At 47.2% G+C, this 128,221-nt stretch overlaps 2 protein-coding genes across 8 annotated transcripts; one reads left to right on the top strand and one right to left on the bottom strand.

Annotated features, from left to right (window-relative positions):
• Positions 1 to 18,562: 18,562 nt before the first annotated feature.
• STOM (stomatin) lies at positions 18,563 to 45,694 on the top strand. Of its 3 annotated transcripts, none has more exons than XM_021691803.1 (7): positions 18,563 to 18,689; positions 29,814 to 29,917; positions 31,012 to 31,084; positions 32,109 to 32,191; positions 35,862 to 36,065; positions 37,004 to 37,138; positions 43,869 to 45,694. In XM_021691803.1, the coding sequence occupies exons 1-7, from the start codon at positions 18,629 to 18,631 to the stop codon at positions 44,061 to 44,063; spliced, it is 855 nt and encodes a 284-aa protein (XP_021547478.1). In that variant the 5' UTR covers positions 18,563 to 18,628; the 3' UTR covers positions 44,064 to 45,694. The 3 variants fall into 3 exon arrangements, with proteins under 3 accessions (XP_021547478.1, XP_044776745.1, XP_021547479.1); XM_021691804.2 differs by lacking the exon at positions 18,563 to 18,689 and adding an exon at positions 23,146 to 23,260; XM_044920810.1 differs by lacking the exons at positions 31,012 to 31,084; positions 32,109 to 32,191; positions 35,862 to 36,065; positions 37,004 to 37,138.
• A 2,806-nt stretch (positions 45,695 to 48,500) lies between these two features.
• On the bottom strand, positions 48,501 to 102,500 carry GSN (gelsolin). 5 transcript variants are annotated; one of them, XM_021691688.1, is made up of 18 exons: positions 102,426 to 102,500; positions 91,481 to 91,572; positions 72,898 to 73,102; positions 72,015 to 72,169; positions 65,880 to 66,041; positions 64,232 to 64,381; positions 62,992 to 63,081; positions 60,663 to 60,795; positions 59,311 to 59,399; positions 58,899 to 59,114; positions 57,090 to 57,223; positions 54,644 to 54,734; positions 53,262 to 53,432; positions 52,448 to 52,622; positions 51,266 to 51,390; positions 50,972 to 51,049; positions 49,308 to 49,368; positions 48,501 to 48,880 (listed from the first exon to the last, which is right to left on the bottom strand). In XM_021691688.1, exons 3-18 carry the CDS (start codon positions 73,091 to 73,093, stop codon positions 48,711 to 48,713), a joined length of 2,196 nt encoding a protein of 731 aa, XP_021547363.1. In that variant the 5' UTR covers positions 73,094 to 73,102; positions 91,481 to 91,572; positions 102,426 to 102,500; the 3' UTR covers positions 48,501 to 48,710. The 5 variants fall into 5 exon arrangements, with proteins under 5 accessions (XP_021547363.1, XP_044776632.1, XP_044776633.1 ...); XM_044920697.1 differs by lacking the exons at positions 91,481 to 91,572; positions 102,426 to 102,500 and adding an exon at positions 75,268 to 75,495 and having other exon boundaries at positions 72,898 to 73,097; XM_044920698.1 differs by lacking the exons at positions 91,481 to 91,572; positions 102,426 to 102,500 and adding an exon at positions 75,276 to 75,495.
• Between the last annotated feature and the right edge of the window lie 25,721 nt (positions 102,501 to 128,221).

Below are 128,221 nucleotides of genomic sequence, written 5' to 3'. Positions count from 1 at the left end.
ACCCAGAGATTAGTAACAGTGGAAAAGCCACTGCATGTAACCTGGAGAGACAAAAGTAAGAAAGCTGTGTCGCTGAGTCCCAGAGCTGGGGCTCACCTGTTGCATCCTTGGACCTCTAAGGACCTGTCTAGTGAGCACTGGGGCCCCTACGGAGTTACAGTCACTGCCAGAGAAGTTCCTGAGATAGAAGGGAGAGGGAGAGAACTATCCTGGCTTCGTCCTTCCTACCCCCATCCTCCAGTCTTTGAGAAACCAGCTGATAGTGAGCCTGGGCACCACAGGCTCACATACCATTCTGGTGAATGAAAGAGGCTATGCCTGTGTTGGGGCAGGGAATATGGGGGAACTCTCTGTACCTTCCTTTCCCTTGTACTGTAAACCTTAACACTACTCTAGAAACATAAAGATGAGAGACAAGGGAGAGGAAAAGAAAGGCATCAGATATTCAGAGGCCTCCACTCCTCATTTATGCAACTGGTCAAGAAGCCAATGTGGAAATCTTAACTCCCCTTCTCTACCCATTCAAGTTTTGGCTGTGTTTGGCTAGCATAGTCAATTCTTTGCCTGGTTGACTAACACAAACTTAGATTCCTGAGGTATCCAAGTCTGCCTTGTTTTCTGTTAGACTTAATAACCGGGCATGTAAAAAGAAGCATTCCATACCCAGCATAAGCCTGGCTTTATAGCAGTAACTCTAATTTACCTTTGATAATGAGGGCCAATCACACCAACCGACATTAGAAGCCTTACTTCTCTGGCTGTGAACTGAGTTTTTTGACTGATCACAATGTCTTATGAAATACAACAATGATACCCAAAAAAGCATTCAGTGATTCCATGGATTATATTAATGGTAGAATTATAACAAACAGAAATGGCAAATCCAAACAGATTAAATGTCAATTTTGATGATTAAAAAATGTTTCCCCCAAGGCTTCCAGATAAAGATGGCAGATTGAACATAATAATTCAATTTCACTTCCTCTGAAATCCCACTAAAACTACCAAAAAAAGGGATCTTCTAAAGCCCATAAAACTATAAATACAAAGAAAAGGGAGATAATAGAAACAAAATTTTGCTAGCTGGAATGCAGAAAAGTACTTGAGATATAGTGGGGAAAGCCAAGAACTGAATTGATATATATCACAGAATCTTCCAAGGGCTCAGGAACTGAGTGGACTTTTAGAAGTGGGGGATAAAAAGAAATATTAAATAAGGATTGATAGAATGCAATTTTAAAATACATTCCCCACCCCTCGAGTATGGGCTGGATTTAGTGACTCTCTTCTAAAGAATAGTGTACGGAAAGAGAAACAGTAAGTAGAGAAACCTGAGACACCACCCTAGCCAAGTGCTCAAGGTTAACATCACCAGTCCTAAGTCATGTTGATACCGTGCAGCCCTGATACGATGCAGCTCATCCCTGTGGCATTCTTCCCCAAAATCCATATTCCCAATGTAATCACTGCAAACCCAAACATCAGGCAAACCCAGTGGAAGGACAGCCTACAAAACACTTGACCAGTACCCTTTGAAACTGTCAAGGTCATGAGAGACAAGGAAAGACCAAACAACCGTCACAGATTGGAGGCTAAGGGAACATGATGACTGAATGCAATCTGATATCCTGCAACAGAAAAAGGACATCCATGGAAAAACTGGTGAAATCCAAATAAAGTCTGTGGTTTAGTTAACAGTAGCAGCCTCATGTTAATTTCTTAGTTTTGGCACGTGCAGCTTGATCATAAGAGATGTTACCATGAGGAGAAGCTTGGGGGAGAATATACAGCAACTCCATACTATCTTTGCAACATTTTTTTTGGTAAATCTAAAATTATTTCAAAATAAAAGGATTTTTAAAATACAAAAATGAGAAAAGGAGATAGAGTTCCCATTCCCTTCCCGCATGGCATTGACTGGTGAATGGGGAATGACAGAGCAACTGTGGGAACAAGAACCCTACTGGAAAATAGGAGCATGACCTAAGTTTGGGCATACCGAATGCTAACACCCAATACCAGCCTTAGAACTGGGCACTGGGGCCCCACACGGTAGAAGCCCTACAGATCGAAGAGAGAGGGAGAACACATTGATGAAAGAACCCATGGGTACCATTATCGCCCAAGACCCAGCACTCGGTGCTGGCACAGTGTGATCTAGAACATTAGATGTTTTATTCTCTGACGCTAACTTCATTTAGGCTCCAGGAAGATGCTTCTCCACTTCTCCTGCTCTTGTCCTCCTTTCTCCTCAAAGTAAAAGGTGACTGTCCCTGAATGCTCTGTAAGTGTGTGGGTTTGTGCTTCCGCTGTCAGAGACAGATTTTGCTACAGAAAGAATGTGCCCAGTAGAAGCACTTTGGCAAAAGAAAATACAAAATAACTAGTGTGACAAATCCTTCCTCTCTGAGAGCATGGATGAAATAGATACTTGCATTTTAAAGTCTCAGAGTATTGAAAATCCATTTTTTTACCTCATTTCGGATTCCACGTGGAGAATTCAGTGATAGTCACTAATTAGCATACTGTTCAACACTGTTACACATGGCAGCTGAGAAACATTTTGTAGTATTAAATAATTCATATTATTCTCAAATCTGTGTGTATGTCTAGAAGTAATATGTGTGAAGCAAGCTATTCATATTTTACACTGACAGATGGATACTAATTCTAGAATTGTAATTAGTTTCACTTTTACAAAACGTTTGATATGATTTAATTAAATTTTCAAAATATAGTTAAAAATTCCAGCTTTAAATATTTTAAATTTTTGTATTTGTTGGCTATCATCAGTATCTTACCTTTTAGTTTTAATAGATTATCTTGAAATTTTTTTTTTAAAGATTTTATTTATTTGACAGAGAGAGAGAGATAGCGAGAGCAGGAACACAAGCAGGGAGAGTGGGAGATGGAGAAGCAAGCTTCCCGCGGAGCAGGGAGCCCGATGCGGGGCTCGATCCCAGGACCCCGGGATCATGACCTGAGCTGAAGGCAGCCGTTTAATGACTGAGCTACCCAGGAGCCCCTATCTTGAATGTTTTAAAAGAAAAATACATAAAGTGTACAATGACTCAAGGAAGGTCTAATGCGACATTACTGTCAGTAAATCAAATTTTATGTGAAATTTCAGGGTAATATATTGCTGAAATTAAGAAAAACAAAATTCATAGCAAAGAACATAATCATTTATTAGCCTGGCAAGCCTTTACTATTCATCCAAACATCACTAACTCAGACATATGCAATAAAAATTAAAATTCAGTTGTCTAATAATTCACAGGCTTTCAGTCATACAAAAACCACACTCGAGATCATTTTCAGTTTTGTTGTGAAGGTATATATGTCAAGTCAAGAGAAGAAAAGAGAGTTTATTTAGTAGTTTGATTTATAACTTTTAAATATTTAGACGTGAGGTGTGTGGGTCTCCATTAGCATTTATCCTGGGACACATAAAATTATACTGAAAAGCAATTTAAATCAGTAACTGGTACAAAGAAAAATAAGAAAAAGGTTTTAAATAAGCAATTTTTAACCTCAGGAAAAGCAAAAAATAAGAAAAGAAACATGCTCATAATACATTACGATATTTGACTATGCATAGTATTGCCATAGGTAGAGCGTAAATACTGAACATTCACGCAACCCAAAATTACGTTGAGAGGATAGAGAAAGGAAGCAGAGAGGATGGCAGGATGAGAGATAAATCCTCGGCTAGCGTAAGGAACATCATTATATAAGCTCTAAAATTGCTATTCCCCACTCCCCACGATGGACGAGCTCCACTGTAACCTATCTATCTGACAACAGAGAGCTAGTGAGGTGCCTACAGGTGTAACGCTGAGTCCAGAACCCAGGACTGGCAGCTGCTGCTAGCGAACTGAGCCCTCGGCAATGGCATGGACCAGGGCAGCCTGGAAGACGAGAAGTCCGTGCTGCTGAAGCCCATGCATAGCCTCTACCACTAACAGCATGGCCACTCCATTCAGCAAGCATCAGGCTGGCTGGAGACCAAAGAGAACTGGCATTTACAGAGTGAGCCATCCTGAACATCCGAGTGTCAAGAAGCTCTTCCGCAGTGGAGAATTTCTGCTGGGCATTTCATAAAAGCAAGAAGGATTAGAGGAAAGAAGTCTAGGGAGTATTTACTTTTTATCTATTTTTTTTTTAAGATTTTATTTATTTGTCAGAGAGAGACACAGAGAGAGAGAGAGAGAGCACAAGCAGGGGGAGTGGCAGGCAGAAGGAGAAGCAAGCTCCCCGCTGAGCAAGGAGCCCGATGCGGGACTCAACCGCAGGACCCTTAACCACCTGAGCCACCCAGGCATCCTATTTTTTATCTGTTTTTTAAATTCGTATTTTAAAATTCTTTTTATTTATTTATTTTTTAAATTTTTAGCAGTAAGAAATAGTTACATATCACTCCTACAATCAAAAATAAATTTTCATAAATTAACTATGGTAAAACCTCCCTGAGATTTAATCATCATATTCACCCTGTTATGTGATGACCATGCCTACTACTTGTTCATTTCTGTCAGAGGGCTCTCCCATCCCCACTGAGATTAGGTCTCTCATTCCAAATGTGGCCCTATCCGTCAGTATTCTCAGCCTAGAAAGGACAGCCAGTTTAGTGCTTTTTAAAGATTCTCATACTTCCTTCACTAATCCATTCCTTGTAGCAAAACTAAACTGACAGTCTTCTGGAATATACCAGGGGACCTAAGAGGGGCCCATGGGCAGACTGCATGACAGATGTAATCCTCCACTCCTGTACCCTAAAATTTTTTATCCCTTCTTTTAGACCAAATTCTTTCTGGCTTTTCAATGCTATTTGGGATTAGCCAGCTCAGTACATTGTTAGAACAACAGCTGGCTGCAAATGCTATCTTATCAATTAATTTGGCTTAATCTAAAAATTCCATTTCCATTTTCCTGGTCAAGATCCCTCAAATCCACTCCTGCAAATATTCCCCATATTTTCATGACATAAATGAGCAAATTCCTATCATTCTTGTGGATGTTAACACTCAACTATGGATGTGCCACAATTGAGAACTCTGTTTCAGATAAACCTAGGAGTTTGGGGTTCTCTAAGCCTTTGTTTCTGTCACTTATCTCTATTCAATTTGTCAAGACCCCTCTCTTCCCTAATCTAGCTTAACCTATCATTCATATAAAATACTTGCCGAAGTATTTAAATTCAGGTTCTAATATAATTTACCAAGCCACAGAACCAATCTTTGAATTTGGTTTTCAGATACCTGAGCCCTATGACTATAAACCATAAGAGATTTTTTTCAAGACTATCCCATAAAGGCGTGAGTGTCATTCCACTAGGGCAATATTTTCGCAATTTGAGCATGTCATCTGCTTGCTTGAAATCATCCATGCCATTAAAGGCATCCATCATGGTTCAATCAGTCCTCTTCCCCTTTAAATTGGTCTATGGTAGTAGTTATCCGGTTCCCCAGAACTTCCTCTGAAGTGAGCACACAGTCCAATATGACCATCCAAGATAAGCTGATTAGCTCTTTTGCCATCTCATAGTACGGAACGTCACCTAACCATCACGGAATATGAAAGGAAGGCTCCGCCTTTTGCCTGATCTCTACGTAATTACCATTTTCCTGAAGCCGTGCAACCTGCAATCCACTGTAACCACTAGACAGTAAGCTCCAATGGAGGGACCATGTCTATCCTGTTAACCCCAGTATCCTCAGCACTTAGGCTGTACTTGACACATAGTAGGCACCTAGTTAGTATTTACTGAACAAATTAATAAAGCCAAGCGTCAATTCCTCTAAGAAACTTTATTATAGTGCTTATTACATGTTTTTCCTTCTGGGCTGAGTCTCTCAAGACAGAGACCTATCTTGATCTTGGGATTGTAGGTTCGAGCCCCATGTTGGGTGTAGAGATTACTTTAAAAAAAGAAACAGAGATGCCTGGGTGGCTCAGTCGGTTAAGCGTTCGACTCTTGATTTCAGCTCAGGTCATCATCTCAGGCTAGTGGGATCAAGTCCCAATAGGGCTCTGTGCTGAGTGTGGAGCCTGCTTGGGATTCTCCCTCCCCCCACCCCCGCTGCTCTCTCTCTCTCAAATTAATAATCTTAAAAAAAAACAAACAAAACAGAAACCTAGTAACAAAGACACCTAGTAAACTTGTAACCAAGGTACAGGAAAGACCTCAAACAATGCATATAATAAAACCAACGTCCCTACTACCACCATCAACGGAGATATTGTTGAAATAACTGAGAGCTTAAAAACTTACAGGCTCATCTGCATAGGAACGTGGAAAAGCTGGAACAGCTTAGGTTGCTAACACTTGCAGAACTGGTCTCCTAAGAGATAGACAAATTGCTTTCATCCCTACCAAAAAAAAAAAAGCCCTTTTTGGAAACTGCCTGTATTCCTTTTTATATCATTATAATAAAAGAAATTCCTAAATTTAAACTCATTAGGTGTGAATGGGTATTCTTCATAAAAATAACAATTACATCTGAAAATGTTAAGAGGCTGGCTATTAAATAATCCATGTACTTGTTAGGGCAAATCAATTCAATGAAGTTTCTGTTTTTCTAATATCAGAGACTCTCCAGGAGAGGAGTGTAGGTAATTTTGGTGCAAAGAGAGCTTTGATGGGGAAAAAACATGCTTGGATGGATTGGAGCAATGTGATAATTAGGGTAAGTTAGCACCGCACACTAAGTAGTAGAGGAAAAGCAGGTAAGAACAGTGAAAGGATGCTAAGGACAAAACACCCCAATTTACAAACTGCCTCAGGTTGCTTCAAGACTTAGAACAAAATATCTTTTTCTCTTGTTTCTGCACCTCACCCCTTGCTCTCCAGTTAGTGCTGCAGTTTATCTGCTTCTAAATGAAGGATTACAGGAAGGATTCTGAGAGGTTTCTTTTGAACATGAACTCCACTAAATACAACTACTGTGCTGCTCGATTTGCTTGCAGTCGAAAATTGTGCATACCCAATGCTCCGACTGGTACTACTGAGGCAATAATGAACTTTCTGCCACTTTGGAAGGTCTAGGATTCTCAGAAAAGCCTTGTGATGATTTCAACTCCTGAACAAACTACCTGACATAGAGCTAAGAATGATTCAGTGAGCGCATATGGAACATAAAACCGATCAGCCTCGCACAAGGGGAAAAAAAAAAATCACTGACACAACCAAACACTTTTATTAATTATTGTACTGCCACTCTATAAAAATATGGTAGCTTTTACATTGAAAAAAGGAAAGTTCCACTACACTGAATTAGAACCACTTTGTTGAATTCTAAGAATAATTTCATTTTATCATTTTGAGGAAATTTGTATAAAATTACCCCTTTGTTTTATGACATGCAGACTATAACACAGACTGCTTGCCATGATTTAGTGCACATCCTGTCTTTTTATTTTCTTTTCAGTCTATGGACATTTGGTTAATAAACTATTAAATTATTAATTTATTATTTATTAATAAATAATAAAAACAGAACTCAACCCAGAAATCATTCTCAACTTCTTTCCTTCCAGTAGAAAAACAGTTTCCATTTCTCCACCAAGAAACCAATGTTTAGAGGAAATGTGGGGTGGCAAAAAAGTCACTTTGTTCTTATATTTTAAAAAAAAGCTAAAAGTGAAAGAGAAGTGGCAATCACTATTTCCTAAATTCTATATGGTTTGACTAACTTTTAGTAACCCCAACTCCTAGATTCAGCACCGATTAAAGGAAACCTTATATTTAGATCATTTTAACTTTTCAGGGGATGTCAATTCTATCAGGAATAAAATGTGGATTTTATTTTTACTTGAATCTCTGTGTTTACCATAAAAAAAATCACCAGGCACTACACAGAAGAAGACGTGAAGAGATGGAGAGATATACCGTATTTGTGATGAGGAAACTGGGCCTTCAACCACTGTGGTTTTCCAGGTTCTCTCAAAGAGCCAACTAGTATCTTTGAATTTCTCTTTCAGCCTGAGCCACCTGCCATCACCTCTATACATCACTTTCAAACTCTAGATGTCCCTTTCTCCTTTGAGTTTGCTTTGCCTGAAAAACACCCTTCCTTTGACGTTTCCTGTTCTTGGTAAGATACAGCACTTTTCCTCAGATCGCACCAGCCCAAGGGAAGGTCAGATCGCAGTAAGTCTCCCCAAACTATAGGTCTCTGGCACCTGAAGAGCTCTAGTCTTTCTGCTGAATGGCTCTCGGTGTCCCAATGGCTGCTTCGTGGATGCTCCACAGAAAAATCCGGTTGGTGACCCATTGGCTGGCACCATTTCACTCCTCTGCTAATCATTTTCCCTGGTGTTGCTAATGAACCAAACTGGGGCCAGGCTGCCATGCCCTCTGATGGCACTTCAGCTTCGGGGACCCACCATCAGGTACCAGCGCTAATGGAACTGCCAACATCTGCACCATGGGTCCTGTCCTTTGACCACTGATACAGTGATACAGCCACTGTAATTTCGACACCATTCTTCTCTGTAGCTACCATGCTTTATCATTCTGAGTCTGACAGCTGGGCTCTAGAGCTGTATGCATGAGCCTCTGCTATACTCAAGCCATCTGTCTGCGACTAAGCTAGCTGACTGCCCTTAACTCAAATACGGGCTCCTGAAAAATCTTCTTTATTTTTTATTTTTTTAAAATATTTTTTATTTATTTATTTGAGAGAGAGAATGAGATAGAGAGAGCATGAGATGGGGGAGGGTCAGAGGGAGAAGCAGACTCCCTGCTGAGCAGGGAGCCCGATGCGGCACTCGATCCCGGGACTCCAGGATCATGACCTGAGCCGAAGGCAGTCGCCTAACCAACTGAGCCACCCAGGTGCCCAAATCTTCTTTATTTTAAAGAATTACACATTGACTATGCCTTTTTAGGAAAAACTTAATTCCTCTCAGTTGGTGAAGAAAAGCTATTCTTTACTGAAGAGTGCTAGATAATGATAATAAACGTAGTAGGAATAATAAAATCAGAAAATCACTGTTTGGCAACCCCCGCCCCTCAATAAAATAATTGATTCAGGCAACAATTACCAGTGGATGTCAGAAAAAATTAGCAAATAAAACAAACAGAGTAAAATGCTAGCGCTTACTGAATTAAGTAGTGGGTCAATTCTTTCAACATTCCATATGATTGAAATTTTTTCAGTAAAAAGTTGGGGCAGGGGTAAAAGTCTCCCTTGATTTACAGTGAGGTGGGTCTTTTTCATGAGGATTGGTATTGCCTTATGTACAAAACCCTGGAGTCATCTAGGCATGCCCAGAATATACTGACTTCTGCGGAAACACAATTTAAGACTGAGCTGAGAACCCTGCTAGGCTGACTCACAATTTTTGTCCTGATGCCTTCCTCTTTCCCATCCTTTCAGTTCTGTTTCAGAGCTGTTTTCACTTCCCATCTGTTTTAAGAGCAACCCCTGAAAACAAATATGAGTTTACAACTGCACAGTTACAACAGAGGTTAAGCCAGAACCATCTGAGAAGCTTTATCAAAATACACCCATCCAGAGCCTGACCCTTTGATATTTCAATTCACTAGTTCTTGGGTGGGGCCTGGGCAAATGATTTTGAAAAAGTCTCCAGATAACTCTGATATGCCTCTCTGAAACAGAGAGGTGTTTCTCTGAAACTATACTTAAGCTTTTACCTGAAGAATCCATATACAGAAGAAGGGATGGGGGCAGATTTAGAAATGGAAAAGATAAATATCAAGTCAGGAAGCTTGAAAAGTTCAAATTATTGGTATGGTAGTCATTAATGCTGCTCATTGGCATCTAATTCTCTTTCCTATACCCCCAAAACTGCACTTTCCCCTTCTCGTTTAAAGTTGGACCCGGCCATGTTCCCGGCTTTGGCCAGTGAAATGTAAGCAGCAGTGGATGTGTCACTTCCAAGGAGAAGTCATCAAGACACAGGACACAAGTCACCACATCCCTTTTTTCCTGCCTTGGTGATGGTGAAACCATGTGTTGAGATGGTGCCTCCATCTGCTGAGATCCTTGGGGCACTATGATGAAAGAGCCCCTGTCATCCCATGTAGGCCATGACATGGGAGTAAGCAACAAGCATGTTTGTGATAAATCATTAAATTATGAAAGCTGTTCGGGGCACCTGGCTGGCTCAGTTGGTAGAGCGTGAGACTCTTGATCTCAGCGTCGTGAGTTTGAGCCCCAGGTTAGGCACAGAATGTATGTAAAAATGAATGAATGAATGAATGAGTAAATAAAGAAAATGTGGGGATATTTAAAAAAACATAGGAAAGTTGTTCATTAATGCAACATAATCTACTCTATCCTGACTGATAAACTGGCAAATTTTTTTTTCACAGAATCTAAGCAACTTATAGAGAATGAGTTCTATCTCCATCAATGACTAAATATTTACAGAGATGGTGTTAAATAGAGAGAAATGAGGGAGTTTTAGGGTCAGAGAGCCCTAAGTTTAAACCTGTGGTATCGCTTGTTTCTTCTAATAAAGTTAGTATATAATGTCTGTATAACTTTCAATTACCTTGAGTAACTGCTGACATTTTTGAAGTTCTTACTGTATACCAGGCACTGAGCTGAGTATACTACATGGATTATTTCACTTACTTTTCCATTTTGCAGATAAGAAAACCGAAGTTTATTTTATTTCATTTTTTTAAAGATTTTATTTATTTATTTATTTGACAGAGAGAGAGATAGCGAGAGCAGGAACACAAGCAGGGGGAGTGGGAGAGGGAGAAGCAGGCCTCCCGCAGAGCATGGAGCCCGATGTGGGACTCGATCCCAGGACCCTGGGATCATGACCTGAGCCGAAGGCAGATGCTTAACGACTGAGCCACCCAGGCACCCTATTTTATTTTTAATTTATTGATTCGACAGAGACAGCAAGTAAGAGCGCACAAGCAGGGGGAGCAGCAGAGGGAGAGGGAGAAGCAGGCTCCCCACTGAGCAAGAAGCCCACGTGGGGCTTTATCTCAGGACCGTGGGATCATGACCTGAGCCGAAGGCAGACGCTTAACCAATTGAGCCATCCAGGCGCCCCAAGAAAACTGAAGTCTAAAGGAGCAAATAACTTGCTCAAGATCACAGAGCTAGGAAACGGTAGAACAAGATACCTAATACAGGCAATAGGGCCACAAAGACTGTACTCTTAACCACCACTCCTTCTGCTTCCCTATGTGACTTTGACCAAGTTACTTGACTTCTTTGAAGCTCAGTTTCCTCTATAATGGGGTTGAGAGCTACCAGGCAGGGTTTTTCTTACAAGGATTAAAGGAGATAATTGGGTAAAGCAATGAATATGATTCCTGGCATATAGCAGGTATTTAAGACATGGTAGCTATTATGTTTTATTAGCTAATATGTCACTCCTTGGCCTCTCCTATAAAGGGAGACTAATCAATATGGGAAAAGGTAACAAGAATAAACACCTGTCATGACCTATGTGAATTCAGTACCATAAAAAGACAGGTAACACACATACAATAATCAATCCTACATTACTATGCTTACATTACTTAATGGCCAATGCTGACTTCTTTTTTTTTTTTTTAAGATTTTATTTATTTGCGAGGGAGACAATGAGAGACAGAGAGCATGAGAGGGAGGAGGGTCAGAGGGAGAAGCAGACTCCCTGCTGAGCAGGGAGCCTGATGTGGGACTCGATCCCGGGACTCCAGGATCATGACCTGAGCCGAAGGCAGTCGCTTAACCAACTGAGCCGCCCAGGTGCCCCAATGCTGACTTCTTAAAACGGGTTTTCGAAAGTAAGATACGGTGTATCAGCAAATGCCACCTATAAGATTCCCAAGGATGTAATTACTGCAACCAGTAGCTCCAAGGCCATTATGTCTCAAGGTCCAAGAAAAAAAAAAGACTTCAAGGGTAGTGAAAGGTATTTTCTGCTCAACTATTCACAAATGATACACTGGAATTGATAGAGTTCAATAACCTTATGTTCACATATTAGTTGATAAACTACATAAGACAACACCATATTTAATGTGAAACTATTTGCTCTGGGTCTTCTATTTCTTTATTTAACTTTCCTTTTTCTTTTGCTTCCTCACGTAATAACATAAGAGTACAAGTACAGATTTTCTACATAGACAATATTCTGCAAACGAAGAGTTTTATTTTCTCCCTTCCCAATCTGCACACCTTTTACTTCCTTTCTTGTCTTATTCCATTAGCTAGGACTTTCAGTATGATGTTGAAAAGGAGGGATGATCAGAGTCATCCTTGCCTTGTCCCTGATCTTAGTAGGAAAGCTTCATGTTTTTCACCATTAAGCACGCTGTTCATTTTAGGTTTTTGTACATGTTCTTTACCAAGTTGAGGAAGTTCTCCTTAATTCCTAGTTTACTGAGAGTTTTTATGATGAGTGAGTATTGGGTTTTGTCAAATCCTTTTTCTGCATCTATTGATACAATCGTGTGATTTTTCTTCTTAAATCTGTTGATGTAAGAGATTATATTAACTGACTTCCAAATGTTGAACCATTTTACGTATAGTTGTATATAATTTTTTTTTGAGAGAGAGAGCACTAGTGGGGGGTGATGGGCAGACGGAGGGGGAGAGAGAGAATCTTAAGCAGGCTCCATGCTCAGCACAGAGCCCAATGCAGAGCTCAATCCCACAACCCTGAGATCATGACCTGAGCCGAAATCAGGAGTTGGATGCTCAAGCAACTAAGCCACCCATGCACCCCTGTATATAAATCTTTTTATACCCTTTTGGGTTTGATTTTGCTAATATTTTGTTGAAAGCTTTTACACTTTAAAACTTTATGCTCATGAGAGATATTGTTCTTAGTTGTCTGATAACGTCTTTGTCTGATTTTGGCGTTAGTAATGCTGGCCTCATAGAATAAATTAGGAAGTATTCCCTCTGCTTCTATCTTCTGGAAGAGATTGTACAGAATTGGTGTGATTTCTTTCTTAAATGTTTGGTAGAATTCACTAGTGAACCCATCCAGGCCTGGTGCCTTCTGTTTTAGGTCACTAATTATCAATTCAATTTCTTTAATAGACATAGGTCTATTCAGATTGTCTATTACATAACCTTTTGATAGGAAGAATTCATTCCATCCCTTTGTTAAGATCTTTCAGGGGCTTCATATTTACCTTCTAAGTTTGGCATGTACCTTTTAGTCCACTGCCATCTCTTAACGCTCCAACTTCCTGCCTATCTTACTACTTGCATTTTCCCCAAAATATCAAGCTCTGTCATATGCCTATGTATGCATAAGGGCTTTTCTGTGTTCCTAAAGTATCCTTTTCTAACTTGTATTTATCCTACTAAACTCAGCTTTCCACAGAAGCCTTTCCTGATATCTCTAGGCAATTTACCTGCTCTGTTCATCTTATACAATAGAAAAACAAAATTATTCTTACAAATTATAAGAAAAAAGCCAAACTTTTAAACAGTTATTTTAAATTTTCAATGTAATTCAAGATGTACAATGAAACTATAAAATACTAACCTGGTTGTAGATTGTGTCCTTTATAAATTCAGTATCAAAGACAGGCAGACAGACACATTTTGATACAGCATATCACAATGATATAAAAACTGAACAATAAAATATCATTTCAAGATAAAGGTTAAGTATATATCAAGACTGAAGGCAAACTTGAATACTCATTTAGGTATACTTAGATACTTAGATATATCACTTTCTCAGAAGTGTTTGTATATAAAACATTTGAGTCTTTTTGTTTCTTTTTATTATTCTGAATGGTTAAGGGCTTAAACTCTGGAGTCTTACACACTTGGAACAGACACCAGTTATAATCTGTGAGACCTTGGGCAAGTGATTAAAACATCTCAATTTCTTCAATTTCCTCATGGGATAAAAATAAACAGTAACTAGTGGTGATGGTAAATGATGGTAATGATATTACTCGAATTATTAAAAATAATGTCATTATATAGGCCTCTCTTTCCCCTCATGTACAGTGTTGGGAAAAATGTTTTTTTTTACCATGAATCCTAGTACCCTGCAAATAATAACCTGTCGAACCCCTTCTCCAACATCATTCTTCTTTATTCTTTTTTATAACTTTGCTAAAACAGTAGAATAGGGGCTGGATGGAGCAACATTTGAAGTAGAGTAATCCTTCTGAACCAGAAACTTTCCTTTTAGTAGTTATTAAAAATAAATCATGTCTAGAAAAATAATTACTCATAATTATAGGTCTTCTATACACACTTTGCAGGGAAACATAAATGGTTTTGAGTATCTCAGAGATATGGATATGAGAAAACAGGCAAGACAAAGATTTGGATCACCATAGTCATATGTGATATTATGGGCTAAAATGTGTTCCCCTAAAATTCATATGTTGAAGTCCTAACCCCCATGACCTCAGAATATGACTGTATTTGGAGACAGGGTCTTTTTTTTTTTTTTTTTTTTGAGACAGGGCCTTTAAGGGGGTAATTAAGGTAACGTGATGTCATTACAGTGGGCCCTAATCCAATATAACTGGTATCCTTGTAAGAAGAGGAAATGTGGGGGCGCCTGGGTGGCTCAGTCATCAAGCGTCTGCCCTCGGCTCAGGTCATGATCCCAGGGTCCTGGGATCGAGCCCCGCATCGAGCTCCCTGCTCTGCAGGGAGTCTGCTTCTCCCTCTCCCACTCCCCCTGCTTGTGTTCCCTCTCTCGCTGTCTTTCTCTCTCTCTCTGTCAAATAAATAAATAAAATCTTTAAAAAAAAAAAGAAGAAGAAGAAATGTGGACACAGATGCATACAGAGAGAAGACAATGTAAAAACATAGGAAGAAAATGGCACCTACAAGTCAAGGAGAGAGGCCTGGAACAGATTCTTCCCTCAGGCTCCTTAGAAGAAACCACCTCTGCTGACCCTTGATCTTGGACTTCTCACCTCCAGAACTGTAAGAAAAATAAACTTCTGTTATTTAAGCCATCCAGCCTGTGGTACCTTGCTGTGTAAGCCCTAGCAAGCTAATATATGTAAAAAGGAATACTAGAATGTAAGCTCCACAAGGGAGGGAATTTTTGTCTTTTTTTGTTCACTGATGTATCCCAAGTACCTAGAGCAATACCTGGCACATAATAGGTGCTCAGCAAATATTTGCTAAGTGAACTTCTTAATAAATAAAGTAGATTAATAAAATTCTTCCTATAGACGCTCTATTAAATACCATCAATGTTTCAGTAAGAGCTAATAAGATAAAAATGCTGCTGTAATACAATAAATGTGAATTAGTCCACATAAAGAAACAGATCAAACTTGTTAGTTCCAGCCTGGGGAAAACACCACAAGCAGATGTAGTTGCTGGTATTTGCTATTCCCTGAAAAGTATCTGACTAGCTGATTTCACTAAAGGCATTGAGAACAGCCTGGATTCACAATTTAAAGGAAAAAAAAAAAATAAGGATCCTCCTGTTGTTTTTATTAAAGCATGTCTTATGTGGACACAGGAAAAAGACAGATTAAATTTCCTCTGACTTACTCAATTATAGGGCTTCGTGGTGCATGTATGTCTTTAAACCAAATCCATGTCTTAATATCATCACTATCACCATCAGTCAATACTTAATTTAGTTCCCTGAATATGCTAGGGAAATAATAGCAAAATAAAACATAAAAGGGAATCTATATTCTGATTCTAACTTATATGCAAATATCCCTTAATAACAGCTAGAACAAAAAATTCACCAAAATTATAATAGTTCTTGATGTGGGGAACAAAGGCAAAAGAAAAAAAATTAAATTTCCTTACAACTTACAGCTCACTGACAAGTCCTTTGGACTGGCAGAGTGACCTTCCTCTAGAAACTTAACTGCTTTGATGTTAATACTCCGCTAAGGGCAAAAGACAACCTTCGTTTAATATCCCGACCTCCAGGATCCTGTAAGTCTACTTTAACATATAAAAATTCCTTTGGAAATTTCCTTTATCTTTACTCTCCCACGATACATGTTAGCAATCATCCTCCAAGCATATGGCCCACCGATACACATCTGAAGGGTCTCATGACTAAGGTTTTACTAGACAATAATAAATGACCTTTCATAACAATAGCTAGCCCCCTCAAGGTCCTAGAAACCTTGCTTCCAAAATTCCCTAGAGTCTTATGTACGCTAGAGAGACTTAACGCTATTCCTAACCCCCTTCCAACTTGAAAGTATATAATCAGTCACCCATCACAACCCCAGTGTAGCTCTTTCTGCCCATGGGTCCTGTCCCCATGCTTTAATAACACCACCCTTTTGCACCAAAAATGTCTGGAGAATTCTTTCTTGGCCGTGGACTTCAAACTCTAACATGAATATGCATGAGAAAGCCAGAATGCACTAGTTTCATGGGCAGGCAAAATTCAGCATTTTAAAATCAAAACGTGGAAACATCCATCCTGAAGGTAATTTAAAAATCAAGTCAAAACTTGTTCTTAGTTCTAGTCAGTCCTTGGGCCTGGAATTAGCTCCCCAACTGATGCAATTTGAAACCAGAGCCAACAAGTGTTTACCAAAGTCTGTCCCAAAGGGAGAGAAGCCTCTTTTCTAAGTCTCCAGGAGTGATGCTGCTGGGATTGCTTTGAGACTTGAGCAAAGGTAGCAAGTAGGAGTACAAACATCAAAATCATTTTGAAACATTTTCTTTTCCAGCAAAATGAAAGCCAAATAGTTTTCCATGATATGCAATCTGTAATCAAGCCCTCCTCTACTGAAGGATTTAGTTAGCTGCTGGTGCATTTGCTCCTTTTTCCTGGGAACCACAGCATAAACAGGAAGTATATGCCTCTGGGGCTTATTCGTCGCAGAATGTAAAAAATGAAGCTGTGGATTTTCTCAAGGATGATTTAGAGAGGAAGGATCATTAAGTTACTGTACTCCCCTCCTTATCTTCTCCAGGAGGCTTGTAAACCAAACGACTGCACAAGCTGTACTCCACAGGCAGGACACTACAAACAGTTCTTTGCCCATACATGACTGGAAGTCAACTTTACAGCTCTACGTCAGGCCTTTATCACATACTCGAGTCTGCATCCCAAAGCAAAAAATGATCAACCCCTGTCTTAACACCTGTTAGAACTGTGTGTGCTCCAGTTTCCATCCTGACAGCCACAAGGCTCTGGAGCTAAAATCAGAAAGTCTACCCTTTCATATTAACCAAACACCACAGTGTTGGGTATTAAACACCGAACACTGAGCCTCTTAAAAAGAAGAAAAATGTACTCCCCACAAGGGAGATCTTTGTGGTGATGGAATAGCTCTATAGCTTGATTGCAGTTGTGGTTATATCCATCTACGCATGTGATAAAGCAGCACAGAACTACACACACACACCTCGTGCTGCTGTCCATGTCCAGGCTTTGATAACTTAGTAGTTAAGTAAGGGGTAACTATTGGGGGAAAGTGGGTAGAAGGTACACATAACCTCTCTGTACCCTCTTTGCAACTTCTTGTGATATCTGCACTTATTTCAAAATAAAATATTTTTAAAAGTGTACCTTCTCGTCCGTATATCAACATACTTTGAACATTTTGCATTTGGACAAGTTACGGAGCACTGGGTGTCATACGAAAACAATGAATCGTGGATCACTACACCAAAAACTAATGATGTATTGTATGGTGACTAACATAACATAATAAAATAAAATTTTAAAAAAATGTAAAAAAAAAAAAGTTACGGAGAATAAAACATAGCCTGGTTTTCAAGTGTAAGGTTTCGGCCGCCACCCAACAGAGAGCTTGAGGTTGGGAATACCCTTGCAGATGCTTTGCCTGGGACTCCCTTTCTGATCTCCCGCACTGCCTGTCCCCCGACTCAAATTCAGGTCACACCTCAACGCCACCTCCTTACGGAAGCCTTCTCTGCGCCCCCTAACTAAAGTAGGTGCCCTCTGCTCTTCTGAGTACCTGGGTCCCTTCACCGCGTTCTTCGTCCGAGTAAAGATCTGGTTAGTTTGTCGCCTGTCTCGCCCCTCGCCTATAAACTCCATGAGGGCCCGCCCCGTGTCTGCCCCGCGCGCGCCGCTGGGCGGGTGGCAGGTGCACGGGGAGGAATTCGTTGAATAAACGCACCTCACTGGGATTCACCCCCTCAGGCTCCAGGACGTCGCTCGCTTCCTCCCCCTCGCACCCACTGACCCTCTCAGCCCAGGCGGCCCTCGGCCCCACACAGGTGCCCCTCCGCCTCCTCTCGGACCCCACCCGCCCAAGGAGGGCGCCATTTTCTTCTTACTCGTCTGCCCAGAAGCCTGCTCTCCCTTGCGTGCACCTTTTGCTCAGGCCACCCCCACAGACCCCTCCCCAATATCTTCCGCCACCGCCCTGCGCTCCCGGGTGCCCGCCCCTCCCTTCCGGTGCCGCCCCTGGGCCGGGACCCCAGGCTGGGGCCGCCTCGCCCCTCGGGCCACGCCCCTCAGCCCAGCGGGGCCGCTCCGGAGGGGCGGGCGGGTGGGCGGGGCTGGGGAGGCGTGTCCTTCTTCGTCCTGGGCGTCGATTGGCCGGGCCGTGGGGAGGGGGTGGGACTGCAGCCTGGGTCTCGGCCCCGGGTCTCTGCCCCGGGTCTGCGCCGCGCATTCTTCGCGGGAGCGGTTCCGGCATCGTTGGCCAGGACGTGAGAGCGGCGCCTCCGGCTCGGGCATAATGGCTGAGAAGCGGCACACAGGGGACGCCGAAGCCCGGCGGCTCCCGGACTCCTTCAGGGGTGAGCCCCGCTCCGTCGCCCACCGCCCCCAACCCTTCCCTCGGGAACTAGCCGCAGCCTGCGTGTCCCAGGCTCGTCTCCGTCGCTTTTAAGCCAAGCGGCCGCTGCTTTAAGCTTCGGTGACGCTGAGAATAGTGAACCCTGCTCCGCGGGCTGGGGGTCAGATTTAGGGATGTTAGGGTGCAGAGTGCACAGCGGCTTGCCTGGCACACGGGGGACGCACCCACTGCAGGGCACGTTTCCAGTACCAAAGCCGTATCAGGGGCTCGCGTGCTCCAGCGGTTGCCAGACGCCAGGCCCTGTGCCATCGCTTCGCGTTCATTATCTCGTGGTATGCATGCGGGCAAGGAGATGCTTAAGCGACTCTTGGCCAGTGAGCAGTGGAGCCGGGGCGCAAACCTGCACCCCACACCCAGGACCCTGCGTCTTCCTGTCGCGCGACTCCCCTTTCCTTCCCACCCATCCCCTCCAGCCAGCCTTTGCCCACCCCCATCAACGGAACTGGAAAGAACCCCTGCTCCCCCAGCCCCACCCATGGCCAGTTTCATATTATTTAGCAAGACAGACCTGTGAGGTTTTGCCCCCGCCCCTCACATATAGTAGGCTATTATTTGTGGAAGAAAAGAAGAAAGTCTCTTTTCGGCATTCTTCCCCTCTCTTCCCAGCTTCACTTTCTGCCCTATCCTGCCTCCTCTTTACTCCCTTTGTTCTAGGGATCTCGCCTTCGGGGCTTTTGTTTCTCACCAGGAATTCCTTTAAGAACTCCCACCCTACCGGGGCCTTCCCTGCCTTGATGGCAGAAACCTTGAGTGGCTCAATGCTGTTCCTCTGTGAAGGAACTAGTACCCTTGAGAGGGCTATCATCTTGAACCTTTATTGGCTAACCTCTTGGGGTGGGGGTGGGGTTCCAATAGAGATAGGTCCTCCCTGGGGTGCTGGTTCCCTCCCAGGGGCTCTTAGTGATCCAAAGGAATTATTTCTAAGGATGGAATTTCAGACGGGCTGACATAGAGAAGGACATTTTCGGTGGGCTGGGTGGGCTTTTCCAGCACCCCACAAAGAACATGATGTTGGACTTAATGATTCTGATTAGCTGTAAAGCCAGCTTTGTCCACCCATTTCCTTTGCCCAGCGATCCTTCCCAGGGGCATCAAGAGAATTATCCCTCACTTTTCTCTGCTAAGCACATTGGAGATTTACCTTCCCAAATCAGTAGTGTAATAGGAAGGATGTATTTGGAGAAACTGATACTCAAAAGAGGTTGAATTACTTCAGAGTCACCCAGTTTATAAGTAATGGAGCCATATTTTAAATTGGGGTTTGACTGACTCTAAAACTTGCAGTCCCCCTCTTTCATAGTTGGTTGTCTTATCCTAGGTGGGAAGGTGGGTGGGATACTTTCCTCTGTGCCCTGACCTTCTGGTGGGAGACAGAGGGTCTATGAGGACAGTATTAGCAGTTTGGTGAAAGCAGTGGGAAATCTGTAGACATTTCTTTGGGAATGCACATGATCTTTATTGATACTTAATATCCCTTTAGTTGTTTTTTCATGATCACAGACCAGTTTTCACTCCTAAGTTCTTTTTCTTGGTTCTACAATTAACTTTTTTTTAGACAGAATTTGTTTTTCCAAATCCAGTGAAAACTGTGTGCTCCTCAGAAAATTATACATACAAACAAAATTTTGCTTAGTCTAGGTTCCCCTCCCCCCCCCTTTTAAAAATATAAACCTTCGAGATCCAACATGGGTAGGAAAGCCATTACTAGAATTTATTAAATAGAATTTACTGAGTGCTTGCCATGGGTCAAGCACAGCCTAAGTGCTTTACAAACATGATCTAATTGCAGTCTTCTAATAGCTCCACAAGGAAAACATTATCCACCATTTTACAGCAAGGAAATCAGGGCTCAGAGTAGAAAAATCACACATGTGTGTACCTCAGAGCTAGGTTGCAAACCTGGGCTATGTGATTTTCCATTTTCCCTATCCTAGAGCTACCTCCAAAATGTATACCCCAGAGAGGACCTTCTCAGACATCAGTACTTCACTGAAGGTGAGAGACAACAAAGAAAGTGCAAAGGAACCTAGCTTCAATCCAGACCTCTTGAATAAGACATCTCCAGAAGGCTGCTTCTGAGGGAAGCGGTGGAATATAAAAGCCCAAACTCTGTCCTTTTATGACTTTGCTGACAATTAGTCTTAGGAATATATAAACATGACGAAACCTAGGGCAAGACTACTTTTTCTTGAAGCCAGTGCATTCACTTTGTAATGAAATAATGCAGCTGGATTACAAAAAAAAAAATGTATTATTATAATTAAGAGACATGTCAACAGAATATATCCCTTTGGGAGAATGCCTGAAAATAAGCAGAATCAAGGGACTGATTTGTTTATTTCAGTTGTTACAGCTGATCAGATTGGGGAGAAATTTGTAACTTCTTTAATAATTAATCTGAGTTAAACCATCAATGGTCATAAATTAACTCAAACCAATGACCAAGTCTAGTTACTAGTAAAGCTGGCATATATATATTTATATTATTTATTTAAATATATATTCATATATTTATAAATATATTTGATTAAGATGGTTCCTTATTACATGTTCTTATTACAAATAGACTTTGTCTGGGTTTATATTATCTTGATAAAGGAATTACAATTGTCATGATAATATAAAGTGTGGAAGGAAAAAGGTTAGAGATTACAATCAGTGGAGAAAAAGTATGTGTCAATTCTCCTTTCTCCATTCTTTTTGAATCTTTGTCTATACTCTGAGACTGGTAAAGAAACTTAAACCCCAGGCATTTCAGCTGACATTTCAGTAGATTAGCCTCTGAAGATGCAAACAATAAAGTATCTGTCATAAAGTATGAGACAATAATAATTATACCAACTTTGTCCAGCTGTGAACACACTTATGGTAAGATGGTATATAGTGTAGTGAAATGAGAGTGGAATTTAGAATTCAAGGATCTGAATTGGGGTCTCACTACCATCACTTACTACCTGGGTCACCTTGGGTAAGTCTCAGTCTCCCGAGTCAATTCCTCATCTCTGTCCTGGGCATAATCTTACCCGTGGTAACTGTCTCCCAAGGTTTCAAGAATCAAATGAGAAAATTTATGTGAATGTACTTTTGAAACATTAAAATGTCAACTATTGAGATAATTCATTAATGGAGAAAACAAAGAATGAAGTTAACAATGACTATTCAGAAAACCTAGTAATTATGCAGGGAATTGAAATTTATGGGCAAAAAGTTGTACGAAAGATGGTTCAAGATGGTTTAGAACTTTATTGCCCTGCTCAAATGTAGTCTGTTTCTCCTGTAGGGATAGAGTCCCCAGACAGATTGTTAGTCTTGCTATTTTCTCAGCAGTGTTTAGGTCCCGGAAGGCAATTCACTTAGTAAAAAGTTTATAAACTGTATCAATGTGATCTTTAAGTTGTAATAAAAATAACACTGCTATTTATTGAACACTTCCTGAGTGTCAAGTACTTCTCATTGGTTTTTATATGAGATAAGTATTGTTCTTTTCCCTCATTTTACTACTGAGAAAAGTTAGTGATAGAATTGGAATCTGATCCCAGAACCCTGAGCTCTTAGCCACTGCTTAGCTTCTTTTTTTTTTTTTTTTTTTAAGTTTTTTTATTTATTTATTTGAGAGAGAGAGAGAACACCTGAGAGGGGATAGGGTCAGAGGACGAAGCAGACTCCCTGCCGAGCAGGAAGCCTGATGCGGGACTCGATCCAGGGACTCCAGGATCATGACCTGAGCCGAAGGCAGTCGCTTAACCAACTGAGCCACCCAGGCACCCGCCACTGCTTAGCTTCTTGACCTCAGTTGAAGAACTGTGCTTCTGTCTGCACCCCCCCACCTTTTTTTTTTTTAAAGTAAGTTTGATGCCCAATGTGGAGCTTGAATTCATGACCCCGAGATCAGAGTTGCATGTTCCACCGACCGAGCCAGCCAGGCATCCCCAATTTTTAGATAAAGTGATGTTGCCCTCCAAAGACTTTTATGAGAAAATTAATTGTAGATACTTTTAAGATGTCCAAGTAAAGGAGCTGGGTGGAAAAAAAAAAACAAACAGTGGAAGAGGTAGGAGGGTTTTCTTAATATATTTCAGGTCTGGTCTAAATTTAATTAACTTAATAACATTATGAAATTGTTTTTCTCCAATTTTTCTGGATATAACTGTTTCTGTCTTTCCAGCTATGGGCAATATTCAGCCCATACATATTCATTCTGACAACTGCTTTAGGAGAGGATGATTCTGAACTGTATTCAACAATTATTTACTTGGCAGATGGTTTTTGAGTACGTGTTATGCTCTAGATGTCTACCGTATTAGCTCATCTACTCTTCACATTTAACCCTCTCAGGAGGTACTCCTATTAGCCCTATTTTGAAATGAGGAGACTAACACAAAGAGAATTAAGAAACTTTGACAAGATCATACAGATAATAAATGACAGAGCCAGCTTTGGACCATCATGCTATGTTGTTTTAAGAAGATCAAAATCTATGAGGAAGACGGACCTTGAATAGGATAATTGCAAGTATGATAAATGTTTTTTAGAGGGGGTAAAGTGCTTTAGGCGATTTGGAGAGGGGGGCCTATTTAAGACTCGGGGTTCAAATTTAAAATTACCGATGACACCCTCACCTCTTTTTCCTCCTGCTTTATGGCTAAAACAGTCGAATGAAGGAAAGCTACAGAAAATCCCCAAGATACTTGGGAAAGAAAATATTTACACTTATTTAATTTCCTTACTCTTTTCGAGCTAGGCAAAGGACTCCCTTTATTTCAACTTGCATTGGAAATCTTTCTTAAAAGGGTTTGTCCATTTCCTTTTTCTAATATCTCATGGTAAACACATTTTATGATTCAGACCCCATAATGCTTCGCCAGTCAGTATTTGTTCTTTTGATCCAGTATTTGTAGGCAGAGATGGTTTATAATAGAGAGGAAAAAGTACTGCCTCCAGCCATAGTTCTTAACTTGATACCATCCGGCCTTTAGCCACTCCAGCCCAGAGACTAATTTCTTCCCTAGAGGTTTAAGGATAAGGGCATTCGAAGAACTATAAACCATGCCTAATTAAAATATTCGTTTGCAAGATGGGTTATAGTGTGTGCTTGTCTGCTTTGAAAGCCTCTGCCCAAACGACTGCAAGTTGTAATCTCCAACTAAATACCAACATTTTTTTCAACATACATTTATTGAGCCCTACTGTGTGCTAAGCTCCACCCCTCTCACGCCACCTGGTGTTATTTTTCTCTCTGTAGTGTGCTGCCTCATTTTTGTTTCTTCACTTTTTTTCTCCATTTCACTTCTTTTCCTTTTCTTCTTTTGTTTCCTTCCCTTCCTTCCGTCTTTTTTGTTTGTTTTGTTTTGTTTTTAAGATTTTATTTATTTATTTGACAGAGAGAGACACAGCGAGAAAGGGGACACAAGCAGGGGGAGTGGGAGAGGGAGAAGCAGGCTTCCGGCTGAGCAAGGAGCCCGATGCAGGGCTCGATCCCAGGACCCCGGGATTATGACCTGAGCCAAAGGCAGACGCTTAACGACTGAGCCACCCAGGCGCCCCTCCTTCCGTCTTTTTTTTAAATTTCTTTTTCTTTTTTCTTTTTTTTTTTAAAGATTTTATTTATTTATTTGAGTGAGAGAGAGAGCACGAGTGGGGCAGGGAGGGGCAGAGGGAGAGGGAGAATATAATCAGAAATATTACATCCTGAATATTTATACCTTTCAAAGAATTAAAAAATTGCCAAGACCTTTCATTTTGACCTACTGTTGCCCCTTAAAAAGTGCTGTTTAGGACCTTGCTGTTAGCATGTTTTTGAGACCAAATTCCTAGCCCTCTTATCTCTCCCCACCCAAACAGCACTGTTCTCGGCAATGCACGAAGATGTGAAGTGCTTTACTTGCGTTCAGGGAAGGGGGAAGGAAAAGATTGCCCTTAAATGTTGCTGCTCAGGCATTGCAACAATCCTTGGGCTCATCTTTTTTCTTTTTGTGTGTATTAATGCAAACGAGTCTTGAGTTAGATTTTCAGATGCCATGTGAGACCTTTCTGGCCTTTCCCTGAAGAGAAAATCTAGTCTTTTTTTTTTTAAGATTTTTTTTATTTATTTAACAAAGATAGAGAGCACAAGTAGGCAGAGCAGCAGACAGAGGGAGAGGGAGAAGCAGACTCTCCGCCGAGCAGGGAGCCCGATGTGGGGCTCGATCCCAGGACCCTGGGATCATGACCTGAGCCGAAGGCAGCCGCCCAACCGACTGAGCCACCCAACCGACTGAGCCACCCAGGCGCCCGGAAATCTAGTCTTTTAACTTTAGAACAGAATCTCAATGATAAATGGAATTTATTATTGTACATGATTTCCAGCAGTGCCAAGTTCAGTGGACCTTTTAGTAAATCAGCTGATGCTGTATCATTAACAACATGTAGTGCTCTGAAATCATGCCTGTGTTATCCTCTTGAAAAGATTATTTTACTGCTCTTTTGGAAGCTAACCCAACAAAAATTACCATACAAGTTGTTGTTGTTGTTTTCATTTGTTTCATGGTTTTGTTTGTTTTCTTCTGTCTCAGCTCAGAAAGTCATTTGCTTTATTACTCTGGGACTGCAGGAGGAATATTTCATACCTACTTTACAGATTTTTGTGAATATTGGAAAGATGGTATATAAGGAATCCAGTTGTGGCTGCCATGTGATAGACATTCAATAAATGGCTATTATTAGTAATAATTAAAGATACCTCCAGAATGAGAGAAATTTAAGAATTACGCAATTTCATCTTTTCAGCAAAATTAGTTTACACAATAAAAATGCGTGGAAATTTTGCTAAGCATATATGCGATGCAGCAGAGTTTCTGTTTGAGAAAATTGGACATAACCTAAATGTTCATTAGGTTCATGGAATAATGGAATATTATTCAGCCTTTAGTAATAAAGAATATGTAGTGACATGAAAAGATGTTCACAATATAGAGGGGAAGCAGATTCAAAGTTATTATGTATGCCATTATTTCATTTTTTTAAAAAGCAGGATAGGAAAGGTTTAGAGGACATGTAGCAAGGCAGAAAAATCATCGCCATCTAGAGATAATGAAAGTATAGATAATTTTTTCTTTTTTAATTTCTTTAGCTATAATTTCTAATTTTTATAGAGATAATACTTTGCTTTTAAAATAAGAGAAAAAAAGCAATGGTTTTTAAAATTTATGTCAGTTCCCTGGAGATAAGCCCAATTTGAATATTGAGTTAAACAGTGTTGATTGTATAAACTTACATCCATTTTCAAAACCTAGCTTTGGTTAGTTAAAAATTTAATGCAGTTTTCAGAAGAGTTGGTAGTAAAAGAAAAAAATTAACCGTGGCCAAGTAGTATTTACAACCAAGTGTCATGGGATCACTAATCTTTGGGAGTTTTCCTACCCAGCAATATCAACCAGTATATCTCAGGAATGCTGATTGCTCATTATTTGTCTTTTACCTCATACAGCTGGTAGGGAGGATCCAGTCTTCAAGGTAATGAATTAGAAACTTGAAGGGAATGAATTTCATGAAATCATGAAATTCACTAAGAGCCTGGTGAGGTTGAAGCCTCACCTCTCTGAGGAATGTGATTTGTGTACCTTTAGGAGCTGTAACCAGATGGGGAGGAATTTGAAGGCTTGAGAATGGGATAGTTTATGCACTAGAATAATATGAAATGGTGCCATCCCCAGTGTATGTACTGATTATTTCTAGCTGAGCATTTGAGATGTGAAAGACCAAGCCCAGTTTTTAGGATCTCCGCTTCATTTCTTGTTGCTCTTCATTTGTAATCCCATGGATTCATGTGGGGCTTTCAAAAACACAACGTCACAACAGAAACTGAGTGCGTGCACACATATACGCACACGTACACACGAGAAAAGACTGGGCTGGAATAAGAAGAATAGGAAACATCTTTGCCCTCAGAGAGTTTATAGTCTAATACGTTTAGGACCCAGAGCTATGAACTTTGCCTGCAAATAGGCGGCTTGGGGCAGTATTTTAGAAGGCACCAAATGCTGTCAGAGTAGTATTTCTCTGTATTTGAAGTATTTCTCAAGTATTTGTGGCCAGTCTGTTCCTTGTTTGGAATCCAGTTCACTTTGGAAGCCTAGACCTGAGCCTGGCCACCAGCCTTGAGACTGTTTTGCTATAAATAGGCACAGCTGGAATTAAGAGGCCTTCCTCTGTAGGACTATCAGATTTCATTCTTGGAACTCCTACCATGCTTTCCCAGTTTGGATACTGTCTTGAGAAAGTGCTCCAAACACGAAAACTTCTTTCATGAGGATTTTTTAATTCAGAGGCAAAGGACCGAAGGAGTGAATTGACTTAGGACATGGGCTCTGGGGTAGGATGACCTGTGTTTGAATCCCAGGTCCTCCTCCATCATGTGGTCTTTGGAAAGCTTTGTGGCTTCAGTTACTTAATTGTAAAATGGAATTAAAAATACTTGGGGCGCCTGGGTGGCTCAGTCATTAAGCGTCTGCCTTCGGCTCAGGTCATGATCCCGGGGTCCTGGGATCGAGTCCCACATCAGGCTCCCTGCTCAGCAGGGAGTCTGCTTCTCCCTCTCCCTCTGCCTCTCCCCCTGCTTATGTTCTCTCTCCCTTTCTCTCTCTCAAATAAATAAAATCTTTAAAAAAAAAAAAATACTTCACAGGCTTTGTAAAGAATAAATGAGATACACATGTCAAGTAATTGAACACAGTGCCTACAACATACTGTCAACAAGTGGGTGCTGTGATCATGATCATCAGTCGTGATAATGCCTGATGGAGCCTTCTGCGCAGGCAGCACTGGGTCCCTGCTTGGAATATCCTCTCAGTAAATATGTCGACAGCCCCACAAACTGTAACTTACAAACCTCCGGAGATTAACTTAGAGCCCTTTTAGTCAAGTATGCATAGGACGTTCACCTCACACTGTGACACAGTGTGAAAACCACAAAGTTATCTGTAACGTTTCTGGTCTTGCATCCTGTGTTTCAGAGCACTTGACCTGGATACCACCTTGTGTCGCTCTCCCATGCTCTCCGCCTCAACTCTGCTTATTTCTTGGCCTTCTGTGGATTCAAAGGCCTGCCTCACTGCCATCTTTGCCCTTCCGAGCCCTAACCATTGCCTGGCCTGCCTCCCCCCCAACCCTTGCCAATCTCCCTCCCATTACTAAGACCGTTCCTGGAAATACTGCAGAAGCTTTCTGTGGTCCATAAGAAAAGTGATAGTATCCCTTGGCCTTCTTGGTCCCTCCGCCCTCCTCAGAGAGGAAAAACAAACTAAAAGTGAGGAAGTCACTGGTTACTGAAAGTGGAAAACACAAGCCAGGAAGTGAAAGGGGTTTCCCAGGATGGTAGGGAAGGGTGGTCCCCGGACCAGCTGCTCACACCACCTAAGAGAGCAAGTCCAGACACCCCTCCAAGAGACGCTCTCTTAGAAGAGGAAATTGGTAGAACACCTGACCCTTGTGAGAGGAGATTTAGACCACTGAGGAGAGGTTTGAGGTTGAATCAATATGGGAAAAAAGCAAGACATTGGAGGAAAAACAAAAAGTTGTATGGGATGGAAAGATGAATTTGACATCCCTACCTGGCTTAGCTTTGAATCGCATTTACATATTCATGAAGTGGAAAATTTGATAATGACCTAACCAAAATGATGATATAATTAGAAGGATGGGTATATTTATGGGGTGGGGGAGAAGCTAAATCCTCTTCCATAGTGGAAAGTCAGTAAGTAACGCTCAAAAGGGATGAAGCAACAAGGAACAAAACCAGTGTATTATTTAGAAACAGGGAGGGATAGACCAAAATACTCAGCCAACAGAGCAGTTGCCTTTGAAGAAAGGAATACTGGAAGAGGTAAACAGGGGACTGCTCTCTTTATACCGATCTTGGAGAACTTTGGGACTTTTTAAACTTTGTGCAAGTATAACTGATAAAAAATTAAAGCAGAAAAAGCACAGATGCAGGGTGCCTGGGTGGCTGTTGGTTAAGCATCTGTCTTCAGCTCAGGTCATGATCTCAGGGTCCTGGGACTGAGCCCTGCGGCAGGCTCCCCGCTCAGCAGGGAGTCTGCTTCTCCCTCCCTCTGGCCCCGCTTGTGCGCTCTCTCTCAAATAAATACATAATTTTCTTTTAAGCACAGATGCATAGCAACAAAGGCTAAAAAAGAAGGTGAGAATAATAGGGGGAAGAAAAATAGTTAACAGATTTTATTTATAAAAATGTGTGTGGTTTGGAAGAATATTCATCATCTCTGGATTGAATAATTTCCCCCTTTTTATACTCTTCTGAAATTCTTGCAGCGGGGCGTGTATTCCTTCCTAGTAAGAAAAAAAGCGATTTCATGTTGCAGGAAAGGAAGCAATTAGAAAGTGAGAGGAAAACTATGTACAAAGATGTTGATGATACATTGTTAATAATCCTAAGAAATCAGAAACAGCATGTCTGATCATCCAGAAAAGGGTAATAAATTACGGTGCACATGCCCAGTGAAATAGTATGCAGTTCACCTTTAGTTAAGCTGTCCCCTCGGCTTAAATGCTCTGTACCTTCCTTCCCCCCCCCTTTTGGTATCTTCCTTAACCATCCCAGATGCACCTCTGACAGCCACCACCGTCACCTACCCACCCTACCCCACTGTCACCTCTGTGTCAGATGTGTAAGTTACCCCTATTCTGTGTTTCCAAAATGCTCTATGGTCTGAGTCGAGACGCTTGCCACCTAATGTTATAATTATCTGTCTGTCTTGTCCACTGAACCTTCCTGATAGCTAGGATTGCGTCTTACTCACTTTGACCACTTCAGTGCAAAGCACAAGGCGTGATAAATATCAGGTGCCTAATACATGTTTGCAGGATAAAAAATAATGTGGGAAATCCTGGTCATGTTAAGTAGATGAGAAAAAGTAGCACCTGCACTTCAGGGTTGTTCCAAGGATTAGATGGGAAAATCCAGCTAAAACAGTAGAATGCCAAGCATCGGTGTGTTCAGTGAACAGAGGATAAACATAGTGGGAGTGTACGAACAACAATGACAAGAGCTGTATATTTTTTGTTTTCACAGATAGCCCCAGTGCAGGCCTTGGGCCTTGTGGCTGGGTTTTGGTGGCTGTCTCGTTCTTGTTCACGGTTATAACTTTCCCCATATCGATATGGATGTGCATAAAGGTAAAGAATACGTCACTTCCGTCTGCAAAGGGGCTAAGCCCACGTTGTGTGTATGTGTGTGGAAAAGGGAGAGAGAGAGAGACCTACTGGCCTGAATTCTTTTTCCTTCATCTCTCCCTTGGAAAATTCCCTCTAGTCACCTACTGTAATGGAATCTGGGGACTTCCTTTCAGCCATGGTCCAGGCAGTCCTTCTCATAGGTTAGAGTAAGGACCCCCATCTGAAATCTTCTGAGATCAAGGATGTGGGGTGGTCCTGTCCAGAGTCAAGACGCTGAGGTTTGTCTCCTGGCTCCATTGTTCACTGTGTGAACTTTGCCACATCTCCTCCCTGTAAAATGGGAGGAAGTAACAACATGCACTTCACGGGGCTGTTGCGAGGATTAACTGATGTATCGAAACATACTTATCCCAATGCCTGGCATATGGCAAGGGCCCCCAGTGGCTGGTTATTTTTTCCATAAAGTTATTAATACTTCGATAAATAACTATCATTTACACATTCCTAAGAAGGTAAAATAGGCTCCAAGAATTTTCAGATACATTTATTATTATAATTTAAGGAATTGGGAGACAAACTATGGGGAATTCAGTTGTTTGTTGTTGTTGTTTTGATTTTTTCTGTATTAACAATGCATGAGTAACTGAATGATTATGTTAACAGCTGAGGAGTAAAGGATTTGCTCCTATATACTACCCTATACTTCCCAAATTTTATACAGTGAATATCTATTACTTTTATAATCAGATAAAAAAGTAGTGAATACATATTGTGCTTGGTAATTAAACATTGGACGTGTTATTTATAGATACCGTTTGGATTTTATTTTATTTTTTTTAAGTTTTATGTGTTTAAGAAATCCCTACATCCCACATGGGGCTCGAACTCATGACCCCGAGGTCAAGAGTCACATGCCCTTAAGACTGGGCCAGGCAGGTGCCCTGATACTGTTCAGACTTTAGAGAAAAAAAAAAAATGGAGGCATCTAACCTGTTTAGAGCAGAATATATATTTAAGAAGCCATCTATAAACATACATCGTATATAGATATTTGCACTCTTCGTGTTCAATTACCATTTGTGTTTTTGATCTAGATCATTAAAGAATATGAAAGAGCCATCATCTTTAGATTGGGTCGCATTTTACAAGGAGGAGCAAAAGGACCTGGTCAGTACTAGAATTCCGTGTGGGTGGCCTGGAGACTGAAGTTCTTCCTCTTGGTGATGTGACTTCCCTTATGCGGGTCCCTTCTGTGTTGACTTGGAAAAGAGCGCCTGTAACAGAAGCCATATGACGGTAGTGGTGGTGCTGGCCAGTCTTGCTACAGTCACCCTTTCCTTCCCTGGCTCCCCTCCCCTTCCCATCCCCGCTGATAAGACTATTTTAGGCCAAGAATAGCCACAGCTGTGGAAGTTTGAGCATGGGGAATTTCTACTCGCTAAAGGCTTTCTGGATTTTGTTCTCTGTGCCTTATTTTTGGCAAACTTCCCTTAAGCCCCTACTGTATTCCAAGCTCTGGGAATTCAAGGGAGACTAAAATATGGTTCCTGCCCGCAAGGAGCTTGCCGTCTAGTGGACGCCAAAAAGAAAGCAGTTACAATCCCGTGTGCTAAGTACCATGACCAAGTCATTGCAGATAGCTGTGGAAACCCGGAGACAGGTGACGGGCCCCAAGTGGGAGGATGAGACCAGGCTTTGGAGGTGACATCTTGGCCGAGTCTTGAGGCATGGAGAGGTGTTGGCCAGAGGGGCGGTGTTCCCGGCAGACACACAACATGTGCAGAGCCATGTCGAGGGGAGTATGGTGGCCCAGGGGCCTGCAGGTCGCTCAGCCCCAGGGAGAGCATGGAGGTCGAGGAGAGGGGAGCGGCCGAAGAGGGGCGCCAGGGCAGGTCATGCAGGACCTTGTGTGGCCCATAGGGGTCCGTAGGTCAGGAAAGATGGTTGTGCTTGCAGCTGAGAAAGTGGGTCAAAGGAGAGAACCTGGAGGCCTAAAAAGACGTGGGAAGGATTGCGTTGGTCTAAGTGAAAACCAGACAGCCAGCGGCAGTGGAGTTAGGAGATCACATCGCGGGCCTCAGAGGCGTGCACCGAGACGACCTGGCTTCCTTCCGTGGGCTACGTTGAGAATTAGAGCAACCGGACGAGGTGCCGGTGTCTCTCGCTAGTGTTCTGTGTTTCTTCGTTGCAGGTTTGTTTTTTGTTCTGCCCTGCACTGACAGCTTCATCAAGGTGGACATGAGAACCATTTCATTTGACATTCCTCCCCAGGAGGTAAGGTGACGGTCCTTTGCCATCAGTAACAGATGTCACGTGTGAAAGTAGCTGGCAACGAGAGCAGCACAGAATATGGTGGTGCTGAGAGCACGGTGTAGAGCCTGTCTGCTGTCACCATTTTCTAGCTGTGTGACTTTGAGCAAGTTCCTTAACCTCTCTGTGCCTTAGTTTCCTCATCTGTAAAATTAGAGGTTATAATAGTCAGACCTACTGTTTTTTTTTTTTTTTTTGAGATAGACAGAGAGAGAGAGAGAGCACAAGCCAGAGGGGGGGGGAGAGGCCGAGGGAGCAGCAGACTCCCCGCGGAGCAGGGAACCCGGATGTGGGACTCAATCCCAGGACCCTGAGATTATGACCTGAGCCGAAGGCAGATGCTTAACCGACTGAGCCACCCAGGTGCCCCAGTAGGACTTACTTAGAAGGTTCTTGTGAGGACTGAGACGTTATATGTAAAGTGCTTAGAACAGTGGCTGATAAACAGTAAGTGCTACATCCATGCTTATTATTACCAAGCGTAGCATAACGTTAGCATTATCATATTTGTCATCCTTTTGACTGCCACATTTCTCTGCTATGGGTTTCTGATAGAAAATCCAGCTTAGTACAATATTCTTTTTTTTTTTTTTTAATATTTTATTTATTTATTTGACAGAGAGAGAACACAAGCAGGGGGAGTGGGGGAGGGAGAAGCAGGCTTCCCGCTGAGCGGGGAACCCGATGCGGGGCTCGATCCCAGGACCCTGGGATCATGACCTGAGCCGAAGGCAGCCGCTTAAACGACTGAGCCACCCAGGCGCCCTTAGTACAATATTCTTAAGGTTCGTGATTGTATTCGAGATAAAGAATTAGGAGCTGCTCATTTGGCATTTTAGATAAAGCATATAATGTTTTATAACAGTAATTTTTTTTTTTAAAGATTTTATTTATTTATTTGACAGAGAGAGAGACAGCAAGAGAGGGAACACAAGCAGGGGGAGTGGGAGAGGGAGAAGCAGGCTTCCTGTGAGCAGGGAGCCCAATGCGGGGCTTGATCCCAGGACCCTGGGATCATGACCTGAGCCGAAGGCAGACGCTTAACGACTGAGCCACCCAGGCACCCCTATAATAGTAATTTCTCCATGCTCTTTCAAACTACTTTGCAAGGAATGTCACAGTTGAAACTCACCGCAGGATCCGTAACTGCCGAGGGGCAGAGGGATCCCAGCAGACCAGACTGGCAGAGCCGAGAGCGACGGTCCGCTCAGTGGGTTCTTCGCCGAGTGCTTTTCCCACAGCTCCATGCTAAATGCACCCGACGTGCACTCCGTCACGGCCCGGGACAGTGAGGGCCATCCTGGGCCGCATGTCCGGGGAGGCATCATCACCATCACCGGGGCAGATAGAAAGCCTGGAAACAGGATGAAGGGAGGGACAGAAGAATCATGTCAAGTGTTTCCTGGCCAGAGGCCAGGTGCACAGCAGGGTGGTGGAGCCTGGCCGCGCTGGTTGCCTTCTCTTGTCCCCGACTCCAGGAACCGGCGTAGGAACCTCCTTGCTGATGCCAAGCAGTGGGTGATGAGGTCAGACTTTATCATCCACATGCATGTAGGGACACCAGGAATCGCTTTTACCCACGAGAACAGGGCTAAGAGGCATGCTGTATTCTCTGCATGTTTTCCCATCTTTCAGAGAAGATGGAGCCTCGGAAGGAGCCCCTCGCAGGGTAGCTGGGAGTCCTGATGTCCTCGATAAAGGTGGTGGACATCTGGCAGGCTTGCCGTAAGCCGCTCCTTCCGGCTGCTCTCTCCTCTGCTGTGGGCCGCTGACTCGCAGCGGATTGGCACTTGGCGAGCAGTCCTTTCTGCGACCCCCTGTGAACATAATACAAAGGAAGAGAAATACTCCGCCGACGATGAACAGTAGCAGCTGTCGAAACCTCTGGCTGTGGCAGTCACAGGGGCAAGAGACTGTTTAGAAAGGATACACATTTTCCTATCACATCATGGGAAATAATTCATTTTCACACAAAGATGGTGATACGTTATTAGAAATATTTTTAGATTATCAGAAAAAAAGATAACTGCTTTCCTGCCTTGACAGGGACTAAACTGCTATGGAAACCCATCGTCATTACTACCTGCCATTTACATAGCCCTTTACACTTTCAAAAGAGCCTCCTCGTTCTACGGATCTTCAACTTCAAAGCAATTGGCAAACCATTTGCGTAGAATTGGGCAGTATTATTAGCCCCATCTCACAGGTGAAGACTCTGTAGGTCAAGCAGGTTAAGAGCCTCACTAGAGATCACCGAGGGAGGTACAGGGGGTACAGCTCACGTGTCCTGACCCTCCCTCCCACGCTCCGCCTCAATCACACTCTTCCTAGGATCACGTTTCAGTTCATCTCTTGGTTATTCACTACCTGCTATGTATCCAACGCTCCTCCGCTGCTAGAGATAACAAAGCCAAACTGCCCTCAAGAAATGCATGGCCTAGTAGAGAAGCAATGAGGCCAACCAGCAACACAGTCCCTGCAGTTAGGTGCCAGGGGAAAAGTGGTTAACCCTGCCTGGTCAGGGAAGTTTCCCAGAGGAAAAGACACTTGAGTTGTGTCTTGGATAATGAATAATCGCGTGCCAGTCTGCTGGTGTGGGGGAGAGGGGGGGAGAGGACATCCAAGCAGAGGGGACGCCTGCACGAAGGCCTGGGGCACGGAACATGGTGCTCGGGGACCTACACCTTGTCCTGTGCAGTGTGTGTGCAGGAGGGAGCAGGAAGGAGTGAGGCCAAAGGGCCAGCTGTCAGAGGACCTGTCTGCCAAACTAAGGAGCCGCCCTGAAGCGGGGAGGGAGGAAGAAGCATTGACGCATCATGTCCTGGAAAGCATTTTTATGTAGCATGCTATAAAATATATTTTTACCCTGACCTCACTCAATAACAACAGTCCCCATTCCCTTTTTGTTCAACTTCACTGTACCGCCTCAGAGAGTTCACCAAGCCCAGGCTCTGCCCCAGCGCCGTGCCATTTCGTGCATTATGCTCCCTGCTTCGCATACTCTGCCGCCACCCTCGGGAAATTACTTCTTTCAAGACGTAGTTCAAGTATCACCCCTGCCCCCGACAACTGCCCCTCCTTTGTCCCATCAAGGCTCCCTTGATCCCCCACCCTCTTTGAAAGTGCCTGCTATGGAGTGCTGTCTCAGAATTTGTTGAATGATCGAAGGAATTAATGAATAAGTGAATGTATTTTATTAAAATTCTAAAGGCATCGTTAGCTTTCGGATGCTTTGTTGTCTTAGTCCATTCGGGCGGATATAACCAAATCCCATACACTGCGTGGCTCATAAACGACTGGAATATATTGCTCACCGTCCTAGAAGCTAGAATCCAAGGTCAGGGGACCAGCAGACTCAGAGCCTGTATGAGGGGCTGCTTCCTCGTCCATAGACGACCATGAAGGTTCAACCCCTATGACCTAATCACATCCCAAAGGCCCCACCTCCTAATGCCATCACATGGGGGGTTAGGGTTCAGCGTCTGAATTTGGAGGGCACACAACATTCAGTCAATAGGACTTACTAAAGAAAATCAGCCGATGTCTTAAGATGTTCCGTAGAATAACATTGCTTACACTTAGATTAAGGAAGGAGTTGGTTGGCAGGTGTAAAATGGCTTTCTTGCTATTACAGATCCTCACCAAGGATTCGGTGACCGTCAGTGTGGATGGTGTGGTCTATTACCGCGTTCAGAATGCTACCCTGGCCGTGGCGAATATCACCAACGCCGACTCGGCAACCCGTCTTCTGGCACAAACGACTCTGAGGAATGTCCTGGGCACCAAGAACCTTTCCCAGATCCTCTCCGACAGAGAAGAGATTGCACACAACATGCAGGTGAGGCTGTGAGTCCCCAGAAATTCAAAGATGAAGTCAAGGGTTAGTGGTTGGTTGACAACTTTTGATTAATTCCAACTGGGGGGGATCCCTGGCGGGCCTTTTTCTCTTCACAGAAAGGTTTTCTCAAACTCGATGGAAGGGAATATTTTTCACACAAATAGCTCATGGGTTAACAGCTCAGATGCGTGCATTATATTTTTATTCCCTTCAGTGTAAGGTTGTTTTTTTTTTTCCCCCAGAATTAGCATTAACCTTTTTTCTTTAGCGTAATAATTCTGAGGCCATTCTGCAAGACCGTGTGGGTGTCCTTAAAGCTCTATTCTCTGCACGAGTCCCATGACTTCCCTTGTAACTCATATGCATCCCAAGCTTTCTAGAGTAATAGATTATGAATTAAACCTGACTTGTTCAAAGAAGATAAAGGACTAAAATCCGAGATCTTGTTATTTGTATAAACGTCCTTGTGTGTCAAATCTGTGACCTTAGCTGATGCGCACAACCACTGTAGGAAACAGAAAGGAAGGTTTCGTTGCTCCCATTGTAAAGGGACGAAGTGGAAGCGGGAAGAAGCGCTGTGGCTTACACGGAGTCACGTTAGATCAGGAGCCAGCTGGCCACCTGCTTTTATTAGTGACGTGGGACTGGGATACAGCCATCCCTGTGGCTTTTGACCCACATCGGCACGGTTAAATAGTTGCAAGAGAGACTGAAAATAATCACTGTCTGGCCCTTTGAGGAAAAGTTTGCCAACCCCTGCATGAGCTTCTTAGTAATGGAACCAGGATCAGCTCCCCGGGGCCTCGGCCCCCGCAGAAGGTAACTAGCCTCTCTCCCGGCACCCCCGCCAGCGCCCTGTCTGCTCCCAGCCCAGAGGTCTGCCGTCGGCCTCTGGGCTGGGCTGAGCATTCTTCGCTGGCCTTCTGTCTTCCAAACAGTGTACGCTGGATGATGCCACTGATGACTGGGGAATAAAGGTGGAGCGTGTGGAAATTAAGGACGTGAAGCTGCCCGTGCAGCTTCAGAGAGCTATGGCGGCTGAGGCAGAAGCGTCCCGGGAGGCCCGCGCCAAGGTAGCCTTGCTGTCTTGCCTTGTTTTTTTTTCTTTTTTCTTCTCTTCTTTCTTTCTTTCTTCCTTCCTTCCTTCCTTCCTTCCTTCCTTCCCTTTCCTTTCCTTTCTTCCTTTCTTTCTTTCCTTCCCTCCTTCCTTCCTTCCTTTCCTTTCTTCCTTTCTTTCTTTCCTTCCTTCCTTCCTTCCTTCCGTTTTTCCTATTGAGTTCTCTTCTTAATTACAAAACAGTAAAACATTGTCGTTATAAAAATGGAAGTAATCCTAAAGCGTTGAGTCAAGGTGAAAGCCTCCCTGTCACTTCCAGCAACATCCCCCCAGGGGCCACCACTCGTGACAGCTTAGTGTATATACTGGGGCTTTACCTGACGAGGGTGTTAGACTGCTGGCTTGTTTGTTTTACGAAAGTAGGGTCGTACCATACCTATTGTTCTCTGCCTTGCTCGTTTCGCTGAACAACATCCTGTGAGCACAGTGGTGCGTGCAGAGCCACCTCATTCTTCTGTGACTGCGTGTCCCACACTCTATGTTCCTGGTCCCCCACTAAGCACAAATTAACAGTTCTGACTTCAGCGCAGCTGGGCAGTCCCGTCAGTGTGCTTACCATTCATTCCTTCCCTATTTTGTTTCTTTCAAAGATTTTATTTTATTTTCTAAGTCATCTCTACACCCAGTGTGGGGCTCCAACTCACAGCCCCAAGGTCAAGAGTCGCACGCTCTACCGACCGAGCCAGCCAGGCACCCCTCCTTCGCTATTTTTGTCTTCTCTTTCATTCTCTCTTTTCTCAGGATCTTCTTCCTCTCTGTCCTCTTAACTTTTTTTCACTCCTCTTTCTCTGATGTCTGCTTTTTCCCCTCTTTCTGCCTACCTCTGGAGCCCGCATGGATGCATGCCCCCTATGCGGGGTATCGAGGAAATATCTATTAATCTAACCCAGGAAAGAGGATTTCTGGAGCTAATACATAAGGACACAGGGATATCTCGCCAAACCCAAGGTTGGGAAGCAGACTCAAGTCTCCAGAGTTGGAGCCAGGGACCGCAGTGCGGTCAGGACTGAAGGGAGCTGATCATTCCATCTCCTGGGCCCCACCTCACTGCTGACAGCTTGAGGGCAGAGCATCTGACTCTCAAGTTTACACGCCTCCCCAGCTGAACACTAAAGGGGACAGACCAGCCTTGATTCCACATTCACAGCAGAGAGATTTTCTTCGGTCAAAATTTAGTCAAAAGGGCAAAGTCAGGTATTAATAAGGTCCCACAGCCCCTTGCGCATATATGAATGGGTGGAGGAAGAGGGTCAGTTCTCATCAGAGGGGTTGCTGTGGACTCGACAGATCTCCCAAGACTCAAGGGGCAAACCAATCTGTTGTTTTGTTGGAAAATAGTAGCTGGAGATAATTGGCTAAGTGCAGAACCCTAACCTTCGAGTAGGAAGCCCTTTAAGCTGCAAATCAGGCCACTATAATTTCTTAGCCAACACCGAATAGAATAGTAGCTCCTTTGACACACTTTGACACAATAGAATAGTAGCTCCCAGAATTTTCTACTAACCAGAATTGTTAGGTTTTCCTAACGTGATAATTAATGCTTATGAGGACGACCTGGTAATACTGCAGAACCCTCAAGTGCTCTCTCTCTCAAAGTCATCACAGTTAGAAAACTAAGTGGTATTTCTGGTGACATTAAATATGCCCTGCTATAATCTAATGAGTATTTTGAAAATTAGGAATTGCTTTTACCTAGAATATGTCATTAACCAACAGCCCCATTTCCAAGCCATATCGAATGGAACTTATCATACATAGACAACTTAGAATGTCAGAGCCCGAAAAGTCCTTAGGGATTACCTTCAGAAGGTGACACATAACCTGGCCCAGATGCTGCCCCTCCACCCTCCTATTCCCCTGCTGGTAATTAACCACAGCACTGTTTTCCACTGAGTCTAAGCTTTGACCTCAGAATCCTCCTATTGCCCTCCAGGTGACAAGCCCCAACTGCTTGGAATTGGCTCTAAAAATGAAACTTATTTGCCATCCCACTATTCTGATGAAAAAATTGAAGCCCAGAAAATTTATGTGATTTCCTCAAGGCCACAGAGTTGATGAGTGGCCGTAGAAATTAAAAATTAGAATTCCCCTCTGCTCCTCACTGCCTCCTCTGGACTTCCCATGATGGACGGAGCCTCTGTGCAGGTGTTCTCACCAGCTAGGAAAGAGAATCCCTGATAACAATGGGAAGAGATAGAGGAAGCCGGTTAGAATGCTGAATTACTGTGCTCCCACTTGGATGAGACCGTAGGGACCATCTAGAATATTCTCGTGGACCTGGGCACTGACTGTCTTTAAAACCAGGGTGAACACATAGAATCACAAGGAGTCTCTCCCTTCCGTAAAATACAGCAGCCCTGCAGCCACCATAAGGCCAAAAATTCAAAATCATATATTCAGGTTCTCATGGAAAATAGGGAGTCTGTTTCTTCAATATATAAATTGTGAACCAAAAGGGTAGGAGAGCCTCTAGACTAAGAGACTTCAGAGAGAAATTCCTCAAGTTAATTAGCCATCAAGGAAATGCAAATTCAGATCACAAGCAGATGCCACACTAGATATCCACCAGAATGGTTCTAAAAAAAGAAAGAAAGAAAAGGAAAAGAACCGGGTGTGGGTGAGGGAGGACCTGGTGCTCTTATTTTGTTAACGAGACTGTAAATTTGGTGCCTCCACTTTGGAACACCATCTGGTGGCAGCGTGTACCCAACAGAAAGGCCTGTAGTAGAGTGTTCACAACAGCTTGTATTACCCCGAACTGGAAACTGCCCGCATGACCCTTGCCGTTGAATGGATAAAGTATGCTTTATTCACACGAAGGAGCACCATGCAATGAAGAGAATGAACGTCCAAGTGCTCGCAAACATGGTTTGAGAGAAAGGAGCCGGGCACAAAAGAGGACAGATTCTCCCGCAAGCTTGACAGCACGTTAGCCGAACCTCTTTCTCAAGTGTTTAGACCCGCTCTTAATGGCTTGAGATGTAATACCTTTTCCGCTTGCATCCTTCCAGATTTCCATTCTCATAACTCTCAAAAGAAGGCCCGGCACGTGCTTTCAGGCTCATATTCCCGGGCCTAGTTATCTATTAATTGAGAGGGTGGAGTGCAGAAACTGTGCCCTTCTCAGACCAGCCCGCCCGGGCTCTGGAAGGAGACAACAGTACCAACCTCACATACCTGAAAATGCCCGACTCGCAAGTGATGGTCTGTTGAGACGAAGTGTTGCTCGACATGGGGCTGCTGGGCGTTTGGCAGAGGCCCCACGCCCCACAGGTAGTTGGCTCTGCTTTCTGAGATCCCATTCACGGCATCTACGGGGCCTGTGTTTAGATGGATCCAGAGGTACTGCACCCACGTCTTTGCCAGCCTGCCCAGAGCTGCTTTTCCATTAACAACATGGCGTGCCTAGCCTGGTGGGTCCGGCTGCCCAGCCAAGAGACTGTGCATTGACTGGTAATGGGAGATGGGCTAGCCTTGCAGTTGGTCCTTGTCCAGACCAGGAAAAAGAAAAAAGTGCCTTACCGGCCGAGATGACATGCAAAAAGCTAGAGCCTGCCGTTCTCGGGGCAGGGGCTTGTTTTGCATTCTGTACATAAGGTGCCTGCCTTAGGGCACGGGTATGTGAGTCACTTTGAGTGTACCTGGTTCTTGCCCCTTCTCACACACCTACGTAGGACGTCCTGATAAATTAAGGTTTTTATCCTCTAAACTGAGTGCCTTCTCTTGGTAATACCATATCCGATAACCCCCATCTCACCTAATGGGACGACCCAGGCAACCGAAACCTAGAAACCCGGGTCCCCGCCTCTGTTCCTCTCCCTCCCTGTACCCAGTCAGCCTCCATACTGCTGACTTCCCTCCTGAATAGCCCCCCAGCCCATTCCTCCCTCCATCGCCACTACCAGCAAATCGCCCTGGTCACTCTGAGGCTGTCCCACTAGCAGCTGTCCGTGTCTCACCCGTCCTCAGGCATCTGTCAGTGTGTCTTCTTCAGCTAGATCTGATGAGGTTCCTGCTGGAAACTTCAGCTTCCCACTGCTGACAGGCTGCAGACCAAGCATCCCTGCCTCCGCTTGGCCTTACACCATATTCAGCCACTTACATTTTTTGGGAATGCACCAGCTTTTTTTTATACCTCGGTGCCTTTCCATGTGTGCTGCCTGAAGTATTCTTCTTCATCTTTGTCCAAACAGCAAAGCTTTCGTCCTGTTCTGTTCAACTTCTCTATCTCACCACCTCACCTTCTGCAAAAACTGCTTTCCTCTGAGGGCTGGCACTGTGCCTTGTATCCATCTCTGTCCACATCTGTCACGCTGGAACAAAGTGGCCTGTTTCCATGTCTGTGTCCCCTGCTTGACCAGTTGCTGAGGGAGGCGAGGGGGTCCACTCTCACCCCCAGCTCCTGCACAGGGCTTGACCCCTGGGCCCCAACAGTAACGGTGTAAGTAAATATGGCTCCACTGATCCTAGGACCATTGCTTCCGACTTTGACTCTCACGGGAGTATTATGAACCATGAATATTTTGAGATCCATGTGAAAATAACCTAGCGGAACTGCACGATTAAGCTGGAGGATCCTGGTATCTTCACCCCTCTTCTCCGACGATTATGAAGTAAAAGGAACTGCCTTGATTTGGCTTCCGAATCTTGTACGCATTAAGGCATAGGTGGATCCAAAAAATCGGGTCTTGACTTCCCACTTGCTCTTCCTATACAAGAGCCTCCATTTATACTTTCCACACGTACTACAGCTTTCTGTCTTCCTAACAATGGCCCGAGGAGGCAGGTGCTGTCCCATTTTAAGAATAAGAAACTGGAGCTCAGAATGTTAAATAACCCCCTTGAGGACACGCAGCTGGTAAGGGTTTAGGTTCAAGATTTGAGCTCAAGCCTGTCTCACTCCAGAGCCTCCCCACCACCCCCGGGATGTTCAAACGTTTATGCTCATGTAACCTCTCCAAGAATTTAGAAAAACTATGTTCCCATCACACATTTTAAATAGACCTGTAAAAATTTTCATTTGAATTGATATATTTGGTTGAGCATATAATCCCTGGCATGTTTTAAATATTGACATTTTACACTAAACCTGTGAACATCATTCTTTTAAATGTATCCAGTGAAATTCAAATAACATAATGACTCCATCATCTATTTAAAATACGTCAATAAGTTTTTCATAGTCGGGCATGTTTCACTGTGCCTTTCTCTCCTTGAACTTATATTTCCACTCCATCTCCTCCATGGATTTCTTTTCCTAATACAGTATATTTCGTCATGAATTATTTTATTACTCTACTGCAACACATTTAGTATCGAAGTTAAAATTAATTCTTAAAAAATTTCCTGTGACTATAAGCAAGGCATTTAAATGTTTCAGAATTTCTCCTCAATAATTTTTTTTTTACTAGAAATGCTTCTCTTAACAAGGTGAAGAATTCATATCTTCGTAGCTCGCTATTACTTATTGCCAAAAGATTAAACATCAATTCTAGTCTTACCTTTTTCATTTTTATAGATATAAGGAGTCAGAACTTTTGTTTACATAAATAAGTGGGTAGAAATGAAAGTTTTGTTTAAAGTCACGCCATGCAATTCTTTGCATTGCCTCTGATCTGAATTTATGTGCTAAAAAAATCATACAGCGATCTTCATCAGAAAATATATATATTTTTAAAGATTTTATTTATTTGACAGAGAGAGAGCACAAGCAGAGGGAGCGGTAGAGTGAGAGGGAGAAGCAGACTCCCTGCTGGGTGGGGAGCCCGACGTGGGGCTCGATACCGGGACCCCACGATCACGACCTGAGCCGAAGGCAGACGCTCAACTGACTGAGCCACCCAGGCACCGCTCAAAAAATATTTTTAATGACCATCAGCTTTCAGTTCACTCCTGTAAAGTTCTCTTTCCTTTCTTAACAGTCAAAGAACTAGAAATCCATTTGACTTGCAAAAGGATTCGTATCCGTCGTTAGTCACTCTCTCAACCCCTACACGGTATTTTGAATTGTCCCTTTGTCCGGTCCCCTGAAGCGTGTGAGAAAGATCACAGTAAAAGAGGATATCTTGGGCACCTGGGTGGCTCAGTTGGTTAAGCGACTGCCTTCGGCTCAGGTCATGATCCTGGAGTCCCGGGATCGAGTCCCGCATCGGGCTCCCTGCTCGGCGGGGAGCCTGCTTCTCCCTCTGACCCTCCTCCCTCTCGTGCTCTCTGTCTCTCTCTGTCTCAAATAAATAAATAAAATCTTTAAAAAAAAATTAATTAAAAAAAAAAGAGGATATCTTGATCTCAGGCACGTACTCAGGCAAATCAGATAGAGGAAAAAGGACAAATGGAAACTGGGTAACTGGAAACCGATTTCTTTTTTTTTTAATTTTTTTTTAAAAAGATTTTACTTATTTGAGAGAGAGAGAGAATGAGAGACAGAGAGCACGAGGGGGGGGATAAAAGGGAGAAGCAGACCCCCCGCTGAGCAGGGAGCCCGAGGCGGGACTCGATCCCGGGACTCCAGGATCAGGACCTGAGCCGAAGGCAGTTGCTTAACTGACTGAGCCACCCAGGCGTCCCTGGAAATCGATTTCTTAAAACCATTTTGGCTCGGCCCTGGAAGGTTTAATGTACATACCCGGGTTTGAAGACAGCTGCCTTTTTCTACGTTTTGACCACTCCTTGGTCCTGTCCCGTAGGTCATTGCAGCCGAGGGAGAAATGAACGCATCCAGGGCTCTGAAAGAAGCCTCTATGGTCATCACCGAATCTCCGGCAGCCCTTCAGCTGCGGTACCTCCAGACGCTGACGACCATCGCAGCTGAGAAAAACTCCACGATCGTCTTCCCCCTGCCCATAGACATGTTGCAAGGCATCGTGGGGGCAAAACAGTGAGCCGCAGAGGCCAACGCAGAGATGCACCCGTCCCTTCCAGGGTAGAGCGGGGACCAAATCAGCCCTTAACCTGTAAGGAGAGAGGAGGGCGGGACCTCGACTAAATATTCCTTCCTCTCTCTCCTTTTCCATATGTTGACTGCAAGGTTCTTAGAATGTGTAGTGATCCTAGCAACAGATGAAGATTGTTAGCTTGTAAACACTGAGAAAGAGAAGGGGTGCGGGGAGGGGACTAGTGATTTATAGAAGATAATTTCTTACTCGTTAAAATATTTAAAAGTTCATATATTTAGATCATTATGTAATAGGTTAAATCCCCCTTCTTTTGACTTTTCAGTGGGTCGTTCTGCAACCTCTATCTGCAGCCAGGCCAAAGGCGAGAAAATAGGTTATAACCACCACTTGACAGCCTGGCTGAATAAATGCTTTGCAGAAAGCAGAGACCTTAGGCTACGACCAGCTTCTCTGGGCCACACGTGCCTTACTCCCGGGGAATCTTAAGGAAACATTCTTGCCATCTGTTTACTTTCTAATCCCAGGCCATGTTTCAAAATAATCCTCTCTCCAGAGGAGGCAATTTCTTGCCTGTACCTGTCAACACTGGAGGAAATGGTCAAGATCAGTGAGAAAGATGATCTTAACCCTTGAAAGACTTGTAAATCTGCTGCCACAAAAATCCTTTAAGAATAATATGTTTCTTTTCTTTTTTTGCTCAAAACTTCTTTGAGCCTCTCTACGACCAAATGATTCCCCTGTGGTCTTTCAAACCAGCTAAATACTTGTCACAAAAGTGCTTTTTTCTCACTTTTAACTATTTTCATATATCAGGTTCTCAATAGTTTGATTTTTTAAATGACACTTTCTCTAAGTTCTATAAACAACTCTTTATATACCCATTCGAATAGCTTAAGGACTAATACTTTTTAAAAAAATGTCTTCAGAAAGCCATTCTATTTTACTGTCTGCATGCTATTAACTGTTGTACACTGTGAAATATTTTGGTTATCAGTCCCGTTCATTAAATACTATAAGGAATTCACAGTATATTGGGCACATAATAGCCAATGAGCTTGGCGAGACACTGTCAAACTTAGGATATACATACGGATCTAGGTCTTTTTTCTATTTGCAGAATCATCTTTTTCTGTCACTAATGTCGTTGCCTAAAGAGGAAGTGGTCAGCCCCTCTGAACCACAGTTGCTTATTTTGCAGTAATAGGAAACACCTTCAGTTTTGCAAATGTTCTTGAATCTGAGCAACGTGGCATTCTTCCTGGTCCGAAAACCTGGCTGGCAACATTCCTCCTTGAGGAACTCAAGTTACTCATTTTAAATAATGCTCTTATCTCTTTGGTGAGGTGGCAACCCATAAGGACCAGGAAACAACTCCCTATCCTGGCTGAAAAATCTCTTCTCAGGCTTAGAGTAACCGTGCGTTCCGCTCCTGGAGTTTCCCTATTTGCAGATACCAGTCTTCGCCTCCCTGCCTTGTGGATTCATAGCCCAGTAGGGTGGGATTAAATTGCTTGAGAGGGAGGAAGCATAAAAGGGGTCTAGGGTGAGTGTTGGTAGAAGAGGTTTTTCCACATGGCCTCCCTTTCCAATGCTGTACATAATAAAGTGTGCACTTGTACTCATTTTCTTTGGGTGAGAGTCTGTTTCTGCCTGCATTTAGTGTCTGTGGACTTCATTTTTCAGAAGTGGCCCGGGAGATCCTCCCATCCTGGGCTGGCTGCGTTGGCTTCTTCGTGTGCTCTTTATGGACCAAAAAAGGAGGAGAGCTTACAGTCGTCCATCTGTCGTCTTTCTTGTCTAGGCTCCCTCTGGTGCACCTGCCCACAGATTTTCCCTGGGGGGTTTGAGATCCATGGATACCCTGAATGCGTCGCTAGTTTAATTTCCCTTTGCTTTAATACAGACAGGACAGGAACTCCCTTCCGTCACCCAGTGGTCTGTCACATCCCCTGTGCCTTGCACACTGCCTGGCCCCAAGTACACAACTAATACCCAAGGTCGGACACAGGCCCAAGGTCAGACACAGGATCCAAGCCCAGGCCGGCCTCTTCGGCTCCTGTCATGGCCCACCACAATGACGTACACGTTGTAGATGACCGAACACAAGGTCACTTTTTTGAGGGCAAAAATTGTTAGGAAGAGAAACTATGTGGTTGATGTGATAGTGTTCTCAGTTCACCATTTTGCCTTTGAGAGAGATAAAACAGGAAGTCCCAGCGACTCCATAGCCTCAGGCAGCTTCCTTTCTCGGAGCACTGTGGAGCTCTTGTCAAAGGCCACAGCCACCAATAAACTGAAACTGGCCAATAAACCACCTTGAATGGCACTAGAGGAAATGAATTCAGGTCTACTTGCAATTCGTCCTCCCACGAGTTTTCAGGATGTGAGCTGGCTCGTCTAGACAGGCCTCCACCTGCCTCTTATGGAAGGTTCTAGAAGCTCCAGGTGAAAATGCTGCTGTTGTTCCAGAACTCTGCATTTGTCAAGTTGATCACTTTGACTGTGAAAGTAACCCTTTGGGGTGAGGCAGGAGTTAAAAGATCAGGTCCAAACCCCTTCGCATGGTAGTTGAGGTTCCCCTGGGCCCTGCCCACCTCTCGGATGGGAGGCCCAGCCCTCCCCAGCTGCTCTGGCCTTACGGGCTGTCCCTGAGCATACCGTTCTCCCTCATCGCTCCCTCTGTACTTGCTGCACAGTCTGCCTGAAATGCAAGGAGCACCCCACCCCACCCCGCCCCGTGTCTCACCTGGAAAATTCCTTCTCCACTCCCCTTGTCACCTCTGCGATGAATCAGAATCTCTGGAGGTAGGGCCCCTGGGGCACCTGTGGTTTAAAAAAGCTCCCTGGGCGATCTGAGTGAGCAGCAGCTCTGGAAATGGCAGTGTAAACACACACACACCCTTCCTACCGTATAAACCTTCACACTGGCCTCTGTTCCCTGTCCCAGCCCCAGGAATGGGAGACTCCCTCTGGAACAGGTGGGGATCAGGAGGACAGGGGGCACGGGAACAAAATGGCGGAGAACGTGGGGAGAAAAGACCAGAAGGATAGAGGGGAGGGAAAGGGATCTGTTCCACAGCAGTTCCTTGCTCTGGTTTGGAACATCCATGGAGAAAAGCTCTAGAAGAAGCTCATGGAAAAGTCTAAAAGGGATTTTGTGACACTCTGAGCGTGAGCAGAGATTCACGGCCTGTGGGGGGCGGGGGACAAAGTGGGGCACAGAGGAAGTCCCTCTCCCACGGCTTTGGGAGCCTTCAGGGGCACCTTCTGTGACGGTAACTTCAGTAGCCGAGGAGATTTCTCCAAATAGCTTTGGGGCAGCAGAATGACTCACGGAAGGCAGAGGAAGCCAGGAAGGTGTAGGCAGATTAGTTACAGGGCATGATGGCTGGGAGAAGGCACCTTGTCCAGGCTTCTAGGCAGCGAATGCAAATGGCTAAGGGGCCCAGCTGCTGGCTTTGAGCTCTGTCCCCACAGGTGCACCAAAGCCACGCCTCCTGATGACGGTGTGGAGTGGGGAGATAAGACACCACAGCCGCTCCTGGGGGGAGCGCAGCTCCTTCACTGGCTGATGGGACTGTGGCTCAGGAACACTTTGAATCAAACAGATATTTGCACCCCTGTGTCCACAGTGGTCTTGTTCACAATAGCCAGAACGTGGAAATGACCTGAGTGCCCACCGATGGATGAATGGATAAACCAGATGTGGTGTATACACACAATGGAATAGTAGTCAGCCACAAAAAAGGAATGAAAATGTGATATTTGCTGCAAAATATATGAATCTTGGAAACATTATGCTAAGTGAAACAAGCCAGACACAGAGGGCAAATTTTGTATGGGAAAAGGCAAATTCATGGAGACAGAAAACTGAATAAAGGTTACCAGGAGCAGAGAGGAAGGAGGAACGGGAGTTACTGTGTAATGGGCACACCATGTATGTTGGGGATATGAAAAAGGTTTGGGTACAGATCGTGGTGGTGACCTCACAACACCGTAAACGTATTTAATGCTACTGAATGCCACTTACGAATGGTCAAAATGAGTATTATATGTAGTTTTCCACAATAAAAAATAGCAAAAATGGGACTATGCAATTAAAAAAGCTTTTCTTTTGGCGGTTTTGGGTTTTTTTGTTTTTTTCCTTTCGCTCAAGCATTCCCCGACAAGCTCTGCCAGACTTGCCTGGACTACACAGCCATCTGGGGTGGGGCCCCCTCCCGAGTCCCTTCCACACAGGCCGTTCCCCTGGAGCCATCTCTCTGCACGTCCCACCTCATCCTGGCATCAGCTTCTCGAAGGTCCAGGATTCACACCCAGCATGAGTGAAGCTCATCCACCAGTGCAAGGGCAAAGGCAAGGCCCCTCCCTGGGCACTTCCAGAAGAATCACCAGGACAGACGGAGCCGCGGCAGGCTCACACACTTCCAAAAGCTTTTTATTGAATTCAATTTTCCAAAAGCACAGATACTTGAGACAATTTTCGCAAGGACCCTGAATTTTCACGTGGCTGTTTTAGGCTACAGTAAAAACACACTCACACACACCAGAGAGGCCCTGCTCACTGTAAGGTCTCCGACGGATGGACTGTTAGAAAAGGCACTGACCGGGGGCAGGGGTGGGGTTTCTCCTTCAGGCTGCCAGTTCAGCCATGGCCCTGTCCAAGGGGTCCACAGACCAGTAGCTGTCATCCCAGCCGAGGAACCAGCCCACGAAGGAGGGAGGCTCAAAGCCTTGCTTCACGATGGTGATGGGGGTCCGCCTGTCGCGATTAGCTGGGTCCGTCTCGATATATCGCTTAGCTGTAGATACACATGTGCAGGAAAAGGAAACCCCAGAAATCCTTAGTGATTCCTTCCCCAGGGGGAGGTGCTTCGGGGCAGGAGCTGCCTAGGCTTCTGGTTTTACTGTCTCCAATGCCCAGTCTCTGCACTAGACACCACCATCCCTTAAGGGCAATGACCCCACATGGCTCTCTTCCACCATCCTGCCCGTGAACCCCAGAAGGGACAGGGGTCACAGTTCAACTTCCTCCTTCACAAAGTTTTTATCATTTCTCACTCCTGCTCTCCCCTACTGGGAGATAGTAAAGAACCAGCTTTAGGGTTCCAGTTCCCAATCAGATCTGGTCAGCTACTAGGGCTCTAGTCAGGAACTCCCCAGACCCATGTGGGAAGCTGTTCCCACCACACCACAGGACACAGACCCACAGGCACACTCGGTCCTCACCAGAGCTCAACGCTTCTGTCTTCTCCTCTTCTTGAGAATCCTTTCCAACCCAGACAAAGACCTAGAGTGAGATGTGAAATGAGGCGGGTAGGAAGGTCCCAGCCACAGGGAGGGTCCGGGTGCTGGATGTGGGACACAGCCCGCAGCTGACAGAGCCCACACACCAGGACTGGAAGGATCTGGAACCAAGTCTGCAAACTGGTGACCCACCAGCATGCTTTGTCAGCCCACCCACCATCACATGTTGGTCTGCAACGTCTTTTTAGACAAGTTTAATTACCAGCTTACATTAACATCTAGAGTTGCCAGTTCTCTTGAAAACTTGGAGGATCTGGCCTTCACCTTTGTGTGGATGAAGCTGAGCAGCAGCTCCCCTGCCCCCACTTCAGACGAGCAGCTCCAGTTTGCCTCGAGCTCCAGCAGCTCGTGTCCCCCCGATCCCAGCCCCTCACTCACTAACATTGCTGACCACATGCATCAGGCACGGAGGTTGAGATCCCTCTCTAGAAGTGCATGAATGATCCCTCTATAGGGATCAGCAAGTGAGTGGCCAAACACATGCTCACAACAAATATGCCCTGAGCCTGCTACGTGCCATTTCTGTGTGTCTGGGCCGCATAGGTCTAAGGCTTGGAAAAAGTAGAAGTTTTGAGCTTGAATGCAAGTTTTGTAATACAAACATATTTATGCATCTCTAACATATTTTAAAAAGCACCTGTCACTGATACACTGATATTAGACAATAAAACACCAGACTTGATTTCTCTTATCTACAAATGTGTTCCCTGCTGAGCTAGAAGCCCCTTCGTGGCAGGTACTGTGTCTATTTTGCTCATCATAGGACTCCAGCATTGTTCCTGGAAGACGGTGTAGGAAATGCTGAGTGAATGAATAAGCAGATGAACGAACAGATTATGTAGCCAGGGGAGCAACTGGTAACAATAGCTGAAGGGCTCAAACTGTGAACATTCTGGCACCGATCTTCCCACTGGGCATCCCAAGCAGAGGTAGTGGGGAGACTTATGCCTTTGGGGCTGCCATCTGTAACCGATAACTCTGATAGGAAGGGTTATTGACTGCCATCCCCACGAGAACGTAAGCCCCGTAAGGGCAGGGGAGTGTCTGCTCTATCCCTAGCATCCGGATCAGTGTCTGGCACGAAGCAGGTGCTCAGTTAATATTAGTCGACTGAATGGCTCCATCCCCATCCGGTCCTACACAATAGTCTTCCCTAGGAGAAGAAGCAGAGAGCTCAGAGCCTTCTAAAACAGAAGGAGATGCAGTCTGAAACTTCCAGATGTCACTCTGTGGACAGTTTATGCATATGACATGCTAAATTCAAGTTTCTTCATCAATAGATTTAAAGTAAGAGTTCACACTCCGCTAAGGCCTGGGAGAGAATGCTGGTCATCTGATTTGCATTTATATGGTACTTTGCAGTTTGTGATGTGATCTAATCTGCATCTCATCTTAGTGAATGAGGCAAGGTAGGTACCATCACTCCCATTTTGCAGAGGAGGAAATGGAGGCCCAGAAGGGGGAAGGGACTCAACTGCAGCACGGGGACCTTTCCAGTAACACCTGGCAACTGATCTTAGAGCTGGATGTCTAGCTCCTCCCACTCCCTCAGCCCAGACAGCCTACACCTTCTGTCCTTCACCCACCTGGTCCCAGGTGTCCAGGAGCATGACGTCATCTGTGGCCAGGTCTTCCTGCATGAGCTCGCCAGGAACCTCTTCGATCTGGGAAGGAACAGAAGGGGTTAATGAAAGCTTACCAGCCCCCGCTCCCCCGAGGCTCCTTCCCCTGGCTGGGCTCACTGGGTTTGCACCCAGGAAGGAGTTGCTCCAGCCGCCCAGGAAGGAGTTGCTCCAGCCGGCAGGGGATCCTTCCTCCGTACTGTCTGCCTCCCCATGGGGGATGGGGGAGCAGAGGCAGAGACCTCCGCGGGGGCTCACCACAAAACGTCCGATCTTGTTGGAGCAGGCAAAGAGGCGAGGAGGGTGGGCGTCCATCTTCTTGTCCTTCAGCCGCGGGGACGTGCGGTAGACAGCCTTGCCGCCCAGGGCCTCCCAGAAGCTGTCTGTGAGGGGAGACCACAGCAGTTGGTCCCCTGACACCACCTCCCCCAGCACGCTCCTCAGACCTCATGGTAAAAACCCTGCCCTAGAACGACCCAGTGCTCTCAACCCCCCTCCACCCAGGGGACCAGAGAGGGAGAGGGCCTGAGGGAATCTGAAGGTGATGAAACAGAGACCAGAGAGCCGACTTGGCAGCACGCACACAGGCAGGACTACCTCTGGCTTCTGAATGACGACAGCACTGCGGGCTGGGGATAATTATCCCTGCTCAACAGACAGGGTGACGGAGGCTCAGAGAGGGTAATCCACTCACCCAACATCACACAGCTAGTAAGTGGGAAAGCCAGGGTACAAATCCTGTCGGGCTCCAACCCACCCCACCCGCCCGATTCTTTCCACTACACCTGCTCTGTCCACATGTGGCTATTTAAGTTCATTAAAATTAAATACAATTAGACATTCAGTTCCTCATTCTCATTAATTCCCAGGAGCCATATTTCAAGTGCTCAGTAGCCACATGTGACTAGTGGCCACCATATTGGACCTGGGCAGGTATGAACATGTCCAGCCTCTCAGAAAGTCCCACTGGACAGTGCAGCTGAAGACTGAGCTGCTCCTCCCCACTTCTACTGAGCATCAGGCGGGAAGGAATGGGCTCATAGCAAGAGCAGAGAGACTGAGGGCTGGCGTAAAGAAGATGTGCCCACCTATGTTCGGGAAACAGAGCAGGCTTGTGGCAATTCTATCCTTGGAGATTCTGAAGATTAGGAGAGGCTGCTACTCCTGCCTGTCTTTCAAGGCTTCCTAGCAAGTGACCACCTCTTCCAGCAGCCCTCCTTGAATGCCCCAGCCCACACTGAACTCTCCTTTCTCGTAGCTCCTGAAGGCCTCCCTCTCACTGACCATAGCCCTCAACCTGCTTTTCTTGAGCACTCCTTCGGGGACAGGCACTAGAAGGGGTGAGGATCCAGAGCCCCACCCCCCAAGCAGAAAGAAGGGAGGGAACCTAAGAGCTGCAGTCCCCAGAGAGCAGCAGGCCCCTCCGCCCCCAGCTCCTACCTGGCTCACTGCCTTCTGCCACCTGCACAGGTTGGACCCGCAGGACCCTGAGCAGCTCCCGGGCCCCCGTCTTCTCCACCTCGCTGGCTCCGGCACCCACCCACAAGTAGGTGGCCGAGGGAGTTTTCAGGACAAAGGCATCATTGGAGTTCAGCGCACCAGCCTTAGGAATTATCTGGGAAGGCAGCGCTCGATTAATCAGAAACCAGACCAAAAGTCCTCAGCCCCCTCTTTACTGCCCAGGAGACCCTGCAGCAGGACCAGCTCTTAGATGGAGACTTGGAAGAGCACCCCCATCACAGCTGAGAGCACAGACTTTGGACAATGAGGGGCTTAGTTGATTCCCATGATTCACTAACGTGCTGTGGCTCAACACGGTCATTCTAGAATTCTGGGCTGCATTAACAGAAGTTGAGTGCCCAGAACAAAGGAGGTGATAGTCCCATTCTCCTCTAGGCTGCTCTGAGCATCCTGTAGGAGTATGTTCAGGTCTGCATCTTCTGCCATAAAAGGGACAGAGACCACGTGGCATATAATCAGGAAGTGTCCAGATGGCGAAGAATGGACTACCTGTTAGGTAGTGAACTTTCCATTATGGAAAGTATGCAAGGAGCCCCGGGCATCCTTAAGACATGAGGAAGTCTAAGACATACAATTCTGCTTGCCAGGCCAGGGAAGTTACAAAAACCTCCTTCTTAACTCCTGACCCAACCGCCCCCTCCCCCAACCAGTCCTGTGCCCAGACATCTGCCCATCGAGCATGGGAGGTTTCAAGTAGGCCAATCCCTCCTGGGGTTCAGGGCCTGGGCCTTACCTCAACGGCTCTGGTGGCTCCAGAGCTGCTGGCCCGGACCTGGAAGAGGCGGGTACTGGCAGGGGCCGTCTGCCCGCCCTCACGGGACGTGCCACCCTTATAGATGATCATAGGTTTCCCGCCAAACAGGCTCATGAGGTGGGCTGGCTCCTTGCCTTGGACCACACGACTCTGGCAGGGTGACAGGACAGCAAGTCAGGCAAGGAGAGTGCGGGCATTCGTCCTTCTGTGCGGCAGCAAGCTCACCCCCCAGCCCAGCCACTATGGCCTAGGCCCATCCTCCAAACAAGGCCAGCACGCAGGTGTCTGCACGTGGTGGGGCGCATGACCCCACAGCACACGGGAGCTGGGCGGGGAAATGGAGAGTCCCCGGGAAGCTGGAGACAACGCCACTGCCTCATGTCCCCCGGGCACTGCCTCGGCTGCCCTCCCTTCCCATGAGGACCTGCCTTGCTGACCCTGAGTCTAGTCCAAGAACAAAGAGAACCAATGTTTGCAAATATTCCCTTAAATAGAAACACATGGATTGTTCATGGACATTCTTCCAGAATGGTGACGCCAGCTCAGGGCATGAAAGACGGCAGAGGGGTGAGAATACAGCTTCTAGACATGGAGAGACCCCTCTTGCACAGCCAGAGGGACCTCTTAAACCTATAAATCCCTTCACATCACATTTACCAGGGAGCAATATCCCCTTGTTCTCAGGGTTAAGGTCAATCCTCACCATGGCTTCTGGGTGGTCTGGCCCCTCTGCGTACCTCTCGAGACTTCTCTCATGGCACTCGGTCCCTTGGTCTACTGCTCAATGCCCCCTCTGACCTCAGTGCCTTTGCATATACTCTTCCCTCTGCCTGAAATGTGCCTGCCCAATTCCTACTCACCCATTGGGTCCCAGCAGAAAAGTATCTTCCTAAGGAGGTCCTTGTCTAATCCAGTTAGATCCTCCCAGGGATCTATTATGTCCTTACTTAACACACATGTAACTGGGGACTATTATGGGGGCCAGGTATGGCTCTAAATTTTTTACTAAGATTAACTCTTCATCTGCAAGGCAATCCTGGGGCAGAGAGAGGATACTTTGAGACTACAAAGGTACAGAGAGGCTAAGTGACTCATTCCTGGTCGCCCAGAGGTAAGACAGGATTCAAAGGTAAGACAGCAGGCTGCCTCCACATCCGCCCTCTGACTGAGTGGCCACACTGCCTCTCCTGAATGTCTGAACATCTTTCTCCTCCCCACACTACAAACCGTATGAGCGCAGGGGCGCGACCTGTGTGTTCAGGGCTGCAGATGGTGTCGGGCACACGGGAGCCCTGCACAAATGTTTGTGGGGTGGGTGGACAGTCAGCTAGAGGAGTGACCCCATGGACGAGGTGCATCACCTGCACAGGGGACCCCCCGAGCTCCTCATCCAGCTGGGCAGTCAGGATGGCAGACGCAGCGACCTCATCCTGCGTGGACTGGGCACCCTGCCTGAGAGAGGAGATGATACTCAGCACCAAGGTTTGCACAGAACCCAGAGTGTCTCCCTGGTCCCGGGCCTTGAGAAACCCACACGCCACAATCCCAGCTCAGCACCTGGCCTTCTTCTGAGATCTGAGCAAAACCAGTGGTCTCTCTTATCCTAAATGTGCCCTGTGGGGGGCCAGCGGGCTCACCCCAGGCAGAGCAGCCACGAGGGAAGGTGCCGGGAGATGCCAAGACGGAGAAAGGCGGCCAGGACATTTCTCACAGGGGACAGACAGGTCAGAGAACAGCAAGTGGGACATGAGCCCCTTCGCAGGGAAAAGACATCAGTACTCATAGCCTCATGTGAACCTGCTCAGAGAAGTCCGTGCAGATGTCCCCCAAAAGGATCCAAGCTGCTCGCCCTGAGAGGGGAGATTGGGCAGGGGCTTTGCTTTCCACCCCACCTCTTCCTATACTGTCCAAATTTCCCATAACTAATGTGTTATCTATAGAAGCAAACAAAATCTGACAAATCAAGTTGAGGATGCAGCTACCGTTTTTTAAAAAAATGCGTTCTTCTGAATTTTGTACCATGTGTATGTATTACCTAGTCAAAAAAAAAATTCTTTGAAGCTGCTTTTAAAAGTCTGACGTTGTCAAATGGAGAGGCGTTCTACAAAATAACCCACCGGCACTCTTCCAAAGTACCAAGGTCATGAGAGAAAAGACTGAGGAGCTGTCACAGATTAGGACTTGGTGATTAATCACTGAGGAGGCATGATGACTAAGTGCCATATGGGATCCTGGGTTAGATCCCAGGCCAGAAAGAGGACATGAGTGGGGCAACTGGTGAAATCCAAGGAAGGTCTACAGATTGGTAAATAGTATTGCATACTATGTTAATTTCCTGGTTTTGATCATTGTATTCGGGTTAGGTAAGATACGCACAGGGAGGGAGATGTGTAATGGGTACATCGAAACTGTACCATTTTTGCAACTTTTCAGGAAGCCTCAAGTTATGTCAAAACAAAAAATTTAAAGAGGAAGACATCCAACCATCATCAAAAAGTTTTGAGATGGTATAGTAAGAGCAATACAAGTTAAAAATATACTGAGATACTGTCTTATCAACGATAAGGTTGACAAACATCCAAAAGTTTGACAACATAGTCCACCAGTGAGGCCATGGGGAAACAGACTCACTGGTGCTGCTGGGAACGCAAAATGCTACAAAGTCCATCTAGGGAAACTGGGCACCATCTATTAAAATGACAACTGCATTTAGTCTTTGACCCAGCAATCCCACTTCTGGGAATTTACCCTACAGACATTTTTCTACACATTCAAATGATATTTGTTTAAAGGTCACTAATCATAGCAATGCTTGTAATAGCAAAAGACTGGAATCAATCCAAGTATGCATTCACAAGGAATTTGTTAAACAAGCAACAGTGTAGCCACACAGCAGAATATTATGCAGCTGTAAAAGAAAAAAAAAAAAAGAACAAGGAAGTACCCTCCGTACTGACATGGGTCCATCTCCAAGAAGTACTAAGTGAAAAAAGCAAAGTACATAACAATATACACAGTATGCTATCCTTTGAAGGGTAGGGAAGGGCGGGAACTAGGTAATATAGTCCTATTTGCAGGAAGAATTACTGGAAGAATATATATAAAAAACAAATGAAAGCCATTACAGAGGGGTGGGGATTGGAGAATGGGGTGAAGGGGGTTGGGATGGGAACAAGATTTCTCAACAGATACCTTTTTATTGTCTTGATTTTTGAATTTTGTGAATGCATTGCCCATTTTAATGGAATTAAAAAAAATTTTTTTTTAAAGAGAATTTTTTCATTATTACGTTATGTTAATCACCATACGTTACAGCATTAGTTTTTGATGTAGTGTTCTATGATTCATTCTTTGCGTATAATACCCAGTGCTCCACGCAGAACGTGCCCTCTTTAATACCCATCACCAGGCTAACCCATCCCCCCAGCCCCCTCCCCTCTAGAACCCTCAGTTTGTTTCTCAGAGTCCATAGTCTCTCATGGTTTGTCTCCCCCTTCGTTTGGAATTTAAATTTTTAGATTAGAAAACACGTGGTAGGTACAGTGCTTGGTGTGGAATTGTGGGAGGGATCTTCTGTTTGCTTCTCCCTACTCACTGCATCTCCTACAATGGACATGTCATATTTTTGGAAGAACGGTTTAAACGTTGTTACGAGAAATAAGACAAGAGGCATTGCCTCGAGGATAGGAGCCCTCCCTCACAGTGTGGCCATTCCACCACAGGCCTCTCAGCCCCATGCCATGCTCAGGGCCCAGTCGGAGCCCCCCCCCACATCCCATCCCCCAGCGCATGACCCCACAGCCTCACCAGTTGTAGATGATCTGTCCCTGACGGCCACCGTGACGGTAGTTGTACAGAATGATGTAACTGTCCCCACCGTAGAACTGCCCGTACATGGAGGGGTCCACAGGCACTTTGTTGGAGCCTTCGATTCTCCAGATCTGCCAGGACAAGGCCAGGCTCAGATGCGGTGCGGTTCCCCCCACCCAGACCCCCCCAACTCAGGCCAGTGGGGAACCGCGGGGTGGTGGGTCAGGGTTACACAACAGGACAAGCTTTTTATACGCGGCTCCACTTGGGCTCAGGCTGAACCTAAAGAATTTGCCCCAATCACTGAGCCACTAGGATTCAAACCCCGGATCCTTACATGACACCCCCACCCCACCCACCTCCTCGGAGTGGTCAGCACAGGCATGGGGAGCTGCACGGTGGTATTTAGGCCGTGCTTTCAGCGAGGGTAACACAGTGAGTGCCCACCTCCAAGTGTCGTGAGGATCAAGTGAGTTCACTCTCGAAAGTCCAGCACCGTGCCTGGCACAGGGAGACGACCGCCGTGTAGCTGGCAGCCACTCTCATTATTAGAATTGTGATTGAGGTGATTATTAGCGATACGGTCATCGGCATCGTTAGGGAGTTATCTGGATTGTACAGATCACCTCCAGAAGCAGGGGCATCCCTAGGTGACCTCAGAATGACCCTGCTGGCACGTGTCTTCCCAGAGCTCCAGTGACAGTTTTCCCAAGCGGTCATGAGGTCCTGCAGCGCCACCTGGTGGTACTTCGGAGACACTGCGCCCTCCAAGACCAAGAATCTCCAGACCTTGAAAATTCTAGGTGAGGGGTGGGATTAAACCCCATTTTATAGGTGAGAAGAGTGAGGGTCACTCAGCCAGGCTGCCAGAGCTCTTTTCACCTGTGCTACCCTGAACATTTTTACTGCATCCTGCCCTCCCACTGAAGTATGAATGAGTGATAATTATACCAATGGCAAAAATAAGAATAAATAAAAATGAACACTTTTGCTGTTTCTATCATGTAGAATAGAAACAAACAAGTAGACTCTACTTCATAAACATCTCTGAACCCCAGCCCCCACCTCTCCATCTTCACTGTGGCTTCCTGGGAGCCAGGCTGTCTTCTCTTACCTATACAATTACAAACATCTCCTCATAGGGTCTCAACCTTCATTTTCCTGCCTCTAATCCATTTTCACGGCAAGTTTTGAAAGCAGAGAATTGAGCTTGTTACATGTCTGCTTTTAAAGCAAGAAAAAGAAAAAACCCTCACTTGCACCCACTGGTTATGGGATCAAGTCCACGGTCCTGGACACGGCATTCAAGGCCCTTCCTTGAGGATGCAGTCAGCCCTACGCTCTTGGGACAGTTCCCTGCCTGGAATACCCACCATTCTTCCTCTCTGGCAGCAAACTTTGACTCATCCTCTGAGGCCCAACAGAAGGGTCCCCACCTCTGTGAAGACTGTTCCAACCACCCCACCCCTTTTGCCCTTTCTCTGTTCCCATAATCTGTGTGCTCGCCTCCAACCTTCCACCGACAGCACAGGTCTGAGCAATCAGCTGTTGCTGTGCTTGCACCAGGCACTCCTTGCTGGCAGGGTGACGTCTGAGACACTTGGCCTGGGGCCTGGCAAACAGTAGGTGCTTGGGGTATATTGGCTGTAAAAATTAACTGAGGCAAAAGAATCCCAACCACCAAGACTGTGGTCAAAACCTCATAGAGGAAGGGCCTCAGGGAAGCAGGAGGCAATGCATGAGCCAGAGGTGCCTGGGAGGGAGCACGGGAGGGGCCTGGACACCCCCACGCAATCCCCCAGGCACCTGTTTCTGGCCTGAGCCGTCGTCATCCATGCTGTGCTGGGCTGCCATGGCAGTGGACGTGTGCAGGGTGGCAGCATCGAAGGGCATGCGCTCCACATTGGCAATGTGGCTGGAGAGGTAGGCCAAGCCTGGGCCATCTGTCTGGTCTGGGTCCCGCCAGTTCTTGAAGAACTGCTTGAACAGCGGGGTCTCGCCACCCTCAGGAAGGACGGAGACCTGGACAGGTGAGGGAAGAGCAGGATGGGGGCGGGCTCAGGTCCCCCTGAGGACAGGGGCTGCCAGGCAGAGGTCCTCAGAGGAGACTCAGACACCCAGTCCGCACTGAGGCGGGTAGGGGAGGCCCACCCCGTCCCAGCCCCACCCCACCCGACCTGGACCTGTCCTCACCGTGCGGCTTGGCTCCAAGGCTCACCTGGGTCTGCCTGGGGTAGTCCATCTTGGAGATGAAGTCGGAGGCCGTTTTGAGGGCAGCCTTCCTTTCCTCCATGTTGGCCTGCTTGCCTGTCGGCAGGTGGGGGGTGAGGCACCCGGGGTCAGTGCTATGTCCTAACATCCAATGGTCCAGGGGAAGCAGCAGCCGAACTTCCCTCCCTATTCTTCTGACGCTGCAGACAGCCAAGACCAGACCCCTCCACCCAGAGATGACTGCTCCTAGAGCCCCTGGGGGTCCAGCTGGGGGTCGTAACTGATGGTAGTAACCACAGCAACCGTTGTGGTCCATTTACAGAGCATGTACTCTGTGCTCAGAACTGTCCATAGCTGATTTCATTTAATTCACACAATGACCCTTTGTGATAAAGATCATTATTAACTTGTCCCACTGACATATAAGAAAACCAGGGTCTTAGAGAGGTTAGCTGACTTGTCCAAGGCCACACAGCAAGAGGGAAAGCTGTGACTCTGAAGTCCACACACCACACCCTCGGGCCCCCTTCCTGCTCCTAGGCCACCTGTCCACAGTGGGGGCCTCCTCCCACTCCCCAGTCTGAAGTTCATGCCAACCTGAGAGCCTCCCCATGCCTGCACAGCTCCTGGCCAGCAGGTGCCAACCCGCAGTCCCCAGCCTTCCTACTGCCAAGGCTGAGGAGTCCAAAGAATAATAATAATGGCCATAAGTGCTCTATCTCTCTCTTCCTCTCTGCCCTTCTCTGTGCACCCACTGCCTCCCTCCCCCTTCTGTCCTCGTCCCCAGGACTAATGGTAGAGCATCCAAGCAGGATGCTGATGGGTCCTCTCAGAAGCATCTGGGCCAACGTTTTCCAAGAGCCTCTCATCATCAATCCCACAGGACATTCCCCACAGATTCCATGGACCCCTAGCACAGCATTTCCCAAATAGAAACCAGATCACTTTTGTGAAAAGCCCCAAGATACATTAGCAAGTTAAAGGTTCTTAAAAGGCCTGCAGTAAACAAGCCTGTTAACAGTGTTGCCCATAAACTTATTTGACCACAGAAATATACACTTTTTTTTTTTCTTTACAGGCTGCCAATTAGCCTCTGAGAGAACTGGTATTATAACATACCTGGGAAACACTGGTTTTAGCCCAAATGGGAAATCTGAGGCCCAGAGAGGGTAAGTCAAGTGCCCAAGATCACAAAGCGAGTCAATTGTAAAGCCACTGGCTTCAGAACAACACTCGATTGCTATTCTGGAGGCTGCCGTGCCCCAGGGTGCCTGCCACACACACTCTACCCTCCCAGGGCTGTAGGAGCTCCCACGAGGGCCTGGGGGCTGTCAGAAACCCTTTCCCTGCCCCCAGTACCTTTCCAGACAAAGATTTTCCCATCTCTGCCATGGTCCAGGATGAAGCAGTCTTCAGACTTCAAGGCCCCCTGGGCGAAGGGGTTCTCATCAGCCACGAGGGAGACCGACATGGTGCCCTCACCATTGGAGACCTGAGGGGACGAGGGACAGGAGGCCCAGAACATGAGTGACCTCCACCACTTCGGCCTGCCCAGGTGGGACCCCCAGGCTGACACATGGGTTGGCCCACATCCCAGCTGCCACCCCAAAAACACGGGAGAGTAACACCCAGACCCACGTCCCCAAGCTCTGAGGTATACTCAGGTTTTCTTTCCCCTTCTCTGCTTTGCCAAAAATCACACCTGCAACCCACATACACGTGTAACGTGGAAACTGCACACAGAAAGGGAAGTGGGGTAAGACGTGGGCATGCAGGTGGCACAGGAGATTTGTACAGTTGGCCGAGGAGACAGTCAATGTCATTCGTTAAAAAAAAAAACAAAAAACGAAGGTAGAAAGATATAAATGCAGATGCAGTGTGGTATCCTGGATTGGAATCGGGAATGAGAAATTGGGGAAACCCGAATCAAGTCTGTTGTTTAGTTAACAGTGTTGAACCAGTGTCAGTTTCTTGGTGTTGACAAACGTCTCTGGTTATGGTAAGATGTTAAGGAAAAGCCGGATGAAGGATATGTGGAAACCTTCCATCCTATCTTTGCAATTTTTCTGCAAACCTTCAAATTATTCCAAAATGAAAAGCTTTCAGGAAATTAAAATGAAAGTGTGCCATGCTAGTCAAAATTCAAAACACTGACAATCCCCAGTGTTGACAAGGTTCCAGATAATCTGGGAGCCCTTCCAGAGTGCAGTTTAATAATGTATCAGAACTTTAAGTAACAAACGCTCTACACTTACTGAGTACTTACTATGCACTGGGCACTGTTCTGAGCAATTTGTATAATTTAATAATTTATGCCATTGTAGAACTCCTTTAATCCTTGCAGCAACCCTGCGATAGTCCTACAGTATCCCCCATTTTATTCACAAGGAAACCAGGGCACAGAGAGGTTTAAGTAACTGAACAGCTAGAAGGCCATCCTGGGATTCGAAGACAGGCAATCTGACTCCAAAACTGGTATTTTCAATCACTGACTTATTATTCAGGCTTTGACCCCAAAATCCACGTCTGGGAACTTGCCCTAAGGCTTTACTCGGCACAAGTGCACGGAGAGGGACTCTTTGCAATCAGAAAGGGTGGATACATCCTAGTGTCCATAAATGTCTGTTGAGATTCTTACATTCATAAAATAGAATACAACAGAGCTACTACAAAGGGCCATCTAGATCACTGTTGTAGAAAGATATTCCTGGCCACGCTGAGAGGGAAAAAGAAGGTCACAGAAAAGCATGAATACTTTGGATCCATTTATACCAAACAGAGATGGAAAAGTGTGTAATTAGATACAGAAAGATGTAATCTGGACCTTCTTTCACTAAAATGATAGCTGTGTAACCATGGTAACCCTTAAAAAGGGTACGGGAGAGGCTGGTTTTTTAAAAATTGAGTTTTGTTACTTTTATAATTAAAACATTTTAAAAATAGTACTTGTTATCTTAAACTAGTGAAACTTCATTGACTTTAATTTTCTTTTTATGCTCTGGAGTATTGCTTACTATTTTCTTCAATGAATATACATTTCTTTATAATCAGAATAAAAATCAATGTGGTGTTTCTTTGGAGGTGATGGAAATCTGCACCCCATTTTGTTGTGATTTTACCACAAATAAGCTGAGGGCTTGACACGAGTATCATGGGCTCGGCCAGGCTTTCACCCAGAGCTCAGTCATGAGGCCAGAGTTCCTCAGCTCAAGCTCAGCCTGAGTTTTAAAAATCACAAGAAATAAATTATAACTAAGTAACTACACACACACACACACACACATACACACACGCCCATTTCTATAGTACTTCCCCAAGTATTTTCCTAAACATTTTCCCATGTTTTCTCTGTGGACTCCTAGAAATCCTGCAAAGTTGGCCTTACTGTCCTACTCCCCACCCACTTTACAGATGAGGAAACTGAGACCTAGAGAAAGACTACGTGCCGCCCAAGACGACACAGATGAGCATGATGTAAATGTGTCTACCTACAGTTGATCAAATTCTCTTATTCCTGGTGTAGGAAGGCAAAGGAAGTAGCTGGATGTCCGCTGGAGACATGTGGGAGCCGAGCCCCCGCCCGAGGGTGCTCTGCTTCGGGTCCCATGGCGGCAGAGCTCGGGAAGACCAAGTCCCCCACCTCCCTGTCCTGACCCCACACCCAGGAGACAGAGCAGCTGAGGCTCACCTTGTAGAGCTTGGCCAGCCTGCGGTTGGCCGCATCCTCCTTGGCTGTGTCTTCCATACCTGCAGGCAGAGCCGGCTTAGGGCCCAGCACCTGCAGGAGATGAGAGAGGGAAGAAAGTCCGGCCTTGACCTCAGGGAGGGGCCTGGGCTCCTCAGAGAGCTCCCTCCCCAGGCAGGCAAGGACCCTCCGGGCATCCACCGTGACACCCTCCACTAAGGGTAGGACCCCCTCCAGAGACGTCCTGCATCTCTTCACATGTCTCCTGTGTGCGGGTCTCAACCAGAGCTGCCTGTCAAGTCCTTCCCTCCCTGTTGCCCTGTCCCCGGGAGCTCCGTGAGAACACCCAGCTCCTCCACCCCCAGCACAGGCCTTCAAATATTCATGCTCCCATTTCCTCCCAGGCTTTCTCAGAATGATAAACACCTTCCCCCACACGGCTTTAGGTGATCCCACTCATTGCTCACACCCACGAGGCACCGATGATCACTCTCCTTTTAGAGGAGGAACCTGAAGTCCAGAGAGCTCAAGTAACTTGTACACACAGCTATGAGGTAGCTAAGTCAGAATTGGAACCCAGATCCCTGTGATTTCACAGCCTATTTTCACTCTTCCATTCTGGGCTACTCCAGAGTCAACAACCCCAGCTACTGCTGCTTCCAAGCCATGGTTGGTGTCCAGGCTCCTCCCCATAATAACCTTCTGCTCTTCCTAAAAAGTGGAACTCAACGCCCCCAGACAAGTAGAAGCCAAAGGGCATAGAGCAGAGCTTATGGTCTCCTCCTTTTCCTGGTGAATTCTGCCTCTATTGATATGTCCTCAAAGCACAACGGGGGGCAGTGCCATCCTGCAGTTGCCTGAATGGGCCATAAATCACTAGGAACGATCAGAAGAGGAAAGAGGGGATTGGGTCAGTTGTCTCTTTCTGATCTGGCTCCAGTTCCAGGATTGCTCTCAGAAGATGCCATAACCCTCCTCCTCAGTTCCTTGGGAGGACCTGGCCCTCCCAGCTGGAGGGTGTGGCTCATAACCCCAGAAGGCACCAGGCCCTGGGATTCCAGCCCCACCTCTCCGCAGAGTCTGGGAACTGTCTGGGAAGTTGCTCTTCCCCACTCTCTGAGGAGTCCCAGCTTAGTGGAAAAACAACTTCGCCTCAGGATTGCCCAACCGATGGAGGGACAAAATGAGCATCTGAGACTGACGCTCGGCCCCACCCTGCACCCCCGGGATGCGGCCCAAATACCTGGAGCATCGCCTCAGGCTCAGCGCCCTCCTCCGACACATACACTCGGGCCCGGCCACTCCGCTCGTTGTCCCGGATGCCCTTGGACACCTGTGTGGCCTTCAGCCTCTCAAATCGGTTGCTGCTGGAGCCACACCACTGGTAGATGTCCTGTAGGGCAGGGACCCTGTGTCAGGCAGCGCCCCAGCCTTCCTATCAGCCCCGCCCAGTGACACGGCCAGGAGGGGGTGTGTATGCCCACCTCGTTCTCAGCCTGCCCACGAGGCTGATGGGGCACGCACATGCCCACACCCAAGCACAATGGGCGTGATCCGTGTGCGCCAGGGTGTGTGACTGCACAGCTTGGAATGTGCATAAAAATGTCTGCCGGCTGGTGGGAGCGGAAATGGGCACAACCGTTTTGGAAAACCATTTAGCTGTAGCTACTAGAGCTCCATGTACTGCTATCTTTGACAGCATCCCTCCCAGACGCACACTCCACGGAAGTGCATTTGCACATGCCCCGGAAGACCCATGCAAGAACATTCAGGGGGGCACGCCTGGAATCGCCTCAAACCAGAAACTCTTCTGAGTGCCCATAAACAAGAAAAGCATAGATAAATAGGAGCACATCAGCCCAGTTCAGTGTGACATAGCAAGGGGAATGAACAATCTATGATTAAATGCCATATGGATAGATCTCAGAAACAGAATGTTGATCAAAAGTGGGCAGGCAGATCAGACAGAAGAAAGAATGATTCCATGTACATAAAGTTCAGAAATGGGTGGAACCCTGCTATGCTGCTCAGAGTTCGGGATTATGGTTACCCATGGGCTTGAAGGGACTAGATGAGGACAGGAGAGGGCTTCTATGAGCGCATGACATTCTGTTTCTTGATCCGGGTGTTGGTTACACCAGTGTGTTCACTTTGAGAAGTCCACTGAGCTATACACTCAGGATTCACACACTCTTTTGTGTACCTATTATACTTTAATAAAAGGCTCACACTAAATATACTTGCCTGTGTTTGCATGGACATTACACCACATACATAGATGAGGCGGCGGTGGAATGTCTGGCCATGTCCATTTGCAGGGATGAGTGCACCTGATGTCAAGAATGTGTACAAAGCATCACACATCTGTAAGCTGGGCTGGGGTAAGTGCATCCCACATGCACAACTACATGCATGAGACACATAGATGTGGGTCCTTGAACAGCACACCCAAGTCTCTGTTGTAGGCACTCATCATGGTACGCATGTCTGGGTCTGGTGGGCAAGAGCCGATAGTTTTCTCACATGCCTGCATTTGTGAATGACTATACGTAAGGCACATGAGATGTGCATATGAACACAAGATGTCGGGGAATCTACATGTCAGTCAAAGTCCGAGTACAACTGTGCACAAGGTCTGTGCACCTGTGTGTGATGGGCTTGAGTTTGCACGCGTGGGAGTCTATGCATGCTGGGCACCTCTGTCCTCCAGTCTCTGCAGGTGTGTCCGGCTCGTGCACAGAACATGTGTCTACACGGGGGCTGCTGTCCCTGGGGCTTGCCTGCCCATGTCTTTGCATGTGTTCACATGGGTGTGTCCCCCTCCCCAGAGTCAGGCCCAGCCAGGCAGAAGCATCTCAGGGGCCCCTGGGAAAAGGCAGGGCGGGACTTACGTTGCCCAGGTCCAAGATGAAGCAGTCACCATTGGTGAAGCTCTCCCAGGACACGGGCACCTCGGTGGCACGGACCACACGCCGCCCTTTGACCTGGAAGAGTCTCTGCACCACCACTTCATTGGGTACCACGTGCTTGAATCCTGATGCCACGCCTCCTTTCTGTTGGGTCAAGCAGACAGTGTCAGTCCAGGGCAAAGTGTCCAGGGAAGCAGATATAGGGGGAGGGGAGAGGGGAGAATTGAAGGAAATTCTGGCCTGTGGACCAGCGGCCTTCCAGCAGATTCCTTGGTCAGATTCTATCAGCTGCCACCCCTTTGAATCTCATACTCCACTAACAAAGACCCCTGGGGCCACTTGCCTGAATTGAAAAGCTACAGACATTCCTTTCTCAAAACCAGCATTTCCCAAGGAATGTTCTAAGGAACTCTGGTCCTCCAAGTTATTCTGCAAGGAAAGGGTTCCAGGATCACAGAAGCACGGGGAATGCTTCTTTTTTTTAAAGATTTTATTTATTTATTTGACAGAGAGAGACACAGCGAGAGAGGGAACACAAGCAGAGGGAGTGGGAGAGGGAGAAGCAGGGGGAGTGGGAGAGGGAGAAGCAGGCTCCCCGCCGAGCAGGGAGCCCGACGCGGGGCTCGATCCCAGGACCCTGGGATCATGACCTGAGCCGAAGGCAGACGCTTAACAACTGAGCCACCCAGGCGCCATGGGGAATGCTTCTTACTGGCTCCCTGACCGTTCGTTACACAGTGCACGTCAGCATAACACAGGCTCTGAGAAGTCCTGTGGTAAAGAAATGGGCTGTCCGCCTTTTGTTTTATGCAGCATTTCCTGACCTTACTGAATCAAGAACTGCCTTCTCCACCACATCCTGCTTGCAGCTCAAGTGTCTTGCAAAGCCATTTTGAGAAATGCTCATTCCAAGCTTTCCCATCTTCCAGGCTCTCTAGGAAGATGGCTCCAACCCACACCCCCCTTCTCTCTCCACCTGCCGTACTGTAGCAAGTCCCATCCAAGTACAGAGCACCGACCTCAGGGTCAAGTCCCTGTCCTGCCACTACAGTGCTGGGTGACTCTGGGTAAGTCTCTTCCCCTCTCCGAGCCTCAGGCCTCTCTGTTCTGAAATGGGGACAGAAATCCCTGCTCTGCCAGGCTCTGCAGTGGTCACCAAGTCCCAGGGAAGGGGCCTTCAGTAGGCCTGCCCTGCAGTAGTCAAAACTGCGCTCGGCTCAGGAGAAACCAAGTAAAGGGGGCTGGCTTTCTCCCCAGCAGTCCCCAGCCCCAGTATGACAAGTCAGAGGTGACAAGGTCCTTACAGAGCTTCCCATTTTACTCATGGTAAACTGAAGCCCAAAGATGTGAAGTGACTCGCTCAAGGGCAGTCGGCAAGTGTACGGCAAAGCTCAGGCTGGAAACTTCACCTCCTATCCCCAAGCTTGCTCCACGTGCCTTCGGGGTGTAGGCAGAAGGGCTCCCACTAAGGCCAGAAGTGTGGCCACCCCGTCCAGGCCCCTCTTTGCCACCTCACTTTGCAGAGCAAAGCCAAGTCTGATTTGAGGCACAGATTCCATGAGGGCAAGGGGACCAAGGGAGCGAGTTTGAATTGGGCTCTTATTATGTCCACACACAGTAAGCAGCATAAAAGCGGTGGTGCAATGCCCACTGTGCTGGGCATGTTGCTCGCATCATCTATGAGGACGGTGTCCTTATCTCCATCTTACAGATGAGGAAAGTGGAGTCCAGAAACGAAGGGACTTACCCAAGAGCTCACAGCTAGTCAATGATGGAGCTAGGGTTCGAACCCAAGTGTGACTGAATCCATAAAGCCCACATTCTTTCCCCAACATCAGGTTTTCTTTCTTTCTTTTTTTTTTTAAAGATTTTATTTATTTGAGAGAGAGAGAATGAGAGACAGAGAGCATGAGAGGGAGGAGGGTCAGAGGGAGAAGCAGACTCCCTGCCGAGCAGGGAGCCCGATGCGGGACTCGATCCTGGGACTCCAGGATCATGACCTGAGCCGAAGGCAGTCGCTTAACCAACTGAGCCACCCAGGCGCCCAACATCAGGTTTTTTTAGAGCAAAGGTAACTAGGGTCACCCAGGATGGAAGGCAGAAACAAGGCACTGCTCAGAGCAAAGTTGGTCCAATAGAAGAGTGGTTTCTCCTATTGTGAGTGAAGCGCCCCCTGGTGTCCTTTCTTGGTACCAGCATGAGGCCTTTCAAGAGCATCCCCTTGGGCTGAGCCAGGGCTGCCCAAGGTGTTCACAGAGCCTTTCCTTCCACTCTACTTCAAGGGACCTCTCGCTGGGGGGCAGGTGAGGAAGGGCAGCTGAGGAAGAAGATGCAAAGCCCTGCGCTCACCTGGTAATGACCACAGAGGCTGCCACTTAGGGAGTCCATGCCCGGGAGCTGGGGCACCTGCTTTACAGACATGCAATCGGGTCCTCACAACAAGCCCCTAAGGGAAGGACTCTCGTTGCCCCACTTCACAGACTAGAAAACTGAGGTCTAAAGAGGTTACACCCTAAACCCAGGGTCCCAGCTAGTTGGTGGCAGTACTCCCATGTTTGCCCTTCCAGGGATCCAGCCTTGCCCGTCTACCAGCCCAGGAACTCCTGAGTGTCCACAGACAGTTCTGATCCAAGCACTTCATTCTAAAAAGACAGTGGATCTGAAAAGCTTCTCCAAAAGGTGCTGGAATGACGCACCAACCATTTCCATGGATTCCTCAGAGAGGAGACAATGGGGACATGGCGGAAGAGAAAGGCCCTTAACTCTTTTTTATACGTTTCTGAACTATTTCACTTGTTCAAGCATGCCTTTTATTTGTTATTTAAAAATAGAAACATTTTTTTAAAAAGGAAAAGGTTGTTTTATGTCATAAACCTCGGTTTCAATAAATTCTCTGTATGTGAATTTATAAAGTAAACGGATGCTTGATATTTCATGATGGTGGACATGAATCTCCTGATTAATTAACTTACCAATCTAGGAAATTAGACTTGGAAACATGAACAGAAAGATAAAAGCAAGCTCTTGGAAGACATTAGTGGATCTAAAAGTACAGGGGGTGGAAATTTTCACTGTAACCTTCAGAATTGGTTGTTGCTTTCTATGGTCTAATTATTAGGCCGAGATTGGCATCACATTATTTGAACAAAATTCAATAGGATGGTCTTAAAAGTCACTTTCCAAATTAAAGTGATGAGTATATAGATAGATAGTTCCCTGTCTATACATGAATATACATAGCTATATGTTCGTAGAGAAACATTATCCATTTGATATATATATAGATAGTAGACAGATCTATATATATAGATATATAAATATATATAATTATGTATATATATATATATATCTGTAAAGTTGAATTTGGTGTATATCTCTAAAAGTAGAATCATGGAGAGCTTTCACTTTCTAAAACCTGTATTTCTATAATGTTTGACACTTTACTAAAAGCTTGTATTACTCGTAGTCAGAGAAAGAAAAAAAAGCTACAAAGATCTTTCATTTTTTAAACTGTTAAACTGCTTATAAAACAAAGAAAAATGTATTGACTGGGGCTGGTCCCCTCCAGCCCCCTGAACTCTGGGTTCCTTATCTCAGAAATGGGAGGGAGGCCCGGAAGGGCTCGGTGGGGCCAGGGGCTTCTCTGACTCAGCTCAGCCTGGATTCTGTTTGAACAAAGGGTTTCAAATAACCCAGCCACAAAGGGTCTCTAGGGTTCTGTCTGAGAGGTGGAGGAGGAAAGGGAAGAGGAGGAGAGATGGACCAATTCTGGAAAGTGCAGTACTTTTAAGGATTGGGGGGTTACAGAACAAGAGGGGCCAGGCCCTACGACAGCCCTTTCTAGTGGCTCCTGTCCCCTCCCTGCCCCTTCTCACACCCTGAGGACAGAATTGGTTCCAAGGAGCAGGCTTTCACAGGAACAAGTCTTGCGTAACAAGCTCTGCTCCTTGGGGATCTATAATTGATGAGGGCACCAGGCCAAGAACTTTAGGCCTGCCAAGTGCGGGGGCAGCTGGAGGACTTGCAGAAGGTGGAAAACAGGACCAGCTTTGGACCTCCCATTTCCACCAGGAGGAGCCTGGGCCTTTTAGGACTGAAGTCCCAAATCCAGTCCCAGATGCTCCCTGGAGCATTCCTCAGAGTATGGTCCAAGAACATCCTGGAAAAAGCACCAGAGGGTAGAAGAGGCTTGCTACCCACGCAGATTCCGAGGCCCCATCTGCACGAAGATCAGAGACCAGGGAGGCTTGAAACATCCACTCTGAGCGAGCTCTGTGCTAGGCCCTTCACACTGAATCCCAGCTCCGTCATTTACCAGCTGTGTAAGCTGCTAACCTTGTCCAGAAGTGAAGCTGCTGTGTCTACACAGCAGCAACAATCAACAGGCACAGTTGTTACAGGGGCTCAATAAATACGTGAGAGCACACGGCCAGAGGCACCCGACTGGCCCAAAGCCTCACGGCAGTTACAGGGGCTAGCCTTGGGTGCTGAACCTCATTCTCCCTTACTCCTCGTCAAGTGCTCTTTCCACTTCCTGCTCTAAGAACTGTAAGAAGGCCTGGTCCTTCTCCAGCTCTGGGGCCTGGTTCCCAACCACCTCACCTCTTCTTCTTAATACACCAAGGCCTCATAAAGGAGGAAGGTGGAGCTGGACAGCTCAGCAGGAGGAGCTGTGGGTATGGATAACCTGGCAGACAGGGGGCATGAGGTAGGCTCCAGGGCATCCAGCCCAGCTCCACCCAGCCCAGGCCCGAGTGCCTGTTCCCAGAACACACCCTACCCTGGGCTATCTGGATCCCAGAATGCTTTCCCATTATCCAATCCCCTGTGCCCTCACCTGAACAGACTCTTGTTCAGACCCTGTTGGCACAGAGGACCCTAAGGCCCAGAGAGGGACAAGGACTTCTCTAAGGTCACACAGCACATCAACAGCACAGATGGGGCTTCACCCCTATATGAGAACCCCGCTCATGAGAGGCACATTGGTGTAGTGGAAAGAATGCTGGGAGTCAGGAGATCTTGGTTCTAGTCCTGGCTCTGGGACCGACTTGCTGTGTGACCCTGTGCCAGTTGCTTAACCTCTCTGTGCCTCAGTTTCCCTTCCTACCTTCAAATAAGATTTTTGGACTCTGACATTAAGGCTCATCTGGCTATCAAAGCTTGTGATCCCCTCCCTATCCTGACCGAAGAGAACTGCAGCTTTGTAAACCTACAGCTTTCCCTGAGCCCTTCCAGGGTGCCAAGCCCTGGGCAAGGCATTTCCCAGCTACCCTTCATCAAATCCTCTCTCCAGGAGTGAAGGGAGGGTACAACAGGCTCTCACGTAACTAGAGAGGAAAGGGAGGCTCTCAGAGACACCAAGTGGCTGGCTTGTCACGCATATTAGGGCAGAGCCTCTCAGAGCTCCTAGCTTGGCTTTGCTTAGCCCCACCTGGCTGAGGGTTGCAGGGGAAGAGCTCTGTGTTGGCTCAGACTCCTCAGAGTTCACGTTCAAGGGGGATTCTGATGAAAATAATGAGGAATGTGGTCAAGGGTACCCTTTCAAATACCTAACATGGGGCCTTCTGTTGGCAGGGCCTAAGCACTAATGGGTGTAGGAACAGGACTGTTGGGGAAGTGATAGGCTGGGTTCCCACCCCTCGCTGCTGGGGCTAGGAAGACAACCCTGTGAAGTGATGAATTTTCTTCTCTCCATTTTAAGATAAGAAATCAGAAGCTCAGGGGCGCCTGGGTGGCTCAGTCGGTTAAGCAGCTGCCTTCGGCTCAGGTCATGATCCCAGGGTCCCGGGATCGAGCCCTGCATCGGGCTCCCTGCTCAGCGGGAAGCCTGCTTCTCCCTCTCCCACTCCCCCTGCTTATGTTCCTGCTCTTGCTGTCTCTCTCTCTGTCAAATAAATAAATAAAATCTTAAAAAAAAAGAAATCAGAAGCTCAGAGAGGCAGTGTGATTTGTCCAAGGTCACATAGCTAGGAAGGCCCAGAATTCAAACCCAGGGCTAGCTAGCTCCAAAAGCCGAGCTCTGACCCGTCTGCCACATCATCCCACAAGGCTGAGAGATGGGTGGACCTGAGTGAGGCTCTGCCATTGGTGCCTCTGTCCCTGATGCCTGGGACCTACCCTGTACTTGAGGCCAGACTTGAAGTAGCCCAGGAAGGTGGCCGACTCGAAGCCCTGGACCTCACGGTGCTGCACGGCCCGGCCATTCAGGTAGTCATCCAGCTGCACTGTGAAGATGGCGGCTGCCCCGCTCTCATCCTGGCTGCACTCATTGCCTAGGGGGCATCAGAACAGCGTGAGCCTGGCTTCCCAAAAGCAGTCCCAGCCTCCCATGGAAGAGGAGTCCGGAGCCCCCAGGGCTGCCCTGGCCTGGCTGTAGAAGCTGGGCAAGCCCTTGCCTTCTGTGGGCCTCAGTTGATCCATCTGTATAATGGGGCAGTGGGGGCTGGACTCCATGGTCTCTAAGAGTCCTCTCAGCTCTGACACGTCCCCCATACTCACCTCTCTCATTCCCCCCGTACTCACTCTCAGACCTCTAGACATGAAGTAGGGCCTGAGGCAGTGGCTCAACTCACAGATTAGGAAAGGGAGGTGCAAAGAGCAGGCAGGATTTATGGAGTCACCCAGCAGAGCGGGGACTCCAGGCTCCTAACTCCGAAGGGCAAACTGGGGTGTGGCTGGAAGTGAGCCAGGGAAGTGTGGAGGGGCTCCAGGGGCCCCACGTCAGCCCAGCTCTGAGCACCATGGTAACCTCTCGAACCCTCAAACCCTCCCGTGAGGTCGTGTGGTGTCATCACCACGTCCCCTTTACAGAGGCACTGGGTGGCCTGCCAAAGGGCAGAGCCGGGGTCTGAACTGGGACAGGCTGGCTCTAGAGTCCCGGGACACCATTAGCCAAGGGGCTGGCACATATCTGATGCTCAACAGTCTCTTAGTTCCCGTGGCGCTTCCTGGGGACCATGCCTCCAGGGGCCACGCTTTACGGGGGGGGGGGGGGCCTCACCGAGCCAGTAGTGGAGGTCATACTGCAGGTTCCCATTCCTCAACTGCAGCGTCTTCAGGATGACGTAGGCGTCGCCTGTGAAGAAGTCTCCATAGAGGCTGGGGGGCACAGGCACCAGGTCAAACTTCTCCACGCGCCAGATCTGCAGGCCGGGCTCCTTCCCCGCCTTAAGGAACTCGGGGTGCTCCACCACCATGCTGCTGGGCTGGAAGAGACAGGAGGAGCCTGAGCAGAGGCAGGAGCCTTGGCGAGGAGAGACCCCAGGACACGAGGGAGGGTGGTTTCCAGCCCCAAGAGCATCTCACTTGAGCCTCTGACTCTCCCCACCCCGGAGGCGAGCCTACCCCTGTCTCTGGGAGTGAGCAAACAGGGCAGAGTTTAGGCTCCAAACCCTGTCCTTGACCAGAGTCTGTCTTGCCTACTCAGCTCACTGATGATGGAGGAACAGAAGGCTCTACCTTCCTTCTCCCTCCCCTTCTTAGTGCCAATTGGATGGGGCAGCTGAGGCATGGAGAGGTGAAAGTGATTCTGCCAAGGACCCCCGGCTAGGAAGTGGCATAGCAGGCATTGCCCACAAGCTCCAAGAGCAGAAGTTCTGGAACCATAGGGAGAACCCCTCACATGGCAAAGGTAAATCTGGGGTCTCCAGGGGTTCAGTGTGTTCCCTTCCAGCATCCTCAGCGACTCTTAGAACTAGAAGGGTCCTCAGAGAGCTCATTATCCAACCCCATTCTGCAGATAGGGAAATTGAGGCCCAAACAGAGGAGACTGGCCCAAGGTCACACAGCCTGTTTGCTTTTGCTCTTTGGAAGATTTCCCATGTCCCATCCATATCCCCATCACACTCCCAAGAAGGACCTAGATGGCTGAGCCCAAGTGGCCTCCTGAGCTGTCTGCCTCCTCCCTCCTGCCCCCCCACCAACATCCCACCCCCAATTCCATTTCTTGGGAAAGGTGGAGAGGACGCAGCCAGGGTCTGTAGGAGCCTGTTGGAGATGAGGTGGTCAAGGATGGGGGAAAGCCCGTCAGACATGCACAGGGTCTAGAGATGGAGCAGAGCAGGATGGTTAGCCTGGAGCTGGACGGCAGAAATCAGCAGGCACAGGTCACCTCAGGCCGGAGGACGGATCTAAGGGAAACCAGATGGGGAGCACTCAGGCAGAGGGGTGGAGAAACACAAAAGGAAAACAGGAGAGAGAAGGAGAAACCAGACAGGGCAGACATATCAGGGAAGGAAGAATAAATAACAGTAATGAGGATAAGCAGACAGAGGTGAGATCATACAAGAAAGAGGGGGGAAATACTGGAGAGGGAAAAGAGAAATCAGATGAGAAAGAAGAATCTGAAATGAAAGAAAAAAAATCAGAAGATGGGTCCAAGGACAGGACACATCCCTATAACTAAAACTCTCAGCTGACTGGGGGCGGGAGGGCTCCGGGTCACCTGAGGAGGCAAGGTAAGTGGCCACCCAGCACGCTTCTACTGGGGAGGATCCCTGCCCGTGGGCCTGACAAATTTATCACCGCAAACTGTGCAGTGGTCCCTGACTCTGCTATTCCTAATCTGCTGCCTACCTCAGCCCGCACATGACTGACCCCAGGGCTGCGCCAACGTCGAGCTGGGAGTCTAAGCCCTGAGGCTTTGGAAATATCGAAGAACTATTTGAGGCCTTTGTCTCGGCTACTGGCTACTGCATGTAGTTTTGTCCATTTCCTTGGGAAGACAACTCAGTACATTCTCTGCTAGTTATTCACAGAATATCAGAGCTGGGAGGAATCTTAGAGAGAGATTCTCGTGTCCCACACTGTTGGGGAAGGGAAGTGACTTATCCATGGTCACTCTGCCATCCAGTAACAGAGCAGGGCCCTGGCTTCTCATTCCACGCTGCATGCCGCCTCCCTCACGCGGCATCCTCAGGATCAGCAGTCACTGTCAAAGCCTCAACCCTCAACCAAGGGGTCCTTGGCAGAATCACTTCCACCTCTCCATGCCTCAGGCCCTTCAAGATCCTAAAGTGTCTCCTGAAACATCAGAGTTTAAATGTTGTTCAAGACAAAAAAAAAAAAAAAAAAATCAAAAGAGGGGAGAGAAATCAGGCAGAGGGAAAAGGAGAAATCAGGAGGCGGAGATGGGTAAGAAATCAAAAGGCAGAGGCTAGGGAACAAGAAATCCGGCCAAGGTGAGGTTAGCCTCTAGGGAGGGTAACAGCCAGGCGCCCTGAGGCTCCCACCCTCAATCCACGGGAGCCCCGGAAGCAGCAAGAGATACTTACAAAGCAACAAAACAGTTTTTCCATTCTAGACCTGAATTACTCCCCTTTTCCTAGCGCTGTATCTGCAAGAACTTACAATAGAGAGTTACTCCGGGAGCCCCGGGGCCCCCTGGGCACTCACCCGCGCCTGGGGCACCCGCCCCTGGGCCGCCCCCCGCGAAGCGGTGGCCGCGAGAGCCGGCGGCGACAGCGCGCACAGCGCCAGGACCAGCGCGCAGAGAAGCGCGGGCGCAGAGTGGTGCGGAGCCATGGCAGCGCCGGCGGCAGAAGACCCCAGTCGGCAGCCTCGATCTCCGGGTCACCGAGCCTATATAGCCGCCGGCCCTTCCCACTCAAGCCGGGGACCGCCCCTTAGGGAGGGCGCGGGCCCGGGAGGGGCGGGGATCAGGCCTGGAGGTTGGAGACGTCGGGGATCCAACCCCGACAGACCCGACTGGGCGTAGCTGTCCCTTCACCCCTGCTCTGGGGGCGAGACCCAGCAAAGGGCCTGAAATACAGCAGGCGCCAACGCAATGCACACTAAAGGGGTGCGTGCAGGTATGAAAGGCAGAAAGCCCAGCTCAGCCTCCTGGTGTGCCCCAGCGAGCCCCCTCCCCTCTCTGCACCTAACATCTCCAGCAAAAACATAAAAAACAGTTTTTGAAGGCTTTCCACACATCATATAAAGGCTGGCGTCTCCTACCATCCTTTACAGAGTAGGTACTATGGACAGCCCCATTTTACAAAGGGAAAGACTGAGTGCAGAATGGTCAAGCAACTTGCACACAGCTAGGAAATGGTGCCGCCAAGATCTGAACTCAGGTAGTTTGGGTGGAAGGCCCACCTAGGCAGCATGCAGCTGCCCCCAGCTAGGGGCAGGCATGCAGGGGGCTTGCCTTCATTGCTCCAGTGAGCAAGCAAGACTCCAGAGGGACAGGCAGACCTCTCAGCTGAGATGGCAGGTTCTGCTTTACTTGAGACCACCCTTCTTTCCTTCTTTTTAAAAAGTTTGTTTTTATTTTTTAAAGACCTTATTTATTTATTTATTTATTTGAGAAAGAGAGAGAGAGGGAGGGAGTGTGCATGAGGAGGGGGGCAGAGGGACAAGCAGACTCCCTGCTGAGCCCGGAGCCTAACGCAGGCAGGATCCTAAGATCAAGACTTGAGCTGAAGTCAGACGCTTAACCGATTGAGCCATCCAGGAGCCCCAACAGGTTTTATTTTTTAAAAGTTTATTTTTATCACAACTTAAAGTCACCTATTTGTACCAATTGTTCCCTCTCAACCCCACTCAGTTTTCCCCAGGAGCAACCTATTCGATCGACCTCCTTTAGTTGATGCTTCTGGGCTTGCCCTCATATCTTAAATACCAAGCCCTGTTGGTTCTTGTAGTTGGTGGTGGTGGTTCTGTGGGTTTATTTTTTCTTTTTTCCAGGGGAGGGTTTTTTTTTTTTTTTTTTTTCCACTTCCAGATCTTATCTATCGGCTCCCCCTGGGGAAGACGGATTTAAGTCTCTTCCTCATTCTAAGGCTCCCTTCCCACCCTCCCTACTGTCCCACTAGAGGCACCCAGGCATTGTGTTAGAACAAATAATATTCCGAGTCAAGGAGGCCTGCTTTCCACCTCCATCAACTCCTCCCTTATCCCTCCCACCACTCTGTTGGACCCACTTCTCTGTTTCCAAGTTCTCTTCCCATCCTCTCTCCCAACAGCCTAGTGCAATGAGAGGAAGTGAACTGGGGAGCTGGAGATCTGGTTTGACCCCCGCTTCCACTGTGTGTAAAATACTTTATGCCTCAGTCTCCTCATCTACTAAATGGGTATAGTAGTTGCTGAGGATTAAATCAGTCTGATGTAGTTGCTGAGGATTAAGTCAGTCTGTATATATGAAAATGGCCTGGCCTGCAACTAGGTAAATGGGTTCCTGTCCCCATTCCCCCCAAGCTATGGTCACCTATCCCAGCTCCTCCTGGAGCCCAGCTTCTATCAAATCAGGCTGAAGTTTGCCTTGCACCACCCACAACTTCCTCCCACTTAAGGCAGTCTGTGGGTCAGATAAAGAGCTAAGGGAACACAGAGAGAAGGCAATTCAGACTGTAGGGATTGCAAGAAGGCTTTGTGATAGAAAGGACTTGTGACCTAGGCCTCAAAGGACAAGGAAGAGGGAGATTGAGAAAAAAAGACATTCTAAGAGAGGGGACAGCACGGGCAAAGGGCAAGCAAACACAGGCCACATCCAGTGGATAAGGAGGGGTCCAACCTAAAACACAGGGAGCAAGAAGAGATGAGATGGTGGCAGGAGTCACAGGGGCCCATGTGCCCCGCTGGAGTCTGAACTTTATCCCGGGGTCTGTGGGGAGTCCTAGGGAGGTGCCTGAGGCCTGGGCCTGCAGAGTCTGCATTCAGAGCTCTTCCCTCTTGCTGGGGATTTGGAGGATTATAAAAACCCCAGAGTTCCCATATGCTCTTGCCGTAAGCATAAACCGGTTTCACCTCTCTGGATAGCAATTTAACTCCCCAAATTCGAGAACGACACAATGCAACAAAAGTTCCGCTTCCTTCAGTATTACTTACAGAGAAACACCAAAATATATATACAAGGATTCACTGAAGCATCGTTTGAAGAAAACTGGAAAGGACCCAAATGTCCCGATTCAATAAATTACAGAGCCACCATACAATGGACTACTTTGCAGCTGTGAAGAAAGAATGAGCTAGATCTGATTGTGCCTGGCACATAGTAGGGATGCAGGAAGTAAAGAGAAACCTTTAAGTGCAAAAGGCAAATTGTACAAGGACTATAGTATGGCTCCTCTCCTCTTTTTTTATAAGGGTTCCGTTTTTGCACACATCCTTAAAAAGTCAAGGAGGGTAAACGCCAAACTGTCCAGGCAGTTTGCTTGAAAGGGACGAAGGGGGAGAGTTGTGCTTGCCCAAGGCTGGAGTGAGCGCCCAGATCCCTGTCATCGGCCTGAGAGGACACCCAAGGGTAATGAAAACATTCTAACAGTGGAAAATGGTGATGATTACACTCTCGAAAAATCTACCAAAAATCAGAGTACTGAACGCTTACAGTGGGCGAATTGTTATGGTAGATAACTTACACCTAAATACTTGCCTGGAAATAAAATGAGCTGTAGGGTTTGAAACTACAAGCATGCATCCATCCACTGTCATTGGGGTTTTTTTTCCCTTTTAAAAAGAAATAATACCATTAAAAATATACTTCAAGTGATGCCTGCTCATTAGACAGTTCAGAAAATACAAACAAAGAAGGAAGAAGAAATTTCCTCACCATCCCAGCCCCCAGAGTGAAAGTGAGTTGGCAGCTAGCCTAGCTGAGCAGTCCCTTCTGGAGCAGTGTGGCCCTGACCTGGCCGGTTGGTGATTCACAGAAGACTGCTGCGGCTTTGGCCTTGGCCCCGGGGGTCACTGACCACCAGCCCAGGGTCCCCGGCCCCCAGGTTACTGACTACAAAGGCCCTGCAGCTTTGCCTGTCACATAGCTCTGGAGCCTGGGACCTGATGAAGAGACCCCAGCCCCTTCCCACCACCCCCACTCCCGCCCAGGGGAGCCCACAGCCTGGAAATTCTCGCTACAGGGCAGTGATGTGTGGGCTCCAATGGGGCAACGTGGCCTTACGCTGCTCCCTGCCTGGGGGAGGATGTGTGAGTTCAAGACAGCAGGGGGATTTGGGTGCAAAAGAAAGACACCTAGGTAAAAAGGAAGAGGCTCAAGTGCTAGGCCTGCCTCTGCCACTGACTTCTTGGGTGACTTTGGACAAGTCCCTGTCCTTGTCTGAGCCTCAAGTCTCCATATGCCCCATGTATTGGGGCAGCATGCTCTGACTCTTAAGATGCATTCCCAGAAACTGGCTGTGCAACCATATCCAGAACCTATGTATCTGTGAGCTTCAGGGTTCCCATCTGTAAAACAGGGGCACTGGAGTGGGTCACCTCTACAGGACCCTCTGATTCAGACAGTCCAGGGCCCAACCTGCAGAAGGAGAAACTACCATCACCAATGGCAGCATGCCACCTCACCTGCGGGTCCAGACATCTCTGGGAGAAGAGAGATAGGAAAGTGGCGCGGGGGTCCAATACCGAGTCTCCTCACAGCGACCAGGGGAAACAGGCATTCAAGTCCCCATGTTACAGATGGGGACACAGACTCAGGGAGCTTCAGTCACTGACTCAGGGCCACTCAGCTGGAAAGAGGCATTGCTGAGATTCAAACACAAGCCTCTAGTCCCCAAGCTCTGTCTGGGGGTATCAAGCAGGACCACCTGCCACCATCCGGCCTGGGCAGGGAGCAACAGTGATGTTTCCAGATGAAGGGCTGCAGTCCCTAAACCAGTCAAGCCCAGGCCAAGCCTGGCAGCCAGGAGTCTCTGAGACAGCCAACCCCCGCCCCCCCCCCCCACCTCCCCAGGCTGGGGCAGGAGATCACAGGAAGGCCCTCTGGGCCTCCACATACCTGTGTGAGTACCCAGGGCAAAGGCATGTCCTAGGAAGACCCCCAGGCTGTGGCCACAGAGCAGAAGAGAGACCGAGGCCCCTGTACTCTGGGCCACTCATGGGCCTGGTTTCTTTGAGTTGGGGAGCCAGGCTGGCTCTGCCACCACCTGCCCTGTGAGCACATGCCCTAGTCCCTGTCCTCCTCTGGAACTCAGACATCCCCTTGACCCTCGATCTTGGCTGCTCCTGGCTCCTGCCCACTGCCCAGCACCTGCTAGGCAGCTTTTCAGTGTCTGCCACAGGAAGGGGCCCATGTCCCTCCCCTGCAGTTAGACCCCCTCAACCAGCTCTGGCCCTGCTCCCTCTCACTCTGTGACCTTAGGCTTGTCTTCATGTCTCTCTGGGTGTCCCAGGGCAGCTACCAGAGACTGGAGGAGGCGGTCGCACCTTCCGCCCCCAGCCACTACGTACAAAAGGCCCTTGGCTGGGCCTGGAAGACACCACCCTGTTCTTTTCTCTTCACCCCAAACACTGCTGCTCATTTCTCAGGCAGCCGGCCACTCACGGGAAGCCCTGTCTCTCGGAGCTTGTTTGCTTTCTGGCTCACTGCTGTTCTCTGGGTCCTCCTGGGAACACCCGCCCCTCCTGCCCTGGACTGTGCTAATATAATCAGTAAACAGAGAAGCCAGTTACGAAACCCAGCGAAACTGGACAGGGCCTTGGTGCGGTGTGGGGAGCCTGTGGACTTGAAAACACACGTGTTTCAGAACCTTGGAAACTCCACTCCTGGGATCAGGGCCTCAGTCTCCTTATCTCTCGAATGGGAGAATGATACCTATCTCACAGAGAAGGGAGGAGGGCCAAAGGCCCAACACACAGGAGGAGCTCTACAAAAGTCAGCACCCTTCTTCCTGAAACCGTCTCGTTTCTTTGCACAGAGGCCTTTGCTCAGCACGTACACACCCCACGAGAGGAACAGATAAGGTTACGGATTCCACAGTGAGATCCTTGAGTTGAGGTGGAAGCTGTGTGACCCGGAGCAAGTTACCCTCCCTCTGAGCCTCAGGTCAGCCATCTGTGAACAGGGATAGTGAGGTCCAGTCAAAGGAGAGTTGGGAGCTCTGGACTGTTGGCGGGAGTTACCCAGAGGAGGATTTGTTAGCCGCAATGTTCATTAGTCCATCCTCTTTGTAGACGATGATACCAAGAATAAGAGTGTCATTTCTCGGAGTCACACAGCAAGTACCTGGCAGGGTACCCTTAGAACCCAGGTCTCGGGTTCCCAGATCAGAGCTGAGGCCTGAGCCCGTGATAGGACAGGGTCCCCTGGAAAAGCCAGCTGGACCTCCGCCTTGGCCCTGTCTACCCTGGGTGTGGACAGCTGTTGGGGAGATGGCCAGTAGAGCTTGGCTGACGCCACATCCAAGAGGCCAACTATCCCAGGGACTGAAGCCACTGGCCCTTTCCCAGTTTCCAGAGGCAACCCCACTTAGTGCTGAGAGCCAGGACAGGACATTGAGAGGGGGCCTGGCCCCACCACTTCCTGACCCCATGCCCTGGAAGCAGCCAGATTTGGCCATGGCTAGGAGCCCAGCACCCTTCCTGCCAGGGTCCACTTTGTAGTCTGTCTCCCCTTCTCGGTGGGCGGGGGGCGGGGGGAGCTGGCCCTCGGAGGCTTGGCAGGCCAGCGGCTGGGGCTGTAAACAGTGACAAAAGCCGTGTCCTAGGCCCTCCAGCACCCCGCAACCCAGCAACAGGGGACACAGGGCACAAACACAAGTCAGCAGCAGGACAAAGAGGCCCAACTATAGGCAATGTAGCCGTGGGACCAGGAGATGATGGGGACACAGTCTCCAGATGCAAACATCTGGGGAGGCAGGGGCTCTGATGCCCGAACCAGAGCCAGAATGAGCAGAAGCCATGGGAGGCAGCTCTCTGCTCCACAGAGGAAAGGCTTTCCAAGAAGGAGAAAAACAACGGGCATGACTGTAGCAAGAGCTCCTGCCAGGAAAATCTGGGTGTAAAGCCCTGACCTAGCACTCCCGAGCTGTGTGGCTTTCAGCGAGTCGCTTCTGCTCTCTGGGCCTCAATCTCCTCATCTGTAAAATGGGGATTGTAATACCTTCTTCCTAGGGTTGCTGTGAGAATTTAGTAAGGTAAAACACATGTGGGGCTTAGCAAAGCGTTCGGCATAGAGTATGCAACTATAAAGCAAGCTTTGGTTATTGTTTGCTGGGGGTTCAGTAAGTATCTCTGAGACTGAAGTTCCTTATGCATAAAACTGGGGTAAAACTATCTTTCTCAAAGGCAAGTGGAGGGGACTGAATGAGACCATAAATGTGAAGATCCTAGGACTATGGCTGGCATAAAATAAATGTTCAAAAATGCCACTTTCTTTCCCCCTCTTCTGGAGAGGTAATGAGCTGCTCAGTGGTGACCAGCCAAGAGGACTCAGGAGACGAGTGAACCAGCTCATCTCTAATGACCCTTTGGGCCCTGGGGCTCTAGGATTCTGAAAGAAACAGGAAAGGCAAATAAGGTTTGTGCATTTGGCCAAGGTCCCTCCTGCCTGTCTGGGGATCAAGTTCATCCTTCAGGATTTACCAGGCATGTTAGAAGCTCCCTAGGCCAACAGTCATCATGGTGGGAACAATGAAAACAGGACATCAGAAGACAGTGACATGTCCCTCCTGCTGGGGACTCTAAATGAAGCCCTTCTTGGTCCCTGAGCCTTGCACAGCCAACTATGGCCAACACCCCCGTGCTGGGCTCTGGCAAGAAGCTCGAGCCCATCCACCTGGGTATCAGTCTGCATGCTGCAGGCAGAACTCTGGAGAAACACAAAGGGGGCAGGTGTGGGACAGAGGAGAGATGACAGGGTCCAGGAGCAGGGGTCAAGCCCCCACGAGCTCAGGATACCAAGAATGACCAACAGGGTGAAGGATGCACAACCTTCTATCAAAGGGAACACAAGGCAATGTCCAGTGTGAGTTTGAACACAACCTAAATCCCTACTGCAAGGGGACTCGGGCAAGGGGCCTTTCTGCAATGCTTTAATTTCCTCCTCTAGAAAATGGGGTGACGATTCCTACCCTGTAGGGTGTCTTGGAGGATTGAAGGAGCCCCTGGCACTGTGCTTGGCATGCAGCAGGTACTCAATAGCCATAATATCCAAAGACAAACTCCCAGCATATATCTAGACCCTATACACATACAGCTCACTGGTCCCCATATCTACCCTTGACCTCTATCTCTGTGTCCTTGCATGCAGAACAGGAGAGGGCTGGGGAGCCCAGCCAAGGCCCAGAGACCCAGAATGGTTGCTGGTGCCAGAGATGGGGAGGCATCTCAGGAGAGGGCCTCCAGCCAGCACCTAAAGAGCTTGCCCTGCCTTCCAGCCCCTCATGAGTTTCTCCTCATGACACTCTGCTCTCTTCTCTGGTCTGCCCCCACCACAAAGAACGAGGGCTCCGGAGTCACCATCTGATCCCAGTCCTATCACTCAGTACCCGGTGACCCTGAGAAAGTGACTCAACCTCTCTGAGCCTGTGTCCTTGGGTATAAAGTGGCCAGGTGATCTCATAGGCTTACCAAAACTTGATACTAGTAAAAGTCAGTTATGGAAAAACTCCAAAGCCTATGGCATGATTAGAGATTCTTTGCAATGTATCTCAAACTTTTACCCACAATAGAACTACCAGAGATTCAAAGATATTTTTTATTGTTACTAATCCTTTTAATTTTAATAGTTTTTTTCTAAAGTTCTTTTCCCTCTTCAACGTAAACAGAGGTAGAATAATGGAATGCTTTTGTTCCTTTCCCGGCTCAGAAAATAATCACAACCAGATGGAAGAATGAAACAAGATCTAGCACACCACAAAACTCAGTGCTTGGCCCAAGGTCGCTCTCCGAAACGGGGGCCGTCTTCTCTCCCTGGGGGTGTTCCCAGCTTCACCTCTGCCCAGGCACCTGCCCTGTGACCAGCATCCTCCTGCAGGTGTCCGGCCCTCTGGGGGCTTCCGGAACCCTCTGTGACACTGAGCCTAACCAGAGTCATTCCACCGGGACATTTTACAGAAGGGCTGAGGCCAGAGTGGAAGTCTCAACCCCCCACACTCCCTTCCCGCTTCACACTCACTTCCCATCTCCTACCTCCCCTCCACCACACACACATCTCAGGACTGTCCTGGTTCAGGGTCTCCATCTTTCCTCTGCAACCACTGCACCAGCTTTCCCACTGCCTTCGACTCTCCCATGATCCATAGAGATTGTATCATCACTTGTCAAGACCCTTCCATAGCCCCCAGTGCAGACTGAAAGTCAGGACCCCCAACCTGGCATTCAAGGCCCTCCTTGCTCTTTCAGCCTCGTTACCCACTGATAGCCCCAACAACACTCTCTGTGCCACCTAACCTTGCCTCGTTACGTCACTCTTCTGCCTCCAGAAGAGCTGGGGGTCTAGCCTCAGCTCTGCCTCTGCCCCTGTGTGACCCTGGGCAAGCTCCTGCCTTTCTGAGCCTCAGTCTCCTCATCAGGCTACTGGGGCTCACGTGCAGACCAGACAAGAGAAGGCCGTGTGCACCAGGTGCCAGAGGGCTCAGGAAATGCTAGCCTGGAGCCACTGCCTCCTCCAGGCACCCCGCACCCCCCCTCCATTCCTCCCGCAGCAGCTGGTGGCATCCTGCTTCTTAACCCCAGCAGCTGTGTGTGCTCTCTCCCCTAAGCCCCCCGGAATGCAGACGTGCTTGCAGCCAGCAGCGGCAGCCAGGGAGGGGAGCAGAAGACAGGAAGGCTTAGAGGAAAATTACCCGGCTCTGGCCCAGCCAATGGTGGCGCTCACAGCTCCCTCCCAGAGAAGGGATCTGGGGGCCTGGCAGGCTCTTTCTGAGCCGTGGTCTTGGCCCCAAGCCTTGACCCCTGTCTGAGCTCATAGGGTAGTAGGGGGTACCCTGGGCCCCACTCGTCCAGGACACTCCCACTCTGGCATCGAAAGAGACAGGGAGGAGGAGGCAAAAAAAAAAAAAAAAAAAAAAAAAAAAAAAAAACCAGACAGGCCTTTGTGAGAGGAGAAAATTGGCACACTGACATGGAAACGGTCCTTCTGCGGCCCGGGAGCCTGTCCTGTTGCTGTATCTCAAGCCCCGTATCCTGGCTCCCATGTCCCAGCATCATATACACCACGTTCTCTACGCCCCATACCAGGCCCGTGTTCCTCATGCCTTGTCCTGCATGTGTACCCTGATGCGTGGTGCGTGCACTGGGGCCCACATCACTTAGACCGTACATCACGCCCCATGTACATCTGTGTTTGATGCACTCTGTCGTACATACCATCTTTTGAAATACCAGGTCCTGTCCCTTGAAAGTGTGTGTCACAAACTGTGCCAGACAAACAGGGTCCCTCACTCCGTGCTGTGTTTCCAGTCTGCAGTGTAAGGATGAAGGAGGACAGATTCCCAGCCCTTCCAACTGTTACCTATGCAACCAGAGAGAAGTTACCTCCGCTCTTGGTGCCTCAGTATCTTTGGCTATGAAATAGAAATGATATTAACACTCACGGCATAAGAGTTGTGGGCATTAAAGGAGATCATGCATTTAAAATGCTTAGCCCAGTGCTCCGCACAGAGTCAATACAATGTTTGCTGACATTGTTACAAACACACCCAGGGACCTGTACTACCTCCTAAACTCCCTGCCAGGCTCCCACATCCCTGGCTCCCACTAGGCATCAGACCTTCCACCACATTAGTGAAATTCAAACAATAAGCTGCAAGAAGGATATGATTTTCCCCTCTGCTACGGAGGAGAAATCCAAAGCTCAGAGAGGGGCAATAATGTGCATGCGGTCACACAGCCAGAAGGAGTGAAGCTGGGAGGGGCACACAGGTCTGGGCACTTGAAGAGACAGAAAGTAGATTAGTGGTGGACCAGGGAGGGGTGGGTGTGGAGACTGCCAGCAAGCAGGCAAAGGCATCATTTAGGGAGGATTTGGGGTGATGGAAATATTCTCAAACTGGATTGTGGTAATGGTGGCATAATTCTGTAAATTTACTAAAAGTCATTGAATTAATGAAAATAGGTGAATTATGTGTATGTAAATTACGTATAAATTTACTTTGACAACTTATGTACATTAGACTTCCAAAAAGCTGTGTTGTTTTTTTCTTTTTTTTAAAGCCCATGCACTTCCCATGCTCCATTCTGCCCAAGCATGCAGCGAGAAAAGTGACTCCCCGAGAGTTAGGACGGATGGTCAAGCAGAGGCTTAGCAACCAACCACTCCGAGGCCCAGCCAGGAAGAGCCTTGCACTGTGAGATTCCCAAACACCTCTGCAGCCCAGGTGTGCAGCACAATCACCCAGGGAGCTCCAGAAAACCTGGATTCCCAGGCCCCACGCCCAGCCTCTGAATCTATAGGTCAGGGTTCGGCCCAGGCACCTGGGATTCTGAGGCTCAGCCTGGACTGGGAGCCCTCATCAAAGCTCAGCATCTCCTTTCACACTTGGGGAAACAGAGGCCAGGCAGGACTGGGGACGTATCAGACCTAGTGGATCAAGCAGTGGGAAAGCCAGGGCTGGAATTGGGGGCTCCCTTTCTTGTCCTTTCTCTCGTTTCCCTCCTCCTCCCTGGCCCTCTGCCTCCTGGTGACTCAGGGCTCTGAGTCATCCTGTGGCACCACAGAGGAAACTTCTCAGGAAAAACAATCCCCAAACAAAGCCTCCCCTGATCTGGGGAACAGAATAGGCCCAGGAGGCTAAGAGAGGGAGGGGAGAAGAATATAGGCTGGAGGTGGAGGGCAGGACCCTAAGACCTGGTCTCTCCTATTGGCCACTGACTTGTGTGGGGCCCTAGAGATGGCATTTCTCTGCTCTGAGCCTCAGTTTCCCCACCTGTAAATAACACCTACTATTGCACATAGAGGCTTATTATGAGTGGTCCCACTCAACATGATAAGTATTTATAAGCTTTTTCTTATTGATAATGCTTCCCCCAAACCCATGGCTAGCATCATGCCCATTTTACAGGCAGGGAAACTAAGGTTCAGAGGGGTTCACCCAAGGTTGCACAGTTACGAAGTGTAGAGCAGGGTCTGAATCTAGGCCTATGTAAGTCTGAGGTCTTCCTCTCATGCCTATACACCTTTAAAACATACCTACTGCATGCATCAAACATATGGTGGATGGCCACAGTAGGTGCTCAACTACAGATGCCCTTCCCCTTCCGCCTTTCCTCCCGACCCCGTAGGGAGCACACATGAACTCAGGGTAATCACTCAGCAGGGGCACAAGGCAGGGAGCACCCAGGGCCTAAAGAGCCATAGAGGAGGAAGATCTGAGCAGAGCCTAAAGACTGAAGGGAGGTTTTTCTCTGGGGAGCTGGGAACTGGGCAAGTCAGGTGGAGGGAACAGCAAAGGCAAAGGCTCAGAGGTGTGACCCACATAGAGCAATGCAAACACTGGAGAGGCGTGGCTGGGGAAGGGGTCTGACTGCCAGGAGTGCTGGCCTGGTCCCAGGCAGTAGGGAGAACAGGATCAAAGGTGGTTTGTGCTCTGCAGAGGGCCTGGCTGGCAGCTGACCTGGGAGAGTTGGACTCCCCCTGGAGCCCCTCCCCTGAGCAGGCTTCAGGGACCACCGCAGATCCCTTGCTACTCACCCACAGGTCAGAATCTCCTCCAAGGGCCTCTTCCTCGGCCATAGCTGGGCTGGGCAGAGAGTAGGTGAGCCTCTCCTTCCCACATCAACCTAATCACACAGGCCTATAAATAGGACCCTGTGGCTTAGTCTGAAATAGCTTTGCCAGGCCCAAGTCCGCAGCTATCACATGGGCACACACAGTTCCGGAAATGGTCCTTGACACATTGGCACATTAAAAACCGAAACTTCGGGCGCCTGGGTGGCTCAGTTGGTTAAGCAACTGCCTTCAGCTCGGGTCATGATCCTGGAGTCCCGGGATCGAGTCCCGCATCGGGCTCCCTGCTCGGCAGGGAGTCTGCTCCTCCCTCTCATGCTCTCTGTCTCTCATTCTCTCTGTCTCAAATAAATAAATAAAATCTTTAAAAAAAAAAAAAAAACCGAAACTTCCTCAGGAAACTATTGTTCATGCTCTAATTCACTTTCTTAAACATGAAGTAGTGGGCTGGGGAGCAGAGCCCACCCAACTCCTGCTGATGACTGGAGACGGGCCTTGTGAGCCCTTCTCTGCTTCGTACTCTCTGGGGACCCTGAGCAAGCCAATACCTCTCTCTGGGCCTCAATTTCCCCAAATGTAACGACGGTGGTTGCATGATTTTCTCAGGGCCTGTCTAGCCAGGATACTCCCTGGAAATGTCCGGGAGAGCTCCTAGCCCCAAAATGCTCATTCCATTGTTACCCCTCCCCCCATCAACTTGGGAATTTTTTTTTTAATTATCAGCATTTGAAAAGTGAGAATTCCAAGTGGGAGAAATGAACAGGTCCGAGCCCTGCCACTGAAGGGCTGGGTGACCTTAGATGAGTCACTGTCTCTCTCTGGGCCCCAGATTCCTCAGCCATATGATAAAGGGGCTGGTGGGATGATTACAGATTTGAGGCCACAGAGGACTCCCCAAGGGGCAGGTTAGAACACAACGGGGCTGTTACCAACTGACAGGGAAATAAACATAATCGAGCTGTCTACACCAGGCCCATGCTTAGGACTTTATTTCCCCATTGGTGATCCTCAGCAACCCTCTATCACCCCCATTTTCACAGGTGAGTAAACTGAGGCTAAGAGATTAAGGGATGTGACTAGCAAGTCAGGGCCAGAGTGACGTTTCAGGCTCAGACCATTGCCTCTGGTGCCCAGGATGTAACCGCACTTGGTACTGCACTGAAATGGTGTTGGTGGCTCAGGAGTGCCGACCAACGGGGATATAACCCAATAAGGGCAGGGGACAGAAAGGGGAAGAGTATTTTACTGTGTGTGTGTGGCTGGGAGTGACCAGGCTTCACCCAGTGACACTCATTCTCTCCAACCAGTTGACCCTCCCATGTGCCCTCCCCTCCGCCTCCCACCTGTTCTCAAATTGCATTGTGCTAATCACTCCTCAGCTCAAAGCCTGTCCATGGCTCCCTGGCACCCAGAGGACTGAGACCCAGCATCTCTGGCCACTCCCCACCTCAGCCCCACATTCCTGCTTTAGCCACACTGCTCACTAGTCCCTAAGCACAGCGGCTCCGGGTGGCCTTTGCACACGTGACTCCCTTGGCTGGAATGTCCCAGTGCCCCCTTAGCCCAGTGCTTGACGTAGAGTAGGAAAAGCCCTCCCTGGCTCCTGGAGACCCTGGCCCTCATCCCAGTGCACTATGGGCCTCAGCCCCCACAAATCTTGATTTCCAAGGGTGGGGTGGGATCTAACTCACCTCCCCTCTGCAGTGCAGAAGCTCAGCAAGGGTTGGCCAGGTAAATGAAAAGATGCAAAGAGCAGAGAGAATGCTGGAAAGTGCACATTTCCCAGGACTGACCAATACCAAGCATGGAAGCCTCTACTGAGGCATAGCGTCAGGACACCACGCTGTGGCAGAGCCAAAAATTACACCCTCAGGACGGATCAGAGTCAGAGTGGGACCTGCGCTAGCTCTCTCAAGGGCTCCCCCTAATAAGGCAATCTGTGCAGGTCTCTCTCCTGCTTGAAAACCTGTGGTGCCCCAGTGGTTTAGGATAAAAACCCAAACTCTGACCAAGGCCCCCAAGGGCCTGCATGCCTGGGGCGCTGCCTGGTCTCCAGGGCCTTCCATGGTCATGACCATGCTCCTCTCTTCCAGTTCCTCCCAGAGTCATGTTCCTCTCTTCCTGTTACTCAACGACTCCACATGCAACATCCTGCCTCGCAACCACGTGTCCGTGCTGTTCCCTGAGCCTGGGGGCTCCCTTCCCTGCTCACGCAGCCACCTGCCGTCCCCTCTCCAGGTCTGGGCTTTCTCAGGGAGGCCTCAGTCCTGTGTCGGGTCAATATGCCGCCACGCCCACCCAACTCCACTTGCTCTTATAACCCTAGTCGTCTCCTTCTCAGCATGGTCTGTCATGCATATCATGGCTGAGTGCTGTAAGCCCCAACACTGCATGGCCCATGAGGGATGGGAATATCTTGTTCTTTGCTGATGCTCCAACACCGGTTCCGGGCCCAGGTATCTGGTGAATGAATGAACAGAGGAGCAAATGAACCTATATGTGTAATTCAAGACCAGAAGGTGGTGAGAATCCTAGTGAACGCTGGAGGCAGGAAGACAGAGTCCTAAGAAGATCAGAGAAGTGGCAGATCAACTGAGGGGGGGCAGCGTCCCAGGAGCAACAAGGAGAGTGCTTCCGGAAGGAAAGGTATCCAGTGCTGCAGCAGGTGGACGTGGAGACCTGAGGAAGTGCCACCGGGTTTTGACAAGCAGGAGGTCCCTGGCGCCCCCTGGTTGAACCCCAGTTCAGCAGAGGCGGGCTTGAGGTGGGGCGCACTGCAGGGGGGCAGCACTTGAAGGGGGTGGGGTAGCAAAGCTCATATTAACAGGTACTCAGCTAGGCTTGAGCCAGCCTGGCCCGGCAGGTTCTGCAGAAGTGGGGAAGACAGAAGACAGGTCCCTGTGTCCTTGCTGTCAAAAGCATTGGCGGAGTGTAACACTCTTTGGTGACAGATCACTTTGAGGCAATTCAGCTCTGGGAACTGTCAGGGCTCAGGCCCCGAAGCCGGAGTATCAGAACAAAGACTGGCCCCAGCTCCCTCCCTTCTGGGCAGCATCAGGGCTGGCCCTTTGGCTATAGAACCCTTAGGGCGCAGCTGAAGTGAGCCAAGTCACATCTCTATGCCTAGCCAGCCTTCTAGGAATCCCTGGGTTTGTAGACAAAGCATTCCGGAGACCATCAGAAGGCCCCTGCATCTAAGCTCTGGGAAAGAGGAACAGCTCCAAGGAGTGTCACCACCCGAAAGCTAGCTGGGCCACAGCAGATGAGTAAACCCTGGAGTCATTCGGCCCTTTCTCCTTTTGGCCCCCAAAGGTGATGTCATGAGCTGGAGGGGTGCTTTCCAGGCTCTCCGCACAGTTGCTATTAGAAATTCACTTCTGTTCTGGCACTGGAGGCCGGGTTTTTCCCCTGGTAGGGATCCTTCCCACTTTGCAGCTCACAAAGCTCTTGAGCATCTACAAGCTCGTACAGTCCTCATGACAACCTTTTCAGGTGGGTGGGTGGGAGACCAATACACCCATTTTATAGGCGGAGAAACTGAGGCCTAAGCTGGGTCATGAAGTGGGTCCCTTGCTTCCAGCCCAGAGCGCTGCATGCCCACCCACTGCATGTCAGCCTCCTACAGGAGGTCACCTGTGAATCAGATAGTCATGTTGGCCCCATCCTGCCTGTTGTCCCAGGTGGGTATGACTCATTCGCCTGCCCTGTGACTCACACAGCTTGGGTACTCCTCCTATGGTCAACAAGCCTGGAGACTTGGCAGCCAGGGCCCAGCTTTTTCTCACCTCTCCAAAGCCTCCGGGAAGAATTCCTGGACCTCCAGGGAATCCACCCTCTTACAGAAGCGCTAACAGAGGCCTTGAGAAGGAAAGCAACTTTCCTTCAGCCACACAGTGAGAACATAGCACAGCGAGGATAGGGGCCCAGGCACCCTGGCACCCAGCCCAGCCCTTGTGTCTGCCCCACAGGATCACCCTTGCCCGGCCTCCCTCACAAGGGAGAGCGAGGAACAAATGAGGCAATGGGCAGAAACGCACTCTGGGCTTTACTAGAGAAACCTCAGGGACTCCCTTTGAATCCACGGTAGTGACCAGCAGCTGTTTCCACTGTCCCTTCCAGACTCCCCTGGGCAGCCAGAGCTGGGTTTAGGAGGATGCAGGGGTGTCTGCTCTGCTCCACCTACCTTGCAGGGCTGTGAGGGGGAAAGAGGACTGCTCCGTGCAGAGGTGCTGGGACCACGGCAGAGGCACGGTACAAGGGGCTTATCAGCACCACCTGTAAATAAAGGGCCAAGAATCTCAACATCAGGCACTCAAGATCATCTGGTCAAAACCCCCATTTGATACTTCCATTCCACTCATCCCCAGCATCCACCACCACAGTCACACGGCCTCTACTTGCACACTTGAAGCAATGGGGCACTCACTTCCTGCCAAGGCTGTAAGATCTTCTGTTGAAGAGTTTAGCTGGTTGAAAGAACTGTCCTCAGGATGGGCTAAAATCTCTCTCCCTATGCTTTACACCTGCTGGTTCTCGCTCTATCTGCTCAGATCACCCAGAACAGGTCTGTCACCCTGTTTCCCGATGGCTCCTTAGAGACAAAGACAGTGATCTTGGGCCCCTCAAGTCTTCTACAAGTTGTATACCCTCTTTCCTCCAGCTTTTCCTGAAACCAGACCAGGTGTCTGGTTCCCTCCCTCACCCCCTTCCCTGATCAGCTCCAAATGAACCTTGTCCCTACTGACAGCACAAGACCCAAAATTTGACATTCAGGCGAGCTCTATCCAGGGCAGGGCAAGCAGAACTCTCACCTCCATCATTCTATACATCATGCCTCTATTAATCCAACCTAAAATCCCATTTGCATGTAAGGCAACCCCAGGGCATGTCTGAATTCAGCTTATGGTCAACTTCAGAGCTATGGTTCAGTATTCTGGAGTTAGACGAAATGACCCCTCATTTAACTAACTGCATAACTTGATCAGGTTACTTTACCCTGAGTCTCAGATTCCTTCTCTGTAAAAGGATTATGTTAGAACTTATTCCATAGGCTATTATAAGGATTAAATGAGATAAGATATGTCAAGGGTTTTGAACAGCATATATGTTTACTTTGATTGTTAATTAAATCTCTAAACCTTTTTCTAGAAATTATGTTTTTCTCATTCTGTACTTGTGCAGTTTGGGGACCCAAGCTGTTTACATGCTGTATCTCCACTTCTATGCCTAAGCCTTGCTCTACCATTGTAAGACCCTATTATCGTTATCCGGCAACAGGTCTTTCTCTCCCATCAGGCTGTGAGTCCTGCCAGTCTGCTTTGCCTCTGAAATTCTGGTCCAGGCCCATGAGCTGGCAAACAGCAGGACCAGTGGATTTATATGCTGGAGAAGTGAAAGAAGGACCAGCCAACATTGGCCCCACAGTGAATTGTGCATCCCAGCCCTTTGGCCCCCTGCCTTTCAGGGCCAAACTGGATCTTCACCCTTCCTCATTCCCCAGAGCTCTAGTCATCCACATTCAGGGGGCAGCTAAGCAAACTGGCCCTGCCTACATTGGAAAATTTCTCTGCCCAAACCACCTTCTCCAAGCCAAGGAGAGAGTCCAAGATCCTAAATACAGTGGGACCCTACAGGCTGCAGGGATTAAGACACCAGTGAGCCCTGTTCTCAGCTGACAGTCAATGGCCTAGGCCTTCCCGGTGTATTTCTGCATTGTGAGTGGCATACATAGCAAAGCAGGGGATCTGAAAAAGAGGCTGACTGCTTATCTGGCAGTGGTGTCCATCCCAGCTCTGTGGGCCTTCCTCAGAGAGTTCCACCTGGAACTTCCTGGTTCCAAGGATAGATCAAAGCAGACTTGGGTTGTATTGTGTTCCTACAAGTGACTAATGACCTCTCACTTTCTGTTAACTCTGTGTGAGGACAAGCCTTTGAAATCCAGCCCGCTTTTCCTCTACACACCTCCAAATCACCCCCTCATCCTCACTGGTGGTGCTACATTTCTTCCCAAATGTAATCTGTTCCTCCCCTGATGTTCCCCATCTCAGCAACAGCACCACCAGCCACCATCCACAGCCTGGGCCAGACCAGGCACCAGGGCACCACCCTCCTCAACCTCCCCTGCTCTATCACTCAGGCCTCCAACACCACCTCCCCCTGCCATGCCCTGCCCTGCCCTGCTGGTTCTGCTCAAATGCATCTTCTTGTCTCCACCCCCACTGTCAACATCCAGGTTCAGGTACCATCCACCTGTCATCTGGGTGACTGCAGTGGTCCCCCACCTCCTCTCTCCCCTACAGTGCAAGCCCAGGCCGTGTCACTCCTCTGCTCAGACTCCACCATGGTTCCCCTAGAGCCCCAGAGATAAAGTCCAAGAACCTCAGTGAACTTTTCAGGATCCTTCATGATCTGCTGCTGCCCACCCCATGAGCTTCAGCCTCTTCAGTTCCTGTCTTCCACCCATACCCCTCCAAGCTCCAGCTGGGGCGAAGCTGCACTCTCTGCCCTCTGAGTCCACATGTAATCTTCACAGAATCTCCTCTGTTCCAGAACTGTCTTCCATCCCTATTCTTCATTTCTCCTTCCACTCATGATCAAGCCCAGTTTCCTCCAGGAAGTTTGCTTTAACCTCTCCTCCCCCGTGAGGGTGAGCTCCTCTGGGCTCCCCCAGGCCTCTAGTCTTCCCTGTCACCCTGGATTATGGTCCGTTTCCGGGTTAGCCTCCCCCATTAGACTAAGATCTGTTCCCATGGATCCCAGCGCCTAGCCTAGGGCTGGGGCCACCACAGCTCAAGATTCACCAAAGGAAGAAGCTAGGAAATCACACGCATGCACACATGCATAGACACATGCATATATGTATATGAGTAAACATATACTCATGCACGTGTACATTTACAGACAGCTAAGAGCGCAGGTGCTGCCACCTATGGGCAAAAAGAGCATTACACTCTTCCCCAGGCTCTGGATGGGAGGAGCCCCAGAGACGCAAAGCATTAACTTCAGCTAACACGAAGTTGGTCTGTTTCCCATTCTGGACCTTAAGACTGCAACAACTTAAAAACAAGATCCACAAACCACTCACTCTAGTCCACCGCCCACATGCTCCAGAGGGAGTCATAAAGAGAGATGTTTCCTTCCAGCACTCACCATCCCTGTCTGGGGCCTGCGGAGCGCCTGTTTACTGAATTATATCTTAGAGACGGGGAGAAGGCACAGTCTGTTAGTGCTGCCCACCAGTGGAGGGGCTGGCCTTTGGGTAGAGAGCTCCCTGTTAGTGACACTGTGCAAGTCACCAGGAACCCCATATGTCTAGGTGGCTGAAGACGAGCTTTCTGCCCTTTGGGGTGGGGTAGGGGGAGGCCCCAAGCCGGAGGTGTTTTTCTCCTAAAAGACTGTTCCCAGCATAATGGGAGGACTTTCAGATTTGGCCGGAGAAACATGATCTCTGCCTTGCAATCCCTGAAGGGTTCAAATAGCCACCCCAAATGACAACCCTGCTTTTCTGAACACCTACCAAGTATTAAACTCTTGACATACATCATGTCTCATCCTCATGATACTCTGCCAGGCAGATATCATGGTTCCTGTTTTGTGAAGGAAGATACAAGCTCAGAGAGGTGAAGTAATGTGCTCAGTCACACAACTAAGATGTCTACACAGTTCCCACCAAGGCAGGCTGCCTCGCTGACTTCTTGGTCTCGCTAAGTTTCAGGCATTAAGGCTAGGTCTCTTGCATAGAGAAAAACACAAAGCTTTGGTTACTCTAGATCAGGGGTTAGCAAATTTTACTGTAAAGGGCCAGTTAGTAAATATGTTAGGCTTTGCAGGCCCCATACCTTGTCTGCTGCATATTCTTTCTTGTTTGGTTTTAGGTTTGGGTTTTTTTTGTTTTTTGTTTTTTTTTTAACAACCTTTTAAAACAATGTAAAAACCATTCTTAGCTCAAAGGCATACAATCACAGGCTGAGGCCTCCCCAGAACTGTAGTTTGCAGCCTACAGACTTGAGAGAAGAATGTCTATAATCTTAAGTATAAAAACTTCTGGTGGAAATAGTTAAGATGAATGCTAGGTCCTTCAGCTGTGTTTCTCCTGCTTCAGATAGCTTCCTGCTGAGTCGCTCTCTCCTAAAGAAGGGCTCTACCTTGTTCTGCAATTAGGCAGCAAAATATTTCAAGGGCTGTTCAAATTCTAGAAACTCAGCTGTGGACTAAACAGTTTGACTCCACATAGAGAACAAAAGCGAGAGGCAAATTCGATGTGTAGAAAGAACCTCTACCACAAGACATTAAGAGATCTAGGCTCTGGTCTGGGCCCTGAACAAGGGATTTAGAATCTTACTATGCAAAGTGTGGTCCCTGGACCAGCAACTTCTGCATTACCTGAGATCTCATTAGAAATGCAGAGCCTCAGGCCCCACCCCAGACCTAGTGAACCAGAATCTGAATTTTCACAAAATGCCCGAGTGATTCATGTTCACGATAAGTTTGAGATCTGCCAAAACATCTTTCATGTCCAACTGCAATATTGTTACCACAACCCTTTCCCTGAGGAAAGAAAGGGTTTAAAGACATCTTTCTTTATGTCATAGTATTTATTAAGTCTCTGACCTATCATCTGCACTAGGCACCCCGTTTTGGATGCACAATCAACAGACCAAGACCTGCCACTGGATCTTGAAATCAAATCTTTGACTGGCAGAAAAGTAGAAGGAGGAGAACCAGAGAAGGTGCCACTCCCCATTTCACAGTTGGGGGGGGATATCAGGCATGACTTTCCCAAGACTATGCTGCCAAGGAAAACAAGGGGCCTGACCAATGCTTCATTTTCCCAGGCCTTGGGTTTAATAACTGAACTCATTTTGGTTTAGATTAGAACTTTCGAAATCTCACAAGTGGTGGAGTAGCAACCAAGGGGCTCGCTGTGTGCTTTACAATAATTAATTGCTGTCTCTGGGCCTAAGTATCCCTGGTCATGAAGTAAGGGGTGGGGCCAGGCAATTCCCAAGGTCTAACTGTAAAAGCTGGAATCTGGAAGAACGATTTCGAGGCAAAAAGGCAGTCAGGAGAGGAGCCTTCTGCTGATGGTCACCACAGTCCCACCAAAGTCTCAGGGCTGATAACACAAAGTCAAGCCCATCATCCTCAGCGTGGAGGCAGAGCAGTGACCTGGTTTAAGCTCAAGGTCTTACCGCAAGTCCCAAGGAGAAACTGGAAATGAGAACAGGCTTCTCTCTCTGCTTCCTCAGCTTGGGACCATAATCGTCATCCTTACTGATGCTGAATTGTGCAAATGTATTTGCTAAATAAAAGAATGAAGTATGATGTTTTGGGGGAAATGGTCCCTGAGCCTTCTAGTAAGACAGCTAGAACTTTGATAACCAGCTTTTGACGCTCCACCAAGAAGGCTGCCACCCTCAAAAATGGCTGCCGGGAATAAGAACTGCTGGGGCCTTCTAGGCAGCAATTTGATAAAATGCAGCAAAGGTTGTAAAATGCATAATTTGACCCAGTAACTCCATTTCTTGGGCTCTCTTTTAGGAAATAATGAAAGAAGACTAACTTATACACTAGGATGTTCATTGCAGCATTGTTTATAAGCAGCCAAAATGCCTGATAATAAAGGAAAGTGAACCATAGTATATTCCCACTTAGATACAACAAGAGAGGGATGAAAAAGCAGGTTGGCATATATCATTTTCATAATAAAAAAATAAAACTTGTTTTTTTTTTTTTTACAAATAAAATGCATTATTTCATTTCTTTAATCGCCCAGACTATCAGAATGAAAGATTTTAAATAGAAATAGACACGCATTTATCTACTTAGGTAGAGAATACTTCTCAAATTCTTCTAAAATTAAATTCACAGTCCATAATAACATGAGAAAATATTTATGTCATCATGTTGCAAAAAAAAGTCAGAATAGAAAAATTATAAATGTGGTATGACCACAATTATATAGGGGTAAAAAAAAATGTGCTGCAAATATCAGGAAGGAAATGCCTCCAAATGTTAGCAGTGATTATCTCCCATTGGCAGAATTATGGACAGTTCTTATTTTTTTATTTGCTGAATTTCCTTATCATAAGCATTCATTATAGCTAGAAAAGGAAGGGGGGGGGGAAGTCCTTGGAGGAAAGGAGGAAAAAGCACCCCATTTCCCATGAGTATACCACCCATACCACTTTGCTACTCCCCAAAAATTAATTAGTATTTACTGTGTCCACTGAGGGCCCAGCCTCGCCATATCGCTTACACAAAGGAGATTAAGGGCCAGGCCCCACCCTGAAGGCTCATATATACCATCTATCTTTTGCTTGGCAAATAAGCCAGACCCACATGATATCCTTGTTGAGGTTGGAACGTAATAACACTATTTGTTTAATCAGTTTAGCAAGATAAATGAAACTACTCCCACTGGTGTGGCTCCTTCACTGAGTTCCCTGAGATTCTATGGCTGAAACCATTTCTGGAGCCCCCTGGGGAAGAGCAGGTTTCAGGGATCCTGTTATCCCTTAGTCTAAGCATTGAATGCAAGAGGTACAAGAAGTTCCCTCTGAGGCAGAACAAGCAAGGCCCGGCTAGGGACTAGGACAGGGAGCCAGGAAGGAACCTAAATGGCCGCGAGTCCCCTTGGGAGCTCACATCTCCAGACTTGACCTTCCTCATCGACAAATTAGGGCCCATCACGACAACCTCAGGGCTATTGTGAGGCTCAAAGAAAAGAAGGTAAATCATTTCATCTCTCTAGGCTGAGCCTCAGTTCCCCTGTCTGTGAAATGGAGTCAATATCTCCTCCCTCACAGGGCTGTGAAAAGACCAAATAAGACGGTGAACACACACAGCAAGCATGCTCCCTATGGTGGCCCTGATTCTTACTGCTTGTAGAACAGGGAATAAGATACATAAATGAATCTTGGGCCTCAACTTCCTTATCTGCACTATGGGGCAAACAATTCAGGCCACGAAGACCAAAGTCATGGACAGCAGCTGCATCTCCAGCTGGTGCTGGTGCTGGTGCAGGTTAAACATAATGACTGCTGTGGGCTCACTTTGAGGTCCACGTTCATGCGCTGAGCACAAAGCCCTCTGACTCAGAGACCATCAGAGCCAGGAAAGCCTGATATTATCATGCCCACCCCTGTAGTGCAGGGTGCGCCCTGAGGCCCAGAGAAAGACACACATTAGCACAAGTCACCCAGTACTTTGTCAATGGCAAAACCAGGACCCAAGTCCAGGCCTTCTGTTGCCCAGCCTTGCCCACCGCACCTACTGCTTTTCTCTGCTCTGCCCTCAAATTGCTGATGTGGTCCCAGGCCAGGGCAGGGGAGAGCAAGCATATGGTGGGGGAGTGTACGGGGGAGGGGGGCAGGGAGGGCGAAGCGGGCGAGCAGCAGGAACCCAGCCTGCCTGTGGGCTACAAACTCACAAACCACATCAGGCTGAAATATGACACACGCTCACTCAGTTGAAAGGGAGGAGACAGTTTTATTTAACATACCCTGGCTGCCTAAACACTGCTCTCTCCCTTTCCCTCCTCCGAAAAATGCATACCTCCCAGGACCTGCTTTTCCCTGCTTCTGCCAAAGGGCGGGGAGATGGTCCTGGCTGGGACCCCAACTCACAGAGTGACCTAGGGCAAGGGATCTTGTGTTCTCTCAGCCTTGATTCCCTGAAACAGAGGGGAGACTGACCTACACTTTGGAGTCCTGTTGATAGTTTTGGATGAGTTTCCCAGCGGTGCTCCTGGGAGGCCCTTCAGACCTCTGCTGCAGAGCTGAGCTCCCCAAGCTGTGCACACAGCACAACCCAGTTCTCATCATATCAGGACTACAAGGAAACTTCAGGATAACATTTAGTGAAGGGATTAAGAGTCAGGGCCCTGTAGTCAGAATTCCAGAAGCCGGGTGCCATCATCTTATAACGACAAAACCGGAGGCACGTTATTTAGACTGGGTACCTCATCTGGAAAAGGGGAAATAGTAGTGCCTACCTCAGAGGAACACTGGTAAGGAATCAAGGAAATAATTAATGTCCCTGTGGTTGATACACTAAAAGGCAGCTTTTTGTTATAATCAGGCCAGCCAACATCACCCCCATTTCACAGATGAGGAAACTGAGGCCCAGAGAGCCAGGACTTGCCAAAGGTCACTCAGAAGAATGAAGGCTGCAGCTCCGCTCCCAAATCAGTGCTTCTAATTCCTCTCAGTCCTGTGGTTTCTAATAAGTAAATATACACACTCAGAGGCTGTAGATACAGACTGTAAAGTTTGCTTGAAGAAAACCAGAGATCAATGCCTCAGCAAAGGACTACAGATCATGCAGAGATCATCTCAATGACCTACCTGGCAAATTCTTCTTTTTTTTTTTTAAGGAGTCCAACACGGGGCTTGAACTCATGACCCTGAGATCAAGACCTGAGCTGAGATCAAGAGTCAGACATTTAAGTGACTGAGCCACCCAGGCGTCCCTGCCTGGCAACTTCTCAAGAAAGACCCAAACTCCCCCCAGGAGTAGGAAGAAAGTGACCTATGGCACTGGATGGCTGAGAAGCGTAAGGCATCCAATCAACAACTCTTGCTCATCATAGCTTGGTAAAGTGCACACAAGGCTGCTAACAATGGCTACCTCTGGGGAAAGAAGGAGGTCTGGAGGGATGAAGTTTACACTATACTCTTCTCTACGTTAGACTCTTTAGCAATATTTTTTCCCACTTTAAAAAAAAAAACAAAAAACCCTGCAAAACTCGAAATAATTTAGCGGCCTTATCCAGTAGCTATCAGCCTGTTGTTTGCTTTTCGATGAAATTTACAGCAGGTTCTAAGACCTTTGGCTGGGCTTCCCAAATCTGCAACTCTGATCCATCCTGGTAGCCACTGCTCTGGTTCAGACCTGCACTCTCTTTAACTTGGACCACGTAACACCCTCCTCCTGGTCCCCCTGCCTCCAGTTTGCCCCTTCTGATGCATCCCCTACATCAACCACCAGATCAGTGAGAGTTTTTATCGTTGTTCTGCTCAAAACCTTTCTCAGCTTCTCACTGCCTTCAGGATAAAGTCCAAACCCTTAGTTTACAATCTGTATTTACAGTCTCAACTCCCACAACTGCACCGTTCCCTCATGGCCATTCTAGCCATGGACTGCTCAAGAAACCTCAGTACCTTTGTACAAACTGTTTCTGTTTCTTAGAATGTCTTTTCCCTCAACTCCTTTAACTGCTGGGAACCTATTACTTATTTTTGAGCCTGGGTTGCCCTGACAGATTTAGTCACCCCTTTATGGGTTGAAATAACTCTCAGTATCGAATGATTGTTTCAATCACTATGGATGGGAAGTATCTTGAGGACAGAGAGCTTTGTCCTCCTGGAGGCTTTTGGGCCCTCACAGGGCAAGGCACAGAACACAGGCCCAGGCAAGTGTTGAATCAAGGAAGGAGGGAAAGAAGGAAATGTCATGAGGGACAAATCCTACAGCCTCCCCACTCACCCCCAGCTGCCTGCTTTCCTAGGTTCATATTAGTCTGTAACAAAAAAAGACTATGGAAAATTCTGGAGTAAAGTTTCCTTCCTTGATTCACAAGGAAACCTTCTTTGCTGCTGTCTAACTTCCCCCCCGGGTGCCAACCCAAGCTCCCCGGCTGTTTACAATTTCCCTGGCATTTATAAATAGCAAGGCCTCAGAAAGGAAAATGGAATTTCAAAGGAGCTGGATGCTGCCTGACCTCCCATCCCATCCTTCCTCCTCTGCTCCAAGCCCCTTCCCCTTCACATCCCCAAGAAACACCAAACAGCACCCCCAAGTGTGTGGGAGGGGAGGGGCAGGGATGTCTCAATGAATGGAACACTCAAGAAAGAGTAAAAAGCCCCACCAGCTAGAAGGACTCGGCCAAAGGCCAACTGGAACTGGGTCCCAGCCCTGCCCCTTTGTCACAGTGTGACTGTGAGCCCATCAAAAGCTCTCGGGGCCCAGCTGTTCTCTCAGCTGTGGAATGGGGTTGCGGTGAGACTCCAGCAGGCCATGGTCACTGTAAAGTGCGGTGCAGCCAGCGGTCCCAGTGCGCTGGTCAGAAATGTGGTCCTGGGAGAACGGGCCGTGCAGGATTAAGTCTTTGAGAAGTGTCTAGGAGCTGAACTAAAGCAGAGGCTCCTCCCCAGAGGCCCCGCCTTCCACAAAGCCCGGGTTACCCCCCAGGACAGCCCTGAATTGCCTTTGGCTCTTCAGAGTTCTGGGTGTTTTAAAGATACCCTCTCTGCTCTGTGGAAGGTGTAAGGGCGGGATAAAAGGTGTATGTCTGGGCAGATAAAGGGCTGCAAAAGAACCCAATGTCCCCTGCCCACCCAAAGGCGCCCCCGCCTTCCAAAAACGTGGGCTTACCCTTGGCCACCGCCCAGAGCAGCCGGCCTGCACTAGACTAGGGGGGACACTGCTGTGACCAGATCCGGGCGGTGATTAGCCCCCAGAAGAGATAGGGGCCCAAGGAGAAAGGGAGACAACAATCACTGTTGTCAACTCTGAAAGAAGTTTCCGTGTGAGTCAGAGAAAAGAACGTACGCTGCAGGGCCGAGGAGGAGAAGGCACCTTCAGGTAACAAATGCAAGCAGATTTCAGACGAGTACAAGGAAGAAGTTTCTAACAGTCCTGGGCCCAAAAAAAGGAAGGAGGTGGAGGGCTCCTCATCGCCCGCGGAGAGCACGCAAAGGCATTATTACCTTGGAGTCAAGGATCCGCTGAGCAGACTCCCCCGCGGAGCCACCGCCCAAACCGCGGACGCGCGGCTACCTGCAAGCCCGGGTGGGATACACCGAGTGCCGGGGTGACTCCGAACCCAGTTCCCCCACCCGCGGGGGCGGGGTCAAGGTTAGCTCAGGTGCTTGCAGCCCAGCCTAGCGGGGCCTGTAGGTGGAGGCCCGGCCCCCTTTCTCCCCGGCCCTAGCCCCCCAGTCCAACCCTTCTTGGTCCCCTGGAAGACCAGCAAGGTGAGGGAGGAAGCCCTTCTCCAGCGATTCCCCGCTGCCGGAACGAGCTCCAGACGCGGGCTAGCTCGGACCGGGAGGGGAGGGAGAAGAAGGACCCAGATACCCGGGATCCCCAAGATGTCCGGGGCCGTGGCCGTCCCCCACCCCTACCTGCGGCTGAGGCGCTGCGGACGGCTGCTGCTGGGTCCAGCTGCGCTCAGCTGGTTCCGGGCGGCTGGGCGGGGGCTTGGCGGTCGTTCGGCCGCGGTGGGCAGGGCGCGGGAGGGAGCCGCCCTTGGGGCGGGGCGGCCGGGCCGGGAAGCGGGGCGGGGGGAGGAGCGCCGGCCCCTGCCCGCAGGCAGCTGGGAGGATGGCCATTCCGGCTCCAGGCGGGCATTCGTCGAGTGCACTCTGTGTCACTTTAGCAGACCCCTCGCTACCTCCTCGCAAGGAAGGCATCCGGCCCCTCCTAGGAATAAACTGAGTCTCAGAGCACGGAAGGGAGATCTGCAGGAGGGAGGGGAGAGTGAGGGGAAGGAGACCCAGGGGAGCGGCCGGGCTGGCTGGGCTGGGGCCAAAGAGCTCAGTTGCGGTGGGCAGCGTGCCATGCTCAGCTGGGATCCACGGAGGCAGATTTCAGCTTTAGAGAGTTCTGACTTCAGGAGGCAAAGCACTCCTCAGGAGAGGGCGAAATGGGCTACCAACAAAAGCAGAGGAGGTGTGCAAGCAGCCCCTAGGCCCACTGGACCAAATAAAGGAGAATGTTTCCCAACTTTATTCAGAATGAAAGAACAAGAAATGCCAAGTGCATCCCTGTCCTTAAAACAGAACCTTAAAAAAAGAATCTAAAGAGGCTTTGGAGTCAAATGGCCTTGGCTGGAACTCCTGACGCTTACCAGTCCAGTAACTTTGGGCAAGTGGCTTAACATTGGCAAAGTGTCATTTCCTCATTCGTAAAGTGGATATAATAATTGCCTCCTCGTGGGGCTCTTGGGAAGAGGCAGAGAAAGACTCTCAGCACAGTGGCAGTGATTCTCCATAAATGGAAGTTCTTACCAGTGTGATGGCGGATATTATTTTAGGTGACGGAGAAAATCCACGTTGTCAAAAAGATGAGTGCAAGGTCACTTTTAAACAAATGTGATATTTTCTTCATCTCAACAGCATCTCACATGCGTTGGAGAAACAGCCCCGTATGATGGCACAGGGCACGGGACGGCCTCCAGCAGTCCTGCTGCAAAGATGGGTTCCCAGGCCTCTTGCAGTGGCTCTGTGGCTCCATCCTCATGGGGAGGACTCCCACAGCAGGAAACTGGACCAGACGACCACGATGTCCATTTCCAGCCTTGGTGCGAGCAGCAACCCCATGTTCAGCTGGGTATATCTCCCTCTCACACAAGGTAAAATGTACCAAGTCAGTAATTGCCAGGTTCTGGGGATCCGAGCAGGAAAAGCTGGTGTTCAAGGAGCAGAGGAGCTAAGAGCACCATACTCACTTCCTGGTCTTTTATTTGTTTGTTTGTTTGTTTTTCCATTGAGTAGCAGGCCAGGGAAGCCACACAGCCTGGGGAATCCCAGCTCAGCTCTTCCACCTGACCTCCCCCCTCCCTTTCTGCAACTCAGGTAATTATAGGAACCATTTCTTGAACACCTCATGCCATGCTCTGGGCTTCCCATGTGCTACGGACTTTCATCCTCCCCTCCCCACCCAGGTAGGTGTTACCATGTACAGTTTTCAGATGAGGAGGCCAAGGCACAGAGATGGTTAAGTAGCTCTCCCAAGTTCACGCAGGTAACAACATACACACCTGAGTCGCTGGCCTCTCTCCTTTGCCCAGTGTCCGACGTCATACATCGCCACCTTTCCTGGCTTGGGAAACTCTACTCGGTTCCACTTTCCCTAAGAACTGAAGCAGGGCACTCACCCCAAAGAAAGGCTCATACCCTCCCTCTGCCACTCTGTTTTCAGAGGCTGCCCGTGGCCACCTGGGGGGTGGGTGGGGAGAAAGGCAAAAACACACGATTCAGCTCTGAGCTCTTTGATTATAAGACCTGGCATACACATGCCCCGGATTTGCCTAGCATATCATTTTCAAGGCCAGCAGCTTCTCTCCGGCAAAGAAAGGTAAACCTCTGAATCTGTGTCTCCCTAGAACTGGAGAATATCAGATAGAGATGGAGGAAATTTTAGAGAACATCTGGTCCAAGTCCTCACTATAGACATGGGGAAACTGAGGCCAACGGAGCACAGGTTTGCCCATACAACCCTCTGGTTGCTCCACTTGGTGCTGGAGAAGCACGTGAGCACCTGCTGCCCCCAGAAATAATGAAAAATTCTGATGAAGATAAGCAATACTTCTATTGGAGGGCCATGCAAATTCCTAGCCCTTTGCTTCGCAGACATTAACACATGTATTTCACAGCTGGCCAGGATGGATCTTGGCCTGACCTGTAGTCAGGGCCAAGTCGGCCTTGCGTGGATGCTAAGAAGTCTCCTCTGCCTTGGTATCTTATTCTCATTTCTTTCTAGACTCCTACTTGTACTCCTGTCCCTGCTGGCTCCAGGCATCAGTAAGGCCTTTTTTGCTCTAGATCCTCACCTCCAGAGTGAATGTCTTCTTGTTCTTGATAATATGGATCCCCTCTCACGGAAGAACTTGGATGTATCCTTTTGCCAGAAGACCACCGCCAGACCACTCCCTCGTCCTCCAGGAGTGAGGATGGCGGAAACAAAGGCCACAACCCAGGCTATACAGCAGATGATTTGGAGCTGTTGCTCCCCTTGTGAGAATGCCCCTGCCCACCCACAGGAGTGGCCCTCGCTTGGCACCTATATTTGTACATCCCACCCCACCCCACCCCAAACACGGTTGATAGTAATAAGAGTAGACACCAAAACCAAGCAGGACTATCAGAACTTGGAAACAAAGTTTGGGATATGGCAATTATGGTTAATTAAGTGGGCCTGTGAGGACTGGCCATCTCTGAAGGCTGAGACCGCCATTTTGAGGTGACCATCTTCCGCAGAGAAAGCCAACGAGACCCCCATTAAATGGCATGATGGATGTGGGTAAATCAGTGTGGGGAAACTCAGAGAGGAGACGGCCAGGTTGGCCAGGGAAGAATTTGGGATCCATGAGGGCTCTTTTGGATGCAGACCTCTCCTGATGCTAGCCTCAGGAAAGTAAGTTATTAGGACAAGCATTTATTGAGCATTGAATGCCTTCTAGCAGGTTCCTGGAAGCAGAGCACAAGATCAGGATTCTGTGCAAGCGATTAATTGAAGAGGTGCTCTTTGGGGATCCTGCAGTATCCCAAGGAGCCCTTAGGGCAGGACGCAGCTGGGCCTCAGAGTCAGCCCGGATGCAGGCCTGAGCATACAGGGTACCTGGAAAGTGCTTTGACTCCATCGCCCGTCTCAGCTCATCTGCTTCCTTGTGCTGCCTCAAATCGGAAAAGCACCTCTGCTTTCCACAAAATGGCTTTTACCAGCAGGGAGGTGGAATCTTTGTCTGTGGTCCACAGGCTAACTTGGGTCAGATGCCTACCCTTTATCCAGTGACTCTAGCCAGAGAGGCAGGGTCATATTGCACAAACCTGGCTGCTCCCACTGTAACCTGTAGATGGAGAGAAAGGGGGAGGGAGAGCCAGGCCGACAAGACAGTGTCACTAGGCGAGAGGACTCAGCCGGGCTTGAAAGGGTGGAAAGAGTTACGATTGGAGGTAAGAAATGGGACAGAATCTTCTGCTGGGGTACAGAGTCAGCAAAGGTGTGGAGGTTGGAGGAAGACAAGCCTGGAAGAAGGGGAGGAGTCTGGGTCCCTTCAGTGATGTGCTAGAGCACCAAAGCTGGCTGTTAAATCTCCAGGAATTTTTTTTTTTTTTTAAGATTTTATTTATTTGACAGAGAGAGCACAAGCAGAGGGAGAGAGAGGGAGAAGCAGGTTCCCTGCTGAGCAAGGAGCCCGATGTGGGACTCGATCCCTGGACCCTGGGATCATGACCTGGGCCTAAGGCAGCCGCTTAACCGACTGAGCCACCCAGGCGTCCCAAATCTCCAGGAATTTTGACAGCTGGTTGTTAAACGCAGCCTGTCCGCAGCTACACACAGCTGACCCGCTGACAGTGGCATAATAAGAATTAAAACTCAAATTATAGGGGTGCCTCCTGGTCACCTTATTATGCCAATTTATTATGTCAATTAAGCCTTATAACCACCTCCAAGTTAGGTATAATCTTCAGTTTTTCAAATACATTAAACAGGCTCAGAAAAGATAAGCAACCTGCTTACGTTTCCACAGCTGGGTGAGTAGAACTGGAACCCGAATCCAGGTGTGTCCCCAAAGCCCAGGTTCTTTCTACAGCCAAAGTGAAGAAAGTCAGGGGGAAGGTGAGGCTTCTTCCAGGCCTCCCATTCAGGATCAGGAATTATTTAATTTCATCTTGATAATGTTAGGGCCTGATGTTGGGCCCTTCCCTGCAATACTTCATAAATGCTTTATGACAACTCACTATTTATTTATATGGAAGGTATCTGGAGTTGTTTAAGAAATGTAGATCTATTTTAAGAAAGATTATAAACTGCTGTGCTTGAGAAATAAGTAATTCATAAAACCCTTTACATACGTACACACACCGCCCCCAGAAATCTTTGAGGCAGTGCTATTTTTGTATTCTTTTATGTACCCACAGAAGAAGTTCATGTTCTGTGTTTTTTCCTTACTTATTATTTACTTACTGCTTTTCTGAGTACGAGTTATGTGCCAAGCCTTGCACTTACGGCTAAGGGCATAGAGATGAATCAGCCATAGACTCAACCCTTGCAGGGCCTGTGGCCAAGGACACAGACAATTACAATAGGGTGTTATAGGAACCATAACAGAGGAAGCTCCGGTGGGGTTGGAAGGAGGCTGGGGGACACAGACAGGGTCCAAGAAGACTGCAAATAAGGAGATGAGCCAGGCCTTAAAGGACACCTCCCTGGGCCTCAGCTTCTTCATCTGATAACCGTGTCCACCTCCAAGAGTTGTGGAAAAATGGAAATGAAATTATCCATGTCCACCATTTGCTGCATTGAAAGGGCTCTGTAAACAGTAGCTGGTCTCATTAGGGGAGCCCCACAGTCAAAAGGCACGGAGGTGCTCAAGATGAGTTAGCACGTGCTAGCGTGTCTGGAATATACAGTACATGATCTGAGTTCTAGAAGATGAAACCAAGCAGCAAGAAGACAGCAGCATTCATAGGTGCCTGCTCCAGGCATTCCCTCCTTTGAAACGGATTGAAAATTCCTCAGATTGAAACTATGCTCCTTCCCAGTTTGGAGATGGAGAGATTGAGGCTCAGAGAGGTGAAGTTACTTGTTTACATTGCACAGCTGAGAAACGGCAGAGGTGGGATGAGAACTGAGATTTCACTCCAAAGCCAGTCTCCCGTGTGGGACTGACAGCAGGCCAGGCTGAAGGGATGGGGCACTGGGAAGCTGTCAGAGGCTCTCACGCAGGAGACTGACACTGTTGGAGCCAGCTCAAGAAGAAGTTTCCACGGAAGGGGACAGGGGCCCACTGGCCCCACAGCCCGGGCCTGCCAGGGATTTAGCAGAAGAGTTGGCTTTTGTTCTAGATGAATCAGCCCAGCTGTTTCTGAAAGCCCAGCCCCACTCTTCTGGGCTCAGCGGACCAGAAGGCATTCAGCTGTCCCCGCAGGTCACCAGTGGGGTGGGAGGGGGCAGTACTTTGTCCACTGGACTGCACCATTTACAGAGAGTTATATTATCACAACACGGAACAATGGGCTTTTTTTTTTTTTTTAAATCTTGTGCTGCATCTCTGGCTGCAAGTTGTAGTGGAAACACAGTCAGGACAGCAAAGCATTACCTTCTTTGGAAGGTGGAGAAACTAAAAAAACAAAATAAAAACCACCCATAATAGCTGATTGGATTAAGTTCTAGTCGAAGTTTGGTCTGGGTCCTCCACTCTGCTCCTCCTCCTTTCCCTTCTCCCTATTCTGTTTTGCTTCTCTTTTTCTCCTCAGGGCCTGCTCTTCCTCCCTCTCTTCTTCTCCTTTCTTACCACTGCTGCTGCACTAGCAGCCCTTTGCTGGAGTCCAGAGAGCCTTGCCTGGGGAATTCGGACACCTGAGTTCACTCCCTGTCCTGCCTCTTTCTTGCAGAGTGATCCAGGGCAAGTCACTCACTCGTCTGGGCCTCCATGATCCCATCTGTAAACTGGGAAGGTAGAAGTAACCACCCCCTAGGAGGGGTTAGACCTGGCTCACAAAACGGGATTTTTCAGCCCCTGCTTCTGCTGCACTGGCCCCAAGGAGAGCCAGAGGGCATCTGTCTCCTAAGATCTAGTACTGTCCATCACAAAGTTAGACTTTAGGTCAAGTCACTCTAGCTTTTCTTTATCTCACGTCTGCAATTTCTACGAATGCACAGTGCAAATGCAATCATTTCACTTCTTCGTTTTTCAAATCAAAGCCACAGACTTGAGTAACCCAATGCCTGATTAACAAGAAGCTCAGTGTTTCCCCGATGGAGTTCTTCTCTCCTCCCGAATGTTCCCAAACCCCAAGGCTGAAGAGCCCCAGCAGGGAGAGGGTCAGTCCACACTCACAGCAAGCAGCAATCTGGAGTTCTGCTTGCTCCCTGGTGCACAGTCTTGCTGTTTTACCCCAACCTCAGACAGATGACCCGGCAGATCCGGGTCCCTGGGCAGGTGCCAGGGGCCTCCGTGAGCTGTCCAGCTGCCTCATCGCTTAGCCTAGACGCACGCTCAAGTTTCTCCCACAGCCATCCTGCAAGGTCCTAGCCGGCCAGAGGCTCCATATCACAGTTTGTCTGCAGACCCGCCCTTAGAGACTACCAACTTCCCTCTTTTTTTGTCTCCAAATGCCCTACATGTCCCCCTTTAAGGATGAGGGAGCAACCTTCAGACAGCTAAAGGTGAATTACCCCAAGAGGACTTTTAAATTCCTCTTTCTCTAGAAGTGAAAAAGGAAAAACAGGTAAATCTTCAGCAAGCAACTTATGACACCTCTTTTAAAGTATACAACGGAATCATGGCATAAAATACAATTGGTTTGGTTTTATGGAACCCATGAAAAGCTACAGGAATCTTATGTGCCAAGGACCATGGCTTGGTAAGCTTTACATTTTATCACCATCCAGACAAATACCCAGCTTCTGTAGCCTGGCAGTGGTGGCCACATGTGATCTGGCCTTACTTTGTCTTTCCAGCTTCATCTCGTCCCCTCCCACCTCTGCCACCTAATCACCTGCTGATCTCCCAGCGAGTGGATCCTACTTTCTGTCACCTTGACACCTCCAGGCCTTTGTATCCCAGTTCTTTCTTGGGATTGCCCATCTCAACATTCCCCCCTGTTTAATTCTTCCCTACATGTGCAGACTCAATTTGGGGGGAACCTCCTTGGCAAAGCCTTCCCTGACTGCTCTGGGCCATATCATATTAGCTGACCCTCCCTGCTCCCACAGTCCCCTGTGATGTGTCCATCAGAGACTGGAAAAATCTGTCCTGCTATTCTACATCCCAGAACACTGTTTAATCTCCTTATAAATGATGGTTATTTTTAATGGTGTAATTACCGGTTTGTTTACTGTCTCCCCCACTAGACAGTGAGCTCCTTGAGGACAGGGCCAGATAGCTCATTCTCTTCTTGCCTATGAAAGTGCCCAGGACAGCAACCTGGGCAGAGAGACCCTCAACACACACTTACTGGATTGAAGTGAAATGGCACTTACCACACTGTGTTAGAATCATCTGTTTATATTTCTAGCTCTACCAGCGAACCCCTCATGGGCAGGGACAAAGTCTTGTTGGCCATTTGCTCTTCGTGCCCAGCATAGAACTTGGCACATGACAGGTTAGTAAACGTGGAATGAATGAGTGAGTGAAATGAGTTAAAAAGACTAACATGAAGGCAGGATGAACAAATGATCAAATAAAGGAATTCCAAATAACCTTTCTGAAACAACCAATTGATAGCTGTTACTTTCACTGTTTGAAATAAATATAAGGCTCCTCTCTTGATTCTGTTCACTGGTACCGTTGGAAAAAAAATCATAATGGAGTCGGTCAAGGCTAACCTTTAAAAAAACAATCACCACAGAAATCCAATGACTGGAGTAGCCTCTTAATGAATAGGCAAGACATTGATATCAATTTACATTAATTAGTAAGGCTAAGATACCCTCTTAAAATGTCTGCTTCCTTAACCCTCTAGATTTGTATCAAATATCACCCCTTAGTTTTTCCAAGTTTCATATTTAAAAAAAAAATTTTATTCCCTGTGTAACAACACTAATGTGTGTGTGTGTGTGTGAGAGAGAGAGAGAGAGAGAGAAAAGGGGAAACTACTATTTCTTCTCTACTGTTCACACAGAACTTCACTTCTGTAACCCAGTGTGAGGGGTTTTCCCCACACTGACCAATTCTGTGTTGGATGTCCTACAATTCAGTTTAGTTCTGACGCTGTCTATCTGGAGATAGGATCAGAGCCCACCCACAGGTTAGGGTGTGCTTCCCTACCCCACTTTGGATGCCAATTGCAAGTGTAGGCCTCAGGCAATAAACCAAAGGTTCCTACCACCCCCTTCTCAGGTTCAATAACTTACCAGAAAGGCTCACAGAACTCAGGAAAACGGTTGACTTACTAGGTTGCCAGTTTATTATAAAGGATACAACTCAGGAGCAGCCAGATAAAGGCATGCATAGAGCCAGGTGTGGAGGAAGGAGCAAGGAGCATCCATGCCCTCCAGAGGCACGAACCTCTCAGCACCTCTGCATATTCAGCAAACTGTAAGCACCCCGAACCCCACAGTGCAGGGATTTTTATGGAGGCTTTATCATGTGGGCATGATCAATTATTAACTCAGTCTGTAGTCCTTCTTCCCCCCTTCAGGGGCTGGTAGAATGGGGCTGAAAGTTCCAAGTTTCTACTCATGGCTTGGTCTTTCTGGTGACCAGCCCCCACCTGAAGCTCTCCAGGAGCCCACCAAGAATCTCCTCATTAGAACAACAGATGCTCCTATTGACCAGGAAATTCCAAGGGATTTAGGAGCCCTGTGTCAGAAACTAGGGTCAAAGAACAAATATTAGAACAAAAGATGTTCTTAGCACTTAGCACCTTTATCACTTAGGAAATTACAAAGGTTTTCAGATCTCTGGCCAGAAGCCAGGAACAAAGACCAAAATTTATATGACTTATTATGTCCCAATATCACAGTGTTTGTTCCATAATGTATGTATATTTAAATGCTCATAGTATTAAAAATACAGTAACTACTTAAAATGTCTTTAATATAGTCTTTAGTTTTGGGGCGCCTGGGTGGCTCAGTCGGTGAAGTGGCCAGCTCATGATTTCGGCTCAGGTCATGATCTCAGGGTGGTGGGATCAGACTCTGTGCTCAGCACAGAGTCTGCTTGTCCCTCTCTCTCCCCTTCCCCCCCCCAGCCCCCCCCCGCGCCCCCCCTCAGTTGGTTAAGCATCTGCCTTGGGCTCAGGTCGTGATCCCGGAGTCCTGGAATTGAGCCCTGTGCAGGGCTCCTTGCTCAGCAGGGAGCCTGCTTCTCTCTCTCCCTCTGTCCCTCCCCTCGACTTGTTCTCTTTCTCTCCCTCCAAGCCAATTTCCACATGGCCCCAGAGGACTTTCCTAGGAAGACATATGCAGCACTGCATAGGAAAACAGAGTCTCTTACTGGCTAGTGAGACTATAAATTGGCACAAGCCCACAGATGGGCGATTGGAATATTTATCATTCTCTTTGAGCCGATGGTTCTACCTCCAGGAATTTCTTTTAACAGGTGTGCTCCAAAAATGTGCAAAATGGCGTTATGTACAAGGTTATCAGGGCAGTGTTGCCTATAGCAGCAAAAATATGGGAAATCAGCTACATGTCCATCAGTTGAGGATTATTTAAGTAAATTATGTAATATGCATTCACTGGAATATCATTCCCAAACTATATCTTTAGGTGAAAAAAAAAAAAACAAGGTACAAGTCAACATGTATGGAACGCCAGCATGTGTGTGAAGAATAATAAGGAAGAGAAGGAACAGATGTATGTGTTTGCTTGCACTTGTATAAAATACTTTGTAAGTATACATAAGAAACTGGTGACGTGGGTCAACTCTGGGGAGAGTTCTGGTGGCTGATAGATGGGGCAGAGAGGAGATTTTTCTGCATATACCTTTTTGTTGCCTTTGAATTTTTAAACCATGTAAATGTATCATCTATTCAAAATAATAACAATCATAGAAAGAAAACACAGGTTGTGAGACACAAAAATATTGCTATATGTGCTTGTTACTAAAGAGATAGTAGAAGAATTCACCTCCTGCAGAAAATTGCTTTCAGTGTTGGGGGAAAAGCCTTCTAAGGGTCTTCTGGTTGTGCAAAGCCAAAGCCCAGTCTGGAGGGGAAAGGTTAAAACCATCAGATAGTAAAGGATGACCTCTTCACCTGAAGTTCTGGTTCAAAGCAATTCTTTTTTTTTTTAAGATTTTATTTATTTATTTGACAGAGAGCGATAGCGAGAGCAGGAACACTAGCAGGGGGAGTGGGAGAGGGAGAAGCAGGCTCCCCACTGAGCAGGGAGACCAATGCGGGGCTCGATCCCAGGACCCTGGGATCATGACCTGAGCCGAAGGCAGACGCTTAACCGACTGAGCCATGCAGGCACCTCTTGAAGCAATTCTTGACCCAAGAAAACTGGAGTTTGGGGCACTGGGAACTGGGGGAGAGAAAAGGAAAGAAAAAGGTCTAAATAAGAATAAGAAATAAGACCAGACCCTCCAGGGCTGAGATGGCTCCCTGTAATGGTGTAAAGTTGAAAGCCTTTATTTAGGGCTAGTGACTCTTGTTTTAGGGGGAGCCAAATCCTGCTCTTGTGTGAGTGTCAGGATGTGAAAGCTCAGACTGGCTTAAAACCAAGACAGCATGTAGCTGACTCCCTTTGTCTACAACTATTTTCTTTCACCTATTATGCAGCTTCTAGTTGAGTCCTCCCGAACCTTAAGAAGAGGGAAATCTTTTTCTTTTTTGGTCTGTTTGTATGAATTGCTGATGATCCAGGCTCTAGATTTAATAGATCATCAAGTCTTCTGTTAAAGAACTAGAGAACAGGAACTGGAATAGAGAAAGAAGGAAGTACTGTGGAGGAGACCAAAGGGAGAAAGAAAGATTTCTTCTCAAAACTAGGAGATGAGAGGTTTGGAGGAGGGGAAGAAAGTGATGGGGGCGTTTGCCACAAGTTCCCCACTGGCCTGGTTGCGATCTGGGCCAGTTTACCAAAAAGGAGGAAGATCCAAAGCTCAGCTGAGGCAGGTGAATGGAACTAGCAAAGAAGGCTTCAAGGGACGTTGTTCGAACATTAAGGAGCAGGGCGAGAACGGAGGCGTTGTCACAGATTGCTCAGCTATGACCAGAGAGAGAACCTCCTGTTGCCCACACCAACCTAGCCTACACACATTGTTTCTGTGTGGGCAGCCAACTGAATGGATCACGCCATTAGCATCAGTAACTCACTGGATGCTTGCCCACTCATACCATATGATTTCAGCATGAACCTGCTCCCTTACTCCAGGTGACAGATACCTACATCATGCCCCAGGACAAAATCTATAAGCCCAAAGCAAGGAATGAGACCCTGGACTCAGTGATGGGGTAATAAGAAAGCTCTGGTCATCTGTACTCGGCGGTGGAAGGAGAATAAGAAAAGTGGGAGCTGAACTGAATGAGCTCAAACCCTCCTGAGATGGGACAGTGGGTAACGACACTGTGGGTTGCGCATGGATAGGGGCGATCTGGATAGCAGAGTCTGGCAGATCTGATAATGCCACTCACTAGCCTATAACCTTTTAAGGGCTACTCTCTCCCTCTAGGGTAAATTCCAAATTTCTCAGCCTGGTGTATCATGATAGGCTAACTTCTGCTGCAGTAACAAATGAATCCCCAAATCCTAATGGCTTCACACAACAAAAGTCTATTTCTTGGTCATGGTACATATCCCGTGAATGTGCTCCACATAGTCATTCAAGAACCTAGACTGATTGAGAAGCCACCATCCTGGACCGCATCACTTGCAACATGTGGCCTCCCCAGTTACTGTGGCAAGACAGGAAGGCTAAGGGAGAACTTGCTTTTAAAAAATTTTTTTATTTTTAATTTATTTTTATTTTTTTTAAAGATTTTACTTATTTATTTGACAGAGAGAGACACAGTGAGAGAAAGAACACAAGCAGGGGGAGAGGGAGAAGCAGGCTTCCTGCTGAGCAGGGAGCCCGATGCGGGGCTCGATCCCAGGACCCTGGGATCCATGACCTGAGCCGAAGGCAGACGCTTAACGACTGAGCCACCCAGGCACCCCAGAACTTGCCTTTTAAAAAATACTTTAGCTCAGAACTGCCATGTGTGACTTCCATTTATAGCCCACTGTTGAACCTAGTCATGTGGTTCCCTCCAAGTGCAAGAAGACAGGGAGATGTTGGGGCACCTGGGTGGCTCAGTCAGTTAAGCATCTGCCTTCGGCTCAGGTCATGATCCCAGGGTCCTGGGATCGAGCCCGTCTTGGACTCCCTGCTCAGCAGGGAGCCTGCTTCTCCCTCTCCCTCTGCCTGCCACTCCCTGGGCTTGTGCTCTCTCTCTCTCTGTCAAATAAATAAATAATGGAAAAAAAAGAAGACAGGGAGATGTGGGGAGGAAATGAATATGTGGTGAGTGATAAATATCTCTGTCATACATAGCATTCAAGACCCTTTGTGATCTATTCTCAGGACCCCCTCCAGTTCATTTCCTGCCACTATCTCTCTTCCCAACTCATAATCCACCTGTGGTCACAGAAATTTTCTCTCATTTCCCCAGGCATGTCTTTGACCATGCACCCCCATACCTTTGCTTATTATGCTGGTTCCTGAACATAAAATGCCCCTTTCCTACCTTCCCCATCTGTCAACATTCTACTTCTCCTTTTCAGCCCAGTTCAAATGCTACCTTCTCCATTCCTGATCCCTCAGGAATACAGTTAATTGACCCTTTTCAGTTCTACCATATCTATTTTTATATACTTCCCTTAGCACTTAGGGTCTGTGGGACTGACTTCCTGGCATGTTTCACAGTGCCTGGTACATTATGGGTGCTAGAAAAATATTGGTTAAATAAATGCTTTGCGTTTAGAATTTTTCAGACAACAATTTAATTGTATGTTTTTCTCCACACCCATCCACCCACTCACAATAGGTTGTGAACTCTGGTTGATACAGACTAAACTTAACTTTCTTATATATTTTTTAAAGATTTTATTTATTTCAGAGAGAGAGAGAGCACTAGAGAGAGAGAGCAAGCACGAGTGGCGCCCCACAGACTAAACTTAATTTATCTCCACTCCCCCATTACCTTCCAACACTGGGAAAATTTTCAGCAAATGTTTTGGAGAGAATTGACCAATTTGTCCTATACTTAATTTTGAATAATGAATTAAAAAATAATTGCAAATAGGTGTTTTAAAAATTAGCATCTACTATGTGTATGCTATCCTTCAAATAAAAAGTTTAGTCTAAAAACAAACAGCAGGGGTGCCTGGGTGGCTCAGTCGGTTGAGGGTCTGACTCTTGGTTTCGGCTCAGGTCATGAAGGATCTCATGGTTGTGGGATTGAGCCCTGAGTCAGGCTCTGAGCTCAGTGTGGAGTAGGCTTCAGATTCTTTCTTCCCCACCCTCCCCCTCTGCCCCTTCCCGTGATCTCTCTCTCTAAAAGAAATAAATAAAATCTTTAAAAAATAAAAAACAACAGTGATGAGCAAAAAAAAAAGGAAATACTTAGAGAGTAAATTGCACAAAAGCAAAGACACTTCCGGAAGTTTCAGTCATTGTAATAGCATCTGTAGACAAAAGTCCTGAAGTTCCTTTGGGGACAGTAACATTGCCTGGAGCTAGCTAAAGCAAAAGGGAACCCAAGGGTAGAAACATGCTGGCCTCAGGATCAGGTGGAATTAGGTACCTTAGTGCTGGGGGACCACACACAGTCCTCTTTACTTCTTTCATCTCTGCTTCTCTTTGAGCATATACTTCATTATTCTCACTCCCTAAAAATCAGCTTTTTCTCCTTCTCAGAAAACAGCCACTTGAACCATCAACCAACAGCTAGCTACCTAGTTGCCAACTCCTTTCCAAAACGCAGCTGCTAGCTTCTTTGGCCCAATTTCAAGACCCTGGAGAAGGGGTCTGATTGGCCCAGCGGGATCACGTGCCCACCTGGCCCAATAGCGCAGGAGACCAGGGTGGAAAGTTCCCTGGCATTCCCCGGGCTATTTCTCACCCTGACCTTCACGGAGGAACCAGGCACCAGAAGACAGGGCTTGGGAAGAAAAACCCACTGCTGCCTGCCTGAAACCAGGAAAAGGGAGAAGCATTCTTGAGAAATTTGCTTCCCAGAAAGATAACATAATAAACATAAACATATAGTCTGAAAAGAACAAATGAGAAGGACACATGATTTCGGAAGGAACTAAAATGGCAGGAATCACAGACCTGTACCTCTGAAACAAATAATACATTATATGTTAAAAAAAAAAAAAAAAAGAAGAAGGGCGCCTGGGTGGCTCAGTTGGTTAAGCGACTCCCTTCGGCTCAGGTCATGATCCTGGAGTCCCGGGATCGAGTTCCGCATCGGGCTCCCTGCTCGGCGGGGGGTCTGCTTCGTCCTCTGACCCCATCCCCTCTCATGTGTTTTCTCTCTCTTTCTCTCTCTCTCAAATAAATAAATAAAATCTTTAAAAAAAAAAAAAGAAGAAGATGGCAGGAAGGGAAGAATGAAGGGAGGGAATCAGAGGGGGAGACGAACCATGAGAGACTATGGACTCTGAGAAACAAACTGAGGGTTCTAGAGGGGAGGGGGCTGGGGGGATGGGTTAGCCTGGTGATGGGTATTAAAGAGGGCACGTATTGCATGGAGCACTGGGTGTTATACGCAAACAATGAATCATGGAACGCTACATCAAAAACTAATGATGTAATGTATGGTGATTAACATAACATAATAAAAAAATAAAAATAATAAAATGGCAGGAACCACTTATAGTTACTGTATCTCCCAAATCTCTTGTGAAATAGCTCTCCCGCCCCCAGCCCCGTTGCCTCAGATCTTACCTTATCATCTTTGGTCTGAACTGTTGCAACAGCTTCTTAACTATTCTCAGCGCCTCCAGTCTCACTTCATCCTGATCATCCACCAGACCAGTGCTGCCAAATGATCTTTCTTTAAATGACGTGTGATCCTGTCATTTCCCTGCTTAAAACCCTTCGGTGGCCCCCATCACCTTCCAAACCTCCTAGCACAGCCTTCAAGGCCCTCCTTGGTCTAGCTCCAGCTTCACCTGCTCTCCTTCCCTAGATACCAGGACTCCTCCCCACCCCTCCTCACCAGCTCAGTGCTTTCCTACCTTCTCAAACATTTACTCTCTCTGTTCCCTCTGCCCAAGGTGCCCTTCCCATCTCCATTACTTCTGCCTGCTGATGCTACTTACCATTAATGTCCAGTTAAATATCTTCCCTCCCTCTGTGATGACTCCACATTGTGTCTGTTTTTAGCTCTGGAGACATCTGTCTCCTCCACTCTGTTCTCTCAAAGCACTAACCATGTCTCATTTATCTTCAAATCCCCAGTTCCAAGCCTAGGGCCTGAGTCATAGTAGGAATCAACACATGCTTATAGAAAGATGTAAGGAGAGAGGGAGGGAGAAGGGAAGAGAGGGGCTGGAGGAAGGGAGGGGGGAAGGAAGGATGGATGGAAGGAAAGGAGGGAGGAAGGAGAGAAGGATGAAGGAAGGATTAAGGAAAGACCAAGGACCTTGTTTTCTCCTCTATCAACCAACTTGGACAGGTTATGGCACTTCTCTGAGACTCCATTTCCTCCTTTATAAAATAACATCTATCCTACCTAACTCATGGGCTTATTGGAGATCAAATAAAGAAAAGAATGTGGAAGCACTTTAGTTCTATGCAAACATTCATTATTATTAATTGGCTGTTGTATAGAATTTATTCTCCTAACTACCTAAAGACTGCAGTCTTAGTGGACCACCTTTGTTGGTCAGGGTTCCCTTGCAGGGGTAGGAGTCAGGGGGCAGTGAGGTAGATTTGGTTTGTGTTTTATCAGTGACTCATTGCCAGAATTTTGTGAATCAAGTGGTGCTGACATTGTGATTCGTTAGGATCACAATGTAACAAGTGAGTTAATTTGATAACATTATTCTATTTGGGATCCCTTTTGTACTTATTAAATCTTGGGTCCTGATTTTATTGAAAAACAAGGAATATCCACAACCACTGACCATTACTAATGATTTAACTCAAATCAAAAAATCTCTACTTACTTCTCACTCAAGGTTCTGGATCAGTTTAATTGGAAAGTGGCTTGAGCTAGATGCTGCAATGGGAGATGAGGAAAAACTGCTTCAGTTTGCAACTACTTATCGATGGGAATCAGGATTTTCTCAATACTGTGCAACCAGAATAGAAGGCAGGAGGAAATCAGAAGCTGCACAGATGGAAGGCTCCAGCTGTCATGCTACAGTTGTCTAGTAGACCAGGTGGGGCCTGTTTAGGCCCGATGGTGTGGTAGGAAATAGAACAATGTGGGACAAATGTTGGATGGTGGTGCGGCAAGGGTTCTCTTAGGTGGGACTAAATGGGTACTTGAGGGCTGGCACAGCCGCCCCCGCCCCCACTCAGGGTCATGGCCTGAGCACCTCTGGCCTGGCTGGTTCCTAACTCCTTGGGGACTATAGTGACCACTGAACTTGAGCTTGTCTCTGTGAGGACCCAGGAGCAGCAGAGAGCCAAGTCTCCTCACTTGTATCCTTGTCCTATGCTTGTCTTCGGCATTGCTCCTTTACTTTAGTCAACCAAAGTAAAGCCTGTCCAAGTCATCATTCTCACCGATCTCTGTACCTACTCTAAACCTCATGATCTGGCCTGACTCAACTAGATATCTTTCGTCTGTCTGCCCAGTTGCTTCCCACCCCCGCATCTCTGGGAATTGTTCTTGCCACCCCCTCCATTCACACAAACACCACAGAAACCACAGGATCGGCCATTTTGCACACACCTTGGACCCTGGCCATGACTGACCTTGAATTAGGCCTGTCCTCTTGGATAGGACAAGCTCAGCTTCTGGACCAGTCAATGCCTTCCTCCAGAATTTTTGGAACAGGGTCCAGGGGGAGGGGGGAGAATCAGCCTCTATCTGGATAACTGAACTTGGATGTATAAAACCAGAAACTACAAATGTGCATATGTTCTACGGTGTTGATTGGAAAATGAAGAAAGCTGGTCTGCAATGAGATAGAGCAGTGAGATTCGAGATGGAGAAAGAGTACTGCCAGACTTTACATTTTGAACTATGTTTCTCCGTGGCATTTCTGTACTAGAATTCCATGAGATTGCCCTGAATGCCCAAAATAAATCTCCACATCTTGCCTAAGCTAAGCCAAGGTTTCTGTTAGTTGCAGACAAAGAAGTCTCATGTATATACATTGAGAAATTCCAATTTCAGTTTTTATCCATCAAAAACTACTTCATTTTCTCACTAACTAGCTTTATAATTAGCCAGTTTAACAAATCTGAATTTATGCAAATGAAATATCTATCAATTTGGATGCTTCTGACTTCAGGCTTGCATGCTTATGGTCACAAGGTGGCCCTTTTTCAGTATAAAAAAAATTTTTTAAACCACTTAAAAATAGAAAGAGTAGTATAATGACTCCAACCTATTCATCACCCAGCTCTCACAGCTATCACTACACAGTCACCCTGAATCATCTACACATTCACATGCCTTTCCCCTCCCCTCAGATTACCTTGAGGCAAGTCCTAGACATGGCATTATTTCTTCTGTAAATATTTCAGCATATATCTCTAAAAGATACAAATTCTTTTTTAAAACGTAGTCTCCACAATATCATGATCACAGCTGAAAATATTGACAATCATTTCCTAGTGCCATCAAATCTGCAAAAGGGTCCCCTTTCCCTGATTGTCTTAAAAATGCATTATTTTGCTAACTTATATTCATTTTAGTGATTATAGCAAAGAAATATATATTACTTTCTAAAGATAAAAGGTATAACATATTCATACTGATAGTTCCAAGTGAAATGGAGAACTATGGTTTTCACTCAACCTCACCAATCCTAATCTGTATTTCTATGTCAAGTATCTCAGTTCTCAAGGACACCAACATAACTACTTATTTTTAATCCCATAACATGTATGTCTTTCCATCTTTGGATATATACCTTTAGGGATACAGAGTGAAATGACAGTGATTTAAAGTCACTCAAAGTCATTCTGTGTGGTTATGTCATCCACTGAATGCACAAGTAGGATCACTTTTATTTCATTTTACTTTCAATTTCTAAGGATTTTTTAAATTTAATTTTGTTGTAATTATATAAAATACTTGCATGGCTCCCAAGTTAGATCTACAAAGCAAGGTATATTTATTTTAAAGTCTGGATTCTACTTTATCCTTTCCTCTCTAATCACTCTCTCTGCTATAATAGTGTTGTATTAAATTCTTATAGCTTCTTCTTTTATTTGTAGTTAAATGATTACATACTCTATACATGATTTTCTTACATTTCTCTTTTTACTTAAAAATATATCCTGGACATCACACGATAGTCATAGAGAATTTTCTTATTCCTTGGTACAGCTCCATAATACTCCATTTGGGGGATTGTACCATAGTTTATTCAATTAGTCTTCTTTTCTTTCTTTTTTTTTTTTAAGATTTTTTTTAGTTCTTAAGTAATCTCTACACCCAACATGGGGCTCAAGCTAACAACCCTGACATCAAGAGTCGCATGTTCCTCCAACTGAGCCAGCTGGGTGCCCTCAATGAGTCTTCTATTGATGGGCATTTGGGTTGTTTCCAGTCTCTTACAATTACAAACAGAGCTGCATGGATAGCCTTGTATGAACATCTTTTTGGATTTTTGCCAGGGCATCTCTGTGATAGATTTCTAGAAGTGGGATTGCTATATCACTGCACACCTGTCAGAATGACTAAAATTAAGAGAGAAAAAATGCAATACTGAATAATGATGAGGATGTGAAGCAACTGGAACTTTCCTACATTACTAATAGGGAGTACAAAATGGTACAGCCACTTTGAAAAACAGTTTGGCAGTCCCTTATGAAGTTTAATATATATATATATAGTATGACCTAGCAATTCCCTTCTTATATATTTACTCGAGAGAAATGAAAACTTATATTCACACAAAACTTGTCAGTACCTGAACATTTATAGAGGCTTTATTCATAATTGCCAAAGACTGGAAACAACTCAAGTGTCTTTCACCTGATGGGTAAATTGGGATACATCTCTACATTCAAATGCCACCCAGCAATAAAAGGAACAGACTACTGGTACACCACAACGTTGATGAATTTCAAATGCATTATTTTAAGAGAAAGAAGCCAGATTTAAAAAGCTACAAATTCCATGACTCCATTTATGTGACATTCTCTAAAAGGCAATACTAGAGGGACAGAGAATAGATCAGTGACTGCCAGGGGCTGAGGCGAGGGGATGGTTTGACCACTACGGGGCACCACAAAGGAATTTCTGAGGTTGACGGAACTGCTGTACATCTTGTCTGGGGTAGTAATTACACAACTATAGGTGTCTGACAAAACTCATAGAATTGTACACTATAAAGAGTTAATTTTATATGTAAATTATACCTCAGTAAACCTGAGGTAAAAAAAAAAATAAATGTACAGGTAATTTTGCTAATTAGTGCCAAAATCCCCTCTGTGGTAGAATGACTAATGGCTCCCACACATGTTCAGGTCCTAATTCCAGTAATCTGTGGATGTTACCTTATAAAGCAAACAGGATTTTGCAGACATATTAAGTTAAGAATCTTGAGATAAAGAGAGTATCCTGGCTTATGCAGGTAAACCCTAAATGCAATCATAAGTGTCCTTATAAAAGACAGGCAGAGGGAGGTTTTACCAGGGAGACGGCCACGTGAAGACAGAGCAGAGAGAGATTTGCTAGATTGCTGGCCTTGAAGATGGAGGAAGGAATTCAAGAAGATGCCAAGGAATTCAAGGAATGAAACTCTGGAAGGTGGAAAAGGCACGGAAACGGAATCTCCTCTGGACCCTCCAGAAGGAGCAGAGCCCTGCTAACACCTTGGTTTCAGCCCAGTGAGATTTCTGACCCCCAGAATTTTAAGAGGATAATCCCTGTTGTTGTAAGTCACCAAGTTCGTGGTAACTTGTTACTATGACAACTGAAGGCTAATACCCTCCATAGTGATTACACCGTTTCTGTAGCCCCACCAAAAGTGTAGGGGTGTCCTTTATTTAAGAATGAGGGAAATTTCCCCAGAAGCCCCAGAGTATCTCATCGGCCAGAATTGTGTTACATAGTCATTCCTAAACCAATCACTGGCAAGAATGATCAAACTTCCTCCTACCCCTTGGCCTGAGGCTGCCGCGTTCTCTCCCGAGCCACACAGTTGCCTAATTCTGACCAATATCAGGGTTCTGCCCTCAAGGGAGGAGAGGGCTATAGCTTTGGGTTGGCCACCAAAGGTACGTACCTCAAAAATTATTTGCAGAAGCGCACCTGGCTGGCTCAGTCAGTAGTGAATGCAACTCTTGATCTCAGGGTTGTGAGTTCCAGCCTAATGTTGGGTGTAGAGATTACTTAAAAATAAAATCTTAAAAATTTTTTTTTGCAGAAAAAGAAAACCCCTCAGTTCAATATACATTTTACAAGAATTTATTTTTTTAAAGATTTTATTTATTTATTTATTTATTTATTTATTTATTTATTTGAGAGAGAGCGTGGTCACACACAAGGCGGAGAGGGGCCGAGGGGGAGAGAGAGAGAATCTTGAGCAGAATCCACACGGAGCACGAGCCCAGTGCAGGGCTTGATCCCATGACCCTGAGAGCACAACCTGAGCCGAAACCAAGAGTCAGATGTTTAACCAACTGAGCCACCCAGGCACCCCCATTTTATAAGAATTTAAAAATCTAGTTGGGGTAGACTCTCTGAGGGGCCATTAACTGCACCTGATGCCCTGGCCCAACCAGGTTTTCCTCTGTCTGACTCCGTATGGCTTTGCCTTTTTTTCAGAGGAGACAGGGCCCAGCTGAACTCTGGTTGTGAGTCACCAAGGTTATATAAGGCCCTGTGAACACAGCCTGTCTTCCAGACAAATGTCCCACTTGCAATACTAACTCAAGTCCTATTAAGGGAATCTTCTGTTTTCTTCCTGTTTTAGCTTTTCTCTGACATAGTATCCTAGACTTTCGGAGCTGCAAATGCCCTTCGAGGTAGTAGCAGTAGTAGTCGTAATAACGATAATAATAATTGTAATTACAACAGCTACCAGTTATCAAGCATTTATTATATTTCAGGCACTTTGTATTTATTATCACATTTAATCCTCAAGTCTTCTTGGTGAAATAGATATTATCATCCCCATCTGATAGATTGTGAAACCCAGGAAGAGAAAGGGTGAGTTATCCAAGGCTAATGCTGGCACCGTTCAAACTGAGATCTGTAGACTCCAAAGTTTTTTCTATTAAACCCACAAAACCCAAAACCTTCCATTCTACAGATGGGAAATGAATACTCAGGGTGGAGGGGTGGAGAAGAAGGGGGCACCGGGAGGCATAAGCATCTTGTTCAGTTAACATGACCCAGGCTCACATTAACTTTTCTTGCCCGCCACAGGAACCAGTATTTACAAATCATCATGTCACTGAGTTTAATAAGAGAAAAGGTGTTTGGTTTTTTTTCTAAATGAGAGCAATTGTGATTATTGCATTTACCAAACATCATTAGGGGGTAAAAAAATTTAAAAATCACAGTTATAACATGAAGAGTGCCTTACAGTTTATAAAACACTTACAAATACTTTGTCTCACGTGATCCTTGCTACAGGTGTGGAGGAGGAAAATATGATTATTCCACTTCACAGATGAGGAAACTAAGACCCCCAAAAGGTTATATTACTTGCTTAAAGTCTCAGAGATCATTCAGTGGCAAAGCCAGAATCAAAATTTGGGGCCTGTTCCTTGGGAGGGAGCTTGTTGGCAATGAGGGCCTGACATTTTCCTATGAATTTTAGACTCTTATTTTCAAGTATAAAAAACTTAATTAAGATTTTGATTGGCTGACGTGATTTTTTTTTTTTTTTAGCTGAGATTTTTACACTGCATAAATCAACTTGGTGAGAAATGACATCTTTAAAATCTCAAGTCTTCTCGTCTTTCATTTTTTATGCCTCCAAGTAGAATCTAACGTTTGGGGTTTTTTTTTCTTAATAGAGACCCTTTGCACTTTTGCTGAGTTTTTCCTCTACAAACTGCCTTGGTAGCTAATTTGAATAACATCTTCAGTTCTGTTATGCTTTTTTTCTAATTGATTTTTATTACATGATTTTTATTTCCATTTAGTAACTTGATACTTGGTTGGACATTCTTGTTTATAAGAGCTTTTCTTGATCTTCAGTTCTGAGGATAGAATTATTCCATCTGCAAATTATTAAAAAAAAAAAACCAAAAAATCCAAAACCTGTTCTCCTGATTCCACCATGAGTGCTCCTTTTACCACATGACACTGCATTTTTCCACAGCTCTGCATTTTCCAGATGACTAAATGGCTCCTTTAAGTGCCAAAATATTTAGAAATATAAATGCCTGAGCTGAAAAATATTTCTCAAATGAATTACAATATGTAGCAAACAGCTGTGGTTTTGCCTGCACAATGCATCCTTCCCCCCATTTTTTAGAAGCTACACCTCTCTTTCTTTTGGGGAACTGTTCCTCCTGCAATCCATGAGGTCCTGGCAAGATTGTCCATCACGTGATCTGATTCACGTGTCCCTAAAGAGGCCCTGGTTCCACCACAGGCTGACCCAACTGACTCATCTAAGAATTGGTATCTTGAGAGAGGGACACCTGGCCAGAAGGCCATTGGAGCGGAGTCATCGAGAAGGCAGGCCCTAAAGAGATGTCCATGGGTTTTTCCCTGGAGCTGCCCAGATTTCCCTCCTTCCCAAAGCCTGTTTGTTCAAGTTCTCCTTTGGTTCCAGGAGCTACCCAGTATCCTTCCAGCACATTCTCTTTGTTTGCTTAGACTTGCTTCTGTTACAAATGATACAGATCTCGGTGCCCAAGAATTGGCTATAGACGATTCATCCTGTTGTGGGTTGAACTGTGCCCCCCACCCCAGGCCCACCAAAAAAAAAGAAAGAAAGAAATGTTGAAGTCCTAACCCTAGTGTCTCTAAATGTGATCTTATTTGGAAATAGGGTCTCTACAGAGGCATTCAAGTTAAAACAAGGTCAGAGGGTAGGCCCTAATCCAATACAGCTGGTGTTCCTAAAAAGAGAAGATTAGGGCACAGAGACAGGCACATATAAAAGGAAGACATTATGAAGACACACAGGGAGCAGGTCATATCAAGACAGAGAATTGGAGTGATGTATCTATAAGGCAAAAAATCCTGGAAGCTAGGAAAGAGACATAAAGAATAGCTCTTTCCTAGCACCTTTAGAGGGAGTCCATGGCCCTGCAGACAGGGTTCTGGCCTCCAGAACTTGAGACGATAGATTTCTCAAGTTTGTGGTACTTCATTCTGGCAGGCCTAGAAAACTAATCCTGACCCTCAAGGAAATATGGACTATTGTGAATGATGTATGGCAGATTGCTAGCTGTTCACCAAAACCTTTCTCCCCTTTTTTGCCTACAAGTAGCCTTGTAGCCAGGCACGTGACTGCCCCACTAGATCATCTTTGCCAGCTTCCCTTGTGGTCAGGGTGGCCTTGTATCTGACTTCTCCCCAGTGGAACATAACTGACTGTGACGTGTGCCATTGCTGGGTCTGAGCTCTAAAATATCCAGCAAGACTCCTCCACTCTAGTTTTTTTTTTAAGATTTTATTTATTTATTTATTTATTTATTTATTTATTTATTTGAGAGAGAGGGCAGGAGCAGAGCAGGAGGAAAATGGAGGGGGAAAGAATCTCAGGCAGACTCTTGAGCTGAGCTCAGAGCCTGACCTGGGGCTCCATCTCACGACCCTGAGATCGTGACCTGAGCTGAAACCAAGAGTTGGATGTTTAACCAGTTGAGCCACCCAGGCGGCCCAAGATTCTCCCACTCTTGTCTCCTTTCTCGCCAATGAGAACCCAGATGCAAGGGCTTCATCTGTGCAGAAGAAAACCCTGCCAATGCCATGGAAGAATACATGGCAGAGGAGGAAGACTCCCAGTTGGTCTGGACCACTCACTTCAAGGGGAAATAGGCCACTCTACTTTGTCTTTTTATTAGGAGCTTAGCTTCACCTCTAATGGACCCATGGTTATTGAGCTGAGACGAGATGCAAGGCAGTATTCCAGAACGGGAACTAGTAGTAGCTCATGGAACAGTGACCAAGAAAATAGTCTCCTTTGGTCTCTTGGGGCCTTTTTTTTTTTTTTTTGTGAGTCCATTTATATAAAATATCCAGATTTTTTTCTCTTGGGACTTTTTACAAGCTGCAGCCAAACTCTCAGCAACCTAAAAGGGAGATGCAAGATACTAAAACCAGCAGGGTGGCTGCTTCCAAAAGCATTTGGTATCTTCAACTGAGAGAATGACAAGCTCAAGTCTTGCGATATATACTACAAGGCACAGACTGACATTCAGAGCTTTTCTGCGGCCAAGTGAAAAATCTTTCGTCGGAGCCATGGGCTTAAGACAGCTGGAAGCCAAACTCAGATTCAAGGAGTTGCTGAATGTCAATGTCAGCTTATCACGTGGTTTTGCCAGGTTCCTTTTATGAAAAGATGCAGTTATCTGGAGGTCTCAGAGGACCTGGAGAATCTGAACCCACAAACTGTCTTCTGTCTGCAGTCGTTCCTATGTTGCCCCCTCTCCTGGAGAAGGAAGCTAACACTTTCCCTCATGCCCGACGTCTGCCTATTGCTCAGCCGGTAACTAACTCCATCTGGAGCAAGTGAATTGTTCTCACAGGAATATTTTACATTTATTTTTTATTTGGGTTTTCTTTCCCAGTACTTTTTGCTTCTGCCAGTGCCAGAGCCCATGGGCTTATGGAAAGGTTTTTACCCAGTCATGGTATGACACTGCCTCTTATTAAGGAATTCACTTCACAGAAAAAGTGGGAATGGCCTAATGCCCACAGGATTCACTGTCTGCCTAATGGATCCTGCCCATGACTCAGGCATAGCTGGCCTTAAACAACAGTAGGATGGCTCACAGGATCCATTGGCAGATAACTGCTTGCCTATCTGTGGAAGTTATCCATGCTCTGAGTCAGTATCCCATATGTGATGCTGTTTCCCTGTGTCTCTCTCTTTCCAGGACACAGAGGTGGGCGGGTACTGTTAATAGTCTCCCAGTAGCCTTTCCTATCTAATGTAGTAGAATTGATACCTGGCTGCATGATGACCCAGAGTTAAGATATCTGCCAGCCTTTTTGATCACTTTCCCTCCCCACTTTCCAGCTCTCAGCTGAATTGACTGGAAGTCTGACACCCATTGAAGTTACTGGGCTTGGGTTTTGGGTCTCCTCCTCCTCCTCCCTCTTTGAAATAGGGTCCTAAATACATCAAAATAAAAATCTTCTGCATAGTGAAGGAAACAGTCAACAAAACTAAAAGAATGGGAGGAGATATTTACAAATGACATAGCCAATAAAGGATTAGTATCCATAATATATAAAGAATTTATACAACTCAGCATCAAAAAACCCAAATAATCCAATTAACAAATGGGCAGAAGACACGAACAGACACTTCTCCAAAGAAGACATACAGATGGCCAACAGATACATGAAAAGATGTTCAATAGCACTGATCATCAGGGAAATGCAAATTAAAACTACAATGAGATAACACCTCACACCTGTCA

Source organism: Neomonachus schauinslandi, chromosome 13 (assembly GCF_002201575.2).
Source record: "Neomonachus schauinslandi chromosome 13, ASM220157v2, whole genome shotgun sequence".
Lineage (NCBI taxonomy): Eukaryota > Metazoa > Chordata > Mammalia > Carnivora > Phocidae > Neomonachus > Neomonachus schauinslandi.
The sequence above is the reverse complement of the archived record's forward strand: the minus strand, read 5'-3'. Positions and strand labels throughout refer to the sequence as shown.

Bases quoted from the DNA above. Each gene is read 5' to 3' on its own strand.
- STOM (XM_021691803.1), top strand. From the start codon at position 18,629: ATGGCTGAGAAGCGGCACACAGGGGACGCCGAAGCCCGGCGGCTCCCG. The intron at 18,690-29,813 runs GTGAGCCCCGCT...TTGTTTTCACAG, and splicing joins GCTCCCGGACTCCTTCAGGG to ATAGCCCCAGTGCAGGCCTT. The intron at 32,192-35,861 runs GTAAGGTGACGG...TTGCTATTACAG, and splicing joins TTGACATTCCTCCCCAGGAG to ATCCTCACCAAGGATTCGGT.
- GSN (XM_044920697.1), bottom strand. From the start codon at position 75,419: ATGGCTCCGCACCACTCTGCGCCCGCGCTTCTCTGCGCGCTGGTCCTG. The intron at 59,115-59,310 runs GTGAGCCTTGGA...TCACCTGTCCAG, and splicing joins ACTACCCCAGGCAGACCCAG to GTCTCCGTCCTTCCTGAGGG. The intron at 49,369-50,971 runs GTGGGTGAAGGA...ATCTCACTCTAG, and splicing joins TCCTGGACACCTGGGACCAG to GTCTTTGTCTGGGTTGGAAA.